The sequence below is a fragment of the Salvelinus fontinalis genome, chromosome 29 (assembly GCF_029448725.1).
Source record: "Salvelinus fontinalis isolate EN_2023a chromosome 29, ASM2944872v1, whole genome shotgun sequence".
Classification (NCBI taxonomy): domain Eukaryota; kingdom Metazoa; phylum Chordata; class Actinopteri; order Salmoniformes; family Salmonidae; genus Salvelinus; species Salvelinus fontinalis.
Window position 1 is genome coordinate 12,930,222 of NC_074693.1, and position 128,562 is coordinate 13,058,783.

The 128,562-nt window shown below is 43.7% G+C and overlaps 6 protein-coding genes across 11 annotated transcripts; 1 reads left to right on the top strand and 5 right to left on the bottom strand.

Moving 5' to 3' along the window:
- Positions 1–12,673: 12,673 nt before the first annotated feature.
- thoc3 (THO complex 3) lies at positions 12,674–17,157 on the bottom strand. The gene is made up of 6 exons (XM_055888292.1): positions 16,940–17,157; positions 16,447–16,603; positions 14,443–14,647; positions 13,975–14,136; positions 13,680–13,780; positions 12,674–13,436 (listed from the first exon to the last, which is right to left on the bottom strand). Exons 1-6 carry the CDS (start codon positions 17,117–17,119, stop codon positions 13,273–13,275), a joined length of 969 nt encoding a protein of 322 aa, XP_055744267.1. The 5' UTR covers positions 17,120–17,157; the 3' UTR covers positions 12,674–13,272.
- A 5,122-nt stretch (positions 17,158–22,279) lies between these two features.
- shtn3 (shootin 3) lies at positions 22,280–45,473 on the bottom strand. Of its 2 annotated transcripts, none has more exons than XM_055888295.1 (17): positions 45,181–45,473; positions 43,222–43,282; positions 39,108–39,202; positions 37,830–37,992; positions 36,915–37,012; positions 35,701–35,782; positions 34,579–34,673; positions 29,884–30,030; positions 28,536–28,689; positions 28,191–28,350; positions 28,004–28,077; positions 27,742–27,851; positions 25,957–25,971; positions 25,380–25,442; positions 25,099–25,234; positions 24,220–24,535; positions 22,280–23,797 (listed from the first exon to the last, which is right to left on the bottom strand). In XM_055888295.1, exons 1-17 carry the CDS (start codon positions 45,256–45,258, stop codon positions 23,623–23,625), a joined length of 2,022 nt encoding a protein of 673 aa, XP_055744270.1. In that variant the 5' UTR covers positions 45,259–45,473; the 3' UTR covers positions 22,280–23,622. The 2 variants fall into 2 exon arrangements, with proteins under 2 accessions (XP_055744270.1, XP_055744269.1); XM_055888294.1 differs by having other exon boundaries at positions 25,380–25,445.
- Positions 45,474–45,816: 343 nt separating this feature from the next.
- Positions 45,817–49,052, bottom strand: tmem216 (transmembrane protein 216). 3 transcript variants are annotated; one of them, XM_055888297.1, is made up of 6 exons: positions 49,025–49,052; positions 48,624–48,637; positions 47,415–47,508; positions 47,181–47,273; positions 46,739–46,940; positions 45,817–46,198 (listed from the first exon to the last, which is right to left on the bottom strand). In XM_055888297.1, exons 1-6 carry the CDS (start codon positions 49,035–49,037, stop codon positions 46,183–46,185), a joined length of 432 nt encoding a protein of 143 aa, XP_055744272.1. In that variant the 5' UTR covers positions 49,038–49,052; the 3' UTR covers positions 45,817–46,182. The 3 variants fall into 3 exon arrangements, with proteins under 3 accessions (XP_055744272.1, XP_055744274.1, XP_055744271.1); XM_055888299.1 differs by lacking the exons at positions 48,624–48,637; positions 49,025–49,052 and having other exon boundaries at positions 46,739–46,783; positions 47,415–48,616; XM_055888296.1 differs by lacking the exons at positions 48,624–48,637; positions 49,025–49,052 and having other exon boundaries at positions 47,415–48,616.
- A 1,333-nt stretch (positions 49,053–50,385) lies between these two features.
- Positions 50,386–67,286, bottom strand: LOC129827444 (neurofilament heavy polypeptide-like). Of its 3 annotated transcripts, none has more exons than XM_055888301.1 (18): positions 66,926–67,286; positions 65,689–66,696; positions 65,419–65,480; positions 65,210–65,248; positions 61,234–61,337; positions 59,101–59,159; positions 58,880–58,996; positions 58,519–58,650; positions 58,250–58,375; positions 58,036–58,160; positions 56,591–57,827; positions 55,348–55,429; positions 55,101–55,228; positions 53,187–53,330; positions 52,938–53,068; positions 51,874–52,727; positions 51,231–51,352; positions 50,386–50,769 (listed from the first exon to the last, which is right to left on the bottom strand). In XM_055888301.1, exons 2-18 carry the CDS (start codon positions 66,622–66,624, stop codon positions 50,737–50,739), a joined length of 4,431 nt encoding a protein of 1,476 aa, XP_055744276.1. In that variant the 5' UTR covers positions 66,625–66,696; positions 66,926–67,286; the 3' UTR covers positions 50,386–50,736. The 3 variants fall into 3 exon arrangements, with proteins under 3 accessions (XP_055744276.1, XP_055744275.1, XP_055744277.1); XM_055888300.1 differs by having other exon boundaries at positions 66,920–67,286; XM_055888302.1 differs by lacking the exon at positions 66,926–67,286 and having other exon boundaries at positions 61,251–61,337; positions 65,689–65,923.
- Positions 67,287–67,485: 199 nt separating this feature from the next.
- Positions 67,486–70,033, bottom strand: LOC129827447 (polyadenylate-binding protein-interacting protein 2-like). Its single transcript, XM_055888304.1, has 4 exons — positions 69,915–70,033; positions 69,225–69,367; positions 68,866–69,042; positions 67,486–68,297 (listed from the first exon to the last, which is right to left on the bottom strand). The coding sequence occupies exons 2-4, from the start codon at positions 69,360–69,362 to the stop codon at positions 68,241–68,243; spliced, it is 372 nt and encodes a 123-aa protein (XP_055744279.1). The 5' UTR covers positions 69,363–69,367; positions 69,915–70,033; the 3' UTR covers positions 67,486–68,240.
- Positions 70,034–70,132: 99 nt separating this feature from the next.
- matr3l1.2 (matrin 3-like 1.2) lies at positions 70,133–85,361 on the top strand. Its single transcript, XM_055888303.1, has 19 exons — positions 70,133–72,133; positions 72,515–72,576; positions 72,821–72,859; positions 73,803–73,912; positions 76,102–76,166; positions 76,341–76,457; positions 77,452–77,577; positions 77,764–77,946; positions 78,448–78,572; positions 78,684–79,314; positions 81,116–81,242; positions 81,424–81,566; positions 81,666–81,794; positions 81,873–81,995; positions 82,095–82,225; positions 82,348–82,663; positions 82,904–83,063; positions 84,464–84,579; positions 84,764–85,361. Exons 1-19 carry the CDS (start codon positions 71,339–71,341, stop codon positions 84,824–84,826), a joined length of 3,561 nt encoding a protein of 1,186 aa, XP_055744278.1. The 5' UTR covers positions 70,133–71,338; the 3' UTR covers positions 84,827–85,361.
- Positions 85,362–128,562: the final 43,201 nt, after the last annotated feature.

Below are 128,562 nucleotides of genomic sequence, written 5' to 3' on the forward strand. Positions count from 1 at the left end.
CCACTAGACTACCTGCCGCCCCTACACTCTAACCACTAGACTACCTGCCGCCCCTACACTCTAACCACTAGACTACCTGGCGCCCCTACACTCTAACCACTAGACTACCTGCCGCCCCTACACTCTAACCACTAGACTACCTGCCGCCCCCACACTCTAACCACTAAGCTACCTGCCGCCCCTACACTCTAACCACTAGACTACCTGCCGCCCCTACACTCTAACCACTAGACTACCTGCCGCCCCCACACTCTAACCACTAAGCTACCTGCCGCCCCTACACTCTAACCACTAGACTACCTGCCGCCCCCACACTCTAACCACTGGGCTACCTGCCGCCCCTACACTCTAACCACTAGGCTACCTGCCGCCCCCACACTCTAACCACTAGACTACCTGCCGCCCCCACACTCTAACCACTAGGCTACCTGCCGCCCCTACACTCTAACCACTAGACTACCTGCCGCCCCCACACTCTAACCACTAAGCTACCTGCCGCCCCTACACTCTAACCACTAGACTACCTGCCGCCCCTACACTCTAACGACTAGGCTACCTGCCGCCCCCACACTCTAACCACTAGGCTACCTGCCGCCCCTACACTCTAACCACTAGGCTACCTGCCGCCCCTACACTCTAACCACTAGACTACCTGCCGCCCCCACACTCTAACCACTAAGCTACCTGCCGCCCCTACACTCTAACCACTAGACTACCTGCCGCCCCTACACTCTAACCACTAGGCTACCTGCCGCCCCCACACTCTAACCACTAGGCTACCTGCCGCCCCTACACTCTAACCACTAGGCTACCTGCCGCCCCTACACTCTAACCACTAGGCTACCTGCCGCCCCTACACTCTAACCACTAGGCTACCCTGCCGCCCCTACACTCTAACCACTAGGCTACCTGCCGCCCCTACACTCTAACCACTAGACTACCTGCCGCCCCTACACTCTAACCACTAGGCTACCTGCCGCCCCTACACTCTAACCACTAGACTACCTGCCGCCCCCACACTCTAACCACTGGGCTACCTGCCGCCCCTACACTCTAACCACTAGGCTACCTGCCGCCCCCACACTCTAACCACTAGACTACCTGCCGCCCCCACACTCTAACCACTAGGCTACCTGCCGCCCCTACACTCTAACCACTAGACTACCTGCCGCCCCCACACTCTAACCACTAAGCTACCTGCCGCCCCTACACTCTAACCACTAGACTACCTGCCGCCCCTACACTCTAACCACTAGGCTACCTGCCGCCCCTACACTCTAACCACTAGGCTACCTGCCGCCCCTACACTCTAACCACTAGGCTACCTGCCGCCCCTACACTCTAACCACTAGACTACCTGCCGCCCCCACACTCTAACCACTAAGCTACCTGCCGCCCCTACACTCTAACCACTAGACTACCTGCCGCCCCTACACTCTAACCACTAGGCTACCTGCCGCCCCCACACTCTAACCACTAGGCTACCTGCCGCCCCTACACTCTAACCACTAGGCTACCTGCCGCCCCTACACTCTAACCACTAGGCTACCTGCCGCCCCTACACTCTAACCACTAGGCTACCCTGCCGCCCCTACACTCTAACCACTAGGCTACCTGCCGCCCCTACACTCTAACCACTAGGCTACCTGCCGCCCCTACACCCTAACCACTAGGCTACCTGCCGCCCCTACACTCTAACCACTAGGCTACCTGCCGCCCCCACACTCTAACCACTAGGCTACCTGCCGCCCCTACACTCTAACCACTAGGCTACCTGCCGCCCCTACACTCTAACCACTAGGCTACCTGCCGCCCCTACACTCTAACCACTAGACTACCTGCCGCCCCTACACTCTAACCACTAGACTACCTGCCGCCCTGGGTAGAGCGGACCTGTAAACTCAGATCCGCTCTATCCAGCTACATAGTGTGTCTTCTACCTATTTACTGCGTATCTGTCCCCCCCCTGCTTAGAGTCTGATGTAGCGGGACAAAAGTACTTCAGAGATTCAGAGGGATTTGTTCTGTTCTTACTGTACTTTCCACTAAATTCACATATATATATATATATATATATATCTCCACACTATGAGGTTGGAATAATACTGTGAAATTGTGAAAATTAGGATAATGTCCGTTTATTGGAAGAGGTGTTTGAAAGGACAGCCTGAAATTCTAGCCTGTTTTGGTGGGATGGAGTTCTGGTCTGCCTGGTGACATCACCAGGTGGTAAATTAGCTAATAGACCAATAAGAGAGTTCCAAACCTCTCTGCCAATAACACCTAGTTTTCAGTTTTCCCTTCCTCCCTCCCTCCCTCACTCAGACCTAGCTAAATTATTGCTTGAGAAACTGCCATTTTAATTGATAACAATCACAGTAAGGTACTTAATTGTTAGATGGAAATGAATTGATATTCAGAAAAGGTTCTGCAATAATGAAATGTTAATATGGAGATTAATTTAGCCACAAGCCAGTTCATTTTTACTTAATTTCTAGAGAGTGCCAACAGTTACTCAATAGTTACATAAAATTAAAATACAAAATCCCTGCAATTAATGTGATGGTACAGAAGCTGTTGATTTTAACATCTAGCTAATCCAGCATTTGAAAACCTACAGTGCATTCGGAAAGTATTCAGACCCCTTCCCTTGTGCAAAAATGTCTAAAAACCTGTTTTTGCTTTGTCATTATGGGGTATTGTGATGTCATTATGGGGTATTGTGATGTCATTATGGGGTATTGTGTTAGATTGCTGAGGACACCCCCCCCCCCCCCCCCATTTTAGAATAAGACGAAGATGTGGAAAAATTCAAGGGGTTTTCGAATGCTCTGTATATATGGATTAGTGTCTGTATTGTGTTCAGAAACCAACTTCCTTCCTTGTTTTACAGCTTTGAATGATGGACAGTTGAAAGTGGCTTAACAAATTCATTTCTCATAATAAAACCATACATACAAGGCATTAGCATAGTAATTAGTTAGGGCCTTCATATTTCAGCCAACTAACTAAGAAATTGTTACGGGATTTTTATGAATAAATGACTAAAATATGTATACATTTGACTTAGTAGTATGCGGTTTAGTTATAATTCTATGTTACTGTATGGATGAATGAACCTCTGAATATATTGTGTTCCTTGTTAGAAAGAATGGAGTTATCTTCAGACAGGCTGGAATGATGAGTTCCTTACAGGAAATTCTGTCTCTACCCAGGGAGGGGAGAGACCTTGGGTTGGTTGCAGATAGTCTAACAGGTGGCAGACAAAATAAGAACGCTAACTGTACTGCCATTGTATCCAAGAGGAGGAAGGACCTTTTAAAACCTATGACATCATCTTTATTATATAACCTAATGTAAATTGTACTATGATCAGTACTCTCGAGAATAAACGCTATTGATTGATTGATTTTGAGACTGGTTTCTGTCCATTTAATGCTGATAATTATCTTACAAATTCTTATGTATGGGCAGAGTGTTTTAATTGAATGGGTTGATAAACATATAGGAATTAAATTCCTTTAACAGAAATTCGTATGCCTATATTTTCTTGCAGGAAAACAGCAATAGTGGTATAAAGTATAGAGAGGTTGCATAATGGTGGGTTTGCTGTAACTACCTCGTCCAGATCTACCTCGTCCAGAACTACCTCGTCCAGATCTACCCCGTCCAGATCTACCTCGTCCAGAACTACCTCGTCCAGATCTACCTCGTCCAGATCTACCTCGTCCAGACCTACCTCATCCAGAACTACCTCGTCCAGATCTACTCCGTCCAGATCTACCTCGTCCAGACCTACCTCGTCCAGACCTACCTCGTCCAGAACTACCTCGTCCAGATCTACCTCGTCCAGAACTACCTCGTCCAGATCTACCCCGTCCAGATCTACCCCGTCCAGATCTACCTCGTCCAGAACTACCTCGTCCAGAGCTACCTCATCCAGAACTACCTCGTCCAGAACTACCTCCTCCAGATCTACCTCGTCCAGATCTACCTCGTCCAGATCTACCTCGTCCAGAACTACCTCGTCCAGATCTAAAGATCTACCTTGTCCAGATCTACCTCGTCCAGATCATCGAACCTTCTACTGTTACTGTGCATCTGCTGCTCATGGATGTACACTCAGGTCCATCATTTTGGGCACATTGATAAAGATGAGCAAAGAATACTGTATAAAATAAATAATTCTAATACTGATCTATATCGCATGCTCAAAAAACATGGGGGGAATTATATAATTTTAATACTAATATAATTTCTCAGAGAAATAGATTTAGTTTAACAAGCAAATACAATGTTAAAAAAAGACTCAAAAAGATAAGTGCCAATGTTTGACTTCCCTGTTTTCAGTATTTCAGCACCCTACCCTTGTGAGGATAACGACACTGTGTCACGCCCTGACCATAGAGAGCTGTTTATTCTCTATGTTGTTTGGGGAGTGATAGCGACTAGGGTGGGTCATCTAGGTGATTAATGGTTTATGTTGGCCTGGTATGCTTCCCAATCAGAGACAGCTGTTTATCGTTGTCTCTGATTGGGGATCATATTTAGGCAGTCATTTCCTCATTGTGCTTTGTGGGATCTTGTCTACAGATAGTTGCCTATGTGGAAACCAGTAGCTTCACGGTTAGTTTGTGATTTTTTGTTTTGTGAGTTTCTATTAATTAAAAGATGTGGAACTCTATGCACGCTGCGCCTTAGTCCAATCATTATGACGAACGTGACACACTGAGCCTTTTTCAAAAATATTTTATGAGATTGGAGAACACATTGGGAGGGATCTTAGGCCATTCCTTCATACAGAATCTTTCCAGATCCTTGAAATCCTTTGTCTGCGCTTATGGACTGCCCTCTTCAATTCAAACCATAGGTATTCAATGGAGTTCAAGTCTGGAGAATGAGATGGCCATTGCAGAATGTTGGTTTTGTGGTCTATTAAACATTTCTCTGTGTATTTTGATGTGTGTTTGGGGTTATTGTCTTGTTGAAAGATCCACGTTCTCAGAATATAAAAAATATATATATATTACCGGTCAGGAAACGTATGGCTTTGTTCCCATAACCAATGGGAAACCAAAAACGTACGTTCCCACAACTTCAAAGGAACCACATGTGCTAGCTGGGAAGATGGAGGAAAACAGTCAGTGCTCAGTACTCATCCAATTCAACTGCTGTTAAAGAAGGTTTTTGGGTTGAAAAACATACAGTTAAAGAAGGTTTTTGGGTTGAAAAACGTACTGTTAAAGAAGCATAGGCCCGGTTTTCTAAATCCAGATTAGGCCTACTCCCAGACTGAAAAGCATGATGCTCAAATGGAGAATATCCAAACAAGAAACACACATTTCCAGTAAAACATCAGTTCCAAGTAACAAAACAAAGCCGTGCTCAACCCAGCATCCAATAAAAGACATCTCTGTCACATCATCTTGAATGCCCGTTACCTGATGTATTGATTGATGCAGACCACCTGGCTAACTCCATTCATTTCAATGTATACACACGCGTCTAAACAAAACCAACATCTATCTAACCTCCAGATGCTATTTACAATGTACAAAGGTCATTCTGTTTTCTTCCAATCATATTACTGGAATCAATCATTGTCCATCTTGAGAGCAGACCAAAGGCTTTATTTGGTAATTGTGTCGTGTCTGGAAGGGTTGAGGAGGCTGGGGGGTTGTGAGTTATATTTCGATTTATCATGATTAGTAGCTAGTGGGAGAATGGCGTATCGGGGTGGGGGTAGTTTTGTCTCGCGGAGCTATTCTTTCAAATGTTGTTTTGTGAAGAGCATGGCGTCCAAGGCTACGCTGAGGGTATTAGATATCCCTAACTATCAGTGATCAGTGGGTAGTAGTGAGTTGCAGGGTTGGGGTCAATTACATTTCAATTCAGATAGTAAACCTAAATCCAAATGTTCATACTGGGCCTTCAGAGAGTATTCACAACCCTTGACTTGTTCCACATTTTGTTGTGTTACAGCCTGAATTTAAAATGGATAACATTTAGATGTGTTTTGTCATTGGTCTACACACAATACCCCATAATGTCAAAGATAATTTTTTGTTGTTGTTGAAATGTTTACAATTTAATTCAAAATAAAAAGCTGAAATGTATTGAGTCAATAAGTATTCAACCCCTTTGTTATGGCAAGCCTAAATAAGTTCAGGAGTAAACATTGGCTTAACAAGTCACATAATAAGTTGTATGGACTCACTCTGTGTGCAATAATAGTGTTTAACATGATTTTTGAATGACTACCTCATCTCTACTTGTTGTGTGTATGTACTGACATGTATGTGTAACTGACACACACACACACACACACACACACACACACACACACACACACACACACACACACACACACACACACACACGTTTTTAAATATATGACATTTGTAAAGTCTTTGGTCTGTAATGTATTTTTCGTTATGAGTCAGATCCCAGTAAGACTAGCTGTCTCCATTGGAGTCGGCTAATGGGGATCCTAAGAAATCTTTGTACCCCACACAGTCAATTATCTGTAAGGTCCCTCAGTCGAGCAACGGATTTCAAACACAGATTCAACCACAAAGACCAAGAAGGTTTTCCAATGCCTCGCAAAGAAGGGCACCTATTGGTAGATGGGTAAAAAAAAAAAGGCAGACATTGGATATGCCTTTGAGCATAGTGAAGTTATTAATTACACTTTGGATGATGTATCAATACACCCAGTCGCTACAAAGATACAGGCGTCCTTCCTAACTCAGTTGCTGGAGAGGAAGGAAACCCCTCAGGGATTTCACCATGAGGCCAATGTTGACTGTACAACAGATACAGAGTTTAATGGCTGTGATAGGAGAACACTGAGTATGGATCAAATGACAGAGTGAAAAGAAGGAAACCTGTACAGACTAAAATCCAATACAACACATTACCACTCTCCATATTTTCACGCATAGTGGTGGCTGCATCATATTATAGGTATGCTTGTAATCGTTAAGCACTGGGGAGTTTTTCAGGATAAAGAAGAAATGGAATAGAGCTAAGCACAGGCAAATTCATAGAGGAAAACCTAGTTCAGTCTGCTTTTCACCATACACAGGGAGAATAATTCACCTTTCAGCAGGACAATAACCTAAAACACAAGGCCAAATATACACTGGAGTCGTTTACCAAGAAGACAGTGAAAGTTCCTGAGTGGCGGAGTTACAGTTTTGACATAAATCTACCTGAAAATCTATGGCAAGACTTGAAAATGGTTGTCTAGCAATGATCAACGACCAATTTGACAGAGTTTTGAAGAATCTTGAAAATAATAATGGGCAAATATTGTACAATGCAGATGTGGAAAGCTCTTAAAGACTTACTCAGACAGACTCACACCTGTAATCGCTGCCAAATGTGCTTCTACAAAGTATTGAGCCAGGGGTGTGAATACTTATGTAAATTAGATAATTCTGTATTTAATTTGTAAATACATTTGCAAACATTTCTAAAAACATGTTTTTACTTTGTCATTATGGGGTTTTGTGTGTAGATGGGTGAGAAAACATAGAATTGAATCCATTTTGAATTCAGGCTGTAAAAACAAAATGTGGAATAAGTGAAGGGGTATAGACACTTTCTGAAGGCACTGTAATTGAAAAGCATTGAGGATAATTATAATTGGAATTTCAGTTCCTGAATTGACTAGAATGTAAATGGAATAGACCCCGGCCCAATGGGTTGTGGTAAAATACGGTGGGAGGGTCATGTTTGAGCTAGCAATTGATAGTAGTGTGACTGACAATTGTCTCTGCTTTTTACTGTTTCCTCAAATTTACTGAACAAAAATATAAATGCAACATGTAAAGTGTTGGTCCCATGTTTCATGAGCTGAAATAAAAGATACCAGAAATGTTCCATATGCACAAAAAGCTTATTTCTCTATAAATGTGGTGTACAAACTTGTTTACATCCCTGTTAGAGAGCATTTCTCCTTTGCCAAGATAATACATCCACCTGACAGGTGTGGCATATCAAGAAGCTGATTTAACAGCATGATCATTGCACAGGTGCACCTTGTGCTGGGGACAATAAAAGGCCTCTCTAAAATGTGTAGTTTTGTCACACAACACAATGCCACAGATCAAGTTTTGCGGGAGGGTGCAATTGGTATGCTGACTGCAGGAATGCCCACCAGAGCTGTTGCCAGAGAACTGAATGTTCATTTCTCTACCATAAGCCGCCTCCAACGTTGTTTTAGAGAATTTGGCAGTACATCCAACCGGCCTCACAACCATGTAACCACGCCAGCCCAGGACCTCTACATCCGGCTTCTTCACCTGCGGGATCGTCTGAGACCAGCCAACCAGACAGCTGATGAAACTGAGAAGCATTTCTGTCTGTAATAAAGCCCTTTTGTGGGGAAAAACTCATTGTGAGTGGGTGGGCCTGGCTCCCAAATGGCCGGGCCTATGCCCTAGCAGGCCCACCCATGGCTGCGCCCCTGCACAGTCATGTGAAATCCATAGAACAGGGACTAATATATTTATTAAAATTGACGAATTTACTCATATGAACTGTAACTGAGTTAAATCGTTGAAATTGTTGCATGTTATATTTTTGTTCAGTATATTTTATGCTAAGGCGAAATCAAGCATTTTGACTGCTATCTAAGGGAAAACATGACATTTGATAAAACCTTGAAATGAAAGGAGCTCGTGATGACAAAGTCCAGAAATCAAAGAAAGAACCAACGCAGTGCCAATCCATCTGGAATGGAGAACTGACCCTTTATAGATTCAGAGAGTAACTCACTTGGACGGCAGCAAATGGACAGGGGGGGGGGGGGGGGGGGGGGTCTAATTACTATCACCCTTCACTGTCAACACACACACACATATATTCTCCATGACTGGTAGCACCGTCTCACAATAGACTGATCAGCCTTCATATCTATGGCCATCATGCTGACATGGAAATAGCGAGCCTTTCCTGCTGACCTTGCTAGTGACGTTTAGAAGTCTGGACTTGGCCATGTTCATCAGCCATAAGATAGGACCTTGAGGGAATGATATACAGCTTTGATTTACGCTGGCAGCTCCTCTTTAACAAACAGCTTGAGATCACAACATCCATGTATATAAAAGACAAGTCTCACATTTTGTAAAGTCGTTTATCAAACCGTTATGTGGGCTTTGTACGGGTTTCTAGTTATCTTACAGAATTTCACTTCTAATACTCTCTGCAAAAACGAATATGAAGTGTACTATAACTAAATAATGAAACCAATACAATGTTGATCAGACGTTATTAATTCAACATGTTTTTCAAAAGGACATCGGAGTAGCAGATGGTAGATCAATATATATTCAGATGTCATGCTCTGTAATCTTAGCTCATCGTTCAAACAGATTAATGCTTCATTACAACAATGATTTTTTTTGTGGCATGGTGATTTACCTAGAGGAACAACTGAAAGACATCAACCATGTTGTCCTCTAAAAGGGATTTCACATCAAATTGGTTCGGAGCAGTTTTTCCCCTTAAGCCCAGCCCACTAAATAACAATAGTAATGTTTTAACATATGATTGATGATGGCTGACAATGCAAAACAGTTTCTTACAGTGGAAGTACAATATGAAAACTGTGCATTTGTTAACGACAGGAAGGAGAGAGAGAAACATACAGTAGCTAACAATGTCGTGATATGCAGATTTTAGATCCTTTGTTGTTTTGAAGAAAAGAAAAAAACAGAAACAGGATACCCCAAATGAAATGAAATGAGGGAGTGGTCAGGGGAAGCCTGTTCTATCCCTGCTACCAATAGGAATCTGCAAAGTGAGACATCCTGGAGCCTGCTGCTCAGAAGCACCAGAGATGGGAGAGGACAGCTGTCACCAGCCCAGGTCAGGAGTTTCCTGATCTGGGCACCGAGACGACTCTCGCTGGGAAGATGAACGAGGAATGGACACCATGTCTAATCCCTAGTCACATAGGTTGATTCCCGAGAGGGAGTGTTGACTGACCTCACACAGACCCAATCTCAAGACAACTGTTTTCTTTCCAACCCATTGCTCACCTTCTCCTTTGTTATCAGACACAAGGAACAGTTCCATTCTGGAAGCACCCTGGTGTTCTTAGAACCGTATGAAAAAACAGGCGGTGCTTCCATCCAAACTGTGTGCTCTCCCACCTCCTCCTCAGCTATGGCAGCAGGCCACAGAGACACGCTACATAAGCTGTTGTCTTACACAATAATCACTCATCATGATAAGTGCTTAGTTGGAAGCTATAAGTTAATCACTTATATATTAACCACTTTGTCGTATATTCACTATGACATGACTGCAAACATACGTGCACATGACATACATTCATATGAAACACTTCCAGCCATGTTCAGTCAGATCCAAAAGGATTAGCACTCTTGCTAAAGATGAGGAAAAAAGACTGTATGAAATAAATATAAATACTGAGCTATAGCTTGTGCCAAAACACACTATATTCCAAAAAAGTATATTATTTTATACAACTGGGGAAAAAAAGAGTTTCAATAATAAAACTTTTTATCAATACCTGCCAATACCTTTTCATATCTGTCAATATCTTTTAATATTTGTCAATACCTTTTAATATCTGCCAATACCTTTTAATATTTGTCAATACCTTTTAATATCTGCCAATACCTTTTAATATCTGCCAATACCTTTCAATATCTGCCAATACCTTTTAATATCTGCCAATACCTTTCAATATCTGTCAATACCTTTTAATACCTTTTAATACCTTTTAATATCTGCCAATACCTTTCAATATCTGTCAATACCTTTTAATACCTGTCAATACCTTTTAATACCTGTCAATACGTTTAATATCTGTCAATACCTTTTAATATTTGTCAATACCTTTAAATATCTGTCAATACCTTTTAATACCTTTTAATACCTGTCAATACCTTTCAATACGTTTAATACCTGTCAATACCTTTTAATATCTGTCAATACCTGTCAATACCTTTTAATACCTGTCAATACCTTTCAATACGTTTAATACCTGTCAATACCTTTTAATACCTGTCAATACCTGTCAATTCATGTCAAAACCTGTCAATACCTTTTAATATCTGTCAATACCTTTTAATATCTGTCAATACCTTTTAATATCTGTCAATACCTTTTAATATCTGTCAATACCTGTCAATACCTTTTAATATCTGTTAATACCTTTCAATAGTTTTCAATACCGACTGAGCCTTTTTTTTGGAAAAAGTTGTATCAGATTGGAGAACATATTAGAAGGGTTAATAGACTATTCCTCCGAACAGAATCTTTCCAGACTGTTGATATCCTTTATCTGCACTCATGGACTCCCCCATAATTCATACCGCAGGTTTACCATTTTTTTATTTCATTTAAATGTAACCTTTATCTAGGCAAGTCAGTTAAGAACAAATTGTTATTTACAATGACGGCCTACCCTGGACGACGCTGGGCCAATTGTGCACCGCCCTATGGGACTCCCAATCACGGCCGGACGTGATACAGCCTAGGGTATCCGGTGGTCGAAATGGCCATTACAAAATGTTAGTTTTATGGTCAATAAACCATTTCTTGGTGGATTTTGATGTGTGCTTGGGCTTATTGTCTAGCTGGAAGATCCACTTGCGGTCAAGTTTAGGCCTCGTGGTAAAGGCAACCAGGTTTTTGGCTAAAATGTCCTGGTACTGGGTAAAGTTCATGATGCCGTTGACCTCAACAAGGGCCCCAGGACCAGTGGAAGAAAAACAGCCCCATAACGTTAAAAGATCCAACACCATATTTTACAGTAAGTGTGGGGTTCTTTACTACATATACGATTCCTCTTTTCAACACCATATTTTACAGTAAGTGTGGGGTTCTTTACTACACCAAACTCACCACTGGTGTGCATGGCCAAAGAGCTCTATTTTCATGTCATCATACCAGTTCCAATCCAAACGCCTGCCGTTTGCATTTGTTGGATGACATAAAAATAGAGCCTTGTGGCCAAGCACACAAATACTTGACCCCTATCTTTAAAAAACTTTTTTTTTTAGGTATTACTTGTTTAACTGTATTAGTATAAAATCATTTCAATTTTTTTGTTGTTGCATGCAATATAGCTCAGCGTTGTATTATTGATTTTATACAGTCTTTTTTGCTCATCTTTATCAAGAGTGTCAATAATGTTGGACCTGACTGTATACTGTACTTAGTTGGCAGGGCGTCATATTCACACACTTAACATAATATGGTCTTGTGGTGGTTGGTGTGTGGGAGCTGTGCTACAGAGGGCAGGCAGGTCTACCATGTCAAGTCCAAAAGCTCACATATCCTCACTTCTTGTATACATTACATAAATAAATTTAGTTGCACATCATCTTAATGCCCTAGGTTGCAATGAATCACCAATTTCTGGCTGAGATACAGTACCTATTGTGTTATTGACTGTACGCTTGTTTATGTGTAACTCTGTGTTGTTTTTTGTCGCACTGCTTTGCTCTATCTTGGACAGGTCGCAGTTGTCAATGAGAACTTGTTCTCAACTGGCCTACCTGGTTAAATAAAGGTTAAATAAAAAAAATAAAAAACCTTACTGAAATAACCCACTAAAATCTAGACACAGAAGGCATACCCTGCACCGTATCAGTTTTACACCTTGATATGTCCAAGCAAGACAAATAAGTAAACAAGACTGTTCTTTTAATTTAAAAAAATCAATTTCAAGTTAACAAAAATATGGTACTGCACTGTGTGTAATGCAAACTGGAGAAACTGTACAGAAACAAATGTTCATAATTAGGATGCAGTGCCATCTGGTGGTTGTAAAGAGAAAAACTGTTTGAGTGTTTCCCCTCACTACGGAGAGTAAATCTCGTTTAATCCCGATCCTTAAAGACAACACTAGACCGACCCTCTTCCCTTTGCACAATCGCTGTAAGCATCTGCTCATTTTACATCTAAGACGGCACACTTTCTACAAACAAAAACAGTAGAAGAAAGTTGAGCATTCGACTTAAGAGAAATATCAGTTTACATGATATAGCTATTTAAACAGGCGTCCCTCCTGTCAATGTTTAATGGACCAAAAGACAAGGATGTTGCATTGAACATATAGAGAAGAAGTCTTACAGCACAGGGACAGGAAACATGACTCCACAGAGTAGGGCCAATTATCCATATAAACTTGGTTTAAAGAGTGAATCAAAATACAGCATGTTAGATCTCACTCAGGAATCATTAGGTAATCCAAACAGTTTGACAGTGCCTGCATCGCTACCCCACTCAGGAATCATTAGGTAATCCAAACAGTTTGACTGTGCCAGACTCTCTATTGTTGTCGTACTTCCCTTCCTTGTCATCACATGCGTAGGCCAGCAGCGGTCTCTTAGGATGCCAGGCTACTGTGAACGTAGGAGACTCACACTGGACCTCCCACAGCTTCTCTCCTGCAAAAACACAAAACAAAGAAGAGGATACTGAGGAATGATGAACTCCAATTAATGAGGACTTTATTCTTGCCAAGGACTATGCGGCATTGTGTGGGCTTGTTTTGTAGGCCGCGTGGGTCCACGGGGAGCGAGGGGATTATTCTTGCACATTCAATTCTTTTAACAATTTTGTGTTTTTGCTAATTGTGTTAATTATTTTAACAAAAAAAGTTGTATTGACTTTTTTCTCCTCCAACTAACCTGTTTCAACCTCTGCTATGTCTATGAAGTGGTCTTCTGAGGCTGAAGCCAGCATCTTCCCATCATGGCTGAAACTCAATGTTCTCACTGGCCAGTCCAACCTGAAACAAGACAATCAGACTCAAAGTATGTATACATTGCAAAAGAATGAGTGTCAAGTGATACAAATACTGATCATTGTTTGGGTGCTTGATGGGCTACTGGGGTTAGCTGATGATGGTGATGAGGGATTTGAACCATTTGTTGTAGATAGATATCTGTCCATATTGACTGTTTTCAATGTAGACTCACTCACCTGGAGAAACAGCGAACACAGACCAGTTCTTCAACGGTCCACAGACTGACCAGGGCATCTGCACTTCCTGTGGCAAAGTACTTCCCTGTTGGGTCAAACTTGATGCAGATGCAATTGGAGGGGTGAGCGTTGATCGATTGGATGGGCTTCAACTCAGGGTAACTGAAAACAACATTTCAAAGTCAGGGAGCTGTATCTTAGGCTAATTATGAACCTATCTACTACTTCAAGTCATATCCATGTTCATGTGCAGCAGCAATAGGCGTAGGCTACATCACAGGACTTAAGCTACACATTCTAGTTTGGACAGGATTGTGAATACTTGAGTAACGGAGTGTGGGGGAAATGACACCCTATTCCATAAGTAGTGCACTGGTTTATACCAGCACCATATGGGTCCTAGCCAAAAGTAGTGCACTAAATAGGGAATAACCTAGGGTGCTATTTTGGAAGGGACCAAGGTCTTACCTCAAGATGTTGATGCACCCGTTTCCATTGGTGAGAAAGAACATGTTGTTGTCATTATTCCACGAGATCTCGTTGACTTCAAACTTAAACTGCTCCTCAGCTCGTGACCGGTGTGATTTGACGTCGATGAAGGTGACCACGTCATCCTTGTTCCCGACGGCTATCGTTTGGCCGTCCGGACTCCAGCAGATATTGATGTTTTCCCCTGCAAACAAACATAGCAGGTAGATCAAGCACTTTTTGGTCAGCACAGATCAGAATGAATGCAACAGAACATTACAAATGGCCCAAAAAAATGACACGTACTGTAAAGTCTTGCACTTCAGTACAATACTAATGTATTGTTTTTGGCTTAAGACACAGCAGATGTATCGCTTGCGTCGCTGTACAAAACGGGTTTAACTTTAGTGTTGACAGTAGCCGTGCACTTTGTTGTTCTAATTGGAAGGTACCTTTAGTGTTGACAGTAGCCGTGCACTTTGTTGTTCTAATTGGAAGGTACCTTTAGTGTTGACAGTAGCCGTGCACTTTGTTGTTCTAATTGGAAGGTACCTTTAGTGTTGACAGTAGCCGTGCACTTTGTTGTTCTAATTGGAAGGTACCTTTAGTGTTGACAGTAGCCGTGCACTTTGTTGTTCTAATTGGAAGGTACCTTTAGTGTTGACAGTAGCCGTGCACTTTGTTGTTCTAATTGAAAGGTACCTTTAGTGTTGACAGTAGCCGTGCACTTTGTTGTTCTAATTGAAAGGTACCTTTAGTGTTGACAGTAGCCGTGCACTTTGTTGTTCTAATTGGAAGGTACCTTTAGTGTTGACAGTAGCCGTGCACTTTGTTGTTCTAATTGAAAGGTACCTTTAGTGTTGACAGTAGCCGTGCACTTTGTTGTTCTAATTGGAAGGTACCTTTAGTGTTGACAGTAGCCGTGCACTTTGTTGTTCTAATTGAAAGGTACCTTTAGTGTTGACAGTAGCCGTGCACTTTGTTGTTCTAATTGGAAGGTACCTTTAGTGTTGACAGTAGCCGTGCACTTTGTTGTTCTAATTGGAAGGTACCTTTAGTGTTGACAGTAGCCGTGCACTTTGTTGTTCTAATTGGAAGGTACCTTTAGTGTTGACAGTAGCCGTGCACTTTGTTGTTCTAATTGAAAGGTACCTTTAGTGTTGACAGTAGCCGTGCACTTTGTTGTTCTAATTGGAAGGTACCTTTAGTGTTGACAGTAGCCGTGCACTTTGTTGTTCTAATTGGAAGGTACCTTTAGTGTTGACAGTAGCCGTGCACTTTGTTGTTCTAATTGGAAGGTACCTTTAGTGTTGACAGTAGCCGTGCACTTTGTTGTTCTAATTGGAAGGTACCTTTAGTGTTGACAGTAGCCGTGCACTTTGTTGTTCTAATTGGAAGGTACCTTTAGTGTTGACAGTAGCCGTGCACTTTGTTGTTCTAATTGGAAGGTACCTTTAGTGTTGACAGTAGCCGTGCACTTTGTTGTTCTAATTGGAAGGCACCTTTAGTGTTGACAGTAGCCGTGCACTTTGTTGTTCTAATTGAAAGGTACCTTTAGTATTGACATTAGTCGTGCGACTTTGTTGTTCTAATTGGAAGGCACCTTTAGTGTTGACAGTAGCCGTGCACTTTGTTGTTCTAATTGGAAGGTACCTTTAGTGTTGACAGTAGCCGTGCACGTTGTTGTTCTAATTGAAAGGTACCTTTAGTGTTGACAGTAACCGTGCACTTTGTTGTTCTAATTGGAAGGTACCTTTAGTGTTGACAGTAACCGTGCACTTTGTTGTTCTAATTGGAAGGTACCTTTAGTGTTGACATTAGTCGTGCGACTTTGTTGTTCTAATTGGAAGGTACCTTTAGTGTTGACAGTAGCCGTGCACTTTGTTGTTCTAATTGAAAGGTACCTTTAGTGTTGACAGTAGCCGTGCACTTTGTTGTTCTAATTGAAAGGTACCTTTAGTGTTGACAGTAGCCGTGCACGTTGTTGTTCTAATTGGAAGGTACCTTTAGTGTTGACAGTAGCCGTGCACTTAGTTGTTCTAACGTCCCAGATGCGTATGGTCTTGTCCCCCGATGCAGTGACAAACACGTCTGGGTTGGTAGGATGCCAACACAACTGATCAACACTGTCTCCGTGGCCTCTGTAGTTGTTCTCCTTCACCTGTAAGGGGTTGAAATAGGTAAAAACAACAATCAACAAGATAGCTAGCTGTGTGCTAAGGTGGAGGTTGCTACCACAAATAGTAACTAACTAGTCAAGTGTCTAGGCTAGCTGGTTCAGCACATAACATAGCATCTAGCTAGTTAGTAGGCTCTTCCCGATCTGATCATAGTTAACCAATTAATAGATAACTGCTAGATATAAAAGTGAGTGTATCATTTGGTGTGCCTGAATGTTACAAGATAAGACTTGAGAGTCGTGTTATGAGCCTTGCACTAGCATGCGTGGTAAATTCATTCAATGTTAGCTTGCGTCTATAACATGCTAGCAACATACCAAACGGTCTTTTTCCAAGACAAATACGCTTGCTGTTTTATCAAAAGACCCAGATGCCAACCTCCTGCCGTCGCAACTCCATGCTACTGAATGAACTTTAGCGCTATGCGCAGGGAATTCCCTGCTTTTGTTGTTATTTCTAAAACTCTCTTGCATCTCTTGATAATATTTGGACGCCATTTTGGAAGATACTACCACGTTATGTCACTACGAGGGGGTGGGGTGGTTCTTCTTCTTCTTTGGAGTTTAACGGCGGTTGGCATCCAATATGTTGCATTACCGCCCCCAACTAGACTATGATATAAATCCATTATACTTTGTGATACAAAAAAATAAAATAAACCCCCTTCGACTAACGCTATAGTCATTAAAAACCCACTACCCCATTCCACTACTTTTCCCCTATCTCCTCCTGCACCATGCCAACAGCCTTGGAGGACCGGACACCACCACTCAACACACCCTGTAACTCTTCTGAAGTCAAATCTCATATACCCAAGTACTTCTCTGCAGCTGCCACCACAACATCTATTTTCTGTGATTTACATTCCATTTCTGTGATACAGTTGATAACCATTGCTATGAACGCAAAGAAGACAACCTTACTGAAGCATATATCACTCGTTAGCCTATCCCTCTGTGCTGGCACAGAGCTACTACTCACAGGGATCCTCTCAGGATCCTTCACCCTTGACCCATTCACCTCTACTTTCTTCACTGCCTCAGCATACGACACCTTCTGCACTACTCTGAGTCTAGCCACCTCAACCTGCCTCTCTCTCACCGGACACTTCCGACACACAGCAACATGGGCACCCCTACAGTTGACACAGACAACTTTCTCCACCAAAACTACACACGCTGCTATCCCATGCCCTCCTGCACACTTCCCACATCTTGGAATTTCCCTCCTACAAACTGCTACGACATGACCATAAACGTTGCACCTGAAACAGTGCAGTGGATTCGGCACAAAACGTCAAACAGTATAACTGATATATCCTGACATGATTTTGTCTAGTAGAGACTCTGACCCAAAACTCAAAGGACCACACTCACCACCAGGTCTGAGTTGCACCAAACATCAGGCATCACAACCACCAGGAATATTCAACTTCAATTGCTCATGCGCCAGCTCCCTCTGGTCAGAAGAAACACAAACAAATATCACAAGTCCAGTACAGGTTACCTTCGCTGATTCAACTGTACCCAACTCCTTTCCTCCCCATCCTGAAATCACAAATGGATCCGCCAAAAGGCAAGAATCCACTTTCTCCAAAAATGTCACTCCTACTCGACCTCTTCTTCCTCTTTCCCCTCCATTCCTCTTCAGAAATCCACCTTTCAAATCAAATCAAGTTTATTTTATATAGCCCTTCGTACATAAGCTAATATCTCGAAGTGCTGTACAGAAACCCAGCCTAAAACCCCAAACAGCAAGCAATGCAGGTGTACAAGCACGGTGGCTAGGAAAAACTCCCTAGAAAGGCCAAAATCTAGTAAGAAACCTAGAGAGGAACCAGGCTATGAGGGGTGGACAGTCCTCTTCTGGCTGTGCCGAGTGGAGATTACAACAGAACATGGCCAAGATGTTCAAATGTTCATAAATGACCAGCATGGTCAAATAATAATCAAGAGTAAATGTCAGTTGGCTTTTCATAGCCGATCATTAAGAGTATCTCTATCGCTCCTGCGGTCTTTAGAGAGTTGAAAACAGCAGGTCTGGGACAGGTAGCACGTCCGGTGGATAGGTCAGGGTTCCATAGCTGCAGGCAAAACAGTTGAAACTGGACCAGCAGCAAGGCCAGGTAGACTGGGGACAGCAAGGAGTCATCATGAGCGGTAGTCCTGACGTATGGTCATAGGGCTCAGGTCCTCCGAGAGAGAGAAAGAAAGAGAGAAGGAGAGAATTAGAGAGAGCATACTTAAATTCACACAGGACACCGGATAAGACAGGAGAAGTACTCCAGATATAACCAACTGACCCCAGCCCCCCGACACATACACTACTGCAGCATAAATACTGGAGGCTGAGACAGAGGGGTCAGGAGACACTGTGGCCCCAGCCGATGATACCCCCGGACAGGGCCAAACAGGAAGGATATAACCCCACCCACTTTGCCAAAGCACAGCCCCCGCACCACTAGAGGGATATCTTCAACCACCAACTTACATTCCTGAGACAAGGCCGAGTATAGCCCACAAAGATCTCCACCCCAGCACAAACCAAGGGGGGGCGCCAACCCAGACAGGAAGATCACGTCAGTAACTCAACCCACTCAAGTGACGCACCCCTCCTAGGGACAGCATGAAAGAGCACCAGTAAGCCAGTAACTCAGCCCCTGTAATAGGGTTAGAGGCAGAGAATCCCAGTGAAGAGAGGGGAACCGGCCAGGCAGAGACAGCAAGGGCAGTTCGTTGCTCCAGAGCCTTTCCGTTCACCTTCACACTCCTGGGCCAGACTACACTCAATCATATGACCTACTGAAGAGATAAGTCTTCAGTAAAGACTTAAAGGTTGAGACCGAGTCTGCGTCTCTCACATGGGTAGGCAGACCATTCCATAAAAAAATGAGATCTATAGGAGAAAGCCCTGCCTCCAGCTGTTTCCTTAGAAATTCTAGGGACAATTAGGAGGCCTGCGTCTTGTGACCGTAGCGTACGTGTAGGTATGTACGGCAGGACCAACTCGGAAAGATAGGTAGGAGCAAGCCCATGTAACGCTTTATAGGTTAACAGTAAAACCTTGAAATCAGCCCTTGCCTTAACAGGAAGCCAGTGTAGGGAAGCTAGCACTGGAGTAATATGATCAAATTTCTTGGTTCTAGTCAGGATTTTAGCAGCCGTATTTAGCACTAACTGAAGTTTATTTAGTGCTTTATCCGGGTAGCCGGAAAGTAGAGCATTGCAGTAGTCTAACCTAGAAGTAACAAAAGCATGGATTAATTTTTCTGCATAATTTTTGGACAGAAAATGTCTGATTTTTGCAATGTTACGTAGATGGAAAAAATCTGTCCTTGAAACAGTCTTGATATGTTAGTCAAAAGAGAGATCAGGGTCCAGAGTAACGCCGAGGTCCTTCACAGTTTTATTTGAGACGACTTTACAACCATCAAGATTAATTGTCAGATTTAACAGAATATCTCTTTGTTTCTTGGGACCTAGAACAAGCATCTCTGTTTTGTCCGAGTTTAAAAGTAGAAAGTTTTCAGCCATCCACTTCCTTATGTCTGAAACACAGGCTTCTAGCGAGGGCAATTTTGGGGCTTCACCATGTTTCATTGAAATGTACAGCTGTGTGTCATCCGCATAGCAGTGAAAGTTAAAATTATGTTTTCGAATGACATCCCCAAAAGGTAAAATATATAGTGAAAACAATAGTGGTCCTAAAACAGAACCTTGAGGAACACCGAAATGTACAGTTGATTTGTCAGAGGACAAACCATTCACAGAGACAAACTGATATCTTTCCGACAGATAAGATCTAAACCAGGCCAGAACTTGTCCGTGTAGACCAATTTGGGTTTCCAGTCTCTCCAAAAGAATGTGGTGATCGATGGTATCAAAGGCAACACTAAGGTCTAGTAGCACGAGGACAGATGCAGAGCCTCGGTCTGACGCCGTTAAAAGGTCATTTACCACCTTCACAAGTGCAATCTCAGTGCTATGATGGGGTCTAAAACCAGACTGAAGCATTTCGTATACATTGTTTGTCTTCAGGAAGACAGTGAGTTGCTGCGCAACAGCTTTTTCTAAAATGTTTGAGAGGAATGGGAGATTCGATATAGGCCGATAGTTTTTTATATTTTCTGGGTCAAGGTTTGGTTTTTTCAAGAGAGGCTTTATTACTGCCACTTTTAGTGAGTTTGGTACACATCCGGTGGATAGAGAGCCGTTTATTATGTTCAACATAGGAGGGCCAAGCACATGAAGCAGCTCTTTCAGTAGTTTAGTTGGAATAGGATCCAGTATGCAGCTTGAAGGTTTAGAGGCCATGATTATTTTCATCATTGTGTCAAGAGATATAGTACTAAAACACTTAAGTGTCTCTCTTGATCCTAGGTCCTGGCAGAGTTGTGCAGACTCAGGACAGCTAAGCTTTGGAGGAATACGCAGATTTAAAGAGGAGTCCGTAATTTGCTTTCTAATGATCATGATCTTTTCCTCAAAGAAGTTCATGAATTTATTACTGCTGAAGTGAAAGCCATTGGGGAATGCTGCTTTTTAGTTAGCTTTGCAACAGTATCAAAAATAAATTTTGGATTGTTCTTATTTTCCTCAATTAAGTTGGAAAAGTAGGATGATCGAGCAGCAGTGAGGGCTCTTCAATACTGCACAGTACTGCACCTTTCTGTGTCCCTGGCCTGTCCCAATATTCCTGTTCTACTGACTCCAACTCATAAATGTCCTGCTCACCTCGGAAAACGTGTCGTCTCCAGGCGCCAACATTTTGAGAGCATGAGAAGTGGCCACACACAGAAAAAACGACCACCAAACTCAACTGTGTTCTATTCCCGTCTCAGTGGAAAACCTTGAGCTTTCTCTTGGTACACTCCGATAGCGCCTTGCGCTCTAGTTCACTTGGCATTGGTTGGCTGGTTGACAACACCGCCAAAAACTTGTTAGCCCGATTACACATTGCTGGCCTTCCAATGTCTTGAGGGGTTTGATCTAGCTACAGTCGTGTATTATGTTTTTGTATTATCAGGGATAAATCGTGGATTGTAAAAGATTATAAACTGGGTGGTTCAAACCCTGAATGCCGATTGGCTGACAGCCGTGGTATATCAGACCGTATACCACGGGTATGACAAAACACTTATTTTTACTGCTCTAATTCCGTTGGTAAACAGTTTATAATAGCAATAAGGCACCTCGGGGGTTTGTGGTATAAGGCCAATATACCACGGCTAAGGGCTGTATCCAGGCACTCCCCGTTGCGTCGTACGTAAGAACAGCCCTTAGCCGTGGTATATTGTCCATATACCACACCTCCTCGGGCCTTATTATATCATCATTGTCTAAATAGTTAAATGGTTTTGAATAAACTATAATAATAAAAAAACTTTTATTGAACAAAATATGAAATGGGCATTAAAGTGAACCAATCCATTTAAACGCTGTCTAACTTTATTGATTCAACACTCTTAACAATGAAACACCTTACATTTAGGTATTAAAGGCTCAGTCAAGCACAGTACAACACTCTGTAGTTCAGTTTCTATGCCGATAAAGCCATCTCGGGTTACGTTTGAAATGGAGTTCAGTTCAGCAATAATGATCTAATATTAGTCATATACTACACACATAAAGATGGAAAAATAGATACAAGTACAAGTCTTGTTGTTTTTATTGGGTAATTTTATTTCATACAATTGAAAAATGAACATCAATGTAAATGTTTAAAAAAAAAACATAACACTTCATTTTCAAATCCCAAACACACACAATATCAAGATTCACACAAACTCAGTCCAGTTATTTCCTTTTTCATCAGCTGCTTGCTTGATAAAATAAAAATGGAATTGAGAAAATGGTGATAGGTTTAAGACTTAGTAAATAATTGCACCTGGAAAACATGAAAGAAGGCTTCATAGAAATGACTTAAAATAGAGTCAATGCTCTCAATGTTGTTTCTATATTTTTAAGAAAACATTTACAATGTCATGATGGGTGTGAGAGTGACTGTCCTATTAGCCTTCAAATGTATTTACTTCTTAGATTAAGTTGCTGTATCAGTTAAGTTTGTAACCTCTGTAATCCAGTTGTTTTAGGTTGTACTAGATATCTGAAAGCATTACCTACTAACATAATAGAGGTGGGGAATACACACAGGACGAAATCAGGTTACAGCCGTAATGCAACAATAGGAGTATACCAGCAAATATGAACAAAGCACCTTATACAGCTTGGGAATGTAGGTGGAAGACATTTACAAATGTTGTGCCATTGCATGTAGATGATAATATATCATGTTTTTCCCCGTTAAATACAATTTAGGATAGTCAAGAGGCAAGTGTGTCTAATACGAGGTAGACTGAGTACACAAGCACCTAATTCTCAAGGATGGTAGGCTACTTTTGATTGAAACATGCTCATGGCTTTCATTTGTATCCCTACGCTGTAGTTGCATCGATTACACATTAAAGATAGTTCACAAACTGAAACAGTTTTGAAATAGCAAAAGTACCTTCATAATGTGCAATATCTGTATTCTATTTGCTAATGATGACCCAGATGGTAAACATAGTTCTTTATCGATGTTTAGGTGGTGCTTCTGCTGCATAAAGTAAGCAGTAACCGTACTGAAAGTCTTACGGTAGTAGGATAGTGTCTTCTTTAGATTCAGGAAAAGTAAGGAAGAAGTAGAACTTGCATCAAATAAGTTTGTGCTATACTGTAGATTAGAAGTATCATTCAATTCCTGTTCACTATAACAGGGGGAGGAAGAAGAGAAATAACTGATTTAAAAAAAAAAAGGTTGGATTCTAAAACAGTGCATTTCATCAGATGATGACACAAAGACACATCCGATTGAGAGCGTTTGTGCATCAAATAAAATAACCTAACGCTTTTTTAATTAAGTGTCTCTAACTGCAGATAACTGAGATTCTGTGCAAATTGTGCAGCTTTCCTCAGCACGCCTGCCTTCCTGGTTACCCAGGGACCTCTGGAGCCGACCTTCAACACTCTGCATCTGTACTCCCGTTCCCGCTGAGTGGGTTGGGCACTGCGGAGAGGCTGGGAGAGAGTGTGGCATGCGTGTCCGACTCCACAGTCAGGCCCGGGTTAAGGTGGCTGATTCCGTTGCCCTGTGGTGCCCATTTCTCTGGCTTCTGATTCTCAGGCTCCTCCCCACTGTGGGAACACAACAACAAGGGTGAGTCCTCTTTCAAAAGTCCTTCACATTTTCATACATGTATTCTGCACCAACTAAAAGATGCACCAACAAAGTCTTTGAAAGAATCATTTTGTTTAAAAAAAGAAAAAAAGAAGAGAAATTACCCCCTTTGATTCTTATAGTAAAAAAAAAAATAGTTTTATTGTTACACACCGGATAGGTGCAGTGAAACGTGTTGTTTATAAGGGTCTGCCACAGTAGTACGCCCCTGGAGCAAATTTAGGTTAAGTGCCTTGCTCAAGGGCACATCGACAGGTGTTTCACTTTGTCGGCTAGGGTATTCAAACCAGAGACGTTTCGTAGCTGTGCCTATGATATGTGAGCCAATTTAGCTGAAATAATTAACATGATGATAGTCACCATAATAGATGTACATTACCTGACAATGCATCCATTGGTTACCGGCGCCTCGGAGTAGGCCTCTTTCTCAGACAAAGAAGTACGGGACCTCCTGTCCTGCCAGGACCCTGCTGGAGGCTCTTGGCCAGAGTCTGACCTGCGCCTGGCTGCTACGGCTGGGCCAGGGCCCCTTCCGCTGGGGGAGGCTGGCTCTCTGGGGCTCTGCCCAGGCCCTGGCCCTGTAGGCCCCTCTGGCTCTTTGCCTGAGCTGTCGGAGCTGTGGGAGCTCTGGCTGTGCCTCCCGTTCAGGCTGTCAGAGGAGGAGACCTTGCTTATTTGTCCGTCCCTGCTCTCATCTGAGGGAGCGAGACAAAGGGGTTAGTAAGAGAACAGCATGTTCACTCTCTCTGTGGGTTATTATCACCTGTAGATTACTATACGATCTAGGAGCATAAACAATCACATATTTGACTGGCATTTCACAAAGTAAACAGTGATGCAAGTGTTTACCAACCACACTGTAGGCCTGACATCTAAACTGGTTCATGATACTTGGTTGTCCCTGGACAATATTCTAACGCAAAGATAACACACTGTTGATTGTCTAAGAACTGATTACAAAGACTACATTGTATAATTATTATTGAATTCACAACACGTGAATGTGGCGAACTCCTAATGAATACAGTGACAGTGACATTCAGTGACATCAGGCATGTCCTGGTCTATAGTCTAATGATTAGAGTACTGTATGCATATGATCATGACAGGGTGTATTGCGCCCTCTGGTGAGGATATGTAGAATAGTCGAGGATAAAATGCGCATCTCTTTTTTTCAGCACGCCACTCAAATAGTCTATTCATACCTATTTTAGGAGAACGAAAGAAATCTAAACAAACAGACGAATGGTGTTGCTACCTCCATCTCCAGAGTCACAGGCCTGTTTACGTCTCCGCCTCAGGATGACCTCCAGCTCGCTGCTGACAGGGCTCTTCCCTGGGGGGGACGGGACCGACTCCTGAGACCCCCGACTGGGACTCTTCTTCACTGTCTCCTGGAGGGGATCCAGAAACACAGACAACATGTTTTACTGTTGGTAACAGATATATAGTTTTTTTTTGTCACTTATTAAAAGCATATATGAGCTTTTATAAATGTCTTATAATAAGGCTAATAAAAAAATAATAATAATAACATACCAGAATGCCTTTCAGTTCTTCCATGGCACTCTCCTGTGGCAACTTTTCTTCCATTACTGGAGGCTGCTAGGGGTTGAGAGAATGGTATTAATAGAGCAACTAAGTTAATAAACAGGACATAACACACATTTTACTTATGTGTTCACACACACACACCGGTCCTGGCAGCTGGTGTTAGCTTTTATCACATAGCTGGTCTATATTTGAAAGCTGGAAGCCATTTTTATTGATTTTCTCCTCATAGCCCCTCGGGGGCCTGCAAATTGTCATGGTGATTTTGTCAATCAATATAATATAAATGAAATGAAAGCGGCAGCCATGTGGTCTCTGTCAGTCTACACTGTGAGGTAATCCATGGACAATGTTACACAAAGAGAAATAGGCCATGCCAAAAGCCAAACTGAAGACTGGTTTTAGTAAGAGATTAATAACAGAACTGCTATAATCCATCTCACTCTAGTACCATATGATGTGGATTATCTCTGTGGTGTGGGGGTTAGCATGCCGTTTTGTTGTAATTTTAGGATCCAGAGAGACTTCCCTTTCACAAAATTGATGTAAAAGTCAACATACTCACTTTTACGGCAACTCTCTTTGGGGAGACAGTCAGTTGATTAGAAAACATGACATGGGTGGAAAAATAAGGGAGTAATCAGTATGAGAACATTAAGAGTCTATATTTCCACAGTTTGAGAACATTAAGTAGAGTCTATATTTCCACAGTATGAGAACATTAGGTAGAGTCTATATTTCCACAGTATGAGAACATTCAGTAGAGTCTATATTTCCACAGTTTGAGAACATTAAGTAGAGTCTATATTTCCAAAGGGTGAGAACATTAGGTAGAGTCTATATTTCCACAGTATGAGAACATTAGGTAGAGTCTATATTTCCACAGTATGAGAACATTCAGTAGAGTCTATATTTCCACAATTTGAGAACATTCAGTAGAGTCTATATTTCCACAGTATGAGAACATTTAGGTAGAGTCTATATTTCCACAGTATGAGAACATTTATGTAGAGTCTATATTTCCACAGTATGAGAACATTCAGTAGCGTCTATATTTCCACAGTATGAGAACATTAAGTAGAGTCTATATTTCCACAGTATGAGAACATTCAGTAGAGTCTATATTTCCACAGTATGAGAACATTCAGTAGAGTCTATATTTCCACAGTTTGAGAACATTAAGTAGTCTATATTTCCACAGTTTGAGAGTCTATATTTCCACAGTTTGAGAACATTAAGTAGAGTCTATATTTCCACAGTATGAGAACATTAGGTAGAGTCTATATTTCCACAGTATGAGAACATTAGGTAGAGTCTATATTTCCACAGTTTGAGAACATTAAGTAGAGTCTATATTTCCACAGTATGAGAACATTAGGTAGAGTCTATATTTCCACAGTTTGAGAACATTAGGTAGTCTATATTTCCACAGTATGAGAACATTCAGTAGAGTCTATATTTCCACAGTTTGAGAACATTAGGTAGAGTCTATATTTCCACAGTATGAGAACATTAAGTAGAGTCTATATTTCCACAGTTTGAGAACATTAGGTAGAGTCTATATTTCTACAGTATGAGAATATTAAGTAGAGTCTATATTTCCACAGTTTGAGAACATTAGGTAGAGTCTATATTTCCACAGTATGAGAATATTAAGTAGAGTCTATATTTCCAAAGTATGAGAACATTCAGTAGTCTATATTTCCACAGTATGAGAACATTAGGTAGAGTCTATATTTCCACAGTTTGAGAACATTAAGTAGAGTCTATATTTCCACAGTTTGAGAACATTAGGTAGAGTCTATATTTCCACAGTATGAGAATATTAAGTAGAGTCTATATTTCCAAAGTATGAGAACATTCAGTAGAGTCTATATTTCCACAGTATGAGAACATGAGGTAGTCTATATTTCCACAGTTTGAGAACATTAGGTAGAGTCTATATTTCCACAGTATGAGAACATTAGGTAGAGTCTATATTTCCAAAGTATGAGAATATTAAGTAGAGTCTATATTTCCACAGTATGAGAACATGAGGTAGAGTCTATATTTCCACAGTATGAGAACATTAGGTAGAGTCTATATTTCCACAGTATGAGAACATTCAGTAGAGTCTATATTTCCACAGTATGAGAACATTCAGTAGAGTCTATATTTCCACAGTATGAGAACATTAGGTAGAGTCTATATTTCCAAAGTATGAGAATATTAAGTAGAGTCTATATTTCCACAGTATGAGAACATGAGGTAGAGTCTATATTTCCAGTTTGAGAACATTAAGTAGAGTCTATATTTCCACACTTTTCCAAGACAATTATTTAAACAAAACATGAACTGTTGACCTCTTCACCTTAGTGTCTCCTCCCTTGACAGGCCTCAGAACCACTCCATGTTTAATCCTCTCCATCATCTCATTGACTGCCTTCACTTTAACATCTGTACCACCTTCTGCACCTCCTTCTACAGGACAAGGAGAGATGGATAATATTGTAAAGATGTGTGATTTTAAAATAAGAAATTCCTCAATTATGGATGACTATTTGAATCATATTCTCTATGTTCTATATTATTCTGGCAGGTGCAGATTTGATTCTCAGTGATTTCAAACCTACCAGGAGCTTGTTCCAACTTCGGGGATCCCCCCTTTGAACCCTTGGAAGATTTCCTCATGATTGCAATCAGTGAGCTATTGAATGAAAAGAGTAAATTAAACTCAGTATGATTAGACAGATTGGTGGTTGGAGCATTCATCCCTCCACGCAAGCCTGTACACAACATAATAATAGCCTATTGTCTTACCTGAGGGGGTTGCATCGCGATGGGGGAGGGGGTGGAGGAGGGGGAGGGGGTGGTGGTGGGGGTGGAGGGGGCTGGGGAACAGGGGCGGGGGGTGGGGCGATCCCTGGTTCAGGGCCTGGTGAGGGCTCCGTGCTCTTCTGGACCTGCAGCAGCTCTTGCACTAAATATATAAAAGACAGATGTGTTAGATGAAGCCTGGGTCACCAGTCTTTTAACAGGAGCAGATGGACACCGATCGATTCCACTGGTACTGCTGGAGACATATTCTTTCACAACGCTACAGGAATAAAAGCTGTGGTTACCCACAGTGTGATGTAATTGACAGCCCGTAGGTGTCCTCCTCACCTCTTTTCTCTAGGTCACGGTTCTTCTTCTCTACCTCCTGCAGACGTCCCTCTGTCTCTCTCTTCTCCTCCTCCATCAGTTCCAGCTGGCTCTGCAGCTCTGCTATCTGCTGTTTCAGAGAGGACTCCTGTAGCTCAGCCTCCAGAGCCTTCACCTACATGGATATGAATGGAGACAACCAGTGTGTTTGAGATCCAGATTGACTATATTTCAGCTGGACTGCGCAGAATCACTGATTTACAAATCACCTCGCACCCAAAGAACTACTCATTATGTGATCAAGATTAGCAATTCTGCTCTTTGCCTTGCTAAAACTACACTGAAGAAAAATATAAACGCAACATGTAAAGTGTTGGTCCCATGTTTCATGAGCTGAAATAAAAAATAAAAAATAATACAAATACAAAAAAAGCTTGTCTCTCAAATATTGTGCACAAATTTGTTTACATCCCTGTTAGTGAGCATTTCTCCTTTGCCAATATAATCCATCCACCTGACAGGTGTGGCATATGAAGAAGCTGATTAAACTGCATGATCATTACACAGGTGCACCTTGTGCTGGGGACAATAAAGGCCACTTTAAAATGTCCAGTTTTGTCACACAACACAACACAATGCCACAGATGTCTCAAGTTCTGAGAGAGCATGCAATTGGCATGCTGACTGCAGGAATGTCCACCAGAGCTGTTGCCAGAGAATTTAACATTCATTTCTACACTATAAGCCGCCTCCAACGTTGTTTTAGAAAATTTGAAAGTACGTCCAACCGGCCCGGCAACCACAGACCACATGTAACCACGCCAGCCCAGGACTTCCATATCCGGCTTCTTCACCTGCGGAATGGTCTGTGTGGGAGTGCCGGGGACTGTTTCTGTCTGTAATAAAGATCAGCTTGTCTACATGGTGCTGAGAAAGATCAGTTACAGAAGCTATATCTGTCAGACAGATGTCTGTAATGTAGCCTGCTTTCTGTCTGTCTGTCTGTAGGAAAATATAATATACTGTCAGAGGGGAAGATGGTAGCTTATGATCGCCGCCAGATTAATTAGGGAGGAATCCTGTGGGCTGGACAGCTTCAAACAAACACCCATCATAGCCCCATGTCATGTGTTGTGGGTACTGGGGGTGGAGATCTGAGAGGTGATGACTTTGCAGGTTTGGCCACAGCTGGAGTACAGCAACTGCTGCATGGGAAACCAGTGAGGGTAGTCAGACCATAGAGATATATACTGTGTCTATCTAGGAGTCAGACTGGGACTGTGAGGCTTACCTTCTGGTGATGCTACCTATAACTGTAGTAGTCCTGTGACGTAGTCAGACCATCCATCCATCCATGACCTAGACCTACCTTCTGGTGATGCTGCAGTCTCTCCTGCTCCAGAGTCTTGGTAACATTAGCCACGTCCTCCAGAGCCTTGATCAGCTGCAGGCTGGGGTCAGCGTTCTGTAGCAGGATCATACTCTGTCTGTTAGCCTCTTTCTGCTTCACCAACATCTGGAGGAAGAGAGAGAAGGAGGGGAGGAGGAAGGGAGGGAGTAAGGAAGGAGGGTAGAGGAAGGAGGGGAGAGAGTGAGGAAGGGAGAGAGGAGGGAGTGAGGAAGGGTGAAGGGGAGGGAGTGAGGGAATGAGCAGGTGTTTTAAAAACAACAGACCCAGGTTCTCTGGATATGGAAGCATTAGACTGTAGCATGAAGCAGGATATAGAAGCATTAGACTGTAGCATGAAGCAGGATATTGAATCATTAGACTGTAGCATGAAGCAGGATAAAGAAGCATTAGACTGTAGCATGAAGCAGGATAAAGAAGCATTAGACTGTAGCATGAAGCAGGATATGGAAGCATTAGACTGTAGCATGAAGCAGGATATGGAAGCATTAGACTGTAGCATGAAGCAGGATATGGAAGCATTAGACTGTAGCATGAAGCAGGATATGGAAGCATTAGACTGTAGCATGAAGCAGCCGAGCGGAAATGGAGGAAAACTCGCCTCCCTGCGGACCTGGCATCCTTTCACTCCCTCCTCTCTACATTTTCCTCTTCTGTCTCTGCTGCTAAAGCCACTTTCTACCACTCTAAATTCCAAGCATCTGCCTCTAACCCTAGGAAGCTCTTTGCCACCTTCTCCTCCCTCCTGAATCCCCCCCCCCCCTCCTCTCTCTCTGCAGATGACTTCGTCAACCATTTTGAAAAGAAGGTCGACGACATCCGATCCTCGTTTGCTAAGTCAAACGACACCGCTGGTTCTGCTCACACTGCCCTAACCTGTGCTCTGACCTCTTTCTCCCCTCTCTCTCCAGATGAAATCTCTCGTCTTGTGACGGCCGGCCGCCCAACAACCTGCCCGCTTGACCCTATCCCCTCCTCTCTTCTCCAGACCATTTCCGGAGACCTTCTCCCTTACCTCACCTCGCTCATCAACTCATCCTTGACCGCTGGCTACGTCCCTTCCGTCTTCAAGAGAGCGAGAGTTGCACCCCTTCTGAAAAAACCTACACTCGATCCCTCCGATGTCAACAACTACAGACCAGTATCCCTTCTTTCTTTTCTCTCTAAAACTCTTGAACGTGCCGTCCTTGGCCAGCTCTCCTGCTATCTCTCTCAGAATGACCTTCTTGATCTAAATCAGTCAGGTTTCAAGACTAGTCATTCAACTGAGACTGCTCTTCTCTGTATCACGGAGGCGCTCCGCACTGCTAAAGCTAACTCTCTCTCCTCTGCTCTCATCCTTCTAGACCTATCGGCTGCCTTCGATACTGTGAACCATCAGATCCTCCTCTCCACCCTCTCCGAGTTGGGCATCTCCGGCGCAGCCCGCGCTTGGATTGCGTCCTACCTGACAGGTCGCTCCTACCAGGTGGCGTGGCGAGAATCTGTCTCCTCACCACGTGCTCTCACCACTGGTGTCCCCCAGGGCTCTGTTCTAGGCCCTCTCCTATTCTCGCTATACACCAAGTCACTTGGCTCTGTCATAACCTCACATGGTCTCTCCTATCATTGCTATGCAGACGACGCACAATTAATCTTCACCTTTCCCCCTTCTGATGACCAGGTGGCGAATCGCATCTCTGCATGTCTGGCAGACATATCAGTGTGGATGACGGATCACCACCTCAAGCTGAACCTCGGCAAGACAGAGCTGCTCTTCCTCCCGGGGAAGGACTGCCCGTTCCATGATCTCGCCATCACGGTCGACAACTCTGTTGTGTCCTCCTCCCAGAGCGCTAAGAACCTTGGCGTGATCCTGGACAACACCCTGTCGTTCTCAACTAACATCAAGGCGGTGGCCCGTTCCTGTAGGTTCATGCTCTACAACATCCGCAGAGTACGACCCTGCCTCACACAGGAAGCGGCGCAGGTCCTAATCCAGGCACTTGTCATCTCCCGTCTGGATTACTGCAACTCGCTGTTGGCTGGGCTCCCTGCCTGTGCCATTAAACCCCTACAACTCATCCAGAACGCCGCAGCCCGTCTGGTGTTCAACCTTCCCAAGTTCTCTCACGTCACCCCGCTCCTCCGCTCTCTCCACTGGCTTCCAGTTGAAGCTCGCATCCGCTACAAGACCATGGTGCTTGCCTACGGAGCTGTGAGGGGAACGGCACCTCAGTACCTTCAGGCTCTGATCAGGCCCTACACCCAAACAAGGGCACTGCGTTCATCCACCTCTGGCCTGCTCGCCTCCCTACCACTGAGGAAGTACAGTTCCCACTCAGCCCAGTCAAAACTGTTCGCTGCTCTGTCACCCCAATGGTGGAACAAACTCCCTCACGACGCCAGGACAGCGGAGTCAATCACCACCTTCCGGAGACACCTGAAACCCCACCTCTTTAAGGAACACCTAGGATAGGATAAAGCAATCCTTCTGACCCCCCCCCCCCCCCCCCCCCCCCTTAAAAGATTTAGATGCACTATTGTAAAGTGGCTGTTCCACTGGATGTCATAAGGTGAATGCACCAATTTGTAAGTCGCTCTGGATAAGAGCGTCTGCTAAATGACTTAAATGTAAATGTAAATATGGAAGCATTAGACTGTAGCATGAAGCAGGATATGGAAGCATTAGACTGTAGCATGAAGCAGGATAAAGAAGCATTAGACTGTAGCATGAAGCAGGATATATAAGCATTAGACTGTAGCATGAAGCGGGATTAAGAAGCATTAGACTGTAGCATGAAGCAGGATATGAAAGCATTAGACTGTAGCATGAAGCAGGATATGGAAGCATTAGACCGTAGCATGAAGCAGGATATGGAAGCATTAGACTGTAGCATGAAGCAGGATATGGAAGCATTAGACTGTAGCATGAAGCAGGATATGGAAGCATTAGACTGTAGCATGAAGCAGGATATGGAAGCATTAGACTGTAGCATGAAGCAGGATATGGAAGCATTAGACTGTAGCATGAAGCAGGATATGGAAGCATTAGACTGTAGCATGAAGCAGGAAGTAAGCATGCGTTGCTATTACATAAATGGTCAACAACAACCACAGCCAGCATTCTCCAGAGAACCCCCTCTCCCTCTCCAGCCTCAGGCCAAGCAGCGTAACAGTACACCCCACTACTGTGGCTGTGGTTCACCCAAGCAAATGTCTGCCCTTCAAAGCATTGCTGAGTCTGTGCTGCTGCCGTCAGTCCCCAGACTAGTTCTGCTGCTGCTCCTCAGTCCCCAGACTAGGACTAATACTGCTGCTGCTCCTCAGTCCCCAGACTAGGAATAATACTGCTGCTGCTCCTCAGTCCCCAGACTAGGACTAATTCTGCTGCTGCTCCTCAGTCCCCAGACTAGGACTAATACTGCTGCTGCTCCTCAGTCCCCAGACTAGTACTGCTGCTGCTCCTCAGTCCCCAGACTAGGACTAATACTGCTGCTGCTCCTCAGTCCCCAGACCAGGACTAATACTGCTGCTGCTCCTCAGTCCCCAGACTAGGACTAATACAGCTGCTGCTCCTCAGTCCCCAGACTAGTACTAATACTGCTGCTGCTCCTCAGTCCCCAGACTAGGACTAATACTGCTGCTGCTGTCAGTCCCCAGACTAATTCTGCTGCTGCTCCTCAGTCCCCAGACTAGGACTAATACTGCTGCTGCTCCTCAGTCCCCAGACTAGGACTAATACTGCTGCTGCTCCTCAGTCCCCAGACTAGGACTAATACTGCTGCTGCTCCTGAGTCCCCAGACTAGGACTAATACTGCTGCTGCTGTCAGTCCCCAGACTAATACTGCTGCTGCTCCTCAGTCCCCAGACTAGTACTAATACTGCTGCTGCTCCTCAGTCCCCAGACTAGTACTAATACTGCTGCTGCTCCTCAGTCCCCAGACTAGTACTGTTGCTGCTCCTCAGTCCCCAGACTAGGACTAATACTGCTGCTGCTCCTCAGTCCCCAGACTAGTATTGTTGCTGCTCCTCAGTCCCCAGACTAGGACTAATACTGCTGCTGCTCCTCAGTCCCCAGACTAGTACTGCTGCTGCTCCTCAGTCCCCAGACTAATACTGTTGCTGCTCCTCCGTCCCCAGACTAGGACTAATACTGCTGCTGCTCCTCAGTCCCCAGACTAATACTGCTGCTGCTCCTCAGTCCCCAGACTAGGACTAATACTGCTGCTGCTCCTCAGTCCCCAGACTAATACTGCTGCTGCTCCTCAGTCCCCAGACTAGGACTAATACTGCTGCTGCTCCTCAGTCCCCAGACTAGGAATAATACTGCTGCTGCTCCTCAGTCCCCAGACTAGGACTAATACTGCTGCTGTTCCTCAGTCCCCAGACTAGTACTGTTGCTGCTCCTCCGTCCCCAGACTAGGACTAATACTGCTGCTGCTCCTCAGTCCCCAGACTAGGACTAATACTGCTGCTGCTCCTCAGTCCCCAGACTAATACTGCTGCTGCTCCTCAGTCCCCAGACTAGGACTAATACTGCTGCTGCTCCTCAGTCCCCAGACTAGGAATAATACTGCTGCTGCTCCTCAGTCCCCAGACTAGGACTAATACTGCTGCTGCTCCTCAGTCCCCAGACTAGGACTGCCTGCCTGCCTGCCTGTCTGTCTGCCTACCTCATGGGCATACGTCTCAGCCTTCATCCTCAGGCTCTGCTCCAAATCCAGCTGCTCCTTCATCTCCTCATACTCTGTAGTAGCCATCACAGACACTGAAGAGAGAGAGAGATGAGAGAGAGATGAGAGATGGAGAGAGAGAGAACGAGGGATTAAAGCATAACCACAGTAAAACACTAAAACATAGCCACTCAGGGAGGATGGTCTAATTGAAAGCCTGAAGCTGTTTCCAGATCACTGTAATATAGTAACAACAGGGCAGAAAGAAGAGGGCCATCTGCTGTGTAGCCCCCTCTCTACCAGGATGAAGTCTCTGAGGAGGAGACCGTGGAGCAGTAGCATGCCCTCGACAGTTGATTAAGGATGGTGAGCAGGGAGTGTGTGTGTGTGTGTGTGTGTGTGTGTGTGTGTGTGTGTGTGTGTGTGTGTGTGGGTGTGGGTGTGTGGGTGTGTGTGTGGGTGTGTGTGTGTGTGTGTGTGTGTGTGTGGGTGGGTGTGCGTGCGTGCGTGCGTGCGTGCGTGCGTGCGGGTGTGCGTGCGTGCGTGTGTGTGTGTGGGTGTGCGTGCGTGTGTGTTGGGAGGGCCTGGTCTTTTCAGGAAGACAGCCACCCCCACATATATTACCTTATAGACAGCTGACAGGAGTTTAGTTCAGCTCTTGTGGCAGTGCCTCACAGATGCATATAAATCAATGCACACATTGTATCTCTCTACATACACTATTACTGGTATTAAATGTAACTGTCCCGGTAACTACTAAACCACGGTCCCTGGTCTATACATTCTGCACTACTACATATGATGAACAGTAGCCACCCAGAAACATATGAACACAGTGGGTAGTGGATAGACTGTCATGTCACTCACCTCTACTGATATGAACACAGTGGGTAGTGGACAGACTGTCATGTCACTCACCTCTACTGATATGAACACAGTGGGTAGTGGACAGACTGTCATGTCACTCACCTCTACTGATATGAACACAGTGGGTAGTGGACAGACTGTCATGTCACTCACCTCTACTGATATGAACACAGTGGGTAGTGGACAGACTGTCATGTCACTCACCTCTACTGATATGAACACAGTGGGTAGTGGACAGACTGTCATGTCACTCACCTCTATTGAACCTCTTGATGGTCTTGCTTTGCTGCTCCGTGGTTTTGTGAAGCTCCTTCATTTCAGCTTGCTCCTTCTCGGTCTACAAACACATTTAGAATGGAAAAATATAAACACAATGTGGAAAGTGTTGGTCCCATGTTTCATGAGCTGAAATATCCCAGATATGTTTCATATGCACAAAAAGCTTATTTCTCTCAAATTTTGTACACAAATTTGTTTACATCCCTGTTAGTGATCATTTTTCTCCTTTTCCAAGATAATCCATCCACCTCACCTCAAGAAATGGATTACAGCATGCTCATTACACAGGTGCACCTTGTGCTGTGGACAATAAAAGGCCACTAAAATGTGCTGTTTTGTCACACAACAATACCACAGATGTCTCAAGTTCTGAGGGAGCGTGCAATTGGCATGCTGACTACAAGAATGTCCACCAGAGCTGTTGCCAGATAATTCAATGTTAATTTCTCTACCATAAGCCACCTCCAATGTCATTTTAGGGAATTTGGCAGTACATCCAACTGGCCTCACAACCGCAGACCACGTGTAACCAAATCAGTCCAGGACCTCCACATCCGGCTTCGTCACATGCGGGATGGTCTGACATGAGCCACCCGGACAGCTGATGAAACTGTGGGTTTGCATTTTACTCACCAAACATGTCACCCATTGAGCATGTTTGGGATGCTCTGGATCGACGTGTACGACAGCGTGTTCCAGTTCCCGACAATATCCAGCAACTTTGTACAGCCATTGAAGAGGAGTGGGACAACATTCCACAGGCCACAATCAACATCCTGATTGACTCTAAGTGAAGCAGATGTGTTGCACTGCATGAGGCAAATGGTGGTCACACCAGATACTGACTGGTTTTCTGATCCATGCATCTACTTATTTTTTAAGGTGTCTGTGACCAACAGATGCATATCTGTATTCCCAGTCATGTGAAATCCATACATTAAGGCCCAATTAATGTATATCAATTGACTGATTTCCTTATATGAACTGTAACTAATTTAGATTTTTGATCAGTGTACATATCAAAAACTATGAAAAATCTAGAGAGATATTCTTCATTCAATCTCACATAGTATAATACAAGTCCTCTCAGCAGCCCTCAGAATCCCACCCCACGCAGACACAGTTCTGTGCCTGTCTGAGACAGTCCTCCTGTGAGGTATTGATTACCAGGCCTGGTAGTGGATACTCACCAGGGCTGTTAGCTCTTCAATCTGTCTCTGCTGCTCTTGAAGCTGACCGGCAAGACACTTCTTCTCTTGCAGCAGACTGCTCACTGTTTCCTGCAGCTCTGGAGGGGAAGGAAAGGGTTCCTGGGTGACACGACGTGATGACATCTCTTCACTACTAAGATTCTGACGTAGAGCTCTGTTAATATAACATTTTAACATGGTTTATCTTGCTACTGGAAATACTATTAGAAAAAAATAACAGAAAGATGAATCCTAATATGCTGTACAGGCACAACATCATTTCATTGCAGTCAGTCCAATACCCCGTCAAGACAAATCTAGACAAAGGGTCTGATATAGTGTCGACCTGCTGTTGGTATTGGCTGTACAGGTCAGGGCTGGTGTCCTGTGTGTCTGTCTGTGTACGGGTCTGGTAGGTACCCGGTACTGTCTGTGTACGGGTCTGGTAGGTACCCGGTACTGTCTGTGTACTGATCTGGTAGCTACCCGGTACTGTCTGTGTACGGGTCTGGTAGCTACCCGGTACTGTCTGTGTACGGGTCTGGTAGCTACCTGGTACTGTCTGTGTACTGGTCTGGTAGGTACCCGGTACTGTCTGTGTACTGGTCTGGTAGCTACCTGGTACTGTCTGTGTACGGGTCTGGTAGCTACCCGGTACTGTCTGTGAACTGGTCTGGTAGCTACCCGGCACTGTCGGTGTACGGGTCTGGTAGCTACCCGGTACTGTCTGTGTACGGGTCTGGTAGCTACCTGGTACTGTCTGTGTACGGGTCTGGTAGCTACCTGGTACTGTCTGTGTACTGGTCTGGTAGCTACCCGGTACTGTCTGTGTACGGGTCTGGTAGCTACCTGGTACTGTCTGTGTACGGGTCTGTTAGCTACCCGGTACTGTCTGTGTACGGGTCTGGTAGGTACCTTTACCCTGCTGTTGGTACTGGCTGTACGGGTCAGGGCTGGTGTCCTGTGTGTCCGTCTCCTCTTCCAGAGGCATGCAGTCTGTGATACTAGGTAGCATCTCATCCAGACAGGGTCGAGACGACAGGCTCAGATACTTCAGCTTCCTGTTCTCACTGTTCAACTGGGGGGACAAACAACACACACTGGATTATATATGATAAAGACAAATTATGTAAAGCTGATAACAGAGGCCAATAGCACACAGAAATATACACTGGCACACATACATTTGGCATGTTGACTGTAATATTGTAAGATATGTATCTACTGTAGTGTCAGTCTCTTACCTTGGTGGCAAAGGCCTCAACTACTAAGTCAAGCAGTGTCAGTCTCTTACCTTGGGGGCAAGGGCCTCAACTACTAAGTCAAGCAGTGTCAGTCTCTTACCTTGGGGGCAAGGGCCTCAACTACTAAGTCAAGCAGTGTCAGTCTCTTACCTTGGGGGCAAGGGCCTCAACTACTAAGTCAAGCAGTATCAGTCTCTTACCTTGTGGGCAAGGGCCTCAACTACTAAGTCAAGCAGTATCAGTCTCTTACCTTGGGGGCAAGGGCCTCAACTACTAAGTCAAGCAGTGTCAGTCTCTTACCTTGGTGGCAAGGGCCTCAACTACTAAGTCAAGCAGTGTCAGTCTCTTACCTTGGGGGAAAGGCCTCAACTACTAAGTCAAGCAGTATCAGTCTCTTACCTTGTGGGCAAGGGCCTCAACTACTAAGTCAAGCAGTATCAGTCTCTTACCTTGGGGGCAAGGGCCTCAACTACTAAGTCAAGCAGTGTCAGTCTCTTACCTTGGTGGCAAGGGCCTCAACTACTAAGTCAAGCAGTGTCAGTCTCTTACCTTGGGGGCAAGGGCCTCAACTACTAAGTCAAGCAGTATCAGTCTCTTACCTTGTGGGCAAGGGCCTCAACTACTAAGTCAAGCAGTGTCAGTCTCTTACCTTGGGGGCAAGGGGCTCAACTACTAAGTCAAGCAGTGTCAGTCTCTTACCTTGGGGGCAAGGGCCTCAACTACTAAGTCAAGCAGTGTCAGTCTCTTACCTTGGGGGCAAGGGCCTCAACTACTAAGTCAAGCAGTGTCAGTCTCTTACCTTGGGGGCAAGGGCCTCAACTACTAAGTCAAGCAGTGTCAGTCTCTTACCTTGGGGGCAAGGGCCTCAACTACTAAGTCAAGCAGTGTCAGTCTCTTACCTTGGGGGCAAGGGCCTCAACTACTAAGTCAAGCAGTGTCAGTCTCTTACCTTGGTGGCAAGGGCCTCAGCATTTTCTCTGCAGGATTTTTCTATCTCCAGCTGTGTCTGCAGAACGCTCACCTCCTCGATCACCATTTGGGAAACTGGAATACAAAAAACATTACATTACAGTTAGTTTTATGGTACGATTTGACTCATTTTTTAAAGAATGAATGACTGACTGAATAAATGACTGACTGAATGAGAGGCAACATGTCTATTGTGTTACTCTGTTTCCCCTTCTCCCTATGGAGCTATTCAGTTTCCCTCTATTTCCCCTTCTCCCTACTGAGCTATTCAGTTTCCCTCTACTTCCCCTTCTCCCTACTGAGCTATTCAGTTTCCCTCTACTTCCCCTTCTCCCTACTGAGCTATTCAGTTTCCCTCTATTTCCCCTTCTCCCTACTGAGCTATTCAGTTTCCCTCTACTTCCCCTTCTCCCTACTGAGCTATTCAGTTTCCCTCTATTTCCCCTTCTCCCTACTGAGCTATTCAGTTTCCCTGTTTCCCCTTCTCCCTACTGAGCTATTCAGTTTCCCTCTACTTCCCCTTCTCCCTACTGAGCTATTCAGTTTCCCTGTTTCCCCTTCTCCCTACTGAGCTATTCAGTTTCCCTCTATTTCCCCTTCTCCCTACTGAGCTATTCAGTTTCCCTCTACTTCCCCTTCTCCCTACTGAGCTATTCAGTTTCCCTCTATTTCCCCTTCTCCCTACTGAGCTATTCAGTTTCCCTCTATTTCCCCTTCTCCCCACTGAGCTATTCAGTTTCCCTCTACTTCCCCTTCTCCCTACTGAGCTATTCAGTTTCCCTCTACTTCCCCTTCTCCCCATTGAGCTATTCAGTTTCCCTCTATTTCCCCTTCTCCCTACTGAGCTATTCAGTTTCCCTCTATTTCCCCTTCTCCCTACTGAGCTATTCAGTTTCCCTCTACTTCCCCTTCTCCCTATGGAGCTATTCAGTTTCCCTCTATTTCCCCTTCTCCCTATCGAGCTATTCAGTTTCCCTCTACTTCCCCTTCTCCCCATTGAGCTATTCAGTTTCCCTCTGTCGACAGACAGAACTGTAGCGGGGTCCATGTGACATGCTAATGTAGCCAGATCGTGTTGCCTTGGAGACCAGGAAGGCTCAGGCTTTTTTTCCATTGTAAATCATTAGTATTTCCTCTGGCTACTAAATACTCAAAATCAGATGAACTAAGGTCCATGTGGTTCCATTGAAAATCTAAGCTTATCCTACATTTGTGCCAGTGGTTATTTTTGTTTCAAAACATAGGCTACAGTGCTTAAAATGCTCTTAGATTTTTTTTGGGGGGGGGTGCTGTTGTTAGGAAAAGAGGTGCAATCATTCTCCCATATGCACATACACATTGCATATTGGCACACCCAGAAGTCCATCATTTGTTAACTATTGAAATGCTCCTTAGTTTTCAGTGTCTATCCTACTACAGTACGTCTAGCCTCCAAACTGACTCCTCAAGGGAGAATCTGGTTTCATCTGTTTCACTGTGACACCAATCCAACTAAGGGTACAACAGCCTACCTAGTCTGCTAAACTCCCCCTGTCCTCTGTGTTCTGCCGAAGCAACCACAGTGTTTACTCATGTACTATATTGTTCCGTTGCAAAAACCCAAAATCTTAACGCAATATTCAAAATGTTCATGCTTATTCATTCATTTGCTTTAATGCGTTCTGAACACACATGCCTCTGCATATTATCCCCAGCTTGATTACACGTGTTTACAAAGCAGTAGGTCGATCCTAACCCTGATGTCTGACACTGAGCATGAATGAGTCAGTGAGAATTCTGCGAAAGGGGATCGAAGATTCTGCTTGTTATCACGCTTAGGAGCAGTAGGAAAGTTCTGCAGCACACACACATGACGACAGGCTGATCTCTATAGCTGTCCCACGGTTAAACTACTCCTCTCTGACTCCCTGGATAGTGGATCTCCACATGAGACTAGAGGAAGAGCAGAGCTGGAGGGGCTGCGTGTCTGTCTTGTTGTAGAGATTCTAGGTCAATAACTCCTCTATGCTCAATGCTCCACGAGCTGAATGTTGACTCCAAAAACCTGCCTTTAACATGGTGTCATATACTCTGTAGAGGAGCGCTGAGCAAGTCATCGTGTCCCAAAGGGCACCCTATTCCCCACTTAGAGCAACTGCTTTAGATAGGGCCCTATTCCCTATATATAGTGCCCTACTTTTGATCAGGACCCAGGGAATAGGATGCCATTTGGGACACAGGCAGTGACTTACTCAAGAGCTTCTCTACAGAGGGAACTGAATCTTATCCTAGACATTGTACTGTAGGGGAAATATGAGCCTGCTTTCTGTTTCCCCCTACAGACACCAAGCACTTACCGCTGTCAGGAGGAGAGGAGCTAGGCCAATCAGCAAGGACATTTGCAGCGCCATGCTGGCTCGCTGCGTCAGAAAAGTACAGTACCAACGCAGCAGGCCTGAGTCTGCTTGTTTGTCAGCGATGAGGTCTTGTAAGTATTATTGTTGTTTGAATGTAAATCAGACAACTTTTGGTCCTAGCAAAGCAAATAGCTATAGCCTATAATTACAGGACTTTAGAACATCATCTTAAACTTCAGAGATTATATAGCCAATGGTAATTGTATGATAAATTGTAGTTACTAATATCTCTTGTTTTAAGTGCATGTCAACTTGAAGTTATATTTTAAAAGCTTATTTCCCCATATTGACTTGAGTATAATGTACCTATAAAATATACTGTATCACTCTGAGTGAAAGAACACAATAGAGTAGATGCTTGACTGGAACACAGGAGCAGAGTCCCTCTCTTTCTCTACTGAATAATGCAGTGAAATAACATGAGGTGTTGGCGTGGTGACTTGTGGTTCTCATCAGAGATGAATGAATGCCGAACACAGCAGGGGACAGAGGAGAGACACAGTCCCCTGATGATTATAATAAGACCTGGTAATAACACGTTTTAGACACTACTGTTCTTTTGGCCCTGGCTGAAGGCTCATATGGTGTCTAGATGTGTACAGTCATAACTCAGGGCAACCTGTCTTTGATGATCTATTGTTTAGGTCTAAAGGCCAGCAAACAAAATAGGTTACCTCTCTGTTTAAAGTCTGTCTGTACCTGTCTAGGAAGCTGAAACTGGTCAGCGGAATTGGTTCCAGCTTGGTTGAGGAGAGAGACACACATCTAACTTTATTGGGTTATGTAAGAACTACAAAAATGATTTAATGCAGCACATCAAAAGGTAAACAACTTCTTACATGAATTACCTATCCTACAAGAGTCAAGCAGAAGCGTTTCAGGAACTTGACTTGTAACGATCCAACCAACCATCTGAACAAAATGCTGATGACGTGACCTATAATACAACATTGCCAAAGACAGCTAGCTGAAAGCTGTGAGAAAGTAGCCCAACAACACTGTCATACTAACGCTACACTTTAAACCTACAGTATACTGTAGCTGTGAACTTTGAATGATTATTAGCTTTCTTACCTCGCATAATGAAATCAGACGGTCTGTCAACGCTCCAGAACTCAACCCTGTAACCCTGTTCCTTACCAAATCAATTGTTAATGGAGCTACTGTGGTATTTCATTACATGTTGCTAGGAAGAACTGGGCAGGGTCGCCAAAACACAAATCCATGACTATGGTTGGCCAAAGGTCTGAGTCGTCATGGAAACTGAGATACCTTCTTACACACACCCATTCAGGAGCCAGTTTGGAGAGGCGGACATCATCGGAGGGGTGTGAGGAAGGGTAATGTGTGTAACAGTCCCCCACCCCCACTCCCTCTTTTACACCGCTGCTACTCTCTGTTGTTATCATCTATGCATATTCACTTTAATAACTCTACCTACATGTACATATTACTTCAACTAACCGGTGCCCGCGCACATTGGCTCTGTACCGGTACCCCCCTGTATATAGTCTCGCTATTGTTATTTTACTGCTGCTCTTTAATTACTTGTTACTTTTATTTCTTATCTGTATTTTTTTTAAACTGCATTGTTGGTTAGTAAGTAAGCATTTCACTGTAAGGCTGTTGTATTCAGTGCATGTCACTAATAAAATGTTATTTGATAAAAATGTGTGTGTGTCAGTGTCTGGGACTCACCTCTCTTGATGTGTTTCAGCTGGCTCTCTGCTTCATCTCTCTCTTCAGTCAGTTTCATGCACTGAGGAAACAGGAACGAATGGGTTCACATTCTACAATACGATCATATGCAGGTCACAAATAAACCTCCAAGCACAATCCATTTAAGTGTAGTTAATTGATTACAGTAATCCATGGTCCTTCATTGTTGTAGGGTACGAAGGATAGGACACTGAGACACTTTCCTTCTGTCAACACACTGTTCCAACACAGATGTTACTCATTTAGCATACACTGTTATATAGAGCAACTAGACGGTATTGAGCGCATACATTCTCATAATGGTCCCCCATGGGAATTGAACCCACAACTCTGGCGTTGCAAGTGCTGTGCTCCACCAACTAAGACACACGGGACTCCTATGATCTGCTATAGGACTATCTCCCTATAGTTTCAGTCTCCTATGTTCTGCTGTAGGACTATCTCCCTATAGTTTCAGTCTCCTATGATCTGCTATAGGACTATCTCTCTATAGTTTCAGTCTCCTATGACCTGTTGTAGGACTATCTCCCTATAGTTTCAGTCTCATATGTTCTGCTGTAGGACTATCTCCCTATAGTTTCAGTCTCATATGTTCTGCTGTAGGACTGTCTCCTATGATCTGCTGCTATAATTTCAGTCTCCCTATTGTTTCAGTCTCCTATGACCTGCTGTAGGACTATCTCCCTATAGTTTCAGTCTCATATGTTCTGCTGTAGGACTGTCTCCTATGATCTGCTGCTATAATTTCAGTCTCCCTATTGTTTCAGTCTCCTATGATCTGCTGTAGGACTATCTCCCTATTGTTTGTCTCCTATGACCTGCTGTAGGACTATCTCCCTATAATTTCAGTCTCCTATGATCTGCTGTAGGACTATCTCCCTATTGTTTCAGTCTCCTATGATCTGCTGTAGGACTATCTCCCTATTGTTTCAGTCTCCTATGATCTGCTGTAGGACTATCTCCCTATTGTTTCAGTCTCCTATGATCTGCTGTAGGACTATCTCCCTATTGTTTCAGTCTCCTATGATCTGCTGTAGGACTATCTCCCTATAGTTTCAGTTTGTTGGACAGACAAGGGAGCTGCTTCTACATGGTTTATTATATTGGTAATAGCGTACATGGAAAACAATGGTCCTTCTGCAATTCAGAGTACATTCAATAGGTAGTATGTGGCCTATATTGGGTCATTATCCGTTAGGGCAGGATAGACCTAGATTTTCTTACCAATTATTCTATAACAACAGCTACAGGAAGCTCTTCCCTAACATCCGTGAACTGCCAGGGACGTTCTGATCTGAAATTGCCTTGACTAGCCTATTGTTAAAGCACGTGTCCCACTTTCACAAACGTTCTACCTGCTCTCTGCCAAAGATACAAAAAACCACAAACATTCGTCGCACCACTGTTTTAAACAGGCCCACCGTGTCATCTTGCTTGAAATATCATTTTCTTTATAGATATTAAAAAATATGCTAAGGTTTATGAAATAGGCCTAGGCCTACTTGGTGGGACCCTTTAGTCAAGGCCTGATGTAATTAATTTATAGTGCATAGATTATTGCATTTCTAGAAAAAAACAAATGAGGTAGTGCTGAAATAAATACAAAAAAGTGAAAAAATGACATATACAATCTAAGATGACGCACCAGATAATCAAACCTCTAATCAGGTTTGTTCAACTGAGATCCAATCATTATTTTAGCCGCCTAAATTTCGCCGACACTGGGCTTTCCTATCAATGGCAAGAATAGCGAGATTTTGGGAGGGGTCGGCCCTTTGATTTCTCTCAGCATAGCCTACCTACACCAAAACCGGCCAGCACAAATATATGCAGGGTAAAATAAAAACGTCTCGCCTTGACCTCGTTATGTCTACTATGTTACTTCTGTAATCGTTGAAAAAAAGTCTAAAATACATGTGACGGAAGAGCATCTATTACCTGCATTTTCTGGGTATCTCTCGCCTCCGCCCCACATCCTTCCATCTGCACCAGCCCCGATGATGAAGACGGTAGCATTATGACCCCCGCCGATAACTAAACTAATATCTTGGACTTTATAATATCGTATTATAGAAAGAAAATAAATAACTAGGCTACTTCTAGCAACTGGCAAGTCCGCTGTGGTGTCTTAGAAAGAGCATTTCATGTCTATATGGGATGGATAAGACCGCTACTTCTATCTAGACACAGTGAATCCTTTCGCATACAGCATCGTCTGCCCCGGTCCCCGGTCCCCCCTCCCTTCGCCCCACTACTCAGGGTTTATTGCGCATGCATCCTCATCTCGTATTCGTCTACATTTGCTGATGAGCATGAAAGCTCCACCCCTTCAGTTTGATTGTGCATTGTAATTATGCTAAATGTTTCATTCAATGTCTTCACTGCTAAATGTAAAACAATTATTATAATAACAATAATGATAATTGCCCATAATTTCACATATTTGCTTAGAATGCTCAACAACACAGATTTGGTCAATAGCCCTGTTCTATGGCATTAGGATCTGAGTTTAACCATAGGCTGCTGGTGCGATTCAGCAAATCAGAAATATATATTACGCTTGTGGAAAAAAAGTTATGGTGAATGAATAAGGATTTGTTTTAATTAAGTAAATCGTTAAATACAGTGTTCTGAACCCCCCCCACCCCCACAAAAAACATACAAATATATTACATTATCAAGTACAGCAGATTGAATACCCTCATTGACAATTCCATTAGTGTTACTAGTAACACAGAAGATTGACAGTTGACACAAAAACAAATTAAAAAAGGTGACATTTCATCATTACAAAAATATAAATTAGGCTATTAACAGATCATATAAAAACACAAACAATATCATGTGGGATTAAAATATGTTCACAGAACAATCCCAGTAAAAATCAGGATTTTTTCATTCCTCTTGAAACGATGTGGAACATTGCAGCGTTCCTCTTCCTTAGTACACCTTTGACCTGACAAGCAAAATGGAGGAAAAAATGATGAGCATGAAACACTGAGCAGATCAGGTCACATCGAGCAACACTGATATAGGACCTTTACAGTGAAACGTTACGCAAGGTCACATCCAGCAACACTGATATAGGACCTTTACAGTGAAACGTTACGCAAGGCCACATCCAGCAACACTGATATAGGACCTTTACAGTGAAACGTTACGCAAGGCCACAGTTTAAGAGCAAAGCATAATAAGTTAATTAATCAATAATCAACAATTGATGAGGCCTAAAACCAAGGAATCTCCCCAGTCCAGAAAGAAGAGCATGTCATGCCTAGACTGGGTGCCAATTTGTTTCTTCTCTCTTGCCAACCCTTTAAATGTAAATTCTATAAGTAGTTGTCAAGAGAGCAGAAAGACACTGGTACCCAGGCTATGTCATGTCGTGTTTCTCCTACCGGAGAAAGAGACTGGTACCCAGGCTATGCCATGAGATGTTTCTCCTACTGGAGAAAGAGACCGGTACCCAGGCTATGTCATGTCATGTTTCTCCTACCTGGAGAATGCAGATATGGACATGATACCCAGCAGCATCTCCAGACTGTAGAAGCAGAGTAACACAGCATTAAGGATGAACTCCAGGCGCAGGACAAAGGTCTGCAGCATCAGGTAGTACACAGACAGCACTGTGCACGGCACCAGGACCAGCACACTCACTAACATGGCCAGAGAACGCTCTGTTAAGTTCCCCTTCCAACCTGGAACAAGTGTGGACGGAAAAAGGAAGGACATATAGAATAGGCCTACGGTAGGTGCCAAATAGAACTAACAGATGCCATAAAGGCAATAAATATTAGAAATTATAGGCACACTTTAGGCTACATAATGTGAAGACTTATTTTTTATTAATTTTATTATTTTTATTTTAATTATTCTACACCATGAAATGTTGCAGAGGCATACCGGTAGCCCAGAATACAGCTTAACAAAACACAAACCGTAAAATATTCGGAGGGATTCCAAGCCAAGGAACACAAGAAGTAGCCCAACGTCCAACGTGAGACTAGCTGGTGGGTATGGTAACAACAATCCTGTGGAAATACAAAGGCATACTTAGAAATCAATAGTTTTGCTTCCAGCCTGACACTGGGTTTGCAAAACATCAGGCAGTGAGCGATTGATTAAACATTAGTTTATGTCTCTCTGTGTGGTCATTTGAGTAGACTACAAACCTTTGTAAACAAACATCAGACCCTCAGCAAGGAAGTAGGCAGCAAAATACCAGCCGTTGAGGTAGAACAGGACCTGCAGTGGTGTGGAGGACAACTGAGATGTGGCGTTAAGGTCATATCTAAGACTTGCAAATGGTAGCCCGCTGGCAGATGATATAACCATGGGTCTATGACATGAGTAGGCAGGGCAAAGCCGTTTTGGTGATTTCTGGTAGCCAATTTCGTCATAAATCAATCACAGCACATTTTCGACTCATTCAGCAGTTTTTACCTAATTAAGTACAATACCATTGGAAATTAATTATGAAAAAGTTACATTTATATTCCTAAAACTCAATTGAAAATCTAAACATAAAATGTATTATCTACACATAAATGTGCAACAATAGTAATAAATTGCACATGCGCCAAAAACCCTGCTGTTTTGACAATAAATCACTCGTATCGATTAGCAGGGGGAAATCAGGTTGTATGCACTGTTGAAACTACCACAACTCAAAAACCACACGGAAGCAGGAGATCATTTTACATCACTTGTTAGAGAACAATCTGCAGAAGACAGTCAGCTACATGTTGGAATGTTGCATTTTGATACAGGGGTCACCAACAGAAAGAGAAACGCCACACTGTTTTGTCAATCACTCCTATCGATTATCAGGTTGAAATCAATAGCTTGACGGGGAGATGAGGTTGCATATCCTGTAAAAACTAACAGTTCAAAACCCACATGGAATAATATGTACATCACTGGTTAGAGGATAACTTACAGAAGACACCAAGCTACATTTTGAAGTGTTGGATTTTGATTCAAGTGGGTATATATAATTATATATAATTTTTTTTAACCTTATTTAACTAGGCAAGTCAGTTAATTAAGAACATATTCTTATTTACAATGGCGCTTTTCCGGCCAAACCCTAACGACGCTGGGCCAATTGTGCGCCACCCTATGGGACTCCCAATCACGGCCGGTTGTGATACAGCCTGGAATCGAACCAGAGTCTGTAATGACGCCTCAAGCACTGAGATGCTGTGTTTTGGACCGCTGCGCCACACGGGAGCCCCTATAAGGAATATATTACCATTTTGTTGTGCACACGAAGGTTAACTGCTACAGAAGCTAGCTAAAGACATAGCTGACGTTACCGTTAGATAGCTAGCTATTAACGTTAAATGCAGATTCTACATTACAGCAAAAACAAAGGATACAATTGTATGTTTTCCTGCAAGAATGATACAAAATCATCAGTTAAACAATTATTTTTATAAATCATCCCATTTCATATCAATTATCTACAGGCTTACAGTGATGTATTTCCAAAATGTCTGATTGGCACACTTGCTTGAACATCAACATCACAGATAGAAACATCTTTGTCAACATTGCTGCTGCTGTTCATGATATGTTACTGTAGCTAGCTAACATTAGCTAGATAGCATAGCTAGCTAGTAGATAACGTTTATTCTCCCGTGCTTACAGTAGCCTACAAGTCAATTATCTTGAAAGCTCAAAAAATATCCAAAATCATATTATGACATGCGATTAACAACCATAGACGTTTACCGTTCTCAACTCGTCTACACATTTATGAAAACTATTTCCCACTCACCAGACACCGCCATGTTTGTTTACCATGGAGACAGACGCCGCGCCCATAGAGCTATATAGAGGACTCAGCACAGATAGATGACTCTTGTGCCCAAAAGCAAGTTTTAGCATGGCAGCGCCATAGTCCCAGTTTGGTATTACATAGAATGTCACGGCCCAGGCCGTCTGTAAGGGAAAATAACCCGTGGTTACCCCATTGCCTCACAGCACAAACTTGATATTTTTCAATTGCTTATTTTTGTCAATTGCTAAACTGTATTTAAAGAAAAGTACAACATATCTAAAGATTACTTTTCATCGTTGACTGCTCCCGTGCGTTCTCATTACTTAGAAAAACATACTATTGTAGGGCTCCCTCTTCCTGCCAGGAAATAAGGGTTAAATAAAAACATTAACAATGCCCTTTTCATGAGGGTGCCAGCGGCCACATGAGTGCTAGCTAATTAGCTACCAACTGGAACATTAAGCTAACAAAAACAATTTTAACTACACAACTATAAGTAGTAAGTGGAGTTACAAACTGACTATACTAAACAAGGTTAAATGGATTTTCTGTGGTGAAATGTTTTCCACACACATAGCTACTGTGGTAGCCTATTTCCCAAAGTGGGAACATTGCAAACCATAGGTCCGGATGTTTGACCTGGTTACATGTACATTGAACAACACAGCGGCTTTTCGGCATGTTTTGTTATTTCTTTATAACAACAAATCGACAACAAAGTTGGCTCTTTTACACTGGGGGTCAAAAGGAAAGAATGTTTGTTTTCCCCAGTTTGTGGGTGTGGTCAAGGAGAATTCCTTATTACGTGAATAACTGAATGTTAATTTTTCTACCATAAGCCGCCTCCGTCATCTTAGAGAATTTGGCAGTACGTCCAACCAGCCTCACAACCGCAGACCACGAGTAACCACGTAAGCCCAGGAACTCCACATCCGGTTTCTTCACATGTGGGATCGTCTGAGACGAGCCACCCGGACAGCTGATGAAACTGAGAAGTATTTATGTCTGTAATAAAGCCCTTTTGTGGGGTAAAACTAATTCGGATTGGTTGGGCCTGGGTCCACAATGGGTGGGCTTGGCTCCCAAGTGGGTTGGCCTATGCCCTCCCATGACTGCACCCCTGCCCAATCATGTGAAATCCATAAATTAGGTCCTAATGAATTTATTTAAATTGACTGATTTCCCTATATGAACTGTAACTCAGTAAAATCATTCAATCATTTTTGTTCAGTATAGGTGGTGATGTTATCGTGCTTGAATTATGTTAAAATTACAAAAATGCAATAATGAATGCATGTTAATTAACATAATATTTTAGAATGAAGTTCTATTTCAACTCATCTTGAAAACAAATGAGATAGGGTTTTCTAATAGCTTTAATTCCAAGCACAGGACACACAAATCAAGTTACAGGAAGTAGATCGGAGCTATTATAACACAAACATAACAATATATCTAGGTAGGTGCTGTACATTTGTTCATATAAACCAATACAGATTAACGTAATCTGTAATCCCATTTATTGTTCTAGGTTGAGTTTCACAAAGAGCCTCTCGTGGATTAGGTAAACCTGTGCCGTTCTTCTGAGTGTAAGACATGGCAAAATCCCAATTCTTCACACTCCTCCAGAAGTGTGCACTTGTACACTTCCCGTTAAATTGGGTCTAAGACTGTCATCTTGTCAACTTCCTACAGAGATGGACCATCCTTTAGCTAGAGGCTTTGTCTTTACCTGAATGTTCCTGTGAGACAACACAAATCAAACAGCTCAGTAACCATCCAGGTAAACATGTAATGTACACAGCAAATAACTGCACAGAAATGGTGGTTGAATAATGTAAAGAATACCTGCAATGACCCTGCTTTTTCAAACCTAAGCACCTGTGATTTACATTATTTGCTAATAGGGACTATAAAAGAGCAGTCGGCCAACCATTGTTTCTATGCTAATGGTAAAGATGCATAGAAAACTCTAGTTTTTATTGATTTATTTCACCTTTATTTAACCAGGCAAGTCAGTTAATTAAGAACAAAATCTTATTTACAATGACGGCCTACCGGGCAGAATGACAGATTTTTACCTTGTCAACTCGGGGATTCGATCCAGCAACCTTTCGGTTACTGGCCCAACGCTCTAACCACTAGGCTACCTGTCGCCCCAAAAGTGATTCTGATGAGATTCAACAGGATTCTGGTGACTTACCATAAACTTCAGATAGTGACAAAGGCTGCTGCAGTGTTGGTACTTTGCTTCGTCCTCATTGACATAAATGGCTTGACACAGGTTGCAGAAGTAGCCCATGACAGGTTGAATGAATTCCGTTCCTGTAACAAACACATAATTTGTTAGAAAACATAGTACTGTACTTCATAAAGACAATGCTTCTTACTACGGTTAATTGCTGCACTTGGTAGTGTTTTCAAAGCAAACAAATAAATGTTGTTTCAGTGATGAAAGTGGACCAGACAAGTCTAAAAAGGTCATTTCGTAATTATTCTTGAAAGGGGCCAAGACAGTAGCCAGGGTGCTTGTTGGTTTCTACTCTCTTGCCAAATCTTTATGGGATTGTCATGCCATGGAGTTGACAAGAGCACAAACAGATCAGGCTATAGAAGGAGACAACAGATCTGGGACCAGGTTATAGAAGGAGACAACAGATCTGGGACCAGGTTATAGAAGGAGACAACAGATCTGGGACCAGGCTATAGAAGGAGACAACAGATCTGGGACCAGGCTATAGGAGGAGATATCAGATCTGGGACCAGGCTATAGAAGGAGACAACAGATCTGGGACCAGGCTACCATGAGAATGCAGTGAGGCTATAAATCACATCATAACACTTACCCACTGGGTTGTTGGGCTGGAATGATGACTCCATACCAGTCTTCACGTAATCTGGTCCTATTTCCACATTATCCTCCATCTTGGTTTCTACATTGTCCTCGGTGCTACAGGCCCGCTTCTCATCTTCAGCAGCAGAGACAGAGGCCTTGTTTTGGTCTTCACTGTTGGACCATTTGTCAGTATTCAATTTAGACGCTCCTCTGTCCATGTGAAAGTGTTTAGCTGGATCAGACGATTGTTTACTACGCTGTTCGGAGTGTACTTGTTGTGCCGTCTCCTCATCCTCCTCTTTCGTCTCCTCGTCCTCCTCCTCGTCCGTCTCCTCGTCCGTCTCCTCATCCTCCTCTTTCGTCTCCTCGTCCCCTTCTTTCGTCTCCTCGTCCGTCTCCTCGTCCGTCTCTTTCGTCTCCTCGTTCGTCTCTTTCGTCTCCTCGTTCGTCTCCTCGTCCTCCTTTCTCGTCTCCTCGTCCTCCTCTTTCGTCTCCTCGTCCTCCTCTTTCGTCTCCTCGTCCGTCTCCTCGTCCGTCTCTTTCGTCTCCTCGTCCGTCTCCTCGTCCGTCTCCTCGTCCGTCTCCTCGTCCGTCTCCTCGTCCGTCTCCTCGTCCGTCTCCTCGTCCGTCTCCTCGTCCTCCTCTTTCGTCTCCTCGTCCTCCTCTTTCGTCTCCTCGTCCTCCTCTTTCGTCTCCTCGTCCTCCTCTTTCGTCTCCTCGTCCTCCTCTTTCGTCTCCTCGTCCTTAGCTGCTGACTTTGAGTGACTGATGACCCATCTCCTTATCCTGATCCTGCTGCTTCTAGTATTCCTGTGATCTTTCTTCAGATCACTTTCAGAATCAGAGTCTGATTCAGGTTTCAACCTGACAAAACAAGATAATTCCTTTTTTTGTCCAGAACTATACGTTTTAGAAACATTTACCTTTTAGATAGGCAGAATTCACTGTACATAAAATGTGATCAGACGGGGATATTATCTATCAGAAGAGACAGAGAAACATCAATTATCAGTGGTTCCCACACGGGATTGGACGGAGTGTGCTACATGTCTGTTTAGCAGAGCAGACACCTACCCTGTTGTTAGTCTTCTGTATTTATCAGACCGCGTGGCCACCACGTACTGGTCGTATAATTTATAGCCATAGTAACGCAGCTCTCTTAAAGCCTTTGTCGCATCAGAAGAACTCTCCATCTCAATGAAGCCCTGAGAGAGAGACGAGAGAGGAGAGAGACCATGGTTACTGAAACAACAAATACGATCAGACTTGTAGTACATCATTAGGATCGACTCCATTTTAGATTTCCTTCTGTTGGGAAAATACCTCTACACCATTGCGATGGAGATAATAGCAGTGCACTCTCCCAAAGCCTTTAACAATCTTCAGGAAGTCCTTCTCTGTATAGAAGCCTTTGGGAAGGTTTCTGACGTAGATCACTCTACTGGTTGTCTGATCACGTCCTGAGTTCTGAAATAAATACATTTTACACACGTGTGGTTGTGACAACCTTATTGACAATAGTTAACTTAACCCAGATAATACACTGCTCAAAAAAATAAAGGGAACACTTAAACAACACAATGTAACTCCAAGTCAATCACACTTCTGTGAAATCAAACTGTCCACTTAGGAAGCAACACTGATTGACAATAAATTTAACATGCTGTTGTGCAAATGGAATAGACAAAAGGTGGAAATTATAGGCAATTAGCAAGACACCCCCAATAAAGGAGTGGTTCTGCAGGTGGTGACCACAGACCACTTCTCAGTTCCTATGCTTCCTGGCTGATGTTTTGGTCACTTTTGAATGCTGGCGGTGCTTTCACTCTAGTGGTAGCATGAAACGGAGTCTACAACCCACACAAGTGGCTCAGGTAGTGCAGCTCATCCAGGATGGCACATCAATGCGAGCTGTGGCAAGAAGGTTTGCTGTGTCTGTCAGCGTAGTGTCCAGAGCATGGAGGCGCTACCAGGAAACAGGCCAGTACATCAGGAGACGTGGAGGAGGCCGTAGGAGGGCAACAACCCAGCAGCAGGACCGCTACCTCCGCCTTTGTGCAAGGAGGAGCAGGAGGAGCACTGCCAGAGCCCTGCAAAATGACCTCCAGCAGGCCACAAATGTGCATGTGTCTGCTCAAACGGTCAGAAACAGACTCCATGAGGGTGGTATGAGGGCCCGACGTCCACAGGTGGGGGTTGTGCTTACAGCCCAACACCGTGCAGGACGTTTGCCATTTGCCAGAGAACACCAAGATTGGCAAATTCGCCACTGGCGCCCTGTGCTCTTCACAGATGAAAGCAGGTTCACACTGAGCACATGTGACAGATGTGACAGAGTCTGGAGACTCTGTGGAGAACGTTCTGCTGCCTGCAACATCCTCCAGCATGACCGGTTTGGCGGTGGGTCAGTCATGGTGTGGGGTGGCATTTCTTTGGGGGCCGCACAGCCCTCCATGTGCTCGCCAGAGGTAGCCTGACTGCCATTAGGTACCGAGATGAGATCCTCAGATCCCTTGTGAGACCATATGCTGGTGCGGTTGGCCCTGGGTTCCTCCTAATGCAAGACAATGCTAGACCTCATGTGGCTGGAGTATGTCAGCAGTTCCTGTAAGAGGAAGGCATTGATGCTATGGACCGCCCGTTCCCCAGACCTGAATCCAATTGAGCACATCTGGGACATCATGTCTCGCTCCATCCACCAACGCCACGTTGCACCACAGACTGTCCAGGAGTTGGCGGATGCTTTAGTCCAGGTCTGGGAGGAGATCCCTCAGGAGACCATCCGCCACCTCATCAGGAGCATGCCCAGGCGTTGTAGGGAGGTCATACAGGCACGTGGAGGCCACACACACTACTGAGCCTCATTTTGACTTGTTTTAAGGACATTACATCAAAGTTGGATCAGCCTGTAGTGTGGTTTTCCACTTTAATTTTGAGTGTGACTCCAAATCCAGACCTCCATGGGTTGATAAATTTGATTTACATTGATAATTTTTGTGTGATTTTGTTGTCAGCACATTCAACTATGTAAAGAAAAAAGTATTTAATAAGAATATTTCATTCATTCAGATCTAGGATGTGTTATTTTAGTGTTCCCTTTATTTTTTTGAGCAGTGTATATGGTGCTAGACTGACCTTTTGCTTTAAACCAGTCTTATCTCATAAGGTTCAATAAACACATTCTAACTGACTCACAGAACACATCAATAACAAGAATAAAAAATACCATTTGCTCACCTTGCTCTTGGACCTGCTCTTGGGCCTGCTCTTGGGCCTGCTCTTGGGCCTGCTCTTGGACTTGCTCTTGGACCTGCTCTTGGACCTGCTCTTGGACCTGCTCTTGGGCTCATCTGTTGACTGGTTATCTGCAATGTAAGATAAACATACAATTAATGACCTTCATAACAATATTACTCTTTCTTTGAAAGTGCTGAAGTTTGAATGTAATCTATGGTCCAGTAGCTAGGTGTTGAGTAGTAATCACCTTGGTCATCAGCTGACGAATCCTGCTCTAGGTCATCCAGAGTGATAGGGTTCTCATGGCCCTCTGGGAAATCATGCTCCTCCTGTGTGACAATGAGGGGAAGAAAAAAATCGAAACATAAGGATTTTAGGATTTACTGAAACACACAACACGTATTAAACATGACACCTTGTATTTTACAAATTGGAACTATGTTATTTGACTTATTAAATAGATGAACTACACGTTAAAGACCTGACAGAGCATGTATAGATGAACTACACGTTAAAGACCTGACAGAGCATGTATAGATTATCTACACGTTAAAGACCTGACAGAGCATGTATAGATGAACTACACGTTAAAGACCTGACAGAGCATGTATAGATGAACTACACGTTAAAGACCTGACAGAGCATGTATAGATTATCTACACGTTAAAGACCTGACAGAGCATGTATAGATTATCTACACGTTAAAGACCTGACAGAGCATGTATAGATTATCTACACGTTAAAGACCTGACAGAGCATGTATAGATTATCTACACGTTAAAGACCTGACAGAGCATGTATAGATTATCTACACGTTAAAGACCTGACAGAGCATGTATAGATTATCTACACGTTAAAGACCTGACAGAGCATGTATAGATTATCTACACGTTAAAGACCTGACAGAGCATGTATAGATTATCTACACGTTAAAGACCTGACAGAGCATGTATAGATTATCTACACGTTAAAGACCTGACAGAGCATGTATAGATTATCTACACGTTAAAGACCTGACAGAGCATGTATAGATTATCTACACGTTAAAGACCTGACAGAGCATGTATAGATTATCTACACGTTAAAGACCTGACAGAGCATGTATAGATTATCTACACGTTAAAGACCTGACAGAGCATGTATAGATTATCTACACGTTAAAGACCTGACAGAGCATGTATAGATTATCTACACGTTAAAGACCTGACAGAGCATGTATAGATTATCTACACGTTAAAGACCTGACAGAGCATGTATAGATTATCTACACGTTAAAGACCTGACAGAGCATGTATAGATGAACTACACGTTAAAGACCTGACAGAGCATGTATAGATTATCTACACGTTAAAGACCTGACAGAGCATGTATAGATTATCTACACGTTAAAGACCTGACAGAGCATGTATAGATTATCTACACGTTAAAGACCTAACAGAGCATGTATAGATGAACTACACGTTAAAGACCTGACAGAGCATGTACTTTACCTCATCAACATATGAAGCATCTGCTTTCTGGTCTTCATCATCTCTCTTTTTCCCCTGTTCTGATCCGGTAGCTGAGAACGCTTTCCCCTGTTCTGATCCGGTAGCTGAGAACGCTTTCCCCTGTTCTGATCCGGTAGCTGAGAACGCTTTCCCCTGTTCTGATCCGGTAGCTGAGAACGCTTTCCCCTGTTCTGATCCGGTAGCTGAGAGCTCTTGGATCAAGTCCTCAGCACTCTCCTGCTGTTTCTCTCCCTTCTCTTCCTCCTCTACCTCTTCCTCTTCCTCCACTACTTGCCCATCTTCCTGTTTCCCCCCTACCTCTCCCTCTCCCTCTACTACTTCTGCCTCTCCTACCTCTCCCTCTTTCTCCCCTACTTGCCCCTCTTCCTCTTCCTCCTCGCCCATGTCAGAGTTCTTCTCCCCATCCTCCCCATACACGGCCATCCCCTCGATGTCACTGTCCATATCACAGGCCTCCGTGGCTCCATCCTCCCGAGTCTCAGTTTTTTTCTTGCTCTGGTCAGTCTTGTCGACAGCCTCTTCGGACTTCTCCATCACAGTGGAGGACAGGGATGGGGTCTTATCCTTGGTGGGAGGTTGTGAGCGAGTGGAACTGGGAGATACCTTGTCCTTCTTGGGGTCTATTTTACCAGAACCTGGGGTCTTCTTCTCACTGGAGACCCTCTCTTTAGTATGGGAGCGAGGGCTTCTGGAGGTCTGGCTGGAGCTCTGTTTACTGGGGGACCTTGGCCTGCGAGGGCTTCTGGAAGACCGGCTGGAGCGCTGTTTGCTGGGGGACCTTGGCCTGCGAGGGCTTCTGGAAGACCGGCTGGAGCTCTGTTTGCTTGGGGATCTTGGCCTGCGAGAGCTTCTGGAAGACCGGCTGGAGCTCTGTTTGCTGGGGGATCTTGGCCTGCGAGGGCTTCTGGAAGACCGGCTGGAGCTCTGTTTGCTGGGGGACCTTGGCCTGCGAGGGCTTCCGGATGACCGGCTGGAACTTTGTTTGCTGGGGGACCTTGGACTGCCTTTACCCCCACAGTTTGATTTCACTCGTTCTTTGTGATGGTCGCTATCCCTCTCTCTACTCCTCCTCCTTTTTGAGGTGGTTGGGGAATCTCTCCTGGGGCTGAGGGACCGCCTTCTGTGGCTTGGGGTTCTCTTCCTCTTAGATCGGTCTTCAGAATTCCTGCTCCTGTCTGGAGACTTCCTGTCTGAAGACTTCCTGTCAGATATGGTCCTGCATGATGGGATGGAAAGAAAGTTCACAGATAACACTTTTATTCCCACGTTTCTGGCTTTTACAGAGTTTAAATGAACTATTTCTTCTTTAATTCAGTGGTTATAATGATGACATCTACAGTGTCTGAACTCAGAAGCCATAATTAATGAATGTTTGCATGCAAAACAAAAGGTAATGGCACAACAAGTGGGACGCATCAACTTACCGAAGTGTATTATACTCTGAAGAGAAGGCCACTTTAATATGTATCTCATCTATTTTCAGGTGTTTAGACGTATGGTGTCCAACCAGCTTCTGTGCATCTAGTGCATTTGTCATTTCCACAAATGCCTACAAGGACAGAACACTGTAAGCAAATTATAATAAGACTATAACACAGACCAAAAAAAAAAAATCTACGCAAAAATGCAGTTTAATACCTGCGTGGGTAAGAATAGAGTGCGCTTTACAGGTCCAAATCCTTCAGCTACGGCCAGTAACTCTCTCTTCCACGCGGCAGACTCTTTGCCAGAAGGCACAGGGGAAAAACGCAACACCCGGGAACTCTATACGGACGTAAATGTATTTATTTAACTCATTGAATAATACTCTGTGTGTGTGTGTGGTTGTTTTAGAGAAAATATGCAATTACCCTTTTAACCAAACTTAACTGAAATGATGCCAATTAATTCAACTTGTAAAAATGTACCTGCAGGAAATTAAATGTTGAAGAGACAGAGAAGGTGACTTGTCCTCCTTTCACCATCACTGGGTTACTGAGGTAGTATGTCACAATATCAGCGGCCTGGTCCTTTGAGCCCATCTCCACAAACGCCTGAAGCTGCAGCGTTACAAGAACCATAAAAACATTATAACTAGAATGGATATCCCTATTGAAGTCAATGAGGCCATGACAGGTGGCGATTCTATTTCTTTCCTTACATTACTTTTAATAACTATAAGATTTGTATTATTATAATTCAGTCAATTTCCTATTTCATGGGAATTGAAAACACATTTATTATCTATTTCTATAGACGGCAGGATGAATAGGCTACTAGTCTTCTTACCAAAGCAGGGAACATGATGATTTTCACAACTTCCCCAAACGGTTTAATCAGGTCCTTCAAACCATCTTCGTTGAGACACCGGGCAGAGAATTTGGCACAAACCACTTTGCCACTCCTCTGGAAATTAATAGGCAAGTAAACAGACATTGTGAAAACACACACAAAATAAAAAGTGAAAACTAGATAGTAAGAAAACTAGATAGCAGGAAGAACAACAATACCTTAGTAACCTTTGTCTTAGGGTCTTTGCTTTCTCTAGAACCGCTACTTGACGGTTTACCTACAGGACAATAGAAAAGGTAAGTTAATGGCACGTTATAATAATAATCATTCCCCCCAAAAAATGATTGTACATATAAATCGCAGCAAATGGTCCTGTGTGGATTAGTTAGTAGAGTATGGCGCTAACAGAGTTGTGGTTTCAATTCAAAATAAGAAAAATGTATGAAAAGAGTCTGCAGAAAGCATTCACACCCCTTGACTTGTTCCACATTTTGTTGTATTACAGCCTGAATTTAAAATGGATTAAACAGATATTTTGTCACTGGCCTATGCACAATAAAACCCCACAGGGAAGGTGTTATAATACCCATAAAACCTAGGAGGTCAAACCGGGAAATGGTTCCAATTGTTTTTTCCACCCAAATTTCCCATGGGATATTTTTGTAACACCTAAAATAAGGGCTGTGTTTCATGTAGGCTTACCCTGGCGTGACGTTTTGATAACCATGTAAATCTCTCTAGTACAAGTATTCAGACCACTTTTTCCACATTTTGTTACGTTACAGCCTTATTCTAAAATTGATTAAATAAATAAAAATCCTCAATCTACACACAATACCCAATAATGACAAAGCGAAAACAGGTTTAGAAATGTTTGCAAATGTATTACAAATAAAAAACTGAAAAACCTTATTTACAAAAGTATTCAGACCCTTTGCTTTGAGACTCGAAATTGAGCTCAGGTGCATCCTGTTTCCATTGATCATCCTTGAGATGTTTCTACAACTTGATTGGAGTCCACCTGTGGTAAATTCAATTGATTGGACATGGTTTGGAAAGGCACACACCTGTCTATATAAAAGGTCCCACAGTTGACAGTGCATGTCAGAGCAAAAAACCAAGCCATGAGGTCGAAGGAGTGGTCAGTAGAGCTCCGAGACAGGATTGTGTCGAGGCACAGATCTGGGGAATGGTACCAAAAACATTCTGCAGCATTGAAGGTCCCCAAGAACACAGTGGCCATCATTCTTAAATGGAAGAAGTTTGGAACCACCAAGACTCTTCCTTGAGACTCTTCCTAGAGCTCTTCCGAGAAGGGCCTTGTTCAGGGAGGTGACCAAGAACTCAACGGTCATTCTGACAGAGCTCCAGAGTTCCTTTGTGGAGATGGGAGAACCTTCCATAAGGACCACCATCTCCACAGCACTTCACCAATCAGGCCTTTATGGTAGAGTGGCCAGATGGAAGCCAATTCTCAGTAGAAGGCACGACAGCCTGCTTGGAGTTTGCCTAAAGGCACCTAAAGGACTCTCAGAACATGAGAAACAAGATGTTCTGGTCTGATGAAACCAAGATTGAACTCGTTGAGTTCCAAGTGCCAAGAATGCCAAGCGTCACGTCTGGAGGAAACCTGGCACCATCCCTACGGTGAAGCATGGTGGTGGCAGCATCATGCTATGGGGGTGTTTTTCAGCGGCAGGGACTAGGAGACTAGTCAGGATCGAGGGAAAGATGAACGGAGCAAAGTACACAGAGATCCTTGATGAAAACCTGCTCCAGAGAGCTCAGGACCTTAGACTGGGGCGAAGGTTCACCTTCCAACAGGTCAATGACCCTAAGCACACAGCCAAGACAATGCAGGAGTGGCTTCAAGATAAGTCTCTGAATGTCCTTGAGTGGCCCAACCAGAGCCCAGCCTTGAATCTGATCGAACATCTCTGGAGAGACCTGAAAATAGGTGTGCAGCGAGCTCCACATCCAACCTGACAGAGCTTGAGAGGATCTGCAGAGAAGAATAGGAGAAATTCCCCAAATACAGGTGTGCCAAGCTTGTAGCATCATACCCAAGAAGACTCGAGGCTGTAATCGTTGCCAAAGGTGCTTACACAAAGTACTGAGTAAAGGGTCTGAATACTTATGTAAATGTAATATTTGTTTAAATAAATTAGCAACATTTAAAAAAAAACTGTTTTCGCTTTGTCATTATGGGGTATTGTGTGTAAATTGATTAAATCGTTCCCCCCCTCATCAATTTTAGAATAAAGCTGTAAGGTAAAAACATGTGGAAAAGTCAAGGGGTCTGAATACTTTCCCAGTGCACTGTAATAGGCACACTAATGCAGTGAGTTTACCCAAGTAGTTAATCAACCTATGGGAAGGTCCACCAGTCTTCTCTTTTCTTCTCTTCTTCGGTCTCTTTGTCTTTTCTTCGGTCTCTTCTTCGGTCTCATCACCACTGAAGGGATTAAAAAGGCCTGTTGTTAAGATCTTTTCTACATTAACACTAAAGCACATACACTACCGTTCAAAAGTTTGTGGTCACTTAGAAATGTCCTTGTTTTCCATGAAAAATTACATGAAATGAGTTGCAAAATGAATAGGAAATATAGTCAAGACGTTGACAAGGTTGTAAATAATGATTTTTAATTGAAATAATAGTTGTGTCCTTCAAACTTTGCTTTCATCAAAGAATACTCCATTTGCAGCAATTACAGCGTTGCAGACCTTTGGCATTCTAGTTGTCAATTTGTTCAGGTAATCTGAAGAGATTTCACCCCATGCTTCCTGAAGCACCTCCCACAAGTTGGATTGGCCTGATGGTCACTTCTTACGTACCATACGGTCAAGCTGCTCCCACAACAGCTCAATATGGTTGAGATCCGGCGACTTTGCTGGCCACTCCATTATAGACAGAATACCAGCTGACTGCTTCTCCCCTAAATAGTTATTGCATAATTTGGAGCTGTGCTTTGGGTCTTTGTCCTGTTGTAGGAAGAAACTGGCTCCAATTAAGCGCTGTCCACAGGGTATGGCATGGCGTTGCAAAATGGAGTGAAAGCATTCCTTCTTCAAGATTCCTTTTACCCTGTACAAATCTCTCAGTTTACCACCACCAAAGCACCCCCAGACCATCACATTGCCTCCACCATGCTTGACAGGTGGCGTCAAGCACTCCTCCAGCATCTTTTCATTTTTTCTGCGTCTCACGAATGTTCTTCTTTGTGAACACCTCAAACTTAGATTCGTCTGTCCAACACTTTTTTCCAATCTTTCTCTGTCCAGTGTCTGTGTTCTTTTGCCCATCTTAATCTTTTCTTTTTATTGGCCAGTCTGAGATATGGCTTTATCTTTGCAACTCTGCCTAGGAGGCCAGCATCCCGGAGTCGCCTCTTCACTGTTGACGTTGAGACTGGTGTTTTGCAGGTACTATTTACTATGCCAGCAGCATACCACCATGCATACCACTACTGGCTTGCTTCTGAAGCTAAGCAGGGTTGGTCCTGGTCAGGCCCTGGATGGGAGACCAGATGCTGCTGGAAGTGGTGTTGGAGGGCCAGTAGGAGGCACTCTTTCCTCTGGTCTAAAACTAGATCCCAATGCCCCAGGGCAGTGATTGGGGACACTGCCCTGTGTAGGGTGCCGTCTTTCGGATGGGACGTTAAACGGGTGTCCTGACTCTCTGAGGTCATTAAAGATCCCATGGCACTTATCGTAAGAGTAGGGGTGTTAACCCCGGTGTCCTGGCTAAATTCCCAATCTGGCCCTCAAACCATCATGGTCACCTAATAATCCCCAGTTTACAATTGGCTCATTCATCCCCCTCCTCTCCCCTGTAACTATTCCCCAGGTCGTTGCTGCAAATGAGAACGTGTTCTCAGTCAACTTACCTGGTAAATTAACGGTAAGATAAAAATAAAATAAAATAAAATGAAGCTGCCAGTTGAGGACTTGTGAGGCGTCTGTTTCTCAAACTAGACACTCTAATGTACGTGTCTTCTTGCTCAGTTGTGCACCGGGGCCTCCCACTCCTCTTTCTATTCTGGTTAGAGCCAGTTTGTGCTGTTCTGTGAAGGAAGTAGTACACAGCGTTGTACGAGATCTTCAGTTTCTTGGCAATTTCTCGCATGGAATAGCCTTCATAATAACAAAGTTATTTATTTCTGGCCATTTTGAGCCTGTAATCGAACTCACAAATGCTGATGCTCCAGATAACTCAACTAGTCTAAAGGCCAGTTTTATTGCTTCTTTAAATCAGAACAACAGTTTCCAGTTGCGCTAACATAATTGCAAAATGCTTTTCTAATTATCCTTTTAAAATTATACACTTGGATTAGCTAACACAACGTGCCATTGGAACACAAGAGTGATGGTTGCTGATAATGGGCCTCTGTACGCCTATGTAGATATTCCATAAAAAAATAAAAAAATCAGCCATTTTCAGATACAATAGTCATTTACAAGATTAACAATGTCTACACTGTATTTCTGATCAATTTTATGTTATTTTAATGGACAATTTTTTTGTTGCTTTTCTATCAAAAACAAGGACATTTCTTAAAAGATTCAAAAAGATAGTTGAAAATACACTTGCACTTACGAGCTTAGATCGCTCTTGAACTAATCAGGTCTCTGCATATAAATACTTAGGGATATGGTTGGATGATAAAATGCATGTTGACGAACTTTGTAAACAGCAAAAAAAATCAAGCTAGGCTTCCTCTATAGAAACAGGACATGTTTGTCCTCTACAAATAGAAGACAAATTGTGCAAGCTACTTTTATGTCTGAAATAGAATATGGGGATATTATCTACATGCATGCTATGGCATCCACACTTAAATCGCTGGATGCTACTTATCATTGCGCACTTAGGTTTATTACGGGTGCTAGCTACAGAACTCACCATTGTGTTTCATATCATAATGTTGGTTGGACTTCGCTGTCCGTGAGACGAGAACAACATGCTCTCGTGTTTGTCTATAAAGCACTTCTGAATAAGCTACCTTCTTATTTATCATCACTCATCAACATTATAATTATAATTCCTAACACCAGGTCTCAAGCATGGATTACACATGAGGCCCATGCGATTTCCACAGAGTTGGGTATGGCTGCCTTTTCCTGTTACGCTCCTTGCCTATGGAGTAGCCTGCAGACTAAACTTAAACTTGAGACTCTTGTCCCCCTGTTGCCCATTTCAAACATTTATTGGAGGATTTTTATTTTTGTATTGCTTGTAACTGCTTTGGGTAATGCAAGTTCTTATGCTGTTAGGGGAATAACCTATGTGTAAATGTAACAATCTGCTGCTGTATTTTTTGTGTTATCTGTGATCGTTTTGTCTTGTGTAGTTTCTTAATCATTGTACGTAAACTGTATGTGTAAACATGTGTACGCAGGGCCCAGCTGTAAAAGAGATCTTGGTCTCAGTCTGTGTTTCTTGTTGAAATAAAGGTATATTAATAATAAAAGTGACCCCAAACAGTAGCGTACACGCGGAGAGATGTCAACGGTAGCGTACACGCGGAGAGATGTCAACGGTAGCGTACACGCGGAGAGATGTCAACGGTAGCGTACACGCGGAGAGATGTCAACGGTAGCGTACACGCGGAGAGATGTCAACGGTAGCGTACACGCGGAGAGATGTCAACGGTAGCGTACACGCGGAAAGATGTCAACGGTAGCGTACACGCGGAGAGATGTCAACGGTAGCGTACACGCGGAGAGATGTCAACGGTAGCGTACACGCGGAGAGATGTCAACGGTAGCGTACACGCGGAGAGATGTCAACGGTAGCGTACACGCGGAGAGATGTCAACGGTAGCGTACACGCGGAGAGATGTCAACGGTAGCGTACACGCGGAGAGATGTCAACGGTAGCGTACACGCGGAGAGATGTCAACGGTAGCGTACACGCGGAGAGATGTCAACGGTAGCGTACACGCGGAGAGATGTCAACGGTAGCGTACACGCGGAGAAATGTCAACGGTAGCGTACACGCGGAGAGATGTCAACGGTAGCGTACACGCGGAGAGATGTCAACGGTAGCGTACACGCGGAGAGATGTCAACGGTAGCGTACACGCGGAGAGATGTCAACGGTAGCGTACACGCGGAGAGATGTCAACGGTAGCGTACACGCAGAGAGATGTCAACGGTAGCGTACACGCGGAGAGATGTCAACGGTAGCGTACACGCGGAGAGATGTCAACGGTAGCGTACACGCGGAGAGATGTCAACGGTAGCGTACACGCGGAGAGATGTCAACGGTAGCGTACACGCGGAGAGATGTCAACGGTAGCGTACACGCGGAGAGATGTGAACTCACTTTCTGGTGGTCTGCATCTGGCAATCCCACTCAGGATACCTAAAACACAGGCACAAGAAGAAGAGATGGAATGTTAAAAGCTGGACAATTTAGGAACTTAATCGATTTAAGCTAGGCCTATTACAATATCAATACTGACAGTACGAGTTTGAAATGTCATGCTGATGATTGCAGAACTGGAAAAACTACTTGAATATGTGATTACTCACATTTTAAGAAGTGTGAGCTGTCCCTCTGCATGTTGAGTTCCATTGGCATGTGGGAACCAGTACTGCAACAAAAAGCAAAATAATAATGTTTCTCTCGTTGTTCATATTTAAGATACTGCTACGCATGTTAAATCACAGCCTATGCATTAACTGTATATTATCAGTGGTACAAATAGGCTTAAGATTGATACACTGTGGACCTTTTCACACACATGAACCTACCTGAGATCCAGATCATGCACTCAGAAATAAGAGGAGTAAACTACTTACCTTTTCAGAGAGCACGGTAATATTACAGAGAGAGCACGAATGAGGAAACGTTTTGGGGATTTCTCCGTGGAAGTCAAGAGCAGCCTTCTTGGTGGGAGTGTTGCCAGAGGTGGCCATCTTGATTGTGACAACTGGGACATCTTGGTCTGGGCGTGGTCTGTAGTCTGTAGTCGGTGGTGGTGAGTACCTGTAATCTACTGCTGGTTGGGATGAGTTGGGGGGTTTCCAGCTGTTGCTGCTTCCTCCTTGGGCCGTGCTGTAAGTGGACCTAGGAGTTTGGTAACTTCTGGGAGTTTCTTTACCATAGTGGTAGTCCACAACTCGGACAGGCACAGGTTCTAGGCGAGAGCGTGTGTACTGCATTGAGTTGCCATGCTGATCTAGTTGCCAGGGCTCAGCCTGTTCTGTGGGAAGAAGTTGGGAAGGGGGAAGAGAGGGGTGGATGTCCAACGGGTAGTCTAATTGTTGAGAACGACTCCGGTCACCCTGCTCCCACACACGGCCTGGAGGCGGGGTAGCAGAGGGGGGACGAGATGTGGCAGCAAGAGGGTAAGAGATCATAGCTGGATATGGCGACTGCTGTGTCGCCCTCTTCTTCTTGATCTCCAGGACCAGATGTGGTAGGTTCTCCACGTTGTTGAGATCCTCAGGCATCTCGGCTAGTAGAGACAAGTCTTTGGGCTCGAGCCCACAGCTGCTCAGGAGAGTTTGGTCTGACCTGTTTAGTGAGGAGGAGTAAGGGGACTCGGTGGCAGCGGAGGCTCTGGATGAGGAGTATGGGTAGGATGGTATTGTGCAATGAGATGGTGGCTCCTGAGACGATCTGTAAACATTGTCACTGTGGTTTCCAGGGTGCAGGTGATCTGGAGAGTCGAAAGAGCTATCTCTTAGATCTTTAGCTGGTGGTGGTCGTCTGTAGGAGTAGTTGTGAGACATGCCAGAACGTAGACGTATCTAATCTCTGTTGAGAAAGTTGCCAGTGAAGAGATGATGGGTCAAAGAAGCAATCTAGGGAAAATGGATTCAATATTAGGCTACTGGGAAAGGTCATTTAAGTTATTAAAAGCATAACGTTGCTGTTTACATTTACTTGAAACCGACACTGGCTGAGCTAGCAAAGCTAACGTCAGCTAGCTACCTTCCTCTCACGTTAGCATTTTTTTTAAAGATCATTTGTGAATACATACAAACATAAATGTCGGCATATACGTTAATTCGTTAAGTATCTTACTGAAACCTGTATCGAAGTAGCTAGCTAGCTTCCCAGGCGTCTAAACCGGAACCGGAAGTAACCATTTAAAAAAAAAGTTGTGTGTTTTCGTAAAAATTGATCTGCATTTCCAGAGTGCGCTCTGGCGGTTCGTAAATTCAGAGCGTATCTGGCCGAGGAGTGGAGTTGAACCGAGCGGTCGGACCTCACAACCGCAGTCAAGCTAACTTGCTAGCTACTTCCAGACACAAATATGAGAACACCTCACTGACTATTTTATTTTCCATAGCAGAGCTGTATTCATGTTATCCAGAGCGTTGGTGGTGGCTGTAACTGTGCTGCTGGTAACATTTTACTGACACCGACCATATTCTACCGGTGTTGAGCGTAAATTCACGAATTATTCTTCGCTCAGACGAGAGTAGTATGAGATCGTAGTATATAGCCAGAGCGGATTTACGAACGCACCCATAAAAATCGATTGCAGTTTGTTTACTATATATTAAACAAGAGTATGAATTTATCGGGGGCCATGATTTGTTGTGTGAAATCACAAAATATATAGTCCAACATTTATTTTCAAATACTTCAAGAAAAAAACATTTTTATTTTTGTACAATAGTTTTGGTAAGTTTTTATACAGTAGTTTTCCTTTTAGGTGCATTTAGAAAAAACTAAAGTCTACATCGACATGACAGTAGGATTTCAAGCTCCAGGCTCTGAAAGATAATGTCAGGAAGAAGAGGAGCAATGAAAATAAAATCTAAAATAAGCCTGGCATTTCAGACTCTGAAAAGAAAGATAAATGTAGAACACAAACAAATAAGAGACATATTATAAAGTAGATAATCTAATTTATAACATCCAGCTTTAAACCCGGCTAAGATATTACATATTAATCTCATAGCAAACTGCATTTCAACAAAAGGAGACTGTATAAAGAAATATGTTCTCTGAACTTTGTTACTGAATTCATAACGCGAACAAAGATCTAACAAAAAATACATCTTGTGATTTTGAGATGAACCACTAGTTTTGATTGAACAGAAAATTATTATTTGATGGGGCAGGTATGTTAGAACAACTTACATAACATAGGCCTATAATATTCAAATAAGTAATACAAGTAAAAAGTATTCTGGCTCCTACCCTGTTTTTACATTCAGAAGAGTTACAACAAACATATGATTTATATACACAACATTATTCAAAACGTTAAACATGCAGGGCTAGCTGGAAAACTTTGGCAACACATTAAGTGCAACAGAGTAACAGAACTCCAACAGATCTTGCTACACTGGCTTCAGTGTGGACAGATGATTCGTTCATCAGAGGACTAGTCTCAGTGCTTCCACCCTGGTACGAATTCTTGTGCTTCAGGGTTCAAATTGCTGTTGATCTAAAGAGAAAAAAAACATGAGGGAAAATGTAATCAAAGCTTACAAAAATTATTCAATCCAAACAAATGGAGATATTATAGGCCTAGTCCTACTCTTAGTAAAGTATGTTCCAGCCTGTGTTATCTTGGCAAACAAGACAAAAATCATACTTTATACGTATGCTCAAAATGTTCTTCTATTCTACTGAGAAATTTACTTTCTTTGTATTCTTATATTTTATTACTTCTTATTGTTGTTGCATTGTCGAGAAGGAACCTACAAGTAAACATTTCTTTGGACGGTGTATCCTTTGTGTATCCCGTACATACGACTAATAAAACTTGAAATGTGTTGGCAAGATAGCACATACATATCTGGGACTAGGCTAGCCTCAGCAACACAGGCTTTTCATGAGTCGAAGAGACAAAATTTGGAAGGATAGCCACACGAGACTAGCCTGGCAAGCCACCTGATCCTGCGCATGACTGGTTCCCTACACAAGACTAGGACTAGGCCAACTAAAATGGCTACTTTCCACAGACTTTACTTTAAGGAAACCTGGACAAACAAAATCACTGAAACATTTACCGCCAGGCCGTCGACGATGCCTGTGTCACAGAGGACCAGTAGGTTGAGTTGGTCCTGGAGTTGACCGAGGGTTGGAGGGAGATCTCTTGCTGGGATGAACCATTCATTCTCCTCTTCATCCAACATCTCCTGGAAACACCGCTCAATGAACTCCTCCTCCCACAGTTCCTCCTCAATCTGCGGACAGAGCATTCAAAATGATTTAGACACCCACTCTTCGCAACACTAAATTATTGAAATAATAATACATTGCTATTACAAAAACAGCTAATTTCTTTGTGTGTGATATAGGCATGAAATATTAAATCAACTAGCTACCTAATCTAGTACTTGATCAATAGGCAGAATAAGTAGAGTACCTGTCTGTTGAATTCCTCCTCATTCTCCATCCACATGTATTCAGCAAAAGGATTGTCATCATTGATGAACTGTCCGTGTAAGATAAGTTCGCTGTTGCTGAGGCTTGGGGTGTTGTTGATGCGACTTGGGTCTTTCATATTGGCTGTAACAAAGATGAGGTAAGTTAGCTGTATCTTCAAAAATAGACCAACGGAAGAAATAATACAACATTTCAGAACACAGCAATGAACAATCAACAACTCGGGGAAAAAACACAGTAGTTAAAATGACAGCAACACTGTGATTATAGTTAACTATAGTTTCGGGCTCCCGAGTGGCGCAGCGGTCCTTAGACCGCTTCGGTAATTCAGTGATTTTGCACTGCATCTCAGTGGTAGAGGCGTCACTACAGACACCCTGGTTCGAATCCAGGCTGTAATACAACCGGCCATGATTGGGAGTCCCATAGGCGCACAATTGGCCCAACGTCGTCGTTGGGGTGTAGGTCGTCATTGTAAATAAGAATTTCTTCTTAACTGACTTGCCTAGTTAAATAAAGATTATATTTATTTAAAGAAACTTGTCTACCTTTGTTAAGACGACTCGATATAAAGGCTAAAAGCAGCAAGTAGGCACACACATTTCTGTTTTATATGGACCACAGCAATGGTAATATAACGTTACGATATATTTCATAACAGTCAACTTACCAGGTGAAGGTTCAAAGCTGTCGTTGTTGCTTTTGTTTCTTTCCAACTCTTATTTCCAAGACAAGTGAACAATAATGGCCGCTGAGGCTGTTGTTTACATGCTGAGCGTCAGAGATTGGACGAATCCTATGACCCTCCCACGTGATCAGGGCGCATCCTCCTTGCGACTCTCGTTATATAGCTTCAACGCCGCGTGAGCCCATCCTGCGCAGGTAAGGACAATAAACCTGAGTTCCCTAAATTCGTGAAATCTTCGTTTGACTGTAAAATAACTAACGTTACAAATTACGAATATATATTGTTTATAGTGATCTCCTATTTTTTTTAAGCATAATATACATCTCATGATGAAAACATTCAGCTCGCTGCCAGCAAATTAGCTTAGTAAGCTAGCTAGGCCAGAGGCCTTGCCTTTCACATCAAATATATGTTATGCTGCTGTTACCTATTAACATTTAGGTAGTTACTATTATCTTCAAACTAAACGTGTTTATATCTCGTACGCACAGGATTCAGCAAATATTCACGCACTGAGTAGAAATGTTTTTGGCAGCACAGACAAAAAGCGAAAAAACAGCTCTTGCGGTTAGCTGCATCTCGTGTTAGCTAGTAACTTGAATAGCTAATGTTTCGATACATTCTCTATACTGTTGTCTTTGCTATAGCTGGATCTAAGAGTGTTCTGATCCAAAGACTGGACTCAAATTCCCCTTTTTAAGCATTGTAATCTTGTAACTAAACATTTTAAGCTCTTGTTTAAGTTGTGTCCAAACTGCAGTTAGGACAATTGTTGGTCACTTGGTGCATTACCCTTTCTCTATGAAGATGAACCCATGTTTGATATATCTTCTCTTCTGGCTATGACATACAGTTAATGATACTGTATATCTTCCTCTACTTTCGTATGAGGTCAATTCACGTCTGAATCTTTACTGTACATTTCCCTCCTTTTCTGTGAGTGGTCTCTCTTCAATGCTTTTATAAATGGTTCTTCCTGTTTCTTTCATATAAACGTAACATTCTGAACACAGTTCAATTGACTACTATTTCAATTGGGCCGTTCTCTCTACACTTGCTATCTGTACATTGTAGGCTAACTGAACCTGGCTGCGGACAGTGTTGTTTGCACCTCCATATCCCCATGCTAACTGTGGAGGAGGGTGGCAGACAAGAACTTACACCCTACACTTTCACCATTATGTTTCTGCAGAAATATTCCATCAGATGAAGAGGAGAGTTTCCCTTTTCCTCATCCACGTTGACTTGTTGCCACGTCGTTGTCAGTTTTTGAATTGACTGAATCTTCTCTTCGTTCAAAGACTTCTAAATTGGCCCTCACTTAAACTGCTTCCATATTCTGTTATTGTGCTGTGTAATCTCACTTTGAGTTAGTTTAGAGCACGTCAGCCATTTTGAGGATTACCATGTCCCAGAAGATTCCATCTGATAGCTCTCAGAAAGGCTTTGCTGTGGGACGCGGGCTCCTGGCTGCTGCTGAGACCCTCAACTTCAGCATGAATGAACAGCGTTCAGACAGTCTCCATCATGGCTCAACCTCCAGACAGTTGCACAGCATGTCCTCGGGTATGGGGGGTGGTGAGGGTGACCGTGACCCGCAGCTGTCCCGTCGTGGTGGTGGCAGCCACATTGGCAACTCCATGAAGCTGTTTGCCAGCTTGGGCCTGTCGCCCGCTGACCTAGACATGCTGGCACAGATCCCAGAAGACAACATTAGTGTGGAGACCTTGCCTCACCTTATAATGCAGCTTAAGAACCGGAAGGTGGAGTCTGACAGACGCATGGCAGGCAACTCTAGAGGGGACCTGTCCGGCCTTTCCTCTGAGCCCTCATACAGAGCCAGCAGAGACGACTGGGGCGACATGCGTGTTGGCAAACTGGGTGGTTCCATGGGGCAAGCTTCGGCCCACGCTCAGCAAGGAGACTTGGGCTACAGTTCTATCCAAGACACTTCAGCTGGAAGGTACGAACTCGACTATGGCCACGGCAGTGGTGCAAGAGATCCAGGGTGGTATTCAGATCTTTCCCATGATCGCTACAGCGGTATGGGCATGGGTCCCCCCTCAGCGGCAGACAGTGTCTTTATGACCAGGAGAATGGGTTCCCCGTCCCAAGGCAAAGTGCAGGACTTCTTAGGAGTTATACCTCACATGTTTCCCCATGTGTGCGCTCTTTGTGATTTTGACGTGCATTCTACCATGGTGAGTATTAACTCCAATTCATTTTCCACTTTACCTGTCTATTTCACACCGTCTGCTCTGATCTCAGTTTGATTGCTACTCTCATGCACGCACGGACACTTTCAATTCAAGACCACTTTTTTGAATTTTATAATCAAATATTTTATATCTTTTGATTTATCAAGTGATGAAAAGCCAATTCTACAGTACACTAAGTAATGATTCAACAAGTCTGTTTTATATTCGCATCATATCTCCACTTATTCAGCTTCTTTCTCCTTTTTTGAAGAGCCGTAGTTTAGTCACCCTTTTGCTTTCTAATTGGTGTGGGAGCCAATTAATGTATACAGTGTATGTATTCAGTAAATCAGTCACTCATCCAGTGGTTGTCTTGGTCTGCAGGAGTGGAACCAGCACACGGATGGATTACGCCACACAGAAAACCAGAGGCTCCTCCTGCAAATGTAAGTTACTATTCCTCTTCAAACACTACGTTATGTAAAGACCTTTTTTTAGCAACATGGTTGTTTTGACTAATGTTCAAATAGCCACTGAAGAATGTGATACACACTGAAAGGTCTGTATACAACTTTTACCCTGCCTGCTTGAACTAATGCATGAAGAGAGAGGGGAAAAATATATATATTTTAAAATAAAATTGTGTGAACCATCAATCATTTTTGACCAATGTTCTCCCATGATCTTTAGGTACCCAGAATGGGATCCACACATGGCCACAAGCAGAAGGTATGTGTCTCACTTTCCCGCACGTGCACTCTCGCTCTCTTTCTCACACACACACGCCGGTTGTTATAACATGTTTGCAAATATTAGTCCCAAGAGTTGTTAAAGAACAAGAACCAGTTAACAAGAAACCTTCAGGTGTTTAGACTTTAAAGAGTAACTGCCCCTTAAAAAAAAAACTTCTCATGCCTATGTGGAATCTATCAGTGTGAAACATTTATTCTACTGTCAACATTGACTACAGAGTGTAAATACCGTCATTTTGGTCATAAAGTCCGTCTGGTCCAAAACAGAGTTTTGTGAGGCTTGTGGTCCTTGACTGCATCACAACATAAACGAAGGTTGGCTTTGTTTTAATACTGCCGACAGCTGGCATCACACTAGAAATTATAAATTTGGCGTGCAGCTGCACTCGACCCGGTCGGAATCCCTTTGGTAAATTTGGGTTGACTTTGGATATCCCTATGGGGCTAGTTAGGGACCATCGATAAAATGGGACAATATGTTGAAATTTCAATGACTTAACCTCAAACCAACTATAAATTGCAGAAATTAATTTACAAATATTGAAAGCATTTATTGAGAACTAAAAGGAATGAGAATATTATCTCATTTACATTGTTTAATTTATTGATGGCCCCTAACTAGCCCCGGGGATAGGCTATCCAAATTCAAACCAAATTTACCGCCGTCGCACACAAGTCAGCTAAAATTAATTGTCTAAATAATTTGTTTAACTCTTGCCACCTGCGAACGCACACGCACACACACACGAGACAACCACACCCCAAAACCAACTCGAGTTTGAATTAAGTCATGGACACTAGCATTTCTTGATGAACCAAATATAAAACGAGGCCAAATCAGGAAGTGAAGTTGCACTTTAAATACATGGCTGAATCAGTCTTATGTAATTAGACTGAATCTCATGTTTGTCCCTTTTCAGTGGTGGGTCTCATCAACTGGAGACCACCAATCAATCAGCCGGTCTCCTGGGACCAATCCCCATGGTTGAAAGGCAGCAGGCTGGAGGAGGGCGCATGAGCTCTGGCTGGGGTAATGCTGTGTTTGTGTGAAAGATTACGCCTGTGTCCGAAATGGCATCCTATTCCCTTTTAGTGCACTACTTTTCATTAGGGTTCCATAGGGCTTTGGCCAAAAGTAGTGCACTATATAGGGTACCTTTTCAGACGCAACCAATGTATACTTATTCCTGTCACTTACTGATTCATTTTTGTATTCATTACCATGTTATCATTGTCATTAAAGGGATAGGCCTAGTTCACCCAAATTACTAAATTACATATTGGCTTCCTGACCCTGTAATCAGTCTAGGGACAAAGGAAGACAGTAATCCATGTTTTGTTTAGCTGGCCACTGCCATGTTGTAATTTAAGTGACTGTGGGTCCTTGACAAGCCATATATATATACACTGCTCAAAAAAATAAAGGGAACACTTAAACAACACAATGTAACTCCAAGTCAATCACACTTCTGTGAAATTAAACTGTCCACGTAGGAAGCAACACTGATTGACAATACATTTCACATGCTGTTGTGCAAATGGAATAGACAAAAGGTGGAAATTATAGGCAATTAGCAAGACACCCCCAATAAAGGAGTGATTCTGCAGGTGGTGAACACAGACCACTTCTCAGTTCCTATGCTTCCTGGCTGATGTTTTTGGTCACTTTTGAATACTGGATGCTGGCGGTGCTCTCACTCAAGTGGTAGCATGAGACAGAGTCTACAGCCCACACAAGTGGCTCAGGTAGTGCAGCTCATCCAGGATGGCACATCAATGCGAGCTGTGGCAAGAAGGTTTGCTGTGTCTGTCAGCGTAGTGTCCAGAGCATGGAGGCGCTACCAGGAGACAGGCCAGTACATCAGGAGACGTGGAGGAGGCCGTAGGAGGGCAACAACCCAGCAGCAGGACCGCTACCTCTGCCTTTGAGCAGGAGGAGCACTGCCAGAGCCCTGCAAAATTACCTCCAGCAGGCCACAAATGTGCATGTGTCTGCTCAAACGGTCAGAAACAGACTCCATGAGGGTGGTATGAGGGCCCGACGTCCACAGGTGGGGGTTGTGCTTACAGCCCAACACCGTGCAGGACGTTTGGCATTTGCCAGAGAACACCAAGATTGGCAAATTCGCCACTGGTGCCCTGTGCTCTTAACATATGAAAGCAGGTTCACACTGAGCACATGTGACAGATGTGACAGAGTCTGGAGACGCCGTGGAGAACGTTCTGCTGCCTGCAACATCCTCCAGCATGACCGGTTTGGCGGTCATGAACAACATAACTAAAAATCAAAAAACATTAATAGTTCAATTTCACTTCGACTCAACTGAAATGCAATATATAAAAAATAAAAACATTTGCCATTGTTTTTGATGCCTCACCTCCCTCAAATTGAGTCCACCAACTCAGTCTCTCACCATCTGTAACCCTTCTGCCAGCTTCCGTCTGCAAAGATTGATCACGAACTGATCGTCAGTCGTGGGGTGGCATTTCTTTGTGGGGCCGCACAGCCATCCATGTGCTCGCCAAAGGTATCCTGACTGCCATTAGGTACCGAGATGAGATCCTCAGAGTCCTTGTGAGACCATATGCTGACACATGCACAATTGTGGCCTGCTGGAGGTCATTTTGCAGGGCTCTGGCAGTGCTCCTCCTGCTCAAAGGCGGAGGTAGCGGTCCTGCTGCTGGGTTGTTGCCCTCCTACGGCCTCCTCCACGTCTCCTGATGTACTGGCCTGTCTCCTGGTAGCGCCTCCATGCTCTGGACACTACGCTGACAGACACAGCAAACCTTCTTGCCACAGCTCGCATTGATGTGCCATCCTGGATGAGCTGCACTACCTGAGCCACTTGTGTGGGTTGTAGACTCCGTCTCATGCTACCACTAGAGTGAAAGCACCGCCAGCATTCAAAACTGACCAAAACATCAGTCAGGAAGCATAGGAACTGAGAAGTGGTCTGTGGTCACCACCTGCAGAATCACTCCTTTATTGGGGGTGTCTTGCTAATTGCCTATAATTTCCACCTTTTGTCTATTCCATTTGCACAACAGCATGTGAAATGTATTGTCAATCAGTGTTGCTTCCTAAGTGGACAGTTTGATTTCACAGAAGTGTGATTGACTTGGAGTTACATTGTGTTGTTTAAGTGTTCCCTTTATTTTTTTGAGCAGTGTATATATAAATATATATATATATATAAAAAACCTTTTATGTCTTTTTAGGTGGGGGTGCTGGATCTAATGTTGGATCAGGCAAACCACATCAACCCTCTATGCCACCTAAGCAGGTAATGTGTTTTATTTGTCATGATATTATCTTGATCAAATACAGTCTTTTTACTGCAGTGCACTGACCAGGTAACTCCTCATTAAAAACGAATGTATTTTACTGGTATGTCTTTGGTGCGAAAGTCATGGATTCAACCTGTTTTTGTATCTGTCTGAACTGTTCTCCTCCTCAGATCAGAAGCAAAGTAGTGGTGGCTAAATATGACAGGAGTCCTCTGTCTAACAAAGCCCTGTTCGCTCTGGTTGAACCCTTTGGAACTCTCTGTGAACACCTGGTACTGAAGAACAAGGTAAAGCACGACACTTTGTGCCGCCTTGCCAGGGGCATGTTCAATTCTGGGCCTACGTGGAGATTCTAGGATTTGCGTGCTCAACAAACTAAATGGGATTTATCAAAATTCATTTTTATGATAAGTCAGAGCCATGCTGTATTTCTGCGCTCGTGAACAAGCGTTACAACCCCGCCCGGAAAACAGCCTCCATTCACTTTTTATGCAAACGATAAAAACACACTCATTTGCTGTGAGATTTGGAACTGGGTCATGACAGTTTCTAAAGCGCAATGGTAAATTTGGTCACATTTCTGTAGAGGTTTGGGCAGAATGTTTTAATATTTTGCAGTGACTTTTTAAACAAACATTTCTGACCAAATAAAAGTAATAGAAATATATCCGTCAATATGCTGCTATACAATCTCCTTCCCCAACGGCAAATACATCTGTTTTCACATTAGACCTACCCTCTGTATTTATTGGCCGACCATTATTAGAATTCCCGTGCTTCAATCACCCCCCCCCCCAAAATAAACAACAACAATATTTGCTTTGTAATGCAATTGATCAACCACTAGAAGTTCTGCATATGCACGGTCTGAGAAGTGAGGGGAAATATGCACGCTTTCCCCTCAAGTTCAAACTTGATAAATACCAATCTTTGCGGGGGAAACTGTGGCACGCGAGGTTGTCTTTTTATTGTTCCCACACACTTTTGAGAAATGACGCCCCTAGTCATCGACTATAAAGATTGTTAATTTGAGTGTCCAGGAAACCACCACTTTCCTATTTATTTATATATATATATATATATAAATTCTGCTTCAACAGAGTAACTAACGTATTACAGTACAACTGGAAATATATAGATCACAATGCAAACTCTTTCAAACGCTTGACTTGCTCTTATTATCTATTTTTAACAGAAGTAAACGGATGACGTGGTTGTATTAGAGCACCTGCTGACTGTTCCTGTAACACAGGGTTCATGATGCGTATTTCTACTCCACAGGCCTTTTTAGAAATGGAGACTCATAAGGAAGCTAGGGATGTGGTGAGCTACTACCAGCAGACCCCAGCGGTGTTGTATGGGAAACAAATCACTTGTTATCTGTCCAAGGAAATCATGGTGATTCAGGTAATATTGGAATGTCCTTATTAATCTATTTTCATTAGTTTTGCCTGTATCTGTTGTATAGATGAAATACTTCAAATCACTCAGCTGCATATCTATCTTTGCTGACCGTTAACTACCCCATTCAATTCAAGCAGTGATCATGCATGCAGATCAGTACACGTAATATGTTCCTCTTTCTGAATACAGAAAGACAGCAGAACTGAGAGAATCAACCGGGAGGCGAAACAAGGCAAAGAGCCAGCGCCACCGAACCAATCGCAGGTAGTCTTCTTCTCCAACTTGCCGCGTGAGAGTGAGAAGAAGCAGGAACTCCTCACCATCGCGCGGCGCTTCGGCACCGTGGAGAAACACTTGTTTCTAACTGATGAGGTAAAAGTCCTATTGTTCTCTGTATAAAAAAATATACTAACGTTTGGATAAAAGTGTCTGCTAAATGGCGCATATGATTTAATAAACTCAGCAAAAAAAAAGAAACGTCCCTTTTTCCGGACCCTGTCTTTCAAAGATCATTCGTTAAAATCCAAATAACTTCGCAGATCTTAATTTGTAAAGGGTTTAAACACTGTTGCCCATGCTTGTTCAGTGAACCATAAACAATTAATGAACATGCACCTGTGGAACGGTCCTTAAGACACTAGCAGCTTACAGACGGTAGGCAATTAAGGTCACAGTTATGAAAACTTAGGACACTAAAGAGGCCTTTCTACTGACTCTGAAAAACCCCACAAGAAAGATGCCCAGGGTCCCTGCTCATCTGTGTGAACGTGCCTTAGGCATGCTGCAAGGAGGCTTGAGGATATCATTTTTTATTATATTCTGGATCTGTCATGAAAGCTTAAAATGTATAAACGTTTGCGTTCGTCTTCCAAGTCCTTTGTTCAGCTGGGGTCTGCGGAGGATGCTGAGATGTTGGTGAAGTACTACACTCTGAATCCACTGACCATCCAGGGAAAGAGTGTCCGCTTAAACATCTGTACCAAGTACAAGACCTTAAAGTAAGAATTCCAAGATTGATTCAGTGCTTCATTATCATATTAGAGGACTTAGTTGGTCTTTTTTCACAGAGGTCGCTGTACTGATTGTGGATTGTTGTCTGTCTGTAACAGTGTGAGTAATCGCTCCAACAAACTGATGGATGACAAGAGAAGGAGAAGCAACAGTAGTACTGGGCCCAAAGACAGAGGTTCCTCCTCCAGGAGCGCTAAATCTTCCTCTAGCAGCAAAGCCAAAGAGGGCAAGAAGGAACCACGAAAAGGAGAGGACTGCAGTGGAGAGGGAGAGGGATCAGGGAGAGAGGGAGAGGGGTCAGGTGACGAGGTGGCTGGTGTGATGGAGGGAGATGAAGCTGAGGAGTGCAAAGGAGAGGGAGACCAAGTTTCACGTGATGATGGGCCGTCAGAGGACAAGGCTGAAGCCGTGACGGAAGACCCAGAGACTACTGCCAACACCAGTCTGGAATCCCAGGAGGAGAAGGAACCTGCTCCGGACTCTGACGATGTTCCCAGCACTGCAAAGGTTCTGAGCAGTAGTGATGTCACCGAGAAGGCTGAGGGGTCAGAGGTGGAGGAGGGGACTGTGCCTGATCCAGAGGAGAAAGCAGAGGGAGAGCCTGAGAGTGAACAGATGGAAACTGAAGCCACTACAGATGAGCCAGAGACCGAGGACAAGGATGACATGCCGTCTTCAGAGCCAGCAGAGAGCTCAGAGATGCATGAGGAACAACTACCTGCAGACCAGGTAGGTCAACAACAGAAAACATTTACAGTCCAAGAAAATATTATATTTGTCTTGCTTACAAGTTGGCGCTACTCTTGTGTTTTTGTTCTGTTGAGCACAGTGACATATCTCCCTTAAATAACATAAAAAATGTATATTGTTCATATTGTAAACATTTATTTTGAATATGTAACTAATATTTTGAATATGTAACGAATATGTTGACATACAGTACCAGTCAAAAGTCTGGACACACCTACTCATTCCAGGGTTTTTATTTTTTACTATTTTCTACATTGTAGAATAATAGTGAAGACATAAACTATTAAATAACACACAGAATCATGCAGTATCCAAAAAAAGTGTTAAACAAATCAAAATATATTTTGTTTGATTCTTCAAAGTAACCACCCTTTGCCTTGATGACAGCTTTGCACAGTCTTTCTCTCAGCCAGCTTCATGAGGTAGTCACCTGAAATACATTTCAATTAACAGGTGTGCGTTGTTCAAAGTTAATTTGTGGAATTTCTTTCCTTAATGTGTTTCCGCTTATCAGTTGTGTTGTGACATGGCAGGGGTGGTATACATAAGATGGTCCATATTATGGCAAGAACAGCTCAAATACACAAAGATAAACGACAGTTCATTACTTTAAGACATAAAGGTCAGTCAATACGGAACATTTCAAGAGCTTTTAAAGTTTCTTCAAGTGCAGTCGGAAAAACCATCAAGCGCTATGATGAAACTGGCTCTCATGAGGACCGCCACAGGAAAGCAAGACCCAGGGTTACCTCTGCTGCAGAGGATAAGTTCATTAGAGTTACCAGCCTCAGAAATTGCAGCCCAAATAAATTTTTCACCGAGTTCAAGTAACAGACACATCTCAACATCAACTGTTCAGAGGAGACTGCATGAATCAGGGCTTTGTGGTTGAATTGCTGCAAAGAAACCACTAGTAAAGGACACCAATAAGAAGAAGAGACTTGCTTGGGCCAAGAAATACGAGAGATGGACATTAGACCGGTGGAAATGTGTCCTTTGGTCTGATGAGTCCAAATGTGAGATTTTTGGATCCAACCGCAGTGTCTTTGTGAGACGCAGAGTAGGTGAATGGATGATCTCCACATGTGTGGTTCCCACCGTGAAGTATGGAGGAGGAGGTGTGGGGGTGCTTTGCTGGTGACACTGTCAGTGATTTATTTAGAATTCAAGGCACACTTAACCAGCATGGCTACCACAGCATTCTGCAGCGATACGCCATCCCATCTGGTTTGGGCTTAGTTCCACTATCGTTTTTTCCCCAACAGTACAATGACCTAAAACACACCTCCAGGCTCTGTAAGGGCTATTTGACCAAGAAGAAGAGTGATGGATTGCTGCATCAGATGATCTATCTGCTACAGTCACCCGACCTCAATCCAATTGAGATGGTTTGGGATGAGTTGGACTGCAGAGTGAAGGATAAGCAGACAAGTGCTCTGCATAAGTGTGAACTCCTTCAAGACTGTTGGAAAAGCATTCCAGGTGAAGCTGGTTGAGAGAATGCCAAGTGTGTGCAAAGCTGTCATCAAGGCAAATGGTGGCTACGTTGATGAATCTCAAATATAAAATATATTTAGATTTTTTTTAATACTTTTTTGGTTATTACATGATTCCATATGTGTTATTTCGTAGTTTTGATGTCTTCACTATTATTCTACAATGTAGAAAATAGTAAAAATAAAGAAACCCTTGAATGTGTAGGTGTCCAGACTTTTAACTGGTACTTTTATGTTGAATATGTAACTAATATGTTGACATACATGTTGTTCCTTTCCGCCAGGAGGAGGGCAGCATGGAGCAGGATTTCCCAGAGAACATGGATGACTTTGTGACTCTGGATGAGCTGGCAGAGGACGATGACTTGGAGAGACAGGACTCCTCATCCAAAGAAAAGTACTCATCTTCAGGTAAACAACATTAACTTCACCTCTAGCATGATGTTTGATCATTTCATTTAGGATGATCGATGACAGCGTCTGTGGAATTGAAAACCATTGCTACAGTGTCGGCCCACATGAAAATAAGCTACAGCAACTGTTGTTGGAAAAGTAAACAGCTGTGTAATTGTCGATCTCATTCTCTCTGCAGGAAGCTCTAAGAAAATTGGGGGATTGAGAGTGGTCAACGTTGTGGGATTTAAACGAGCCTATGGTTTTCTGAACGAGATCTTGGCCCTGGCCAAACCCTTCGGTACAGTAGTTCAGCACCTGGTGCTTGACGTGAGACCTGAGGTAAAGTTGGTTGGTTGATAGATTAATTTGACAGTGAAACGAAAAATAGTGAAGGCAACGTGTACCTATTGTGTATCTTTTGTTTGTTGGTGAACCTAGGCCTTTCTGCAACTCAACTCGGAAGAGGAGGCAAAAGCAATGGTCAATTTCTACAGTGGGAATGTAACACCAACTGTGTGTGGGAAATCTGTGAAAATCTACCATTCACAGACATACGCTACCATTCAGGTGAGCTCCGTACCTGCAGATTGTTGATCAGCCTTCTACAGTAGAAGTTGTTTGTAATGTTTTCTGATCTTCTTGCAGAGTGGGAGAGTGGTATACGTGGGACAGATTCCCCACTTCAAATCCTCAGATGCCGCTCTTCTGAAAATTGCTGAACCGTTCGGCAAAGTGAGACGCTATTTCCTGAACAGATCTCGCAACGAGGTAATGAAATATTTTGTTCTCTCTTCGGCTACAGACCTTCTTGGAATGAGTGGGATACAATAGAAATCCAAATTTGTATGTTAATTATTTATTTTCTAGTGTTTCATTGAGATGGAACGTGGAGAGGACGCTGAGAGAATGTCTGAGACCTACAAGGACACGCCCCCTAAATTCGAGGGCAAGCGACTAACGGTGTACGTGAGCAGGAAGTACAAACAACTCAAATACGGGTGAGTCAAATGAAACAACAGTTAATGTAATTGCTGTGAGCGTTGTACATTTCAACTTATTTCTGTCACTACTTAGATGCTGCTCTTCCTCATTAAAGATGAAATGCTCTTTCCCACACTAGACACCGACCACCAGGCCCTGACTCTGAGGAGAAGAAGAGGCCGTCGAAGAGGGAGCGATCAGGCAGTGAAACAAGCTCCCACAGGAGCTCAGCAGCCAAAAGCTCAGCCAAACAGGATGAAGAACCTCCAGTCAAGAAGTCCAGAGAGGAGACGGCGGCATCCTCGGCAGACGAGCCTGACAAAGAAGACAAGGAGGAGATGGAGACGCCCACTGAGCAGAGTGAGGTAGAGGTTAGGAAGCAGGAGGAGGAGGTCCAGGGAGAACACGGTCAACCCTCTGAGAACTCAGCTGTACACAAGATTGGCACTGACATGGTAAGTTTGTCTGGCTTTGGTTGTGCTGAAAATGCCACCATATTCACTATAGTGTATTACTACGGATCACAGTCCTATGGGGCTTTGGTCAAACGTAGTTCGCTGTCATCATCAGCAATTCCTCTATGATGATCTGATGGGGAATATGACACCATTTTGGGATGTAACCCGTGGCGGTTTTAGTTTGTCAACCGAAGGTAGTAACTTAAGGAACTGACTCTCTATTGCTCTATATTGTAGAACATCAAAATGGAGGAAAACGAGACGCCAATTTCCATAGTGAGTGTGAGGAGCGTTGAGGAGAATGGAGAGACTGCTAGCACACCATCCCTGGCTGGGGGGAAGCTGTCATCAACCAGTCCTGTTCCTCTGGGGCCTTATGAGCCTAACAACCCAGTGGGTAAGGACATGCTCAGATGAATACTCTAGAGGGAAAATGGTTTTCTATGAGTTTAGAAATACTTTTATTTTTTTAATAACATATAGAATAATTGTATTTTTCTTTCAGGCAACTCTTGTCTTGTCCATCACATTAAAAATATATACACTACACAGACAAAAGTATCTGGACACCCCTTTAATTTAATGGATTCAGTTATTTTTTTGTTGCAGAACGATGTATAAAATAGAGCAAACAGCCTTGCAATCTACGTAGACAAACATTGGCAGTAGAATGGCCTTACTGAAGAGCTCAGTGACTTTCAATTTCTGCCCTGCTAGAGCTGCCCAAGGTCAACTGTAAGTGTTGATATTGTGAAGTGGAAACATCTCGGAGCAACAGCTTCTCAACCACAAAGTGGTAGGGCACACAAGCTCAGCCGCCGAGTGCGGAAGCACGTAGAAATTGTCTGTCCTCGGTTGTGAGCTCAAAACTGCCTCTGGAAACGTCAGCACAGGAACTGTTCGTCGGGAGCTCCTTGAAATGGGTTTCCATGGCCGCACACATGCCTAAGATCACCATGCGTAATGCCAAACCTCGGCTGGAGTGGTGTGAAGCTCGCCACCATTGGACTCTGGAGCAGTGGAAATGCGTTCTCTGGAGTGATGAATCATGCTTCACCATCTGGCAGTCCGACGGACGAATCTTGGTTTGGCGGATGCCAGGAGAACGTTACCTGCCCCAATGCACAGTGCCAACTAAAGTTTGGTGGAGGAGGAGTAATGGTCTGGGGCTGTTTTTGATGGGTCGGCCCCTTAGTTTCAGTGAAGGGAGATCTTAACCTCACAGCAGACAATGACATTCTAGATGATTCTGTGCTTCCAACTTTGTGGCCACAGTTTGGGGAAAGCCATTTCCTGTTTCAGCATGACAATGCCCCCGTGCATAAAGCGAAGTACATACAGAAATGGTTTGTCGAGATCGGTGTGGAAGAACTTGACTGGCCTGCACAGAGCCCTGACCTTAACCCCATTGAACACCTTTGGGATGAATTTGGAACGCAGACTGCGAGCCAGGCCTAATCACCCAACATCAGTGCCCGACCTCACTAATGCTCTTGTGGCTGAATGGAAGTTCCAACATCTAGTGGAAAGCCTTCCCAGAAGAGTGGAAGCTGTTGTAGGAGTGAAAGAGGGGGGGGGGGGGCAACTTTCTATTAATTCCCATGATTTTAGAATGAGATGTTCAGTGCGCAGGTGTCCACATACTTTTGACCATGTAGATTATATCATATTTCGTAGATTATAACCAAATGTTCAAATCAAATGTTATTTGTCACGTGCCCTGAATAGAACAGGTGTAGACCTTACAGTGAAATTCTTACAACCAAACATCATAGTGACACTGTTGTCTGATTGCAGGTGTTGAATATGTGAAGATGGGATACTATTGTAGAGTCTGTTTCCTGTTCTATTCCAATGAGGAGACAGCCAAGAAGGTTCACTGCAGCAGTCAATCTCACTACCAAAAACTCAAGGTAAACATATACAATATTTTTGTCAATTAGCAGATCTACCAAAATATCTAAGCAGTCATTTAAAGCTCTGATACAAAACACACCAATACGTCTCTAACTTTATATCAAACCGTTGTCATCGTCAGAAAAAACATTTGCTCTGAAATCTAAATGCTGTCCCTTATTTTTTGTATTTTTTTCCCAGAAACATCTGGAAAAGGAGAAGGCCAAAGCTCAAAGTACCACAGGGACGAAGACAACCGTGTAGGAAATGACAGGTGTTGGAACTGTTCACACGTGGATAGAGTTAGTTTGTAACGCTAGTGGAAGTTTCAGCATTTTTTTTTTTATTATTATTATTTTTTAAAGCTTTCATGTTTTGTAACTTTTTTTATTTTAACCAATGTACTGTACCAGGAGGAACCAACCACGATGGGTCTGGAGAATGTAGGGAGTTTTGTATGCCTGGTTTTGTTTTTAATGTTTTCTGATGACTCGTCTTGCTAAATTTATAAGCGCGAGACACATTTTTGATTTGTATAGGACTACATTCCTGTCCGACGCTGGTATTTTGATTGTTTCCCCGGCTGTTGTGATGCAGAGACGAGAAATAATGTAACCAATTATATCAGGGCAAGAGTCTAAAAGGAGCTTGGTTGATCATTTTAATTAATAAATGCCTCCCATGCAGACGTTCAGATGATTGCATTGCTTGAAAGTATAATGAACAAAAATATAAATTCAACATGTAATGTGTTGGTCCCATGTTTCATGAGTTGAAATAAAAAATCCCAGAAATTTTTCAGATGCATCAAAAGCTTATTTCTCAAATGTTGTGCACAAGTTTGTTTACATCCCTGTTAGTGAGCATTTCTCCTTTGCCAAGATAATCCATCCACCTGACAGGTGTGGCATATCAAAAAGCCGATTAAACAGCATGATCATTCCACAGGTGCACCTTGTGCTGGGGACAATAAAAGGCCACTAAAATGTGCAGTTTTGTCACAACACAATGCCACAGATGTCTCAATTGGCATGCTGACTGCAGTAATGTCCACCCGAGCTGTTGCCAGAGAATTTAATTTTCACGAGCTGTTGCCGGTGAATTGAATGTTAATTTCTCTACCATAAGCGTCATTTTTAGAGAATTTGGCAGTCTGTCCAACCGGCCTCACAACCGCAGACCACGTGTAACCACGCCGGCCCAAGACCTCCACATCTGGCTTCTAAACCTGCGGGATCGCCTGAGAATGTCCACCAGAGCTGTTGCCGGTGAATTGAATGATCATTTCTCTACCATAAGGTGCATCCAATGTCGTTTCAGGGAATTTGGCAGTACGTCCAACAGGCCTCACAACCGCAGACCGCGTGTAACCATCCCAGGACCTCCACATCTGGCTTCCAGGCTGTATCGCAACCGGCCGTGATTGAGAGTCCCATAGGGCGGTGCACAATTGGCCTAGCGTCGATCCGGGTTTGGCCGTTGTATGGCGTAAACGTAATTAAGAATTTGTTATTAACTGACTTGCCTAGTAAAATAAAAATCTTCACCTGCAGGATCATCTGAGACCAGCCACCTGGAGGACAGCTGATGAAACTGAGTTTGCACAACCAAAGAATTTCTGCACAAACTCAGAAACCGTCTCATGGGAGATCATCTGCATGCTCGTCATCCTCACCATGCTCTTGACCCGACTGCAGTTTGGCGTCGTAACCAACTTCAGTGGGAAATTGCTCACCTTTGATGGCCACTGGCACACTGGAGAAGTGTGCTCTTCATGGATGAATCCCGGTTTCAACTGTACCGGGCAGATGGCAGACAGCGTGTATGGCGTCGTGTGGTTTGCTAAGATGCTGCCCATGGTGATTATGATATTTGAAGGCATAAACTACGGACAACGAACACAATTGCATTTTATCGATGGCAATTTGAATGCAGAGATACCGTGACGAGATCCTGAGGCCCATTGTGTCATTCATCTGCTGCCATCACCTCATGTTTCAGCATGATAATGCACGGCCCCATGTCGCAATTATATGTACACAATTCCTGGAAGCTGAAAATGTCCCAGTTCTTCCATGGCCTGCATACTCACCAGACATGTTGAGCATGTTTGGGATGCTCTGGATCGACGTGTACAACAGTGTTCCAGTTCTAGCCTATATCCAGCATCTTTGCACAGCCATTGAAGAGGAGTGGGACAACATTTCACAGGGCACAAACAGCCTGAACAACTCAATGTGAAGGAGATTTATTTTCTGCTGCGTGAGGTAAATGGTGGTCACCAGATACTGGCTGGTTTTCTGATTCACACCCCTACCTTTAAAAAAAAAAAATGTATCTGTGACCAACAGATGTATTTCTGTATTCCCAGTCATGTGAAATCCATAGATTAAGACCTAATTTATTTAAATTCACACTTTTTTTATATGAACTGTTGCATGTTGAGTTTTATATTTTTGTTCAGTGTATATTGGCATCATGTTATTGGAGGAGAATGGGTACAAAGAAATGTGTTGAGAGCCCTGTCTTATTGTGAGCATGCACTTTACACATACAGTTCATGTTGTGACCAGGAGATGGTGTTATTGTTCCTACTAGACACGAGTCAACAGGACTAATGATAGTTTTTCTCAGGATTACTTGTGATTGCTTTGTGAAGTCACTGGGAAAAGTAGCAATCTTAAATTAAATGATGCTTTTCACAAAATATATATATTTTTATTTGACATAAAATGTATCTAATTTCAACACGCGTTGCTAAAAGCTTCACTATTTGGTGGATAATTTAGGGACCATCAAATCCACCTTTCATTCAGATGGATCCATCCTGTTTTCTGTATCCACTGTCCTTCACTACGCCAAGTTCCCCTGAATGGCAGCCTATGGACAAAGGTCTGGTCGCCTGCATGGTGAAAAATGATCATTCCTGGGAGGCTTGGAGGGACGAGAAACCAAAATGCGAGTTGTATCAATCCTCCCTGGAAAGAGGTCCTGACATTCCCTTAGTCCTCTCTCTTTCCAGTTTTTAGAGTCTGTTCTTTGAGCTGGAATATAAAGGCAGTAGTGGCTATAGATCAGACTGCAGCACCATTGTCTCCTGAGCAGGTCACCCCCCCCCCCCCCTCCCCCCCAGGCTGGGGCTATGCATGTAGATGAGCCCAGGGCAGATGTCCACAAATATTTTGGGGTTTGTTGCGGGAGTCCCCGAACAAAAAGGCTTGTCCGTCCCTAACCGAGGAGGGTCCTCTCCTTTGGGACTTCCTATTCTGTCTGCGTGCCAAATTCTTTCAGAGGAGAGGACCAAGCAAGGTTTTATACCATTAGGCTTGATATCAAGGAGCGTGCTGGAGTCGCAGTGGGAGAATGTGTACAGATGTCCCAGCAGAGTCACAAGTTCATGACCCCGGTGTGTTGCAGGCACACCCTCGTTGCATCCCATCATCAGGCTCTGGCTACGACCCTGCGTGATATTAGTAAAGGGCCTCTGGCTACGACCCTGCGTGATATTTGTAAAGGGCCTCTGGCTACGACCCTGCGTGATATTAGTAAAGGGCCTCTGGCTAAGACCCTGCGTGATATTAGTAAAGGGCCTCTGGCTACATCCCTGTGTGATATTGATAAAGGGCCTCTGGCTACGACCCTGCGTGATATTAGTAAAGGGCCTCTGGCTACGACCCTGCGTGATATTAGTAAAGGGCCTCTGGCTACGACCCTGCGTGATATTAGTAAAGGGCCTCTGGCTACGACCCTGCGTGATATTATTAAAGGGCCTCTGGCTACGACCCTGCGTGATATTAGTAAAGGGCCTCTGGCTACTACCCTGCGTGATATTAGTAAAGGGCCTCTGGCTACGACCCTGCGTGATATTAGTAAAGGGCCTCTGGCTACGACCCTGCGTGATATTAGTAAAGGGCCTCTGGCTACGACCCTGCGTGATATTAGTAAAGGGCTTCTGGCTACGACCCTGCGTGATATTAGTAAAGGGCCTCTGGCTACTACCCTGCGTGATATTAGTAAAGGGCCTCTGGCTACGACCCTGCGTGATATTAGTAAAGGGCTTCTGGCTACGACCCTGCGTGATATTAGTAAAGGGCCTCGGGCTACGACCCTGCGTGATATTAGTGAAGGGCCTCTATCTACGACCCTGCGTGATATTAGTGAAGGGCCTCTGGCTACGACCCTGCGTGATATTAGTGAAGGGCCTACATGTGACCTGTTGCCCAAATCTTAAGCTTCTTTCTTGATTGACCTGTTGGGGCAGCAGCAAAATGGTACCAGCATTATAATGCATGTTCAGTTGCTGCAAGTGATACTGGTAGTTTTGCAAGTTTACAGAATCTACAGAATATTGTTTGTAATTAAAACAACAGTAGAAATCAAGATGCACACCAAAAAAAGTTTATTCATTCGTTAAGGGACATGTGTGACAGAGAGAGAAGTTACATTAGAATTAGACTCATGCTGGCCTTCCTGTAAACTATCATAATGTTATTGGAAACAAAGAGGGTTCATTCCAAGCATTTGCTCCCAAAATCATCCTGAAATCAATCACTCCAAACCATCCTGGACACTTAATCACCTTTTAAGTGATAATCGTATTATCCTAGCTTTTAGCAGGATACCTTTTCAAGGTAACGGGATCACAGGTAAGTGGTGTTGCCTCTATCCCTTAGGTGACACTTTATCTTCAGGTGTCACCAGCCAGACATACATCTAAATGTGTTCCTGTGGCTAATGACGATATATATTCCTTTATTTTCAAATGACATGCAAGGACTCATTAAAAACAATATTCTGAACATGAACTCTTCTAAATGATTCTCTAGTTTATTATGACCATTTAATTATTTCTGTTTAGATATTACTGTAGATGCCCTCAAATACATAATGAGGTTAAAAAAAAGGTGACTAAAACAATGGTTTATATTCACAATAAAACCTGCATGAGCAAGTTTGTGAAATTCATTTCTGAAAAGTGTGGAAAAACAGATTTCTTGGGACAAAGTAGTTTGAGGTTCTCTTGTTGCTTTTTGCCTGTGTTCTGCTCTGTCGGAGGGATGGAGGAAGGGAGAGAGATATAACAGACAAGTCCCAACACGAGGCTTAAGGGATTAAGTTCATTCTCACTGCCAGTCCGTTCGTCACCTAACCGATGCCCTCCACCATGCAGCCCTCTTAATGTGCTACCGTGTTTTGTGATTGGCCGATCCAGTCCACTGAACAATAGTAAGAAGGATCAGTGACTCCAGAGAGGGGCTACAGAGAAAATATCCCCGGGGAACGAGTAGCCTCCTATTCAAACTTAGTTCAAGTTGCATAGGCCTTGTTCCCACATAGATGCACTTGCTGGCCTGACACAGGTGTCATATACAATGTCTGTGGCATTTTTCACACCCATTGCTTGATTCTAACAGTCTTGCATGGACATGTATAGACTAACAACCAGGGATATGTATTTGGTTGGTATCATAAGCATGCATCCTAGATTAAACATTTGACAATCTGAAATGTCTATGACCATAGTAGTCTTTAAGAGAAAAAAAGATCAGCCCATCCATAAACTCTACCTCCCTCCCATGACGTGTTCAATCAGTGAGCAAGTTGCTCTCATACACTGTAATTGTTCAAACGCTTTGGTCATCAAGTCTATCTCTGTTCCTAAAGTATTTGTTCAGACTCCCGTTTTAACACAGGGTACTTGTGATATAGCCAAGCTCCATGGAGTAGCCTGATCTTGTTAAGAGTTCATTTCAAATCAAGCTCTTCTTTCCAATGTTTGGCCTTCGTATTATCTCCTCAGAGGTCTGTGTTGAGATGGGCAATGGTTGGTTGATGATACACAATACAACTAAGGCCTCTGAATCTACACTACAGGGCCTCCGGAACTACAATACAGGGCCTCCGGAATTACAGTCCAGGGCCTCCGGAACCACAGTACAGGGCCTCCGGAATTACAGTCCAGGGCCTCCGGAACTACAGTCCAGGGCCTCCGGAACTACAGTCCAGGGCTTCTGGAACTACAGTCCAGGGCTTCTGGAACTACAGTCCAGGGCTTCTGGAACTACAGTCCAGGGCTTCTGGAACTACAGTCCAGGGCCTCCGGAACTACAGTCCAGGGTCTCCGGTACCACAGTACAGGGCTTCTGGAACTACAGTACAGGGCTTCTGGAACTACAGTACAGGGCCTCCGGAACTACAGTACAGGGCTTCCGGAACTACAGTCCAGGGCCTCCGGAACTACAGTACAGGGCTTCTGGAACTACAGTACAGGGCTTCTGGAACTACAGTCCAGGGCCTCCGGAACCACAGTCCAGGGCCTCCGGAACCACAGTACAGGGCCTCCGGAACCACAGTACAGGGACTCCGGAACCACAGTACAGGGCCTCCGGAACCACAGTACAGGGACTCCGGAACCACAGTACAGGGACTCCGGAACCACAGTACAGGGACTCCGGAACCACAGTACAGGGCCTCCGGAACCACAGTACAGGGCCTCCGGAACCACAGTACAGGGACTCCGGAACCACAGTACAGGGACTCCGGAACTACAGTACAGGGCCTCTGTCTGTCTTGCTGGCCCGATGAGAGGTGTCTGTCTGGCTGGCCCGATGAGAGGTGTCTGTCTGGCTGGCCCGACTGGGGATGGTAGAGATGTGCTTGAGAAGGTGAAGACACCACCAGATTAGTGCAGAGAGAGGGATCCTGTGTCTCAGCCTATTGATGAGGCAGCAGGGCTCTGAGGGCTCTCTGGGACAATAGGGAGTCATTGAGTATTTTGCTCATCAACAAGAGGAATGCATAGGTTGGTTACTGTAAAGCTCCAATTAGGGACTGCATAGGTTGGTTACTGTAAAGCTCCAATTAGGGACTGCATAGGTTTGTTACTGTAAAGCTTCAATTAGGGACTGCATAGGTTGGTTACTGTAAAGCTCCAATTAGGGGTTGCATAGGTTTGTTACTGTAAAGCTCCAATTAGGGACTACATAGGTTTGTTACTGTACAGCTCCAATTAGGGACTACATAGGTTGGTTACAGTAAAGCCTTTTGTGACAACTGCTGACGTAAAAAGGGCTTTATAAATTCATTTGATTGATTGTGAACATATTTTGTATTGTCACATCAGGTCGTTGAAGTGTAACAAATGTGATTGTAATAGTATAACAATTCGTAACTTTCAGCCATAGGTAAATGGTTTCAGTTCATACTGGAATACACAACTGCCCTCAACCACACACGCAAAAAGCGCATTCGTTCATGCAATGCAAGTGGTTACCCGGTTTTTGCAACACAAATGATTCTCCTTATTCCTAAACAAAACACGGTCCATACAAACCATGAATACTCACCCATGTAGACTAATCTGGAAATATTACCCCCAGCCTCCACATGGAATAATTAGTGTAGAATAATTGGTCGCTGGTTTGTATAGTGTAAAAGGAAAGTCCTACTAACACAAACAATTGCATTACAGTTAGTTGCCCCAATTATCTGAAACAACCCGAGATTGTGTTGATTAGCATGGAGTTATGCAAATCTGCACTGTGAGTTGCTTTGTTGTATACATACATCCCTGGAGAGGCCTGGCTGGACTAGCCTGTGAAAACCATACCTGTATTCTTCTCCTAACCCACATGTCCCCCCAGCACCAGACCAGTACATAAAGCCTAGGTTAAAGGGAATAATCCCAGGGACGACCTCGCTTTGTCACCTCACTTGTCTGAAACAGAACAGAGAGTGGGGACGGAGGGATAGAGGACGAGAGGGGACCAAAAATAAATAAATGCAGCTACACATTAAATCCACAACACTGAAGGGACCTCTGACCTCTGGTTTCAAATGGAGAAGAAAGAGAGGATAGAAGGAAACACTTTATAACTCTAGACTGAAACCCCTTACAGAACCAATCAGCCCCTCCTTTAGCCTTTATAAGTGTAGACTGAAACCCCTTACAGAACCAATCAGGCCCTCCTTTAGCCTTTATAAGTGTAGACTGAACCCCCTTACAGAACCAATCAGCCCCTCCTTTAGCCTTTATAAGTGTAGACTGAAACCCCTTACAGAACCAATCAGGCCCTCCTTATGGTTTTATAACTCTAGACTGAAACCCCTTACAGAACCAATCAGCCCCTCCTTTAGCCTTTATAAGTGTAGACTGAAACCCCTTACAGAACCAATCAGGCCCTCCTTTAGCCTTTATAAGTGTAGACTGAAACCCCTTACAGAACCAATCAGGCCCTCCTTTAGCCTTTATAAGTGTAGACTGAAACCCCTTACAGAACCAATCAGGCCCTCCTTTAGCCTTTATAAGTGTAGACTGAAACCCCTTACAGAACCAATCAGCCCCAACTTTAGCCTTTATAACTCTAGACTGAAACCCCTTACAGAACCAATCAGGCCCTCCTTATGGTTTTCTAACTCTAGACTGAAACCTCCACTAAAGGCCTCTCCTTTAGCCTTTATAACTCTGGACTGAAACCTCCACTAAAGGCCTCTCCTTTAGCCTTTATAACTCTGGACTGAAACCTCCACTAAAGGCCTCTCCTTTAGCCTTTATAACTCTAGACTGAAACCTCCACTAAAGGCCTCTCCTTTAGCCTTTATAACTCTGGACTGAAACCTCCACTAAAGGCCTCTCCTTTAGCCTTTATAACTCTAGACTGAAACCTCCACTAAAGGCCTCTCCTTTAGCCTTTATAACTCTGGACTGAAACCTCCACTAAAGGCCTCTCCTTTAGCCTTTATAACTCTAGACTGAAACCTCCACTAAAGGCCTCTCCTTTAGCCTTTATAACTCTAGACTGAAACCTCCACTAAAGGCCTCTCCTTTAGCCTTTATAACTCTGGACTGAAACCTCCACTAAAGTCTGCCCAGAGTGTTGTGTTGCTAGCTGCTCCTCTCTTTTTCTCTCGCTCTCTCTTTCTCCTTACGTTAATCTTCTTCCCCCCCCAGCTGAGTCCTCATCCTCCTCACCGGCTCCCCCCTATTGTCACGCTCCTCATTGTAATGTGAGCCTCACTTCATCTCTGTGCACCGGCAGGCAAGACTGTCTTCTCCCCTCCTCTCTTAATTGCCTGAGCTCAGACCACCAGTATGCTTCTCCTGCAGATGTCTCTCTTCTTAATTTGCGTAGAGCACACAATCAGACCCATCTGTTCTAGTTTTTTCTTTCCACCCTCCCTTCCTCTATCCCTCCTCCCTTCCTCTATCCCTCCTCCCTCCCTTCCCCCCAAAAATTCACCTCTGCACCCCCCTCCCTAAATCTCCACAGTAAACCCCCCGCCCCAACACCGAAAAAGCCACAACTCCTACCCCTCCCAATGAAAATCTTGTCAGTGGCGTGGGGATTGAAAGCCTATCAAAAAGCTATAGAAGAGTAGTTCTGTGTTGAGGGGCACAATCAGAGGGTGGGTTTGAGGCCAAGGCCCTCTGCTAGCTGTAGGCTCTGTTGGAGAGGCCCAGGCCCTCTGCTAGCTGTAGGCTCTGTTGGAGGGGGAGGGGGGGGAGAGGCCCAGGCCCTCTGCTAGCTGTAGGCTCTGTTGGAGGGGGAGAGGCCCAGGCCAGATAAACAGGGACAGATGGAGGGACTTTGGAAGGGAGGAATAATCAGAGCTACGCACCGTGCACGATAAAGGTGCTGCGTGATGCCGCTGTTTATACAAAACAACATAAAATACATGGCTGTGAAACAAGTGACACTGGGCCAAAGGATTCCGTGGAACCTCCCCTGCATGCGGCCTTCAGCTTGTGTCCATGACAACTACACAGGCAACTATAAACTACAGACTAGATAAAGCTCATATACAGCATTCACAACATGCAGTCATGTCCCAATGGAATACAGATGCAGTCAAATATATTGGCACCCTTGCACTGTATAATGCGATGCAATGGAGCAGAATGTTCTGTGTTTTCTTATCAAAACTGATTGAATGGATATTTTTTACATATAGGCACCTGGAGTTTACCACAGGTGAGATAAATTACACAATACATGAGAATCATTGCCTTCAACCAAATTAATTTGAATTTGGAATAATTTAGTCCAGGAAATTTTCAGACTTTGAAGTGAAAAATCTAAATTTCAGTCTTTTTTTTGTTTTTTGTCCTGTGCAGGTGTAAACCAAAACAATACAGGTGTAAACTAAAACAATACCTGTGTAAACCACACCAAATGTTATTACAATTTCAATTATTTTAGAAGAGATGGTGAATCACTCGAGGGTGCCAATGCATTGAACCATTCTTTTCCTCTTTCGATGACTCTCTGATTAAATATAGACATTCTCATGTAAAACACTACATAGGACTGAATGGATTGATGCCCCCCCCCCCCCCCCCCCCCCCCAAAAAAGTGTAAACAATTACACAAAAATAGGCCCAAGTCTGGATCGTGATTAATGAGTTTGACCAACATTTGCATCTGTTTTTTCTGACTCCAGATCTGAAATGATTGATGGTATATTGAGATGGGACAGAATCCTATGAGTTGTTCTTAACTTGGAGTAGCTGCTTTGGTTCTATCACTCACGGCACTCTCTGGTTTTATGCCTTTGTCTATCGTCCCAAAGTGGTGCAATGAGATGAGTGAATCCAGTGTTCCTCTCGCGAGCCGTTATTGTCCACTTTACAATGAGCATTCATCTTTGTTGATGTGGGAATTTATCGTCTACGCTTGCTGGTTTGACTGTCCAACAAAGACTAGTTTTAAAAAGATAAATAGGATACTTTTTTGTTGTTGCTGTAAATAATAACCTGCAGTAAAATCTGGTTTGTGTATTGTGATTCTGTATTGATTATGTCTTCTGTTCTAATGAGCTGATGGCATAAAAGACTTTGATGATTAGGTGTTCTCATGATATGAAATACAAACAATCACACGCTGTAGTTTTGCTTGAATCCATCCACAAAGTGTGAGGGTCTCCATTGTTAGTTGGTAACACCTACGTTTGGTTACATACATATATCGCCTCTATACCTATGTAACTACACAGACACATTTGTTCCATTTGGAATGAATCCTCAACCTTCTCTGCTGCTCTGAAGGGAACTAACCGTCCAATGACCGCATTTGCAAAGAATTCAAACGGCACGCTTATTGTAACATCTGATAATCACCATCTAATGCTATGTTGGGACCCAACACTCTGATAATCACCATCTAATGCTATGTTTTGACCCAACAGTCTGATAATCACCATCTAATGCTATGTTGGGACCCAACACTCTGATAATCACCATCTAATGCTATGTTGGGACCCAACACTCTGATAATCACCATCTAGTGCTATGTTGGGACCCAACACTCTGATAATCACCATCTAATGCTATGTTGGGACCCAACACTCTGATAATCACCATCTAATGCTATGTTTATACCAAACAGTCTGATAATCACCATCTAGTGCTATGTTGGGACCCAACACTCTGATAATCACCATCTAGTGCTATGTTTATACCAAACAGTCTGATAATCACCATCTAGTGCTATGTTGGGACCCAACACTCTGATAATCACCATCTAATGCTATGTTTTGACCCAACAGTCTGATAATCACCATCTAATGCTATGTTGGGACCCAACACTCTGATAATCACCATCTAGTGCTATGTTTATACCAAACAGTCTGATAATCACCATCTAGTGCTATGTTGGGACCCAACACTCTGATAATCACCATCTAATGCTATGTTTATACCAAACAGTCTGATAATCACCATCTAGTGCTATGTTTATACCCAACAGTCTGATAATCACCATCTAGTGCTATGTTGGGACCCAACACTCTGATAATCACCATCTAATGCTATGTTTTGACCCAACAGTCTGAAAATCACCATCTAATGCTATGTTGGGACCCAACACTCTGATAATCACCATCTAGTGCTATGTTGGGACCCAACAGTCTGATAATCACCATCTAGTGCTATGTTTATACCAAACAGTCTGATAATCACCATCTAGTGCTATGTTGGGACCCAACAGTCTGATAATCACCATCTAGTGCTATGTTTATACCAAACAGTCTGATAATCACCATCTAGTGCTATGTTGGGACCCAACACTCTGATAATCACCTTCTAATGCTATGTTTTGACCCAACAGTCTGAAAATCACCATCTAATGCTATGTTGGGACCCAACACTCTGATAATCACCATCTAGTGCTATGTTGGGACCCAACAGTCTGATAATCACCATCTAGTGCTATGTTTATACCAAACAGTCTGATAATCACCATCTAGTGCTATGTTGGGACCCAACACTCTGATAATCACCATCTAGTGCTATGTTGGGACCCAACAGTCTGATAATCACCATCTAGTGCTATGTTTATACCAAACAGTCTGATAATCACCATCTAGTGCTATGTTGGGACCCAACACTCTGATAATCACCATCTAGTGCTATGTTGGGACCCAACACTCTGATAATCACCATCTAATGCTATGTTGGGACCCAACACTCTGATAATCACCATCTAATGCTATGTTTATACCAAACAGTCTGATAATCACCATCTAGTGCTATGTTTATACCCAACAGTCTGATAATCACCATCTAGTGCTATGTTTATACCAAACAGTCTGATAATCACCATCTAGTGCTATGTTGGGACCCAACAGTCTGATAATCACCATCTAATGCTATGTTGGGACCCAACACTCTGATAATCACCATCTAGTGCTATGTTGGGACCCAACAGTCTGATAATCACCATCTAATGCTATGTTGGGACCCAACACTCTGATAATCACCATCTAATGCTATGTTTATACCAAACAGTCTGATAATCACCATCTAGTGCTATGTTTATACCCAACAGTCTGATAATCACCATCTAGTGCTATGTTGGGACCCAACAGTCTGATAATCACCATCTAGTGCTATGTTTATACCCAACAGTCTGATAATCACCATCTAATGCTATGTTTTGACCCAACAGTCTGATAATCACCATCTAATGCTATGTTGGGACCCAACAGTCTGATAATCACCATCTAATGCTATGTTGGGACCCAACACTCTGATAATCACCATCTAATGCTATGTTTATACCAAACAGTCTGATAATCACCATCTAGTGCTATGTTGGGACCCAACACTCTGATAATCACCATCTAGTGCTATGTTGGGACCCAACACTCTGAAAATCACCATATAGTGCTATGTTGGGACCCAACACTCTGATAATCACCATATAGTGCTATGTTTATACCAAACAGTCTGATAATCACCATCTAGTGCTATGTTTATACCCAACAGTCTGATAATCACCATCTAATGCTATGTTTTGACCCAACAGTCTGATAATCACCATCTAATGCTATGTTGTGATCCAACAGTCTGATAATCACCATCTAGTGCTATGTTGGGACCCAACAGTCTGATAATCACCATCTAATGCTATGTTGTGATCCAACAGTCTGATAATCACCATCTAATGCTATGTTTTGACCCAACGGTCTGCATACCAGAGGTCAACTTCTACTGATTCTATAGACTGTTGAAAACCTCAAACTCAGTTTCTGTAAATGTAGCTTCTCCCTTCTTCACACTGAACAGTCGGATGCATTAGGACTGTAGCTGCTGTGAAGGCCAGTGAAAGGGTATTGTCCGGGCCTGTTGGGCCTGTTATCTATGGGGGCCTCCCCTGTCACTCAGAGGGAGACCAGGGACCACATAGAGACTATGTAACATTTACATCATGATAGAATGATACTTTAAAACACAGCAGTAGTGATGCGTCAAGCAGCCAGCAGATGGCACTGTGTTGTAGGCCTTATCAATTGTCTTGGACCACAAGATGCTTCTCTATTCTAACCATAACCCTCTCTTGGTAGATTTTTAATGAAAACAACATTATGAAAATGATATTGTCCCCAACATTGCCACTTTAAGATGTTTGATATATATATTTTAAGTAATGATGCAATAATTATTTACTGAACCAAAAAAAAATGCAACATTTTCAAAGATTTTACTGAGTTACTGTTCATATGAGGAAATCAGTCAATTTAAATAAATAAATTAGGCCCTAATCTATGGATTTCACATGACTGGGAATACAGATATGCATCTCTTTGTAACAGATACTTAAAAAAAAAATAGGGTGGAGCGTGGATCAGAAAACCAGTCTGTATCTGGTATGACCACCACTGCCTCAGTACATCTACTTTGTTTAGAGTTGATCAGGCTGTTGATTGTGTACTGTGGAATGTTGTCCCACTCCTAATGACTGTGCGAAGTTGCTGGATATTGGTGGGAACTGGAACATGCCGTGGTACACGTCAATCCAGGGCATTCCAAACATGCTCAATTGGTGACTTGTCTGGTGAGCATGCAGGCCAGGAAATTTTCAGCTTGCGAGAAATTGTGTACAGGTCCTTGCGACATGGGGCCGTGCATTTTCATGTTGAAACATGCGGTGATGGCGGTGGATGAATGGCACAACAATGGGCCTCTCGTCACGGTATCTCTGTGCATTCAAATTGCCATGGATAAAATGCAATTATGTTTGTTGTCCGTAGTTTATGCATGCCCATACCATAACCCCACAGCCACCATGGGGCACTCCGTTGACATCAGTAAATCACTCAAACCACACGACGCCATACACGCTGTCTGCCATCTGCCCGGTATAGTTGAAACCGGGATTCATCCATGAAGAGCACACTTCTCCAGTGTGCCAGTGGCCATCGAAGATGAGTATTTGGCCACTGAAGTTGGTTACGAAGCCGAACTACAGTCAGGTCAAGACCCTGGTGGGGATGACGAGTACGCAGATGAGCTTCCCTGAGACGCTATCTGACAGTTTGTGCAGAAATTCTCTGGTTATGCAAACCTACAGTTTCATCAGCTGTCCTGGTGGCTGTTCTCAGACGATCACACAGGTAAAGAAGCTTTATGTGGAGATTATGGACTGGCTTGGTAACATGTGGTCTCCGGTTGTAAGGCTGGTTGGACGTACTGCCAAATTCTCTAAAATGACGTTGAGGCGGCTTAAGGTAGAGAAATTAAAATTCAATTATCTGGCAACAGTTGTGGTAGACATTCCTGCAGTCAGCATATCAGTTGCATGGTACCTCTAAATTTTGAGATCTGTGGCATTGTATTGTGTGACAAAACTGCACATTTTAGAGTGGCCTTTTATTGTCCCAAACACAAGGTGTAATGATCATGCTGTTTAATCAGCTTCTTGATATGCCACACCTGTCAGGTGGATGGATTGGCAAAGGAGAAATGCTCACTAATGGGGATGTAAACAAATTTGGGTACAACATTTGAGAGAAATAAGCTTTTTGTGTGTATGGAACATTTCTGGGATGTTTGATTTCAGCTCATGAAACATGGGACCAACACTTTACATGTTGTGTTTTATATTGTTGTTCAGTACAATTCTGAGGTATAAACCTGAATAAAATATATGGTGGACTGGCTACCAATTGCTATGCAAAAGTGTCATGCCTGCTCCCGCTCTTCCTCCCTGGCGCTCAAGGGCAGCCCAGCACTACGCACTCCTGCTACCGTCATTACACACACCTGTTTCCCTCGTCACGCGCATCAGCGATTCATTGCACTCACCTGGACTCAATCCCCTGCTTTCATTACCTCTTCTATATCTGTCTGTTCCTGAGGTTGTTCCTCGCTTCAGCATTATTGTCGTCATGTCGTTTTGTTCTCCCTGTTCTGACGCTGTTCCTCTTCTGTCACTTGTCCGTTCATTAAATGTTCAACTCCCTGTCCCTGCTTCTCATCTCCAGCGTAGGTTCTTACAGTATGCTGAAGCCACCATTTGAAGCATCAGGGAGTGCTGGCTTGTCGGGCTTCCACACCTTAGCTGGCTCGAGAGGTTTCCTTGCCCCGGTTGGCCTCCCATCCCACATCATGCCTCAGCCGGATCGGCAGGGTTTTATGCCTCAGCCGGATCATCAGGCTCCCATGTCCCAGTGGAATCATCAGGCTTCACGCCTCAACTGGATAGTCAGGCTCCCATGCCTCAGCCGGTTTTCCAGGCTCCCACGCCTCAGCCGGTTTGCCAGGCTCCCACGCCTTTGCTGGTTCGTTGGGCTTCTACGCTCCAGCCGTCTTGTCCAGCGCCCATGCCTCGGCCAGCCCGTCAGGCTTGTCCAGGTGGGACGCCGGGTGGCGCTCCTAAAGGGGGCGGTATTGTCACGCCTGCTCCCGCTCTCCTTCCCTGGTGCTCGAGGTCACCAGGCTGCCCAGCACTACGTACTTCTGCCACCATTATTGCGCACACCTGTTTCCCTCATCACGCGCATCAGCGATTCATTGGACTCACCTGGACTCAATCCCCTGCTTCCATTACCTCCTCTATATCTGTCTTTTCCTGAGGTTGTTCCTCGCTTCAGCATTATTGTCGTCATGTTGTTTTGTTCTCCCTGTTCTGACTCTGTTCCTGTTCTGTCACTTGTCCGTCCATTAAATGTTCAACTTCCTGCACTTGCTTCTCATCTGCAGCGTTGGTCCTTACACAAAAGCATTTGTCAAAGTCATCCGTGCTCTGAATACTAAGGAACCTTGTAGGCTACAGATCGAGATTGCCTAAAATGTTCATTGTTCCTCATCGGCAATTTAAAGTATTTTCAAGTTGGGACCTGCATTTCACAGATATGTAATTTCACTAAACCAATTCTGCCTTTAGGAGAAAAAGCTCTCCCAAAAAACTGGTTCAATCCAGGCTATTATCATAATCTTCTCAAAGTTGTCTTTTCAAAGGGCCTATGGTGTAAGGGCCTGTGGTGTAAGGGTAAGTGGTGTAAGGGCCTGTGGTGTAAGGGTCTGTGGGGTAAGGGCCTGTGGTGTAAGGGCCTGTGGTGTAAGGGCCTGTGGTGTAAGGGCCTGTGGTGTAAGGGCCTGTGGTGTATGGGCCTGTGGTGTAAGGGCCTGTGGTGTAAGGGTAAGTGGTGTAAGGGCCTGTGGTGTAAGGGTAAGTGGTGTAAGGGCCTGTGGTGTAAGGGTAAGTGGTGTAAGGGTATGTGGTGTAAGGGTAAGTGGTGTAAGGGCCTGTGGTGTAAGGGTTTGTGGTGTAAGGGCCTGTGGTGTAAGGGCTTGTGGTGTAAGGGCTTGTGGTGTAAGGGCTTGTGGTGTAAGGGTCTGTGGTGTAAGAGCCTGTGGTGTAAGGGTCTATGGTGTAAGGGCCTGTGGTGTAAGAGTCTGTGGTGTAAGGGCCTGTGGTGTAAGGGTCTGTGGTGTAAGGGTCTGTGGTGTAAGGGCCTGTGGTGTAAGGGTCTGTGGTGTAAGGGTAAGTGGTGTGAGGGCCTGTGGTGTAAGTGTAAGTGATGTAAGGGTCTGTGGTGTAAGGGCCTGTGGTGTAAGGGCCTGTGGTGTAAGGGCCTGTGGTGTAAGGGTCTGTGGTGTAAGGGCCTGTGGTGTAAGGGCATGTGGCGTAAGAGCCTGTGGTGTAAGGGCCTGTGGTGTAAGGGTAAGTGGTGTAAGGGTCTGTGGTGTAAGGGCCTGTGGCGTAAGGGCCTGTGGTGTAAGGGCCTGTGGTGTAAGGGCCTGTGGTGTAAGGGCCTGTGGCCTAAGGGCCTGTGGCGTAAGGGCCTGTGGCGTAAGTGTCTGTGGTGTAAGGGCCTGTGGTGTAAGGGCCTGTGGTGTAAGAGCCTGTGGCGTAAGAGCCTGTGGCGTAAGGGCCTGTGGCGTAAGGGCCTGTGGCGTAAGGGTAAGTGGCGTAAGGGTCTGTGGCGTAAGGGCCTGTGGCGTAAGGGTCTGTGGTGTAAGGGCCTGTGGCGTAAGGGTCTGTGGCGTAAGGGTCTGTGGCGTAAGGGTCTGTGGCGTAAGGGCCTGTGGCGTAAGGGCCTGTGGCGTAAGGGTAAGTGGTGTAAGGGTCTGTGGTGTAAGGGCCTGTGGTGTAAGGGTCTGTGGTGTTAAGGCCTGTGACGTAAGGGCCTGTGGCGTAAGGGCCTGTGGTGTAAGCGCCTGTGGTGTAAGGGCCTGTGGTGTAAGGGCCTGTGGTGTAAGGACTTGTGGTGTAAGGGCCTGTGGTGTAAGGGCCTGTGGCGTAAGGGCCTGTGGCGTAAGAGCCTGTGGTGTAAGGGTCTGTGGTGTAAGGGCCTGTGGCGTAAGGGTAAGTGGTGTAAGGGCCTGTGGTGTAAGGGTAAGTGGTGTAAGGGCCTGTGGTGTAAGGGTAAGTGGTGTAAGGGCCTGTGGTGTAAGGGCCTGTGGTGTAAGGGCTTGTGGTGTAAGGGCCTGTGGTGTAAGGGTAAGTGTGACATGCTTCGGACCGCCACCACTCCGTGGCCTCTTTTGGCCTCTCGTGCCTAACAGGGGAGTAGTGTGGGTGGCTGGGTATAGGTGAGGGTGGTGCATAGCTAATAGGCACAGAGGGGACCGAACCAAGGGGGGGACCACGGTCGGTCGGTCGCGTTCTCTTCTCCTGTTCTCAGAGGGAGCCCCCCCACAGAGCCTGCTTCTCTGTGAAGAACCGCCTTTTGTTGTCCATTTGTTTACCTTGCTTCCCCAAGTCCCCAGCGGCAGGACAATGACGCCTACAGCAACAGCTCATTCAATGCTCCTTTGGCTCCTTTATCCTCGGCCTCTGAATGCTGGTTACCTCAGAGCCTCAGAGTGAGTGAGTGATTAAGAACCCAACAGGCTATCTTACAGCTCACAGGCACAAAGGCACTCCACTTATCCAATAAAAAGTGTTCCACACAGTCTGTATACCTCTCACACATCGCTGAGCAGTGAAGTGAGTCGCCCACTGACGTCCGTCAAACTGATGGTTCTGGTGAATTTAGCCAATGTGGCTAGTTTGTTGTTATCCCGACTAAAAGAATCAGGTACCTTGAAAGAACAGTTAGGTTGAAAGAATAGGTACTTGGAAAGAACAGGTTCCTTGAAAGCAAAGGTACCTTGAAAGAATAGGTACTTGGAAAGAACAGGTTCCTTGAAAGAAAAAGTACCTTGAAAGATTAGGTACCTTTATAAAAACAGGTACCTTGAAAGATTAGGTACCTTATAAAAACAGGTACCTTGCATGGTGTTGTTTCTGCTGTTGGTGGTTATTAAATTAAATGTAGCCTTTATTTAACTGGACAAGTCAGTTAAGAACAAATTCTTATTTACAATGACAGCCTACCGGGTAACAGTGGGTTAACTGCCTTGTTCAGGGGCCGAACGACAGATTTCTACCTTTCGTTTACTAGCCCAACGCTCTAACCACTAGGCTTGGTAGTGGTGGTGGTATACTCTCACTCATAATTTTCCTAAGGAAGACGAAAATCTATTTTTTTGTGTGGTATTGTATCGGTGAAAACATGGGGTTACTGGGGTTAAGCTGGCGGGGTATCTGGGGATGAAGGGAGGTTTTGGAACCGACAGGCCTTCTATACCAGCTGCTTGGTAGATACACCCCCCCCCCCCCCCCCATTCCCCTCTCGGCTACAAAAGATGAAAGCCACGTCCTGCTGGGTGGCAAAGACACCAGGTGACCGTAGCAACCTGAAGGGTTAGTCAAGTGCTCCCTAATGTGTAAAACCATACCACGCTGTATAAAGACCATTTAAGGGAGGTTTTAAGAGGGAGAAGTGCGTTGGGGTGATATGTAAAGTCTTTTCCCTTGTTTTTAACCACATCATCTTTGCCTCTGAGTTAGAGACAATTGAATAGGGTTGAAGGTGTTACCACAGTGGCCAACTCTTAAGAAGGGGCCAGGCACTCTGGTCTAACCGTAAACTCAGGGCAGGTTACCTAAGAGGAATAGGACATCTTTAATGAATGGCTGTTGGCCTCACAGGAAATGTCGTCCCTCCTTCATTATGTTCTTTCACAGTCCAATTAGTGAGCCGTGAACACCTCTTGACTATATAGTGGGGTAAGCATGGATATTTATTTAGGGGGCAAATCATTGGTTGCTGTGGCTGCCTTTCACAGCTAGGCTACTGCTCACAGCCTGCTAGCTAGCCTATAACCTCACAGCCGGATAGCCTATAGCCTAACAGCCTGCTAGCTAGCCTATAACCTCACAGCCGGATAGCCTATAGTCTCACAGTCTGCTAGCTAGCCTATGGCCTCAGTCTGCTAGTTAGCCTACAACCTCTACGGTAGTCCACTTTTTACTCATAAGTTTTATTTTGAACATGTCCTCCAATATGTGTAGTCTGCTAGCTAGGATTTCTAATTTAGCCTACAGCTAGCAGATAAGGTTAGCATAGCACATGCTATAGTTGGCTAGCTAGCTGTCTTTATCTTTTGTTTTTCTTCAATCTATGAAGTGTTGTTCATGAGCTCTCATGCCTTGTCAAGATATTTTACACAATTATTTATAGTCGATCATTGTTACTGATCACAAAATATCCAGATAATGCAATGATCTTTTTCCAGTCCGTGTCTAAAACTCTGATGTCCTATTTAAAGAATTCAACAGCTCTTTTCACAACCACTATAAAATGTTACAAGTGTCCTTAGGAGCCGGACTTATTCCAAGTTTGTACTGACATAAAAGACGAACAGACGGGTTCAATAGTTCATGCCATAAACGTAACCCAATTGTTCTGAAGAATCTGCCGTTGTTCTAGCAGAGAAAGGGGGCCCATTTTTTATTCGCCATCTTGTTTTTCTTGGCTTCACTGTTGGTTCACAATCATTGTGATCAGTGCTCTAAATTAAAAATGTTTATTTAGAGCACTGATCACAATGATTGTGAACTAACACAATCATTGTGATCACTAATATCAAAAAAGTAAGGAGCACAACATAATATTTTTTAATTGAAAAAAAAAAAAAGATAAAATGCTGATACAAAAAAACATTGTCATTGAAATTACAAAGTCATTTGTGGAATATCAGGTTTCTGCATTGTGGTAAACCACTACCTATTGAGAAGTATTACACAGACAATTCTACTCTGTCTCTTTTAAGAGCGTCAAGTTTTTTGAGTGAAGACTTGCAAGATATGTAACGTTAAAGAAGCTATCCCTTTAACGGTCTTTCTGTGCCGCCAGATGTTTAGATATACTGGTAAAGTAGCCAGGTTATTAACTAATTAATGAGGTAACGTGACTGAACAAGGTGTAAACAAATGTCCGTTTTTTGGAACAACTCGTGACATGGTTTATGAACAGGGCCAAAAAACTAACTTTTTGGTGCATCAGTCACTGTGGCATGTAGATTTAAAAAAAAAAAAAATCTATCTGCCACTCAGAATTCATACCAGCCAATACATTTAATAATAACACAAACATTTCTAGGTTTTGTTTTTCCAGGTTTTGGATCTCCCACTGTTTTCTTTTTCTTCTCAGGTTTTCACTCTCAGAATTACACTTTCATAAAATAGAACGTTGTACGTTTACAACAATGCTTACTACATTATTATGGATCCCCATTAGTTCCTGCCAAGGCAGCAGCTACTCTTCCTGGAGTTTATTATGGATCCCCATTAGTTCCTGCCAAGGCAGCAGCTACTCTTCCTGGGGTTTATTATGGATCCCCATTAGTTCCTGCCAAGGCAGCAGCTACTCTTCCTGGAGTTTATTATGGATCCCCATTAGTTCCTAACCAAGGCAGCAGCTACTCTTCCGGGGGTTTATTATGGATCCCCATTAGTTCCTGCCAAGGCAGCAGCTACTCTTCCTGGGGTTTATTATGGATCCCCATTAGTTCCTGCCAAGGCAGCAGCTACTCTTCCGGGGGTTTATTATGGATCCCCATTAGTTCCTGCCAAGGCAGCAGCTACTCTTCCTGGTGTTTATTATGGATCCCCATTAGTTCCTGCCAAGGCAGCAGCTACTCTTCCTGGGGTTTATTATGGATCCCCATTAGTTCCTGCCAAGGCAGCAGCTACTCTTCCGGGGGTTTATTATGGATCCCCATTAGTTCCTGCCAAGGCAGCAGCTACTCTTCCTGGGGTTTATTATGGATCCCCATTAGTTCCTGCCAAGGCAGCAGCTACTCTTCCGGGGGTTTATTATGGATCCCCATTAGTTCCTGCCAAGGCAGCAGCTACTCTTCCTGGGGTGTATTATGGATCCCCATTAGTTCCTGCCAAGGCAGCAGCTACTCTTCCGGGGGTTTATTATGGATCCCCATTAGTTTCTAACCAAGGCAGCAGCTACTCTTCCTGGGGTGTGGCAAAATTAAGGCAGTTGTATAGTTTTAAAAACATTACAATACATTCATTACAGAATTCACTACACACTAAGTGTGTGCCCTCAGGCCCGTACTCCACTACCACATATCTACAACGCAAAATCCATTTGTACATGTGTGTATAGTGCGTAGGTTATCATGTGTGTGTATGCATGTGTCTGTGCCTATTTGAACATTCGTTTGGAAAGGTTTTATGGGAAAGCCTCTAGAAATGACTGCATCACTAACTGGCTACACAAAGTCATAGAGACAGTCATTCCCATGCTGTTACGTCTTCACAAAGATGCAAGAAAAAGAAAATCACTAACGCATAGTTTTTTTTCCCCCTGATCACACTGGTGCTCCCAAAATAAATTGTCGCGTCCCACTGCAAAATATCTAGGAGCAAATGCGACCAAAATAGTCACACTTTAGAGCCATGATTGTGACCGCTGTAAGTGTTGTTTTATGACAGTCATTATAATGGACACCTATAATAGAACGGACCTCTCTCCTTTTAGCACATACACCATTTCTAGTCCTTGATATCACCAAGATAAACGCATGTAATTGTACCATCTATTGTATCCAGTTCAGTTCCAATTGATCATAGCAGGACATGTTCCTTTGAGTTCTGACAAGACATACTGTACGTCGACATACACAAACCAAACCTTATTCAGTAATGTCACCCCCTTGTATTCTTTCGAATAAGTATATTATTTCTGCATCTCAGCCTACTTGGGTTATGCTGTTTCATGGTTTGAATGCGAGTACCTTTCGAACTCTACTTATTCAGTCATAAAGCACAATTTAGGAACATCTTAAAAATATAATTGCACAGAGTCTGGAATCTGAATGTCATGGAAAGATGACCCTTCGTCTTCCAGGTAATTTCCCCCTGCCGTCTTGATACCCTCCTCACCTCCCTCTGCTCCCTCGTACTGTATTTAACTGTGAAAGAGGAGAGTCCTGCCTGGCCTGGCTAGGGCCTGGCTGGGGATATTAGTCCGTTTGGTAATCATTCTATTGTCAGGCTGATAGCGAAAGCCTATCTGCTACCTCATCCCACTGACAGGTCCTCAGGAGCCATGATGGACCATGATGGATGCCCAGTGGCCCAATGGCCCTACTTAAACCAACCCACCACTGCTGCTACTGCTGCTGGATCAATGTCAGACCAAAGCACCACTGGAGTCAGTGATCAATGATCTCCTCTGGTCTTCTGATAATGAGAAACAGGAAGCAGGAGGATCTGTGGATCTGAGGATCTGCCAGAGGAGCATTACGTCAAGTGTTGGAGTGGGCCGCTGTTGCCCATGCATCCACGAATAAGAAAGGGAGAGCAGTGATTGGTCAACAGGACTAGTTGATCATTTATCTGGTGTACTCTGGAGAGTTGGAATGTCGGTTTGTGGCAGCTGAAGCGTGACACAAAGCCCACAACGATGCAATAACTCTCCAGGTCCTTGTCCCCCCCCCCCCCCAAATGTTCAATTACATTTGTTTCTTTTTCTTTTTCTTTCTCTTTCTCTCTTTCTCTCTCTCTCTCTCTCTCTCTTTCTCTCTCTCTCTCATTCTCTCTCTCTCTCTCTCTCTCTCTCTCTTTCTCTCTTTCTCTCTCTCTATCTCTTTCTCTCTCTCTCTCTCGCTCTCTCTCTCTTTCTCTCTCTCTCTTTCTCTCTCTCTCTCTCTCTCTCTCTCTCTCTCTCTCTCTCTCTCTCTCTCTCTCTCTCTCTCTCTCTAGATCTATTGAATCCCACCAAAGGAATCTTCCAGATTAACTATCAAGCGCTGCCTTAATATATTCTTAATATAGTATCAAGAACAAACAAAATGTCTCCCCTATTTGACCAGATACCCCCCCCCCCCCCCTCCTGCAGCGTGCCCCTTTGCCCCCGTCCCCCTCCGTCTTGCCAGCATCACAGAACTTGTAATTATTGCCGATTTCCAGCTTACCCTGGAACTAATGTGATAAAAAAACAAAAAAACAAGGTGCACAAAGACTAGTCCAGGGCAGGCTGGCCGGCCGGCCCGGGCTAGTCAGAGCCAGAGGTCTAAGCCAAGGCAACAAGTGCCTTTTGAGAGCTAACAGGATTTTCAGGGGGCTTGCATTGATCTCCTGCTTGGCTCTTTCAGGGAGGCTTTTGGCTGCCAGGCGGCACACTTCTGCAGCCCCCCACATCCCATCCCCATCCCATCTCAGTGCACCCTTGTTCTGTCCTGTGTGCACAGTGGGGGGCCTCCAAACCCAAAGATGGACGGAGGGAGCAGATGAGTGGGGTTTAGAAGTTACCGCTACAGGTGCTACTAAGTCCCCATACAAAGTCCCCAAGGTGTGGGAGTGGGGACGGGGCGGGTGACATTAGGACATGAGTACAGGGGAAGGGGGTCTGGCTCCTGTTCTCTCCTGGACTGCAGGTGTGTCTGAGAGGCAACTTGTCATCAGCTGGGACATGTTGGGACAAAGAGAATCGATCTGAATTATTTTGTATCAAACAGATACAGATCATAAGAGATAAACCAAATCGTTGAACTGGTATCAGTTGTAGGTTGGCCCAAAAAAACATTCTTCCATAACAGCACAAATTATTTGAAAAGGAAAATCTACATATGTTCACGATGCGCAAAATGTGATTACTATTTGTCAATATCGAAATGTGCTGTCGAAAGAGTGTGAGCCAATCAGAATTGTTCAAATACAGATAGTAACAGTTTTGATAATGAATTTAGGATAGCACAGAGAATAAACTAACATGGGAAAGGGTATTGCAGATGATAAGCTGGGGCTAAATCTCTGAGAGTAAGCCGATACCCCACAGCAGTAGAGGTCACAGAACCGTGACTACTGCCAGTTGTTGAGGCGCTCTCTGACCCTGGACGGGTGGATAGGGGGGGGGGTATTTTCTTATACCACCAAGAATAAGGGACCAAATCTGAAGACTGTACTTGTCATGACCGACACACTATCCACAATTACTGTTTGGACCATAGCCATGGACCATGTCTATTGTTACGAGGGCTAGGTATTGAGGAGCTTGCAGAGTGGATCCTATAGAGTGTTCTGTAGTGAGGGGCTCTCTTTGTGTTGGTAGCTGGACAGAAACAGCTCCAGGCTACAGGACCTGATGTGAGTGAGGGTGGGCCAATCTGACAGGCAACACTTTGAGCCTCTCTGTGAGGGAGGAAGGGGAGGAGGGGGACTGGGCCAGGGGGGTTCCGTCAGGCGATCTTCAAGTGGCGAAGCTTTTCAAAGCTTTGTTATCCACTTTGGGATGCCCCTTGTGACCCCTGTGTAGACGTGCTCATAGCTTTGCAAGGAAATGGAGAGGGGCCTCGGGTGGGCTGTATTGTGGAGAGAGGGAAGCAGAGTTCAAACGCACATGAGCGCCATTCCCCAAGGAGCTGTAGAGGGTGAGGGCGAGGTACAAAGGTGAACCAGGGAAGATGTTGTTGGACGCATGAGAGGCCTGGAGGAACCAGGAAGATTTGATGTCCACAGACGACCTCCTTGTTTTGCAAGTCTGTAATACACTGTTTCCATTCACCCCTTTGCCTCTTTGTGCTATGTGTCCTTGAGGTAAAAAAATACATTCTTGGAGCAGCAGTACTGCCTTAATGGAGACCGTTCTTGGAGTGGCAGTACTGCCTTAATGAAGACCGTTCTTGAATCAATAGTACTGCCTTAATGGAGACCGTTCTTGGAGGGATAGTACTGCCTTAATGAAGACCGTTCTTGAATCAATAGTACTGCCTTAATGAAGACCGTTCTTGAATCAATAGTACTGCCTTAATGAAGACCGTTCTTGAATCAATAGTACTGCCTTAATGAAGACCGTTCTTGAATCAATAGTACTGCCTTAATGAAGACCATTCTTGGAGGGATAGTACTGCCTTAATGAAGACCGTTCTTGAATCAATAGTACTGCCTTAATGAAGACCGTTCTTGAATCAATAGTACTGCCTTAATGAAGACCGTTCTTGGAGTGATAGTACTACCTTAATGAAGACCATTCTTGGAGGGATAGTACTGCCTTAATGAAGACCGTTCTTGAATCAATAGTACTGCCTTAATGAAGACCGTTCTTGGAGTGGCAGTACAGCCTTAATGAAGACCGTTCTTGGAGTGGTAGTACTGCCTTAATGAAGACCGTTCTTGGAGTGGCAGTACTGCCTTAATGAAGACTGTTCTTGGAGTGGCAGTACTGCCTTAATGAAGACCGTTCTTGGAGTGATAGTACTGCCTTAATGAAGACCGTTCTTGAATCAATAGTACTGCCTTAATGAAGACTGTTCTTGGAGTGGCAGTACTGCCTTAATGAAGACCGTTCTTGGAGTGATAGTACTGCCTTAATGAAGACCGTTCTTGAATCAATAGTACTGCCTTAATGAAGACTGTTCTTGGAGTGGCAGTACTGCCTTAATGAAGACCGTTCTTGGAGTGGTAGTACTGCCTTAATGAAGACCGTTCTTGGAGTGGCAGTACTGCCTTAATGAAGACCGTTCTTGGAGTGGTAGTACTGCCTTAATGAAGACCGTTCTTGGAGTGGCAGTACTGCCTTAATGAAGACCGTTCTTGGAGTGATAGTACTGCCTTAATGAAGACCGTTCTTGGAGTGATAGTACTGCCTTAATGAAGACCATTCTTGGAGGGATAGTACTGCCTTAATGAAGACCGTTCTTGAATCAATAGTACTGCCTTAATGAAGACCGTTCTTGGAGTGGCAGTACTGCCTTAATGAAGACCGTTCTTGAATCAATAGTACTGCCTTAATGAAGACCGTTCTTGGAGGGATAGTACTGCCTTAATGAAGACCGTTCTTGAATCAATAGTACTGCCTTAATGAAGACCGTTCTTGAATCAATAGTACTGCCTTAATGAAGACCGTTCTTGTTTCTTGTTCTTGTTTCTCACCAAAAATATCACAAACCCCCCCTCTCTCTCTCTCTCTCTCTCTCTCTCTCTCTCTCTCTCTGTGTGTTGAAATCCCATTGCATATCATAAAGGGTAATGACATGGATTCTGGATCACGTCTGTCTGCCTGCCTGCCTGCCTGCCTGCCTGCCTGCCTGTCTGTCTGTCTGTCTGTCTGCCTGCCTGCCTGCCTGCTTGCCTGCTGCTAATAATGTGATTGATGCAACTCCACCTGAGTGAGTCTCCCAGCCAGGGAGATGCAGGTGCTACACATTGTCCATTATGGGACAATACAAATAACTGTGCACAAATTCACAAATTCACCAAACACAATCCACCGTGTTCAGTCCAGAGATGGTGACAAATAAAGTTTCAAGACTTGGACAGTTTGCAACATTAGTGGCAGGTGTGAGGAGTATTACAGCCAAGACTGTTGGCTGTAGATTCCTAAATATGTTTGAAGGTCAGGACCCTGAATCAAAATACAGCTAAATGTGCACAGTGGCTACCCAGGCTATTTACTGCTGCTCTTTAATCATTTGTTATTCTTATCTCTTACTTTTTGGGGGGTATTTTTCTTAAAACTGCATCGTTGGTTAAGGGGGTGTAAATAAGCATTTCACTGTAAGGTTGTATATTGTATTGTATTGTATTCGGCACATGTGACAAATAAAATGTGATTTGATTTGATCATTTAATATAGAGATGGTGGAAGTGTGGGTCTCCCTCGAAAGAACACAGAATCTAGAATGAGCTTTAATTTCACTCATGCCTTGATGTGCGTTCTCCATCCATCCTACACAGAGCTACACCTGCATTTAAGTAAAAAAAATACAATTAAGAATGCCTGCCCTCTTTCTCTCCGTCTCTCTCTCTCTCTCTCTCTCTCTCTCTCTCTCTCTCTCTCTCTCTCTCTCTCTCTCTCTCTCTCTCTCTCTCTCTCTCTCTCTCTCTCTCTCCATCCCAGACACTTTCACTCCTCCTCAAGCGTTAATCCAACCAACCCCCAGCCTCGCCTCCTCTCCCTAAGACCCTTGTGTGATGTGGGACACACGGCTACCATTCATCCTGCTTCATCACAGTCCTTTGTGTTCTTAATCGTTCCTGGGTATTAAGCCAGGCTGCACAGCCCCAATCCCCTTACCCAACACCCTGCCTGGCCCAATGCTTTGTTAGACCTCAGCCTGGCCCTTTCTCTCAGTCCCCACCACACTCCACTCTGGTCCTGTACCCCAACCCCACTGTTGACACTCCTCTCGGCCTGCAGCGCTGCACGGGACCCCTCACTCGTCTTGGAACGAGTGACTAATCCGCTGTAGTCTCACGTGGCTGGTGCAGTGTTGTCTCACGTGCCTGGTGCAGTCTCAGCAGTGTTGTCTCACGTGCCTGGTGCAGTCTCAGCAGTGTTGTCTCACGTGGCTGGTGCAGTCTCAGCAGTGTTGTCTCACGTGGCTGGTACAGTCTCAGCAGTGTTGTCTCACGTGCCTGGTGCAGTCTCAGCAGTGTTGTCTCACGTGCCTGGTACAGTCTCAGCAGTGTTGTCTCACGTGGCTGGTACAGTCTCAGCAGTGTTGTCTCATGTGGCTGGTACAGTCTCAGCAGTGTTGTCTCACGTGGCTGGTGCAGTCTCAGCAGTGTTGTCTCACGTGGCTGGTGCAGTCTCAGCAGTGTTGTCTCACGTGGCTGGTACAGTCTCAGCAGTGTTGTCTCATGTGGCTGGTACAGTCTCAGCAGTGTTGTCTCACGTGCCTGGTACAGTCTCAGCAGTGTTGTCTCATGTGCCTGGTACAGTCTCAGCAGTGTTGTCTCACGTGGCTGGTGCAGTCTCAGCAGTGTTGTCTCACGTGGCTGGTACAGTCTCAGCAGTGTTGTCTCACGTGCCTGGTGCAGTCTCAGCAGTGTTGTCTCACGTGCCTGGTACAGTCTCAGCAGTGTTGTCTCACGTGGCTGGTACAGTCTCAGCAGTGTTGTCTCATGTGGCTGGTACAGTCTCAGCGGTGTTGTCTCACGTGGCTGGTGCAGTCTCAGCGGTGTTGTCTTACGTGGCTGGTGCAGTCTCAGCAGTGTTGTCTCACGTGGCTGGTACAGTCTCAGCGGTGTTGTCTCACGTGGCTGGTACAGTCTCAGCGGTGTTGTCTCACGTGGCTGGTACAGTCTCAGCAGTGTTGTCTCATGTGCCTGGTACAGTCTCAGCAGTGTTGTCTCACGTGGCTGGTGCAGTCTCAGCAGTGTTGTCTCACGTGGCTGGTACAGTCTCAGCAGTGTTGTCTCACGTGCCTGGTGCAGTCTCAGCAGTGTTGTCTCACGTGCCTGGTACAGTCTCAGCAGTGTTGTCTCACGTGGCTGGTACAGTCTCAGCAGTGTTGTCTCATGTGGCTGGTGCAGTCTCAGCGGTGTTGTCTCACGTGGCTGGTGCAGTCTCAGCGGTGTTGTCTTACGTGGCTGGTGCAGTCTCAGCAGTGTTGTCTCACGTGGCTGGTACAGTCTCAGCGGTGTTGTCTCACGTGGCTGGTACAGTCTCAGCGGTGTTGTCTCACGTGGCTGGTGCAGTCTCAGCAGTGTTGTCTCACGTGGCTGGTGCAGTCTGAGCGGTGTTGTCTCACGTGGCTGGTGCAGTCTCAGCGGTGTTGTCTCACGTGGCTGGTGCAGTCTCAGCAGTGTTGTCTCACGTGGCTGGTACAGTCTCAGCGGTGTTGTCTCACGTGGCTGGTGCAGTCTCAGCAGTGTTGTCTCACGTGGCTGGTGCAGTCTCAGCGGTGTTGTCTCACGTGGCTGGTGCAGTCTCAGCAGTGTTGTCTCACGTGGCTGGTGCAGTCTCAGCGGTGTTGTCTCACGTGGCTGGTGCAGTCTCAGCAGTGTTGTCTCACGTGGCTGGTGCAGTCTCAGCAGTGTTGTCTCACGTGGCTGGTGCAGTGTTGTCTCACGTGGCTGGTGCAGTCTCAGCAGTGTTAATGAGATGGACTCAGATGAAGATGGACTCCATGATGATTTAAAGTTCATCGATTGCGCTGCCTCCAAAATCAACATGTACGTTTCAGTGGGGTTGATAGTTTGTTTACTATCTATCAGCATTCCTATACATGTATGACCATCGATTGGCAATATGACAATATCTTCAGTAGATGTATTTCAAGAATAAGATACAAATTTGATACCGTCACTGTTCTGTAACAGGTGTTTGGATGAATTCAAGCACAAGTGAAATAGTGGAGTGCTTACCCTCCTCTTGCAGATAATTAATAAGACTAAAGAAAAATAATTATGTTGACAATAGAACACCGTTGAATGACAAATGTCAAAATGTGTTTTGTTGACGTTATTTTCAGACGTCGTTTGGCTGCATTACAGGTGGTTTATTAGCAACATGAGTTATTCAATATGATTATAATGCATGAGTTCACACACACACACACATGCACACACACATTCAGAAACGTATTCTCACATTTCTTTGAGTGTTAGATATTTCAACCAACCATTCACAGATCTAGTTTATACATCTCCCTTTACAGCATTTCTTTATTATCTCAAAAGCACGTATTATTTGGAGTGTTGTTAACACGAATGGGCAACGACAACAGTATAGAAACAGTGAAAAAGCTATTAACAGAATATTTTACCTCTCTCTTTGTTAAGATTTCTTTCTGTCTCTCTCCAAGTGCTCCTCAACATTCACCCGGGACACACAAACAAATGCAAATGACTGTGAAAACTTTCCATAATGTAACTTGGAGCCGTGTTTGAGAGATGGTCTGAATAGACTCTAGAAGAAACCCTAATTAATCTAAGTGCAGACCCAATGGGCCCACTTGGAAGTTTTTCACTCCTTTATCCAAAGGACAAGAATGAAAAGGGATCAAGACTTCTTTTCTATCCAGAGAGAGAGAGAGAGAAGAGGGCCGGATCCGCCTCCGCCTCATTCAGACCTACCCACCGCTAAGCTAGCTCTGTCTACACCACTACCCACCGCTAAGCTAGCTCTGTCTACCCCACTACCCACCGCTAAGCTAGCTCTGTCTACCCCACTACCCACCGCTAAGCTAGCTCTGTCTACCCCACTACCCACCACTAAGCTAGCTCTGTCTACCCCACTACCCACCGCTAAGCTAGCTCTGTCTACCCCACTACCCACCGCTAAGCTAGCTCTGTCTACCCCACTACCCACCGCTAAGCTATCTCTGTCTACCCCACTACCCACTGCTAAGCTAGCTCTGTCTACCCCACTACCCACCGCTAAGCTATCTCTGTCTACCCCACTACCCACCGCTAAGCTAGCTCTGTCTACCCCACTACCCACCGCTAAGCTAGCTCTGTCTACCCCAGTACCAACCGCTAAGCTAGCTCTGTCTACCCCATGGGTGAGGAGGAAGAAAATCTACACTACCCACCGCTAAGCTATCTCTGTCTACCCCAGTACCAACCGCTAAGCTAGCTCTGTCTACCCCATGTACCAACCGCTAAGCTAGCTCTGTCCACCCCATGTACCAACCCATAAGCTTGCTCTGTCTACCCCATGGGTGAGGAAGGAAAAAATCTACACTACCAATCGCTAAGCTAGCTCTTTCTACCCCATGGGTGAGGAAGGAAAAAATCTACACTACCAATCGCTAAGCTAGCTCTGTCTACCCCATGGGTGAGGAAGGAAAAAATCTACACTACCAATCGCTAAGCTAGCTCTGTCTACCCCATGGGTGAGGAAGGAAAAAATCTACACTACCCACCGCTAAGCTAGCTCTGTCTACCCCATGGGTGAGGAGTAGGAAAATATGTCAATCCATTTTTTCTTTTTACATTCCATTTTTTTACTCTTAAAAATTAAAGATAAGAGAAAGGAGGTAGAAAGAAGAAGTATATATAGCAATATTGTACGATTATTTTGGGCCTTTACATTTTAGGCAGCCGTTGAGAAGCCTGGTTCTAGAGTTGTCAGGTGCTGGGGTGGCAAGGGGAGAACAATGGGTCTGTGAGAAGCAGAAGGCCTGAGATGAATGCTCTGGGTAAATCAGTAATGGACCTAAAGGGCATACGCCTGTGGGGAATTTGCTGGCTTATAAAAGAGCTTTAAGAGGCCTTCATTCATATGGGCCCAAAGAGATTTGAATTGCTCCCTTCACAATCACTTGAAAGGCCGAGCTCAGGGTGTTCCGAAACAAAGTGGAAATCAGGCTGCCCTTCAATGGCTCTAATAAGCTTTTAACTATTTTACATTATGGCGTTAGCCTTCATTTTCTCTTCTTTCAGCAGCATTGTTTGGCCCCACCGTGCAGTAGACCCAACTTAAATGTCTGATTTATACTTTTCTTCATGGTGAATTTAAACTTTTCAAAAAAAACTAAAAGAGAGATCCAAATGAATGGAGGATTCAGCTGTATTGTACGAGTTGGAAAACGGGCCTCCTCATTCAACCAGCAACAGGGAGCCAGGGACCGTAGAAAGTGTATTATACTGCAATGCTGCTGAAATTGATACATGATTTTTAGACAACATTTCAACTTTAAAATTGTTATTCTTTGAAATGTATGAAAATATTATATTCTTTAAAACTATATACATAATAATAATTCCGGAAAGCCAACATGACCCATAGAGATAGATGACCGCTCCACTTCGCTTAATTTATTCTTTTAAGGACAGGATATTGGTAAACACTACATCTGAAGACTAAAAACATTTAAATATCCCACTGATTATGGATAGATAGTCAACGTCCACACAACACGAGATATATTCAAAAGTCGCATTCTGGACGGGTTGCTATTGGGGTAGCTGTTGCCATGGTACTGTTTATTGCCCTCTAAATTGCCTCTTCTCTTCAAACTACAGAGGTCAGGGGTTCAGCTGCAGCCTCACTGAGCGCAGCACCCTAAATATCCCTACGCTGTAGTGGTGTCCTAGTTCAGCTGCAGCCTCACTGAACGCAGCACCCTAAATATCCCTACGCTGTGGTGGTGTCCTATTTTAGGTCAGCCCCACTGAACTCATCACCCTAAATATCCCTACGCTGTAGTGGTGTCCTAGTTCAGCTCAGCCCCACTGAACTCATCACCCTAAATATCCCTACGCTGTAGTGGTGTCCTAGTTCAGCTCAGCCCCACTGAACTCATCACCCTAAATATCCCTACGCTGTAGTGGTGTCCTAGTTCAGCTCAGCCCCACTGAACTCATCACCCTAAATATCCCTACGCTGTAGTGGTGTCCTAGTTCAGCTCAGCTCAGGAGGGTTGGTAGGAGAGAATTGTAAGGGGGTAGGAGAGGGGTGGGGGCACACACAGCCAGAGTCCTCGCCCTCTGCTTGACACTTGTGAAACGTGGGGTTTCTGTGGGCTGTGTGGACATTTAGAATTTCATGGTAATTGTTGAAGACAAGGAGGGGGGCCTGCCTTCCTCAGCCCTGATTAAGTTCTCATAAAACCCTCACAGCCTGACCTCAGTAATGGCCCCAGCCCAGACAGTAAAACACACAATAGAAATAGATGGATCTTCCTAGGGCTTCAGGAACAAGCACAGGCTATATACCGCCCCCTCAGGCCACAGTCAACCTCAGACCACAGTCCACCTCAGATCACAGTCAACCTCAGGCCACAGTCAACCTCAGACCACAGTCCACTTCAGACCACAGTCAACCTCAGGCCACAGTCAACCTCAGACTACAGTCAACCTCAGGCCACAGTCCACCTCAGACCACAGTCCACTTCAGACCACAGTCCACCTCAGACCACAGTCAACCTCAGGCCACAGGCCACAGTCCACCTCAGACCACAGTCCACTTCAGACCACAGTCCACCTCAGGTCACAGTCAACCTCAGGTCACAGTCCACCTCAGACCACAGTCAACCTCAGGCCACAGTCAACCTCAGACCACAGTCCACCTCAGGTCACAGTCAACCTCGGACCACAGTCCACCTCAGGCCACAGTCAACCTCAGACTACAGTCAACCTCAGGTCACAGTCTACCCCAAACCACAGTCCACCTCAGACCACAGTCCACCTCAGGCCACAGTCAACCTCAGACCACAGTCAACCTCAGGCCACAGTCCACCTCAGACCACAGTCCACCTCAGACCACAGTCAACCTCAGGCCACAGTCAACCTCAGACCACAGTCCACCTCAGGTCACAGTTCACCTCAGACCACAGTCTACCTCAAATCACAGTCCACCTCAGACCACAGTCCACCTCAGGCCACAGTCAACCTCAGACCACAGTCAACCTCAGGCCACAGTCAACCTCAGACCACAGTCCACCTCAGGTCACAGTCCACCTCAGACCACAGTCTACCTCAAACCACAGTCCACCTCAGACCACAGTCCACCTCAGGCCACAGTCAACCTCAGACCACAGTCAACCTCAGACCATAGTCCACCTCAGACCACAGTCAACCTCAGACCACAGTCAACCTCAGGCAACAGTCCACCTCAGACCACAGTCAACCTCAGGTCACAGTCAATCTCAGGCCACAGTCAACCTCAGGCCACAGGTCACCTCAGGTCACAGGGCTCCAGTGTTTTTTCTGTTCTCACTTTGACTTGAGAGAAAGCAAATACACGTTTTGCATTTGTAAATAGATTTATATAACTGAATTGTATAGGTATTACATATCTAATAAAATACAGTATATTCACTAGCAAAAATGAGATTTATGTATTCAGAAGACCCCTTTTCTGGTGTATAATCAATTATAACATCCACAGTGGAATTTATAAATGATTAAACAAATATAGAGATTGAATCAGCGTAGTGCAACTAGAATGATCTTCTACAATCTGGCGCTTGAGGCGTGGGTACAGGTGCAAACGCCGACAGTAAAAGATGGGAGGAGAGGGGTAGAGGTTATCTTCTCGTGATTTGAGAAGAAACATCCCATCTGTTTATCCTGAGTACTGGGATGAAGATCTGGTTTCTCTGATGTTTATCTCTCTGGTCTCTGAGGACCTCCTCTCAGAGTGGGGCAGGGCAGGGGGTTAGGTTAGACACACCTCTATTTTGGAGAGGAATCAAACTGAATATGGGCAGCTAGCTGGATGGCTAACCTCTTGATTGACACTTTCCTGTGGCTCTGTGGACACCTGGTCGCCCTCCATTTGTCTGAAGAGAAAAGTATTGTTTCAGGGAGGTGGAAGCGGGATGGGGTGGGGTGGGGTAGGGTCGCTCGCTTTGCGGGCGTAGGTGACAGTGCGTATCCATTCAGGTAGGTGTTCCTCCACCCCTCTATCGCTTCCCACTCTCTCTCTCTCTCTCTCTCTCTCTCTCTCTCTCTCTCTCTCTCTCTCTCTCTCTCTCTCTCTCTCTCTCTCTCTCTCTCTCTCTCTCTCTGTCTCGCTGTCTCTGTCTCGCTCTCTCTCTCTCTCTTTCTCTCTCTCTCTCTCTCTCTCTCTCTCTCTCTCTCTCTCTCTCTCTCTCTCTCTCTCTCTCTCTCCCTCTGTCTCTCTCTCTCCCTCTCTCTTTCTCTCTGTCTCGCTGTCTCTGTCTCGCTGTCTCTGTCTGTCTGTCTCTCTCTCTCTCTCTCTCTCTGTTTCTCTCTGTCTCTCTCTCTCTCTCTCTCTTGGTAGCACTCCCTCTCTTTCTCGCTCTGTCTCTCCAGCCACTCCAGACTAATTAGGTAGCACTTATCATGGTCAAGAGTACTTGTAACCTGCTGCCTTGCCTGACACACACACTTACCTTCAATGCTATACACTTACCTACATTGCTACACACTTACCTTCAAGCGTCTCGCTAGTGTGTTCCCTAACAAGTTGAATTCTGACCATGTATTATTCCTGAGCATAATAAAATGAAAAGAAAAATATCTTCAATTGATTTCAATGACTTTGTAGTATTACAGTACTCCATTATATTACAGTACTCCATTATTTTACAGTACTACACTACAATAGTACATTACAGTACTACATTATATTACAGTACTACATTATATTACAGTGCTACATTATAGTACAGTACCCCATTATATTACAGTACCCCATTATAATAATAATAATAATATTATATTACAGTACTACATTATATTACAGTACTACATTACAGTACTACATTCAATTACAGTACTCCATTATATTACAGTACTACACTACAGTACTACATTACAGTACTACATAATATTACAGTACTCCATTATATTACAGTACCCCATTATATTACAGTACTACATTATAATACAATACTACATTATATTACAGTACCCCATTATATTACAGTACTACATTATATTACAGTACCCCATTATATTACAGTACTCCATTATATTCCAGTACTCCATTATATTACAGTACTACATTATATTACAGTACTACATTACAGTACTACATTCAATTACAGTACTCCATTATATTACAGTACTACACTACAGTACTACATTACAGTACTACATTATATTACAGTACTCCATTATATTACAGTACCCCATTATATTACAGTACTACATTATAATACAATACTACATTATATTACAGTACCCCATTATATTACAGTGCTATATTATATTACAGTGCCCCATTATATTACAGTACTACATTATATTACAGTACCCAATTATATTACAATACTACATTATATTACAGTACCCCATTATATTACAGTGCTACATTATATTACAGTACCCCATTATATTACAGTACTACATTAATTACAGTACCCCATTATATTACAGTACTACATTATATTACAGTACTACATTACAGTGCTACATTATATTACAGTACTACATTACAGTACTACATTATATTACAGTACTATATTACAGTACTACATTATATTACAGTGCTACATTATAATACAATACTGCATTATATTACAGTACCCCATTATATTACAGTGCTACATTATATTACAGTACCCAATTATATTACAGTACTCCATTATATTACAGTACTACATTATATTACAGTACTACATTACAGTACTACATTCAATTACAGTACTCCATTATATTACAGTACTACACTACAGTACTACATTACAGTACTACATTATATTACAGTACTACATTGCAGTACTACATTAAATTACAGTACTCCATTATATTACAGTACTACACTACAGTACTACATTACAGTACTACATTATATTACAGTACTCCATTATATTACAGTACCCCATTATATTACAGTACTACATTATAATACAATACTACATTATATTACAGTACCCCATTATATTTCAGTGCTACATTATATTACAGTATCCCATTATATTACAGTACTACATTATATTACAGTACCCCATTATATTACAGTACTACATTATATTACAGTACCCCATTATATTACAGTACTACATTATATGACAGTACCCCATTATATTACAGTACTACATTATATTACAGTACCCCATTAGATTACAGTACTACATTATATTACAGTACTACATTACAGTACTACATTATATTACAGTACTACATTACAGTACTACATTATATTACAGTACTACATTACAGTACTACATTATATTATAGTGCTACATTATATTACAATACTACATTATATTACAATACTACATTATATTACAGTACTACATTACAGTACTACATTATATTACAGTACTACATTACAGTACTACATTATATTATAGTGCTACATTATATTACAATACTACATTATATTACAATACTACATTATATTACAGTACTACATTATATTACAGTGCTCCATTATATTACAATACTACATTATATTACAGTATTACATTACAGACCTACATTATATTACAATACTACATTATATTACAGTACTACTACTATATTATAGTGCTACATTATATTACAATACTACATTATATTACAATACTACATTATATTACAGTACTACATTATATTACAGTGCTCCATTATATTACAATACTACTTTATATTACAGTATTACATTACAGTACTACATTATATTACAGTGCTCCATTATATTACAATACTACATTATATTACAGTATACATTACAGTACTACATTATATTACAGTACTACATTATATTTCAGTACTACATTACATTAAAGTACTACATTATATTACAGTACTACAGTATATTACAGTGCTCCATTATGTTACAATTCTACATTATATTACAGTATTACATTACAGTACTACATTATATTACAGTACTACATTATATTACAGTGCTCCATTATATTACAATACTACATTATATTACAGTATTACATTACAGTACTACATTACATTACAGTACTACATTATATTACAGTACTGCATTACATTAAAGTACTACATTACATTACAGTACAACATTACAGTACTACATTATATTACAGTACTACAATACATTAAAGTACTACATTACATTACATTACAGTACTACATTACAGTACTACATTATATTACAGTACTACATTATATTACAGTACTACATTATATTACAGTACTCCTTCTGTGACTGAAAAGGAAATTGGATTTTCTCAGCTAAGTATATTTTACACGAAAGAGAAGAGAGTACTGTAAAAAATGCATATAATAAATGCAGGCATGTGTGTGTTCATCTGTATGCCTACGTGTGTGTGTGCTGTAGGTGTGTGTTCAGTGGGAGGGGCATATGGCTGTAGGTGTGTGTTTGGTGGAAGGGGCATATGGCTGTAGGTGTGTGTTTGGTGGAAGGGGCATATGGCTGTAGGTGTATGTTTGGTGTGAGGGGCATATGGCTGTAGGTGTGTGTTCAGTGGGAGGGGCATATGGCTGTAGGTGTATGTTTGGTGGGAGGGGTATATGGCTGTAGGTGTGTGTTTAGTGGGATGGGCATATGGCTGTAGGTGTATGTTTGGTGGGAGGGGTATATGGCTGTAGGTGTGTGTTTAGTGGGATGGGCATATGGCTGTAGGTGTGTGTTTGGTGGGAGGGGCATATGGCTGTAGGTGTGTGTTTAGTGGGAGGGGCATATGGCTGTAGGTGTGTGTTTGGTGGAAGGGGCATATGGCTGTAGTTGTGTGTTTGGTGGAAGGGGCATATGGCTGTAGGTATGCGTTTGGGTCTTTCTATGACAAATGAAGACATGATATCTTTCTGTACTGAGAGCAGTCAGTTGGAACAGCCAGGGCCTGGGGCTAGAACCCTCTGTGTCATTGTTTCCTCCCTCTTCTAAAGTGAACATTCTCCCCCTAAATGAGGTTGGCCTGTCTCTACCTCGGGTTATGGGTGGCATATGCCTAGTCTAACATGGTGAACATCTGTACTCACAGTATGTCTTTCACTACAGCTGCATGTGGTCCATCTCAAATAACCAGGACATCAGTTTAACTACAGGGACAAGGCATTATGGCATTATGGCATCCCATAAAATGAGTTGCTGTCTTCTTAATAAAAAAGATTTTCTGTGGAACAGGGTTATTTTATTAGTCCGTGCAGTTTCTGCATCATGAAAGATAACACTCTGATCAATATACAATTTACAGATGTGGGAAATAAAAGCATATTGATATCAAATAAAATACAATTTTATTTGTCACATGCGCCGAATACAATATTACCGTGAAATGCTTACTTACAAGCCCTTAACCAACAATGCAGTTCAAGAAATAGAGTTTAGAAAATATTTACTAAATAAAATAAAGTAAAAATAAAAAGTAACACAGTAGAATTACATAACAATAACGAGGCTATATACCGAGTCAATGTGCAGGGGTAGAGGTTAGTCGCGGTAATTTGCACATGTAGGTAGGGGTTAAGTGACCATGCATAGATGATAAACAGCAAGTAGCAGATGTGTAAAAACAAGGGGGGGGGGGGGGGTTCAATGTAAATAGTCCGGGTGGCCATTTGATTAATTGTTCAGCAGTCCTATAGCTTGGGTGTAGAAGCTGTTAAGGAGCCTCTTGGACCTAGACTTGGAGCTCTGGTACCGCTTGCCGTGCGGTAGCAGAGAGAACAGTCCATGACTAGAGTGACCGGAGTCCTTGACAATTCTTTGGGCCTTCCTCTGACACCGACTGGAATATACACTACCGTTCAAAAGTTTGGGGTCACTTAGAAATGTCCTTGTTTTTGAAGGAAAAGCACATTTCTTGTCCATTAAAAATAACATCAAATTGATCAGAAATACAGTGTAGACATTGTTAATGTTGTAAATGACTATTGTAGCTGGAAACAGAAAATATTTTTATGGAATATCTACATAGGTGTGCAGAGGCCCATTATCAGCAACCATCACTCATGTGTTCCAATGGCACGTTGTGTTAGCTAGTCCAAGTTGATAATTTTAAAAGAATAATTGATCATTAGAAAATCCTTTTGCAATTATGTTAGCGCAGCTGAAAACTAGGTGAGTATCTGGAGCATCAGCATTTGTGGGTTCGATTACAGTCTCAAAATGGCCAGAAACAAATAACTTTCTTCTGAAACTTGGCAGTCTATTCTTGTTCTGAGAAATAAAGGCTAATCCATGCGAGAAATTGTCAAGAAATTGAAGATCTCGTACAACGCTCTGTACTACTCCCTTCACAGAACAGAGCAAACTGGCCCTAACCAGAATAGAAAGAGGAGTGGGACTGAGCAAGAGGACAAGTACATTAGAGTGTCTAGTTTGAGAAACAGACACCTCACAAGTCCTCAACTGGCAGCTTCATTAAATAGTACCAGCAAACCACCAGTCTCAATGTCAACAGTGAAGAGGCGACTCAGGGATGCAGGCCTTCTAGGGCGGCCCGGGATGATGGTGTTGATGTGAGCCATGACCAGCCTTTCAAAGCACGTCATGGCTACAGACGTGAGTGCTATGGGGCGGTATCATTTAGGCAGGTTACCTTTGCATTCTTGGGCACAGGGACTATGGTGGTCTGCTTGAAACGTATTACAGACTCGGTCAGGGAGAGGTTGAAAATGAGGTTGAAAATGTCAGTGAAGACACTTGCCAGTTGGTCCGCGCATGCTCTGAGTACACACCCTGTTTATCCGTCTAGCCCTGCGGCCTTGTGAATGTTGACCTGTTTAAAGGTCTTGCTCACATCGGCTAAGGAGAGCGTGATCACACAGTCTTCCGGAACAGCTGGTGCTCTCATGCGTGCTTCAGTGTTGCTTGTCTCGAAGCGAGCATAAAAGGCATTTAGCTTGTCTAGTAGGCTCCAAACCACTGGGCAGCTCATGGCTGGGTTTCCCTTTGTAGTCTGTAATAGATTGCAAGCACTGCCACATCCAAAGAATTTCAGAGCTGGTGTAGTAGGATTCATCCTTAGTCCTGTATTGACTGTCACACCCTGATCTGTTTCACCTGTCTTTGTGATTGTCTCCACTCCCCTGCAGGTGTCGCCCATATTCCCCATCATCCCCAGTGTATTTATACCTGTGTTCTTTGTTTGTCTGTTGCCAGTTCATTTTGTTTCGTGAAACCTACCAGCGTTTTTTCCCCTTGCTCCTGTCTGTTCTAGTTCCTGTTTTCTTGTTTTTTGCGGTTTTGACCATTCTGCCTGCTCTGACCCTGAGCCTGCCGTTCTGTACCTTGTGGACTCTGATCTGGATTATTGACCCCTGCCTGCTCTGACCCTGAGCCTGCTGTTCTGGACCTCTTTCACCCTGTCTGGATTACTGACCTCTGCCTGCCCCAGTATTACTAATGAACTTTTGTTACTTCGACACTGTCTGCATCTGGGTCTTACCTGAAATGTGATGTTGACGCTTTGCCTGTTTGATGGTTCGTCTGAGGGCATTGCAGGATTTCTTATAAGCGTCCGGATTAGTGTCCCGCTCCTTGAAAGCGGCAGCTCTAGCCTTTAGCTCGGTGCGGATGTTGCCTTTAATCCATGGATTCTGGTTGGGGTATGTACGTACGGTTACTGTGAGGACGATGTCCTCAATGCACTTATCGATGAAGCCGGTGACTGAGGTGGTATACTCCTCAATGGCATTAGATGAATCACGGAACATATTCCAGTCTGTGTTAGCAAAACAATCCTGTAGTGTAGCATCCACGTCAACGGACCAGTATGCTCAGTGATACTGTGTGCTCATTTGAGAAAACGTCCTTATGAAGAGTTAATGTTATAACCTATGTTATGACATTATAACGTCCTTATGAAGAGTTAATGTTATAACCTATGTTATGACATTATAACGTCCTTATGAATAGTTAATGTTATAACCTATGTTCTGACATTATAACGTCCTTATGAATAGTTCATGTTATAACCTATGCACTGACATTATAACGTCCTTATGAATAGTTCATGTTATAACCTATGCACTGACATTATAACATCCTCATGAAGAGTTCATGTTATAACCTATGTTATGACATTATAACTCGGTGTAACAGTGCCCTCCATCACTTGACTCACTGCTAGTCTTTATATCCATCTCAACTGGTATGAAACCGTCATTGACCTATATCCCCTGCCGCAAACAGTGAGAGGTCTGAGAACAGCTAGTCAGAGTGCTTGGAGGAACACAGTCAGTACAATAGCTCAGAGCAGAGCCTGCGGCATAATGCTTAAGTGATAAAAAAGGAAGCCAGCTTACTTTTTTCCTCAGGGGCCAAAAGGAAATAGCTTTAGGCTTCTGTTGACAAATTCCTCTCTCTCCCTCACACTGTGTGGTTGATAAACTGAAACAGGGGGAATCCAAAAAGATGTCACCCCTATGTAAAACTGGCAGTAAGAGAGAATTGCACTGTAGTGCCTTTGGTTTCATCAGACAAAGGACATAAAAGTGGGTTTTAAATTGAGAACAATGTTAAGGAATTGACAATGAGATCAATACTATTCTCTTCAAGCACAGCACTTCTTAATCAGACAAATGTCTTGATACGAGCAGCTCTTCTGACTGTAGTCTTTATTAGACTACTTGATACGAGCAGCTCTTCTGACTGTAGTCTTTATTAGACTACTTGATACGAGCAGCTCTTCTGACTGTAGTCTTTATTAGACTACTTGATACGAGCAGCTCTTCTGACTGTAGTCTTTATTAGACTACTTGATACGAGCAGCTCTTCTGACTGTAGTCTTTATTAGACTACTTGATACGAGCAGCTCTTCTGACTGTAGTCTTTATTAGACTACTTGATACGAGCAGCTCTTCTGATTGTAGTCTTTATTAGACTACTTGATACGAGCAGCTCTTCTGACTGTAGTCTTTATTAGACTACTTGATACGAGCAGCTCTTCTGACTATAGTCTTTATTAGACTACTTGATACGAGCAGCTCTTCTGACTGTAGTCTTTATTAGACTACTTGATACGAGCAGCTCTTCTGACTGTAGTCTTGATTAGACTACTTGATACGAGCAGCTTTTCTGACTGTAGTCTTTATTAGACTACTTGATACGAGCAGCTCTTCTGACTGTAGTCTTTATTAGACTACTTGATACGAGCAGCTCTTCTGACTGTAGTCTTTATTAGACTACTTGATACGAGCAGCTCTTCTGACTGTAGTCTTTATTAGACTACTTGATACGAGCAGCTCTTCTGACTGTAGTCTTGATTAGACTACTTGATACGAGCAGCTCTTCTGATTGTAGTCTTTATTAGACTACTTGATACGAGCAGCTCTTCTGACTGTAGTCTTTATTAGACTACTTGATACGAGCAGCTCTTCTGACTGTAGTCTTTATTAGACTACTTGATACGAGCAGCTCTTCTGACTGTAGTCTTTATTAGACTACTTCTTGACTCCATAATAAATCTGGAATAGTTTAACGTGCGAGTAGTACTATTGTTATTTTTCATTTGAGTATGTTTTAGTTCTTTTCTTAACAACTCCATAATGATTTATTTATACCGTCAACCTGTTGGCTAAGTATTGCATGCTGTCAAGACAACTAGGTGCTAAGAAGCAGTTTGTGATACTTAGACCTGGTGACAACACCAATTAGACAGAAAATAAGCCTTTATTTTACCAACAAGTCATTAACCCTCCTAATCATCCAGCCAAGCTGCCAGCTAACCTCAGGTCTTCAGGAACCATCCTGGTGATGACAGACTGACAAGGTGTGAGGGGTTAGAGTCTGTCTGATGGGTCCTGATGGGTCCTTAAGGGAAAGCTTGCAACCTGGGGATCATTCCCCTCCCTGAC

Excerpts from the sequence above, each read along its gene's own strand:
- LOC129827447 (XM_055888304.1), bottom strand. The coding sequence starts at position 69,362 with ATGAAAGACCCAAGTCGCATCAACAACACCCCAAGCCTCAGCAACAGC. Across the intron at positions 69,043-69,224 it reads AGGAGGAATTCAACAGACAG|ATTGAGGAGGAACTGTGGGA; the intron begins GTACTCTACTTA and ends CTCTGTCCGCAG. Across the intron at positions 68,298-68,865 it reads GCATCGTCGACGGCCTGGCG|ATCAACAGCAATTTGAACCC; the intron begins GTAAATGTTTCA and ends TTTTCTCTTTAG.
- matr3l1.2 (XM_055888303.1), top strand. The coding sequence starts at position 71,339 with ATGTCCCAGAAGATTCCATCTGATAGCTCTCAGAAAGGCTTTGCTGTG. Across the intron at positions 76,458-77,451 it reads ACCTGGTACTGAAGAACAAG|GCCTTTTTAGAAATGGAGAC; the intron begins GTAAAGCACGAC and ends TCTACTCCACAG. Across the intron at positions 77,947-78,447 it reads ACTTGTTTCTAACTGATGAG|TCCTTTGTTCAGCTGGGGTC; the intron begins GTAAAAGTCCTA and ends TCGTCTTCCAAG.
- tmem216 (XM_055888296.1), bottom strand. The coding sequence starts at position 47,577 with ATGGTTATATCATCTGCCAGCGGGCTACCATTTGCAAGTCTTAGATAT. Across the intron at positions 47,274-47,414 it reads TCTGATGTTTGTTTACAAAG|GATTGTTGTTACCATACCCA; the intron begins GTTTGTAGTCTA and ends GTATTTCCACAG. Across the intron at positions 46,941-47,180 it reads ATCCCTCCGAATATTTTACG|GTTGGAAGGGGAACTTAACA; the intron begins GTTTGTGTTTTG and ends CACTTGTTCCAG.
- shtn3 (XM_055888294.1), bottom strand. The coding sequence starts at position 45,258 with ATGCTACCGTCTTCATCATCGGGGCTGGTGCAGATGGAAGGATGTGGG. Across the intron at positions 34,674-35,700 it reads CATCAAGAGGTTCAATAGAG|TGTCTGTGATGGCTACTACA; the intron begins GTGAGTGACATG and ends CTCTCTCTTCAG. Across the intron at positions 27,852-28,003 it reads GAAGTTGGAACAAGCTCCTG|AAGGAGGTGCAGAAGGTGGT; the intron begins GTAGGTTTGAAA and ends CTTGTCCTGTAG.
- thoc3 (XM_055888292.1), bottom strand. The coding sequence starts at position 17,119 with ATGGCGTCCAAATATTATCAAGAGATGCAAGAGAGTTTTAGAAATAAC. Across the intron at positions 16,604-16,939 it reads TCTTGGAAAAAGACCGTTTG|GTGAAGGAGAACAACTACAG; the intron begins GTATGTTGCTAG and ends AACCCCTTACAG. Across the intron at positions 13,437-13,679 it reads CATAGCAGAGGTTGAAACAG|GAGAGAAGCTGTGGGAGGTC; the intron begins GTTAGTTGGAGG and ends GTGTTTTTGCAG.
- LOC129827444 (XM_055888301.1), bottom strand. The coding sequence starts at position 66,624 with ATGTCTCACAACTACTCCTACAGACGACCACCACCAGCTAAAGATCTA. Across the intron at positions 61,338-65,209 it reads CAGATGCAGACCACCAGAAA|TGGTGATGAGACCGAAGAAG; the intron begins GTGAGTTCACAT and ends TAATCCCTTCAG. Across the intron at positions 53,331-55,100 it reads AGAGCAGGTCCAAGAGCAAG|AACTCAGGACGTGATCAGAC; the intron begins GTGAGCAAATGG and ends TATTTATTTCAG.